Source organism: Trichosurus vulpecula, chromosome 6, assembly GCF_011100635.1.
Source record: "Trichosurus vulpecula isolate mTriVul1 chromosome 6, mTriVul1.pri, whole genome shotgun sequence".
NCBI classification, from domain to species: Eukaryota; Metazoa; Chordata; class Mammalia; order Diprotodontia; family Phalangeridae; genus Trichosurus; species Trichosurus vulpecula.
The window spans coordinates 70,469,362-70,613,540 of NC_050578.1; the positions used below are offsets into that span (position 1 = coordinate 70,469,362).

The window sequence follows — 144,179 nt, forward strand, 5'->3', positions numbered from 1 at the left end:
CGAACTTCATTGCGTTTTGTTCTGATGGTGCTAATACAATCCTGGGAAGAAAGTCTGGAGTAGCTATGAAGTTGTTAAAAAATGTTTCCTAAAGACATCATTTGGAATTTTAAATCATCAGTTGCAACTTTCACTTGGTTATTCATTATCTGAAATAAACAATAATTTTAAGGTATTTCTACATATAATGTGTCCTATTTATCCCTGATCTAATAAATATGAAACCAACTAGAAACTAACGTTCAATAAGCCCCCAAATTTTAAAGATTGCTGCTGGAAAGCCGGTTGAGGGTGAGACAAGTCCAGAAACCCCAAGACTGGAGTTCCCAGAGTCATTGAAGTGGGGTTCCCCATCAAGGGCAGGAGTACTGGAGAGGGCAGAGGCCATCTGGAATGAATTCCTGGACTCAAGCATTCTTTAAGTGAAGGGGGCAAAGATTTATTATACTTTTTAGCAGGCAAGAGTTCTTAGGGAACCTGCAACCTTACAGGAGTGCAGGTAATATTTATATAGATTAAACTTTAGTAAGACATGTGCCAAATATGTTAATTAGGTGTTTGGGGTGGGATTAGGGAGTGGTCAGTTCTTAAAGGAACATGCACTTTTTGTATCTACTGTGCAGGTATCTTACCCAGAGTTCACTGGGAAATAGTCCAAGCAGGGGCTACATGGAGGTGTGGTTTTAGGCCTGAAAGGTCACTAAGTCAACTAATGGTCAGGGCTGACTGGGAAATTACCCAGGCTGCTCCCATCAATGTCTTGTTAGACAAGATAAATGTAAGGGAGTATACATATGTCTAGGTCTAACATGCATATGATAGGTCAGTGAATAGTAAATATTGTTATGTCCCAGTACACAGCCAGTTCAGCATGTACACAGTTGGTTTGAACTAATAAATTCTGTAGCTACAGCTGGCCACTGTATCAGGAAGAGAGATAAGTGTTTTGATAGGGCATGGTATCCTGTTTTGCTAGAGAGACACTTCTAGGGACAGTGTTTTGAGGCTAGAGAGAGATGTGATTTTGGAACTGGGGTCCAAGCACAGGCACCCAAAAGCCCCATCAATTTTGATTTATTAGAACCATCTATTGGACCTTATGAAGAATTAGTGGGTAGCTGGTGGGTGGTGGGGGGACATCATTTAAATGAAATTTTTAAATGTGAAATTGATTCGAACACTTTTTGGAATTTTGTAGATAACAGTGTAGAATCAAACAATGTTCCAATCCCTGCAGCTATACTGATGCTGTCTAGGGGTGCTAGGATCCTTGAAATGCAAGGGTACAGGGCCGGTCTGCCCCAAAAGAATTCATCCACTCAAGCTTTCTTTCAGTCAGAGTAGTAAGGTTTTATTATAACACCAGTTAGGTAATCTGTGAAATTTAATGGGGGTAAAACTGATACTAAAATACAATAAAAGACAGTGGGAAAATTTGGATGGGATCTAGGAGTGATTAGTAAGCTAATTAAGTAATCAAGGTGGGCTCTAGTGGGCCAGATGTCTTGAGTGAAGGCACCAGTGATCTGGACTACTGAAATATATGGGAAAATTCAGGGACTGGGCCGCTTTCAAAGACGTCTTTTCCTTTTAGGGGTCCTGTGCGAATCTGATAACCCCATCAACAGCATTACTGCAACCAGTAGTGCTGAAAAGGTTTCAGTTTAACAAATATAATTTGCATCGAGAGTGAGAAATATTTAGTAGTAGACCACATTTTAGACTTAATGACAAATTTATTGAGAAAAATGAGCATTAGGATGCAACTCCATTTGTCAGATCATCGTTGAATTGCAACTATAGGTTGGCTGTGGATACAAGAGTTCAACAAAAATTGACAAAAGCATTCTGTAAGATACAATTGGTTATGGTGAGTTTACAAAGCTATCAATAAGAGAAAGAGGATCACATATCTTTTGTTGCTATTTCCCAGAGTAGAGGAGCATTTGTACCAGGAAACCCATCTAAGTAACAAATTAATGATATTTTTCAACATTTCTACATCTATATACAGTCAATCTATATGTCCTCTCCCAGTCAATGCTGTGATTATATCATTAACAATTGTCATGCATGTTTGGAACTGCTAAGACAAGCATTGTACATATTACATGCTACATATTACATGTAAGACAACCCATTTTTGGGATTTACCTACTTCTGTAGAGATGGTGTAATACCTTAATATGGAACTTATGTAACACCATAATATAGGTAGAGTTTGTTGTTCATCCTTCCTTTTTGAAGAGGACATGTGACATCACAGGTGATGTCTTAAGTGAAGCAGAGTGGTACAAAGTCATTAGCCTCACTCTCTCTTTCTGAGTCGTCAAAGTCCAATGGCAGGACAAAAATCAAGATGACTGGCAATGACCTAGGATTCAGTGGATGACCTTGGCATTTTCAATGTCTGACCACAGTGCCTGCTTCAACCACCTGCATGGCTGTTGGAACAAATTGTTCTCACCTGCCCATTCAATGGGGAAAGTCTTCATATACTTGGGGTAGACATTCCCCTAACTCACCCACAGGTTTGAGGCCTGTTGGTTACCCTCAATCTGGCTTACCTACCCCTTCCCAATTATCCAGCTAACCAGAAGAATTTGGTTTGACATACCAACAGTCCTTTGTGGTGAGCAATAAACCTGGCTGAACTTGCAGAAAATCAGCAACTCTTAAGCCAGTCAAGCTCTTTCCAGCTTTGAAGCAGACCCTGAGCCATTTAGTGGTTTATGGACCTTCATAAAGACATTCTTATCCTCAGAGACTCCCAGTTTTACATCCCCTCTTCTTATTGTTTATGCTGAAGCCTTGAACTGTCAGGCTGATTTGTATATCAAAGGGCCACATATCCGAAGCCTGAAATTCCTTACTTCCCCTCCTGGATCTCCCCTTTCTTGGGAACTGGGGACTGACTCATTCCTGCCTTTCTCCCCAAATTCCCAGCCTCCCTTTGTTTGAAAAGTATAAATAGCTCACTCTTTCCAATTGGGCTTTGAACATGTCAGAACAGAAGTTGTTCCAGCTTGAAAGCTTATTCTCAGGCAATAAATGCATCTGTGTAAACTGTAATCAGACTGGTTCATTCCAGGTTCTCCTTCTTGGGCCTGGGGTTTCTTCCATTTAACAGTTCACAGGAGTTTTTCTTTAACAGCCTTTAATAGTCTCAGGTGCAGACACCTGTTGTTTGGGGAAAACCTATGAAGGGCTTAGTGTCATAAGCGATTTACAGACAGTGATACATTAGAAGGAGATGATTGTGTCAGGATGGCCACTCTGCTCAACTTGGAAACTAATAAATATCCTGAAAATTATCTTAATAGAAGCTATTGTTATAGTAGGTGGTGGTTATAGAATGGTAGATGGTTGGGAGGGAAATCTTCTTTTGCAGAAGTTAGAAGAAAAGGAAAAAAAACTTGGAATTTTAATGAGCAAATTTATGAGGCTAGAATGGGCTATGCTTTTACTTTTTTGTCTTTTTTTGTATATCACAATAATTTTCCACAGTATTCCTCCACTCCTCTTCTTAGTCATCCCATTTAACCAATAGTATTCTTAAAGATGAAGATAAAGATGATGGCAAGGAAGAAGGAGGAGAAGAAAAAGTGGAAGAAGCAGAAGAAGGAGGAGGAGAAGCAGGAGGAGGAGAAGAAGACAAGGAAAAAAATCAACATAATTGATCAATACAACAAAATTCTGAAAATGCGTCCGCACTTGCAAACAAACTTGCAAACTCTGCAAAGGGATGGGGTGGGGATGTTGTTTTCATATTTCTTCCTTTGAGTCATGCTTGTTTTTTCCAATTTTGAAACATTGACTTTTGATTTTTTTTTCATGGTTGTTTTCATTTATATTGTTGTTGTCATTGTGTATCAATTTGTCTGGCCTCTCCTTAATTCACTCTACATTATGTAGATCACGGCTATCAAAGTCACAGCCTAGGGTTGTGGCCTATCAATCTCTAGTACTTCCTGAACCAACTTAAAATGTAATTGGGAAATGTTTAACGAAAGAAATAAAAATACAATAGAACATAGATCACATTAATTTGTCTTTTTTTAAAGTTGACTTGAGGCCTGCAGGGAGTTTGACACCACTGATGTAGACCTTTCCATGGTTCTCTGTATGCATCACCTTATTTATTTTTTACAGCACAGTAATATTCCATTGCATTCACGTACCACAGTTTCTTCAGGCATTCTCCAAGCAATGGGCATCTACTTTGTTTCCGATTCGTTATGATCATAAAAAGCACTGCTATAAATATTTTGGTGTATTTGGGACTTTCTTCTTATCAATAACCCCCTTGAGGCTTAGTCCTGGTAATAGAATCTCTAGGTCAAAAGGTATGGATATTCAGGTCCAGTCTGGTACTAACATAATTATTTCTTCTTTTTTCTCATTATGTATAATCTGAAGCTTGCATTAGTTTCTCAAATATGTCACAAGTGTCTTCAGCAGTATTTTTCCCTTTTAATTCAAGTCATTTAGAGGTAGAACTGTTATTTTAAGGAAAATAGATTAGGGGAACTCATGCAACCTTGTTTTCTTTTGAGGGGGGAAGGCAGGGCAATTGAGGTTAAGTGACTTGCCCAAAGTCACACAGCTAGTATATCCAGTGTCGTAGGCCAGATTTGATCTCACGTCCTCCTGATCCCAGGGCTGGTGCTCTACTCACTGCACCACCTAGCTGCTCCCCTGGTTTCTTTTCCAAGAGCTTTTTTGAGCAGTTTAATTTATTGAGAAGAGAGGCTAGAGTAGCCAATCTTTTGTTTATGCAAAACTATGGTTTGATTGCTGTTTTTGGTCTGTATTGGAAACATGAAGTTTTTTACATTATTATATTTTAAAAAGTATAGACATTTTGTTAACTTAGTTTCCATAATTCCAAATTGTTTTCCAAAATTGTTGTACTGATATAGAACTTGACCAACAATATACTAGTTTGCCTATTTTCTTACACCGTCTCCAAAATTGACTATTCCCATCTTTTGTCATCTTTGCCAATTTGTAGGGCATAAGACAAAATCTCAGGATTATTGTTATTTGCTCGTCTCTTATTATTAGTGATTTCAAGCATTCTTTCATGTGGTTGTAAATACCTTGCAATTCTTCTTTTAAGAACTGTTCATACCTTTTGATTATTTATCTATTGGTTGTATGTGTGTGTGTGTGTGTGTGTGTGTGTGTGTGTATGTGTGTGTGGCAGCTAGGTGACAGAGTGGATAGAGCACTGAGCTTGTAGTCAGGAAGACCTGAGTTCAAATTGTGTCACAAGTCACTTAACCCTGTTTCACTTTTGTCGTCAGTAAAATGAGCTGGGGAAGGAAGGCGCAAACCACTTCAGTACCTTTGCCAAGAAAACTTCAAATGGGGTCATGAAGAGTCAGACATGACTGAAATGACTGAATAACAAATATATACACATATATATACGTGTATATATATGTATATATGTTTGTGTGTGTGTATGTATGTCTTGGATACAAAACGATTATCAAGGAACTTTGATACAAAGTTTTCCCCCCCCATTTGACCACTTCTCTTCTTATCCTAGACACCTTTATTTTGTTTTTGCAGAAAATTTTCAGTTTCATGTATTCAAATTTACCAATTTTATCTTCTGTATTTGCCTTTAACGCCTTTTTGGTTGAGACTATGTCTCCTACCCATATCTCTGAAAGGTATTCAATCTGCTTATCTTCCAATATTTTTATATTATGATCTTTAACATGTCCATTTAGATCATATCACAAAATATTGAATCAGACTAATTTGTTAGATTGCTTTCTGGTTTTGCAAGGAATTTTTGTCTGAGTTGCGTTCTAAGTTATTTATTTTTCCTGATCTAATGAACACTGGGTTATTGAGTTCCATCATTTCTGATTCCCGCTTGTCTAGTCTGTTTCACTGATCTAACCCTGTTTTTTACCCAATAATAGAAGGTTTGGATGACTGCTGCTTTATAATATAGTTTGAGATCTACAAGTGATATTCTGCTTTCATTACTACATTTTTTCATAATTTCCCTTGATATCCTGGATCTTTTACTTTTCCAAATAAATTTTGTCATTATTTTATTGAGTTCTGAAAAGTGCCCCTTTGATATTTTTGACTGGTATAGTATTAAAACTGTAAATTAACTTTGATAGCATGGTTATTTTTTATTGGCATGAATCAGCCATAAGCACTGATTATTCCTCCAGCTATTTAAGTTATTCTTTATCATTTGGAAAAGCGCTTTTTAATTAAATTTGATGGGTTTTTTTTTGTGCTCTGGTAGATTGCTTTCCAAATATTTTATATACTTTGTAGTAATGTGGGATGGGTTTTTTTTCTATCATTGACTCTTGGATTTTGTTATTATTACATAGAAATGCAGTTGATTTTTAAGGATTTATTTTGTAGTTTGCAACTTCACTGAAGCTATTAATTGTCTCTATTAGTATCTTTGTGGATTCTTATGACTTTCTAAATAAACCATCATATCATCTGCAAGTTGGGATAGTTTTGTCTCCTCTTGATATGTCTTTATCACTTTAATCTCTTTTTCTTGTCTTCCTGTTGCTAGCATTTCTAGAACCCTATCAAATAATGATTAGAAGAGTGACCTTCCTTGATTTACTCCTGTATTTATTTAGAAAAGTTCTAGTATATATCCATTATATGTAATGTTTGCTTTTGGTTTTAGATAGATATTTTTCATGAGATTAAAAAAATGTCCCTCTGTGCCTATACTTTCTAGTGTTTGTAGCCTAAATAAGTCAAAATGGCTATGCTTATAAGGAAAAAAATATTCATAGAACTGTATCTTCTACTTAGGAAATGAATTTCCCAAAGTGGTGGTTGTACTTTCAGTTACAACTGATCATAAGTAATAATAACATTAACAGCACTAATAATATAGGATTGGTCCATCACATAAGCCTCTCTTCTACAAGTAGAAATTCATCATTCTTGTGGTTCAGTCATTTTAGAACCATCCAACTCATGACCCCAGTCCATCTTCCCTTCTATCACCCTCCCCTCTTTCTTTTTATCCCCATTCCCTCCTACTTCCTTGTAGAGTAAGGTAGATTTTTATACCCAACTGAGTGTGTATGTTGTCCCCTCTTTGAGCCAATTCTGAATGAGATTCAAGCATTGTCCACTACCCCCACCTTCCCCTCCACTGTAAAAGATCTTTCGTACCTTTCGTAAGAGATAATTTACCCCATTCTACCTCTCCCTTCCCCCTTCTCTTTCTTTCTTACCCCTTAATTTTATTTTTTTTAGATCTCTCATCATAGTCAACTCATTCCCTTTCCCTCTGTCTATGTATACTCCTTATAACTACCCTAATAATAATAAAATCTTAGGAGTTACATGTACCATCTTCCCATGTAGGAATGGAAAGTTTAACCTTGAATTCAATTGAATCCCTTGATTTTTCTTTCTTTTTTACCTTTTTATGATTCTTTTGAGTCTTGTATTTGAAAGCCAAAATTTCTGTTTACCTCTGTTCTTACTTGAAAGTCCTCCATTGCATTAAATCTCCATTTTCCCCTTTGAACTATTATACAGTTTTGTTGGGTAGGTGATTCTTGGTTGTAATCCCAGCCCCATTTACCTTCTGGAATATCACATTCTGAGCCATCCACTCTTTTAGGTGGAAACTGCTAAATCTTGTGTGATCCTAACTGGCTATATAATATTTGAATTGTTTCTTTCTGGCAACTTGCAGTATGTTTCTCTTGAATTTGGCTATAATATTCTAGGAAGTTTTCATTTTGGCATCTCTTTCAGGAAGTGATCAATGGATTCTTTCAATGTCTATTTACCCTCTAGGATTCTAGGTTCTAGGACATCAGGGCAATTTTCTTTGATAACTTCTTTAAATATGATGTCTAAGCTCTTTTTTAAAAAAAATCATGGCTTTCAGGTAGCCTAATAATTCTTAAATTATTTCTCCTTGATCTATTTTCAGTTGTTTTCCCAAGAAGATACGTCACTTTTTCTTCTATTTTTTCATTTTTGACTTTGTTTTATTGGTTTTTTTTTTGATGTTCCACAGAATCATTAATTTCTACCTGCCCAATTCTAATTTTTAAGGAATTATTTTTGTGAGCTTTTGTTCCTTCATTTCCATTTGGCCAGTTCCACTTTTTAAAGCATTCTTCTCTTCAGTGGACTTTTGTGCCTCTTTTACCATTTGGTGTATTCTGTTTTTTAAGGTATTATTCTCTTCAGTAGTTTTTGTGTGTGTATGTGTTTCCTTTACCAAACTGTTGACTCCTTTTTCATGATTTTCTTGTATCACTGTCATTTCTTTTTCCCAATTTTTCCTCTACCTCTCTTATTTGATTTTTAAAATACCTTTTGAGCTCTTCCAGGACTTCTTTTGTAGCCAGAGACCAATTTACATTTTTCTTTGAGGCTTTGGATATAATTGTTTTGACTTTTTTGTTTTCTTCTGTGTGTTTTGACCTTCCTTGTCACCATAGTTTGTTGTTTGCTCATTTTCCCAGCCTATTTCTTGACTTTTAATTTTATGTTAAAGTTGAGATCTGCTCCTGGGCTAGAGGCGCCACTGTCCCAAGCTTCAGGTTCTTTGTTCAGCTGTTTTCTGAGCTAATTCTGGCAGTCTTTAGTCCTTTCAAGGTGGTATGGTCTAAGGAGAGGTGTGGTCACTGCTCTCCTGGTCAGTGCTCTGGCCTGTAAGTAGCCACAAGTACTCCTTTCCACCCTGGAACTGTGACCAGGGTCCCTGCTCCCCTGAAGTGCATGCTTTTGTGTGATATTGTTCCTCTGTGCCTTGGGACTGCAACCAAGAACCATGTATGGGCATTGCAACAGAGTCCCGCGTCCAGTGCCAGCAAAGGGACCCCTGTAATCTCCTTCTGACCAGTTGTCCAACCCCATTACTGGCTGTGGGCTAAAAGCTTTGGATGCAGCTGCCAATTCAGTTTCTGCTGCTGGCTTACCAGGGTGCAGCCTGTATGGGACTGTGCTTTACTCTCATCCCTGTGATATAGATCTTTCTTACTGACATTCTAAGTTGTCTTGTGCTAGAAAATGGTTTCACCATGTCCTTTTGTTGGTTTTGCTGTTCCAGAATTCATTTTGGGGCATTATTTTGTAGTTGTTTGGAAGGGAATTTGAAAGAGCTTCAGATGAGTCCCTACCTTTACTCTGCCATGTTGGCTCTGTACCCCACCCCCCACATTTTTTGTCATATATCAAAATAAAACAGAAGTAGAAGTAGAAAGACAAAGGTCTTTTATAAAAGTTAGCTGTCATAGTTGCAATTGGTGGAATGCTTCTTTTTCTTATCATGTTTTGTTGATTTTTTTTGGTCTTTTATAATCAGTTTCCTCCATATACTTTACAATCCTATCAAACTAACCTTCTTGTTATTTCCTACCCATAAAACTTCATCTCCTACCTCTATGCCTTTGCAAGTGCACTTCCTCTTTACCTCTCTCTCTCTTAGCATCTCTGGTTTGCTTCAAAGGTCAGCTCAAAAGTTATTTCATGCATACATCTTTTCCTGATACCAAGTACTAGTGTCTTCCCACCTCAATTATCTTGTAATTCTTTTGTATATATTTTTGTATATAGTTTTGTAATGAAGGTTTGGTGCATACACAGACCACCTAAAATGACCTCACTCACATGGAAATTTCTGGGGAACCTGCTTTCTAAAGGACATGAGAACTGGCACATATGTGGAATTTAACTTACCTTCTTCCATTGACTGCATATGGACTGTGTCTTTAAAACTGCCTGACAGATTTCCTGAATTCTTGAAAGAATTCTATTCCATTAAAGGTCTATTCCCCCTCCGCTATCCCTTAAGATTATACTTAGCTTTGCAGGCAAGTTATTTTTGGTTGTAAACCTTTATCTCTTGCCCTAGGAAAACTGCATCCCAAGATTTCTTCTCATTTAAGTAGAAGTCTCCAGTTCTTGTGTTATCCTGACTATGCTCCTTGAATTGCTTCTTTCTGGATGTTTACAATATTTTTTCTTTGATGTGGGAGCTCTGGATTATGGTTATGGAATTCTTGGGACTTTTCGTGGTTTCTTTCAGGAGGTCACCACTGAATTCTTGCCATCTTTATTTTGTCCTCTGGTTTTAATTAATGTAGGCATTTTTGATTTATGATTTCTTGAAATATAGTTTCTGGGCCTTTTAAAAAAATGATTTTTTATGGAGTCCAAAGATTTTTATATTTACTTGTTTTGAACATTAAATATTTTTGAAAGCCATTATAATACATTTTCTTGATTTAATTTTTCTGGGGGGGTTATATTTCTTGCTATCTTGTATGGTAACTGATTTTTGTCTGGTTTGTTTTAGTTTTTAAGGAATTTATTACTTGAGTAAGGTCCACCTTTTCTTCTACACTATTCTTCTTCTAGTTCTTTCCTCCAGAGCTTTTATTTAATTTTTAAAAATCATTTGATTAATTTATTCTAGATATTCATGTAGTACTTGTGGAATATCCATGATTTTCCTTTGAATCTCTGCTTGTAGTCATTGTGGAATTATTCTCTTCTGTTTGGGTATCTCTAGATCTACAATAATCTTTAATACTTTTCAGCCTTAATTCCTGAATTGGAGTTTTATACTAGGATCAAGATCTGTCCCTTTCTGCACTTAGGTGGGTGGGTGGTGGTGGTGGTTTACCCTGTTAGGTCTTCCTCTGGGTCCTCCATTCTTGTGCTGATCTCCATATCCTGGGATTAGGCCCAAAGGATCTCTGAGGTTCAGAGCCCTGGATCTTCAGAGATCTTTCTGTTATTTCAGGACAGGACCTAGGAACTTTAGAGTTGTTCCACTCTGAGTGTACCTGCACCTCCCTTATGGCTGACAGTACTCAGGGGTTTCATGATCCCTTTTCTGCGGACTTTCTGACCATCCTGGGGCTTCCTGATGAGACCTCTCTGCTCTTGCTGCCTCTACATAAAGATCCTTTCAGGAAGGTTGTGGGCTTGTTAGCCTATGCTGGCACTGGCTTCGTATATGGTCCCCTTTCCTATTGCTCCTGAGTTTCTCCCCTTATACTTCTGGAGTGGAAGAAGTTGCCCAATTTTCTCACTGGATTTCTCGGTCATCATTCAGGCTGGTGCACATTTCAGGTTTTTACTAGAGTAGGTGTGGGGGAGTTGATATGTCTCCCTCTGGTCAGGTAGCCATCTTGGATAGAATCCCTTCCTTTCTCTTCTATTTAAAAAAAAAAATGATGTGACCTTTTGTACTAAGGTCACGTATACATTTTCAGCATATTATGGTATATAGGATAAGATGTTCTAAACTTAATTTCTGCTAAAATGATTTTTAGTTTTCCCAAGAGTTCTTAGACAAAAGAAAGAGTCCTTTTCCCTGAGGCATATTTTATAGGAATCTGAGGCAACATTGAAGCTTTCAGCCTTTCCTTTACTGGGAATTCTGGGCCATGTCTATGATGGCTAAAGACAAGGAGAAAGGAAGCTGACCATTCCCAGAAGGCATCCAATAGAGGCTTACCCAGAGGACAGGCTAGGAGTTTAAGACATAGTCACAAAAGGGTGGAGAAGAGATGGGGGTAAATTTCCTCTTCTCTATGACTTGATATAGAGGATTCTTGAAAGCACTTCTTTCCCAGAGTCTTTGAATGGTACACTGTCCCAATCCTTTCAAAAGCAATGAGGGTTCATATAGCAGAAGTAAAGGAGGTAGGGGCCAACTCAGTTTGGCTGGGGTTACTTAACTAGAGGGTTTTTTCTTTCCTTTTAAAAATTTAAATAGTATTTTATTTTTTACCCCAATTACATATTAAGAAAAAAATCTTAGCATCCCTTTTTACAAGATTTTGACTTACAAATAATTCTCCCTCCCCTCTTCTGAAAACCAACTAGAGATTTAAAAGCTATCCTTTATTTCATTTCTGTAAATGCATTTTTTTTTCGTCAAATGCAGTTCATTTGGTTGAATTCTTTGGGTCATATTGAAAGGGGGAAAAGCTGGAGGGCTTGATTAGGATTGGAAAAATGAGCCAAGCAAAATTTGAATTATTATTGTAATATCCTTATGCCTAGATTTTAGACAGAAACGTGGTAAATCCCAATAGGATAGAAAGAATAGAGGATGCAGGCACTGCTGTCCTTCCTTCACATGTACTGAAGGCCAAGGTATTGAATATTCATTGTGCATGTGTGGTGCGGTGAACTTATATAGCAAGCTTTGACTGCCATCTGGTGGCTTGCACAGAAGCTACTCAAAAATACACACCTACCGGCTACATGAAAGCATTGATACCGCCCCTGGGATTGAACAGAGTAAGTGTAACATTTAAAGGCTGTGTAGGTAGATAGTAAGCTTTGGCATCCTTTATCAAGTGTGAGCAAATCTTCAAATATGGGTGCAAAGGAGGTGGAGCCAAGATGGCGGATTATAGGCAGCCACCCAGCTGCGTTCCTCTCTAAACAACTTTAAATGCCTCAAATCAAATTTTGGATTGGCAGAGCCAGCAAAAGATTGGGGTGAGACATTATGGCTCAAGAAAACTTAAAAGGTTGGCAAGAGAAGTCTGTAACATTGGGGTAGAGGCCTGTCCAGAGACTACACACACAGCAGTGACAACAGTAGCAGCAGCACCTAGGAGAGCTCCCAGCCCAGCGATGGTAAGGGATTCTGACAACTGGTCAGAAAGAGATTACAGGGGAACCTTTACTAACACTGGCTATAACTGAGTGCTGATTGGCAACTCTATTGCTCATACACAGCTCTGGATCACAGTTCCTGGGCAGAGAGGAGCACTGGTGGTCAATCACAAGGGAACAGTGGACCTGGTCATAGTTCCAAAGCAAGGGAGAGTGCTAGAGCTTGTGGCTTTAGGGGAGCAGGAGCCCTTCCTGGGTAAAAACCAGAGCACAGACCAGGGGAGCTGTGACCACACCTCTTCCAGGATCACATCACCTTGGAAGCACTGAAAACTTGCTGAAGAAAATAACACCTTAAAAATCAGAATTGGCCAAATGGTAAAAGAGGCACAAAAATCCACTGAAGAGAACTCCTTAAAAAGCAGAATTGGCTAAATGGAAAAAGAGGTACAAAAGCCCACTGAAGAAAATAATTCCCTAAAAATTCGAATTGAGCAAGTGGAAACTAATGACTCCAAAGACATAAAAAAAAAACCCCAACAAACCAACAGAATAAAGTCAAAAGAATGAAGAAGTAGAAGAAAAAGTGAAATAGGTCATTGAAAAAACAACTGACCTGGAAAATAGGTGGAGGAGTTAATATTTGATTCTAAATGCAAAGGGTATGGAGTGGAGTTTATTAAGTGGGGTTGAAGAGGGGAATAGGGGTTGAGATGGTCAGATATGCATTTTAGGAAAATCACTTTGACAGCCAGATGTAGAATTCAGTGAAGTAGCCAGGGACATGAGGCAGGAAAAACTATCACCACACTGGGTGTTTAAGTCTTGTACTGAAATAGTCCAGCCCAGAGATGAAAGGGCATAGGAGATAAAGAGAGGGGCTCTTACTCAGGGAAACCTGCCTTCTAGTTTTGACCTAGCTATATTAGTGACTGGGCCAGTCACAACTTCAGATCACAGATTTAGAGGCCCTGCAGTCCAACATCTCATCTTAAAGATGAAGAGATTCAGACTAATAAAAATGGTTTATCTATGGTCACACAGCTGTCAAGAACAGGAGGGAAGATTTGTGCTCACATTTTCCTGACTCCAGGCCCAGCATTTTATCCACTGTACCCTGAAGCTAGTCACTCCCAGATGACTCCATTACTCTAAATTGCATATATGCCCTGGTAGAGAGAATTTTCTGTCTGGGAGCTCTACAGACTAAATGGAATGAAATCTCCCCACCCATGTAAAGTATGCCCTGCATTGTTTCGTGAGAGCTTTTTGTTATAAACTGCCTCCCTGCAGAGATTTTCCACAGTTTTCAACAACTGTGTTTTCTTCTAAGAAGCATTTCATTATAGCATTATATTTTATAGGTCTATTTTAATTACATCTCGTCAAATTCACATACGTTTGATTTTCTGAGTTCTTGTTTGGAAACTTCATTAATAACTTGAATGATAAGAGAAACTAATTGTCTTGTTACTTTAGTCTTGGAAAAGACTTGCTTGAGAGATACAAATGTATTTCTAGTCTTTGGGGAGTCTCTCTCTCCCTCATCATACCTGGAGCAGAAAATTTTCCCAAAGTGTTAAATAAAGCCCCTTCTATCAGTTAAATTGCTTCACCAGTCCCTGGCCATGTCTCCCACTCCTCTATGGAGTTTTCTGGCCATATTTTATTTTCTTCCTGAGCTATTGGCATTTCTTGCTCCTCAGAGCAACGCCGGGAGCAAGCAGGGTTGCCAAGAAACGCCAGTGTCTCGGGTGGATCAGGAGCCTGGGGTTGGGTGAGTGATGAGGGTGAGGATCTCCAGCCGGGATCCAAAAGAGGTTACGTGGAAGGGGCACTTTGCATCAAGCGTCCGAGGACCTGAATTCAAGTTCTTCTTCCTAGGTTTAGGGATCTGGGTGGAGCTTTGAACCCTCGGACCCACGGCTTAGAATCTTGTGGGTTTAGGCTAACTGGCCCGGGCGGGTGTGATGGGAATCCCCGCTGGCCCGGGTCCTGGGGAGAAGCCGGGGTCGGATTAGGTAGGGACAGCCGCCCACGCGCACTACAGCCAGTCTTTTACTTATTGCAGGGACGGGGTCACCAAGGGAAGGGCACGGATGAGCCGCCCGGGAGGCTGCCTCCGGGAAGTGGGAGAGACTCCCCGGGGTGGGAGGAGGGCGGGGCGGGGCCAGGGGTGGAGCCGGGGCGGGGCTCTCTCGGGCCGCCCCCGCCGCCTGCAGGGACTTCTCTCCAGAGGCCGGGAAGTCCCAGTCGCCCACCAGTCGGTAATTGGCTGAACAGAGGGCGCGCCAGCACGTGCCTGCCTGCCTCCTGCGCCCCGGGGCTCTGTCCTCTGGCCTCCCAGCCGCTTCTCCCGCCTCCGGAGGAGAGGACGAGTATACCGAGGAGGAGGAGGAGGAGGAGGAGGAGAAAGGAAATCGCCGCAGCCAAGACTCTGTCCTCGCCTCCTTCACTTGCTCGGGCGGGTGGCCGCGGGGAGTGCCCGCCGCCCCCGGGCCGAGCCGAGGCATGGAGGCTGCCGAGCTGGCAGTGCAGGTAGTGGGCACCTGGCTGGCGCTGGTGCTGAGCCTCATACTCTTGCCCTCGGCGTTCGGCGTGTCGCTGGGCATCTCCGAGGCATACATGAAGATCCTGGTGAAGATCCTGGAGGTGAGTGCGTATGGGACCCCCGCGGGGGCGGGGGGCCGCGAGACCTCCGCCCGCCACCATGAATCAGCAGCAGCCGGGCCGGGCCGGCAGCTGCGGAGGGCAGGGCAGGGCAGAGCCGGCGGCTGCTCCGCCTGGGCCCTGGCCTCCCCGTCCGGTTCTCTTTCCAGAGGTGACCCCTGAAAGACCTCGTGGTTGCGTTCCCCCAGTGTCCCTGGGCTATCGCTCGCTGACCTGCGGGTGACTGCCAGGCACTGGCTCGCACTCACCTGGCCTGCTTTGAGTCCTCTTGGCTTCAGGTCCGATGCTAGTCCGATTCCTCCTTTTCCTTTCCTGTAAAACTGGTCTGCGATTGACCTGCTTGTCTCGGATTCTGGGATCCGTCTCGCCGCAAGCTGCAGTCACCTTCTCTCCGACATTCTTCTCCCCTTCGGAGCCCCCACTTCCTTGCAGCTTTCTCGGTGGTTAAGCTCCTGTAGCCCTAAAGTAACTCTTAAATCTGAATTTAAATGACCATCGATCTCTTCCTCACCCATACCTTTTGGCCATCCTTCCTCTCTCAACATTCCTAAAGTTTGTCCAGCCTGAATAATTGTCATGACTCCGTCCTCTCCAGCATTCGTATATCACTGTGTGTGGCTTTGGTTTTTCTATTTGTTTTTTCTTTCTGTTAGCTTGTTTTTTAGTGGCTATGCCCCTGAGTACAAGCATTGTCTTGAGAGGATAGGCTAAGACTTAGCCGCTAAGTAATGCCCGAGAAAATAGAATGGGTGGTATGTGATAGAGTGCCATTCACATCAGGTGTAAATGTACTGCTTATTTCTCGATCAGCTAGTGAGTGCCCTGTCACAGAAGGAACTGAATTAATGTTAGTTGATCTTTTTCCGTTCATTTTCTTTCTCTCCCCTCAAAGTTCCTAGTAATATTGATTAAGGGGGAAAGAACATCAAACTTTTCTTTGTATGAAAATTTAATTTGTCTTGTTGCAGATGATTGGCCAAAACCTAAAATCAATACTAGGTTTTTTTTTCTCTTTGTGACTTCAAAAGAACTTTTGGGCTTGAATAGCCCAACATATAGACCAACTTAATACTTATAAATGTTTCCCTTTGCTCCCCATTGTTTTGTCATCTCTACCTTCAAGAAATGTTCTGCTGGCTTACTCATAGTTGTCATAACTTTCCATAGCAGAACTGAACAAAACATAGCATTTTTGATTTGGTTATCTCTATCAGGCTACTTTTAGTTGTAAATAGCTATGTGGATTCTGGAATATTTGTTAAATATGTTAGATTTTTCTAAAAGTTTGAAAGCAGGCTGACCAAGATGCTGAACTCAAAACAATCTGTTCAGTTCCATTATAGATACTAGATGGCAGCTATACTTTGAATAAGTCTAACAATTTAGACAATTTAATAGAAAGGGACATAATTATTGAGTTCCCAACCTCTTGAAAAATAAATCATTCCTCAAGTTTCCTTTAGTTAAATGCTGTAAATTTTAATAGGCCAGACAACTAAATACATTGATCTAGTTATGTATAATAACCTAAATATTAATTTGGTCCTATGATACTGAATAACTAAAAGAGTTTAAAACTATGTCATGTTTTGTTATGAGACGCCTTTCACCCCCCAAAAAATTTATTTTGAAAGTGCATGGCAGGAAAAATAGGACAAACCTTGAAGAGGACCATGATTTAAGCAAGGAAGGGAAGGCTGTGCAAAGTCACCAGCCTCACTTTCTCCTCCAGAGCCAGCTGGGTCCAGTGACTAAATATAGATCAGGACTTGGTTCGGAAACAGTTATGGGATAGGATTGCAGGTAAGCAAGCATCTTCCTTTGTGATTCTGAATTCTCTTGTGGACTAATGCAAACATCTGTGATAGGTGTTTCAGAAGAGCCTTCGGGAGGATTAGTTCTGAGTTCTAAGCCAGTATCTTTAAAGGAAATAAAAGAAATAAAATCTCATTGATTAAAATGATGACAGCCACTAGCAAATAATTGCTGAGTTGCATCAGTGGAAGATGTTGCTATGTCTGGGGCACTCCATAATTATAAAAGCACAAGTCTGGACCAAAAAAGTTCTAGAAAAGAAAATGCCCCCAGATTGGTTCCCGTAACTAACTTGTTAACAACTACAATGCATGTGACTTTCTCTAATCATGAAATATTTTAATCTTCTGTTCAGCTTAACTTCAATGGGACACACTTTGGAGTTCTTTTTCTAGTACTCATGATAATTTAAATTATGCTGTCCTTACTTGGCAGAGCAGGCAAAATGGTGAAATAATTGAAGGCTGGTTTTTGATAGCATAATCAGTTATCTAATTGAAATACTGAAGATTTATAGAACACTGAAGTATAGGTAGCATGTTCTTAAATGTTTGATTTAAAATGTTTAGCTAAAATATTACCGATAAGTCTAAGCTGTAATACAGCCTGTATTTTTTTTGATTTACTTAAAGATTGTATCACTTGTTTTAGAAACTCCACTTTGTTCTAGCCCCTTCCAATCCATTAATAATAAAGGAAATTTCTCTTTATGCCATGATACTTTAGGGAGGGTTTTGGACACAGTGTGCTGGTTAGTATTTAACAATTGGCGTTTTGGACCATGACATTTTCAAGTGATCCTATTTTCTCCATCATTTTCTTAAGTCTAGATAATCAACAGAAAACTAAATCAAGTCCTGATTTGTTTTGTAGTTGTTTAGTCGTTTTCAGCCATGGACAATTCTTTGTGATCCTATTTGGAGTTTTCTTGGCAAAGATACTGAAGTGGTTTGCCATTTCCTTTTCCAGGTCATTTTACAGATGAGGAAACTGAGGCAAACAGGGTTAAGTAACTTGCCCAGGGTCACACAGTAAGTGTCTGAGACTGGATTTGAACTCAGGTCTTCTAGACTCTAGGCCTGGTGCTATATCTTCAAGTACCACCTAAGCTGCCCTGATTTGTAGTGTTTGCTGATTTCTGAGGTGTAAATGCTCACATTAAAAATTTAAGAAACTTGGAAGCCAAGATGATTGCCCTCCAGATAACTTTAAAATAATCTCTCAAATCAAATTTTGGAATTGCAGAGCCAGTAAAGGTCAGAGGGAAATGTTTTTCCAGCCTAAGATAACTTGAGGTCTGCAGGAGAGGTTCCTAACAGTGGGCTGGGTGCAACCTCTCCAGTGTGGCAGGAGTACCAGTGATGGGTCTTCAAGGTAGTCACAGCAGCAACAGCAGCAGCTTTGAGAGCTCTCAAACCAGAGGCTTTAAGGGGATTGAACAATTGGTCAGAAAGATTACAGGGGATCTTTTGCTGGCACTGAGTACAGCTAGCACTGATTGGCAACTCTATTGCTCATAAGCTGTTCTGGGTCACAGTTCCAGGATGGAGAGTAGTGCTTGTAATCAGTCAGAAGGGGGAAGAAGCCATGATTCTAGTTTCAGGGCCAAGAGGAACTCTAGCACTTGTGCTATGGGGGAACAGGAGCCCTTTCTGGGTAAAGACCAGAGCACAGATCAGGGGAGCAGTGAACATACCTCTCCTAGGATCATATCACCTTGGAAGCACTGAAAACTTACAGACACTTTTCCCCCTTCCCCCCAAACTAACAGCACGAAAAAGTCTGAAGCTCAGAACTGTGCCTTTCCACCCCAAGATGAGCAGAGTCCAATTTGAACATTAAGTTCAAAGTGAAGAAATAGGCTGGAAAATGAACAAACAACAAAGAAAGAACTTGACCCTAAAAAGCTACTCTGGTGGTAGGGGAGTGCAAGACATAAACTTAGAAGACAACAATGTAAAAACAGCTACAAGCAAAGTGTTAAAGAAAAATGCTAATTGGACCTACAGCCATAAAAAATTCCTGGAAGAGTGAAAGGAAAAAGATGAGTGGTAGAGGGAAATTTGGGAAAATAATCAAAGTGATACAAGCAAATTATGAAAGGAGAATTAATAGCTTGGTAAAAGAGGCACAAAAATTCACTGAAGAAAATATCTTAAAAAACAGAATTAGTTTAATGGTAAAAGAGGCACCAAAATTCACTGAAGAAAATAATTCCTTAAAAATTAGAATTGGGCAAGTGGAAGCTAGTGACTCCATGAGACTTCAAGAGACAAAGTCAAAAGAATGAAAAAAAAAATAGAAGAAAATGTGAAATAGCTCATTGGAAAAACAGCTGATCTGGAAAATAGATCAAGGAGAGATAATTTAAGGGTTATTGAACTGTGTGAAAGCCATGATCAAAAAGAAGGTGTACATATCATATTTCAAGAAGTTGCAAAGGAAAACTTCCCCAATATTTTAGATCCAGAAGATAAAATAGAAAGCTTCCACAGATCACCTCCTGAAAGAGTTCAAAAAATGAAAACTCTCAGGAATATTATAGCCAAATTCCAGAGTTCCCAGGTCAAATAAAAAGATACTTCATGCAGCCAGAAAGAAATAATTCAAGTATTGAGGGGCCACAGTCAATATCACATGAGATTTAGCAGCTTTTATGTTAAAGGAGTAGAAGGCTTAGAATGTGATATTCTGGAGGGCAAAGGAGTTAGGATTATAACCAAGAATAATCTACTCGGAAAAACTGGTGGGGGCGGGGCGGGGGGGGGGTGGGGAAGTGGATATTTAATGAAATAGAGGACTTCCAAGCAGAAGACTCAAGAAAAGCATAGAAAGGAAACCATGAAAGAGTAATCATAAGGAACTCAATGGAGTTAAACTATTTACATTCCTGTATGGGAAGATGATACATGTAACTCCGAAGAACTTTATTATTAGGGCAGTTAGGGATCATGACTGTGAGTTGAGTATTCTGAGATGGTCTCCAAGAAAAGAATGTAAGGGTGAGAAAGAGGGGTACATTGGGAGAATTTTTTTTAAAATAAAGAAAATTTAACAATTGACTCTCCATTCTTGCTGATTCTAGCACACCTCTCTTTGGTTTTAGAGCTCCTGTCCCTGTGTGGGGTAAAATTGAATATTAAAATGTTTTTTACAGCTGCTTATATTGTTCTGTTTTCCCAAAATATTCAGTTCTTCTCCATAATAGTAGTTATCTAAATGACACTATAACTACCCACTACGAAGACTGTAAAATAGCCATCATCAGGACTAACTACAAACTTAAAAAAATTGGTTGACTCTCAGTACATAGCCAGTGTCATCCGGCTGGTATTGATTGTCCTAATGATCAAAAAATGCTTCCTTGTATGTCTTTAGAATTCTGTAATGTCAGAAGTAAGAGGCATGTTCTAGATAATCTAGTTCCGTTGCCTGGTTTTACAAATGAGGATACTGCCAAGTAGCGGTAGAGCTGGGATTTCATAGGGAACTATTGGGAAAAGTAGGCAAGTTATCTTTCGTCTCTGTGATTACAACAATTTACTCCAAAATTTTAAAATCTTAAGTTGCCTGTTTCTTGACTTTTTTTTTTTAAAAAGCAACTTTATTCGTTTTTTTATCAGACAATTGGTCACCTTTGTAGTGCTAGAAACGTAATTGTAGAGTCTCAGATTTGGAGGGGACCTTAAATCTATCCTTGAGCAAGAATACCTTCTGCCATATTGCTGAAAGTCCACAGTTTGTCGTAAATCTGCTACTTTTAAGACCTCCAGTGTTGGGGAGCTCACCACGCTACAATGTACCCCCACTAACTTGCAGTCCAGGTAGTACTCTTTTCCAATCCTCTTGTTGTGGGATTCTTTCAATGAATGTGGTGGTTTGTCATAGTTTAAAAAAAAAACAGGGTGTACTTTAAGCATTGTAATTGCTTTAATGAGAAAATAATACACTTACAACTTTTTATTTTTATTTTTGAACAGTGGGCCACATTAAGGATTGAGAAAGAATCTCCAAAGGAATCATTACTTAAACTCTCAGCTTCTGTTGGTAAGAGTATTCTTATTGCTTTTATCTTCACTACAATCTACTCAAGATTCTAGTCTGGTGAAAAGGAATCTGTGCTTGCATTGTATAGATGTTATGTTATTTTATTTTTTGCCAGCTCATTCATAATTTTCTTTGTTGTATGCAAAAATGATAGCATCTCCCAACGGGGCTGCACATTAAGTTTTTTGATCATAGGGGGTGATACGTGCTTAACTTGTCTCTATGATCCCACTGGTTCATCTTGTGACAAGGGGCCTGAATTTGTGAGACAGCTAGGAAGCAGAAGGTAGATCTTACTAGCCTACTGGGAATCAGAGCTATGAATGGGTTCATTTTATCAGTTTGCTCTTATAAAATGCATAGAACTAACCAGCCCCACATATTCTGTGGTTTATTCATATCTTTGACATGTTTGTATGAATTTCATTTTCCCCTAAAGGAAAGAATTTTTAGAGCTTGTTTAAAAAAATGGCTCTGTAGAAGGTTAGAATCACTTGTGGACATACACAGATTTAAAAGAATAACTAGATTTAGCACTTTGATCTTTAAGAGACATAGTTTTCAGGTACTTTGCAGAGATTATAATGAAACCATTTCCCCCTCCCCCACCTCTGACTTACATCTAAAAATGTCCTAAGTGTCAGACACCATTTACTGAAAAGAAATTGGTCTGCCTGCCTTTAATCCTTCTCTTTTCTGTTTTACCCTTCAAATAGTTTCTAGGTTAATCTTCCAAATTAACTCAGCAAACATTGATTTAATGCCCACAATATATTTACTTATCTCTATATGTGTTGTCTTCCCTCAGTAAAGTTAGAAAGCCCTTTGAGGGTCTGAACTATTTCTTTTTTAATTTGCTTTTGCAAATCTTGCTTAGTACCTGGCTCATGTGCTTAATTATTGTTTGTTGAATGAATGAATGCATGGCACTGCTTTAGGTGCTGGAGATGCAAAGACAAAGATGCAAAAAAAAGTGACCATGTCACTCTGCCACTCCCTACTTCTAGGATAGAAATGCTAACTCCTTAGCCTGATAGAGTGGGGCTTCGTCTTACCTTTTTGATTGCGTCTTGGACTGCTACCCTTTATGAACTCTGGGCTGCATGTTCCTTCCACTGTACACTTTGTCATCTACCCCTCCCTTCTTCCTTGCCCTTCACGTTTATTTCTGAAGCATTCTCCTTCTGCATTTCGATCTGTTGAGAATACTCTTTTTTTCAAGGTCCCGCTCAATCAGGTACCACTTCCTCCATGAAGCTTTCTCTGATTGCATCAGCTTTCTATCCTGTTTCCCTTTGTTTAGATCTCTGCCTTTCCCCTTACTTATCACATCCTCTTTTATCTTACTTATTTGTATATATCACCTTCCCAGTAATGGAGAGTGTACTCCATGAGGTTAGATATTTTGGTGTTTTTCATTTTTCCAACCTTAGTAGCTTAGTACAGTGTCTTAAAATATAAATATATGTGTGTGTATATGTATATGTATTTCAATACAGTTTCTTAGAGGAAGTAGGTGCTTAATAAATGTTTTATGAATTTAACATACTTTCAGATCCTGTCTGAAGTGGATTATATCAACTTACTGTTCAAAAAATCTGAGCATAGCTAAATTTAAGATGTAGAAAACTCAGATCACTTGCACAAAACGCCTAAATGTCTGCTACCAATGCCTACCTGGATTGAATATTTTATACTATAATTGGCTCAAATATGCACTTTGTTTTAATATTTATTTTTATTGTTTCTTCTTCCTCATTGTTTAAATAGAAAATGAACATTGTCGAGCTGTTTTTGATGTAGTGATTCCCAAACCTGGAATTTTTGAGACCCTGTATTGTCCTGTATCAAGTAGCACTAAAAAGAGCAAGCTTTCCTGAACTTTATTCCCCAGAAAGTTCTAAGTATTATGAATAGGGATTCTTAGGAAAAAGTGATGCTAGCAGTATTTTCTCCTCTAAAATATTAACTTTAATGAATCAAAATGTATCAAATACATGCAGCACTGTATTGGCATGGAAGTATCAGGCTTAATGTTTTCAGGCTTATTTTGCTCCAAAATTTCCTTGACATCTCTTAACTGAGACTATAATTCCCTTGATTGTCTTCTCTTGGTCTTCCTCCAGGTTTTCATGAGTTGCACTAATATATTTGAAGCTCCGAAGTCCTAAGTTAGTTTGGGGAAAGTAACAATAGATTTTAAAACAGTGAAGTGTGCCATGAATCTAACTTTAAAAAAGTTGCTTCAAGTAAGGTAGGTTAGGCAAATTGCCAGGTTTTAGCTGAGTGGTTTATGAGTATGAGAAATACATCCAGCTATTCAAGGTTTAATTAACACTTCCCATAATTAGCTAGCAGGACTAAACAGGAGAAACTTATATTGTCTCGGTTTTGTTGCTTATTTGCCAATGGCAAAGTGTTAATGGCAAAAAGATTTGTTGTAATTTCATTGAGCAGGGTTATTTATGTGGGTTTTTTTTTTCCTCTATGAAACTGGGAGTTTTATCTGCAGAGAAATGTGATATGCCTCTTTTACCTAATTAACAATTATCTGCCCTTTAAGCCATGTAGTTGATATTGACAACCGGCCAAGGGCTATTCTCATCTTCCATGTTGCAGTAACAAGCAGTTGACTGTGTATTAAACTCAGGAGTAGCTGTGTCAAAGTCTTAGTCTGGGTGTGTGTGTGTGTGTGTGTGTGTGTGTGTGTGTGTGTGTGTGTGTGTGATGAAATAGCTCTGCTTAGCACAAGCACACATACTTGGCTCGTGTTGATTTCTGGCATTCAGAGCAGTGTTACTGAGACGCTGCCAGGGATCATTTGGGTACTTCATGGCTGCTGCTGTGACCACAGATGGGCCGAAGTTCCCAAAGTTCTGTTGTGTTACCTCTGGGTTTGAATGTGGATGATTTTTACAGTGTGCTGAGAAGGAGAAATGAGATGAAATAGTGGGATCATCTAGACCACCCCTGTCATATAACAGATGAGAAAAATGAGACGTAGAGAGTTTAGAAATAGTCTGACTTTTTGATGGCAGCTTACATGTATACCATGACTAACTTTTGAGGTAGTTTTTTCTTGATTTCTAAAAACAGGGAAATTGTTGATCCTACATGACTATATTTCTATCTGTGGTGATATAGTTATCTTTTCCACATTGCTACTTTCCCCATCACGGTTTTGATATGTTGCAGGTCAGCATAAGAAATTAAATGGGCATTTTGGGAAAGCTGCAGATGACATGTGAAGGCCAGTGGCAGATGACGTATGAAGGCCAGACATAGAAAAAGTTTAGAAGCTCAGAAATATGTAAAATATATGTGCAGTATTATATAATATCACATATTTTTATCTTTTAATACCATAATAATTCATATTACTTCTCTGGTATGAAGGGTGGGCCAAAAAATTATCCGTGAATTTTCCAGATTGTGGCGGAATTCTTAAATCCCACCAGGTGGAAGGGATCACTGGAATTTAGCTTCTTATTGTTTTAAAGTTTGCAAAATGCTTCCTAGCCAGGATCCTACATAGTAGGTGTGTGCAAGTATTTGCTTTTACAGATGGGGAAAATTGCAGATGAGCACTTAAGTAATTTATTCTTAAATAATCTTGCAGACTAGTCAATGTGGAAATCAGTATTTAATCCCAAGACTCTGGATTCTAAGTTTAGTGTTCCTTCTCTTCTCTTTCTGTTGTTTCTATAGGACTAAAACCGAGTTGACATTTTTTCCTGTGTTTTATTAAACCTTAATACTTCCATAGGCTGACTTTTCAGGTTTGTTATCTGACATTCATCTGACACTGTTATCTGATGCTGACATTTCTCTTATCCACTGTTAGCTTTATTTTACTATGGTATTCATTAAAAAGCTACTGCTTCCTGAAGTATTCAGCAAAAGTTTACAAGTTAATAATGAGTGGACAGAGAGATTACTGTTCATATACCTCCTTTAAGGAGGCTTTAAGGCTTATGCTTAACAGAGATAGAGAGATACATGGTTAGAGGCAGCTGTGTGTTGAAATCAATAAAGACTTCATAAGTGTTTAACTTTTTTGGGGGTCAGGATGTGTGTGGGGGAAGGTAGAGAAATATGCAATTTTTCTTTCTCAGCTTGTTTTCCTACCACTAAATGTGTGAATACCACCTTAGCAGAGGGCTAAAATACTGAAGAAATGGATAATTTCTTTTCCTTTTTGGGTAGAGACCTGAACTTGTTCCTAGAGCCAGTTTTTTTCATATCTTCCCCTCTTTTTTTTTTTCCTCCTTTCTAACTTTTTCCCCAAACTGAATATAAGTGATCAGAAAAAGGTAGGACAGAAAGTTACTTTTCCCCTCTATTTCTTAATTGCTTTTCCAAACCAGCAAGGCCAAAGTTCTAATAAGGCATTTTAATGCCAGACCTTTTTGGAAAGAAGAAGATTGCTTAACCTTTCCCTTTTACTCTACTTTTGAAGTCTTTCCTCTGTTTGCCATTTCACTGACTATACATGTGGTGGCTATGTCGGGATTGCCTGAAAATCCTTGAACTCTGTAAAGTCGGAGGAGAGAATTTTATTGAGTGAACAGCAGAAGGGAAGGAGGCTACTGGGCTTGAGAATCAGAAAGCCCAGGTCCTGCCTCCATTACTTAACCACCTGTGTGTAATTTGGATGAGTCAGCAGATATGCTGGGCCTCAGTTTCTTTAAAAAAAATGAGTCTAGTGATACTAGATGCTTTTGAGAGTTACTGTAAGAATTTAATAAGAATGGGTACAGAAGTGCTTTGTAAACTTCCAAGCCTATACAAATGGAAGGTGGTGGTGAAATGACATTTCAGTCATTTCTGACTCGTTATGACTCCATTTAGGATTTTCTTGGCAAAGATACTGGGGTGGTTTGACATTTCCTTCTCCAGCTCATTTTACAGATGTGGAAACTGAGGCTAACAGAGTTAAGTGACTTGCCCAGGGTCACACAGCTAGTAAGTGTCTGAAGCTGGATTTGAACTCAGGAAGATGAGTCTTTCTGACTGCAGGCCTAGTGCTGTATCCATGGTACCACCTAGCTGCCCCATGGGTGATTTCATACCTTATACTTAATTATCCAAAATTGGGTAGGGGTTTTATTTGCTATCTGTTGTCCTAAGAGATATAGTAAGATTTTCTCATTAAAGTACAGTAACAATGAGAGATCTTATGTTAGTATTTAACTGGACTCTGTTTTTGGCCTTCTTCCCCTTCTAATCCAGTGTAGTCTTTGACTCTGAGACAGTTTTACTCACATCCACTTCAGTCCCATCTCCTTCTCCTACAACATGGCACACCCAAGTGGTGCAAAGAAAAGAGTCAATCTCGGGTCCTACTCCTGGGAAAGCCACCTAACCAACCAACCTCTCCGGGCTCCCTCATCTAGAAAATGCATTTAGGGTTAGGGACCATGACACACACACACACACACACACACACACACACACACCTCCTTACTCAACAGGATTTAGTTCAGGCTATTTAGCCTGGCATTCAAGGCATGGCATGGACTGTCTTCAATGTGTCTCTCCAGCTTATCTCCCAGAACTGTTCTTTGCGCACCTTATGTTCCAGCCAAATGGACTGTTCCTGGAATTGCTCTAGTGATCCAACTTCTTGTGTATCCTCTAGGGTCTGACTCAAATGCTGCCTCTTCCTTCATGAACTCTTCCCTGATTCTCCCCAGTGAAAAGTCACTTACTTTGCTGTACTCTTGTCATTTCATTTCAGAGAGTTAGAGCTCATAGGAGGGATCTTATTGATGAGGAATAGCTAAGTGATTGTGGATTTAAATGCAGGTTTTATCTAAATTAAGTTCTTTGTGGATTCAATGAGAAACAGCATCGTATAGTCTATAAAGAGCAAGCCCTTGATAAATAGAAGTATGCATAGAATAATTTTACATATATACACATATATACATACGTGTGTATATGTATGTGTTTATATATGTGTATGTGTATGTATGTATATATACGCATACACACACATCCCTGTTTGTGTCTAATGGTGGTCATCTCTAAGGCAGGGGAGGAAGGGAAGAAAAAAAAGAAATTTATGTGAAAACTTTATTTTATATTTACAAAGAATAGCAAATTGTACATAGTAGATTTGTGGTTTCCCAGAATGAATGAACCCTTTGACCTTCACTGGAATCTCACACTTGCCTGATTGGTCACCTCTGGATTCTGTTTCACTCTGGCCCTGGCACCATTCATGCTTTATTTACCAGCCATATTTTTGCTGTCTCCCTTGCTGCCACCAATTTTCCAGAATCAAATCAACTCTGACATTGCTTCTGGAAAGGTCATGTCATCATTCAAATTCCCTATAACTCAACTCACCATCCCTGTCATTTTATTCTCGTTTTAAAAGTTAAATTTAGTTTAAAAATAAATCTTATTAAAGACTTCCTGAGTAAAGAACATGGTGCTAAGTCATTTCCTCACAGAGCTTACAACATAGGGTGGAGATGACAACATAGTATCATGATAGGAACAGTGGCCTCCCTACAAGTCTTCTGCTATCAGCCATTTTCTCATTCCCAACCTCTTTTATTGTGGAATTAACACCCTCAGCAGTTCTATTAACAGGCCAGCCCTTTAATGAGACAGAGACCAGGCATTTCATTCACTATTGAGTGCTCTTCAAAAGACTGACCCTAGTACTTCTGAGAAGTAGCTACTTTGGGAAGACAATACTCTGAAGCAGGTAAACCCATGAGTGTGATGAATTCATTCCATATTTGTGGAATGCAGACAGTACTTTCCTTCCCTTACTCTGTGGTCTAACCAAACCATCCTCCTGGCTGTTCCTCACATGTGACATTCTATTTTCCATTTGCCCTAGCTATCTGCCATACCTAGAATATATAACCTCCTTAGCTCTGCCTCTAAGAATCTCTAACGTCCTTTAAGCTTCAGCTCATGACTAATTTTGATAGACTTGGCTCCTCTCAGCAACGCAAGGTTCTAAGACAACTCCAAAAGACTCATGTTGGAAAAAGTTATCTGTAGCTAGAGAAAGAATTATAGTCTGAATGCAGATTGAAGTAAACTATTTGCTTTCTCTCTTTTGTGTGTGTGTGTGTGTGTGTGTATGTGTGTGTGTGTTTTGTTCTTTCTCATAGTTCATTCCATTGGTTATAATTCTTCTTTACAACATGACTAATGTGAACATATGTTTAATGTGAAGGTATATGTAGAGCCTATATTGGATTGCATGCCATCTTGAGGGGGTGTGGGGGGAAGGAGAAGGAGGATGAGAAAATTTGGAACTCAAAAGCTTGTGAAACTGAATGTTGTAAACTAAAAATAAATAAATTAATTTAAAAGGGAAAAAAAAAGACTCAGCTCAGGTATCACCTTCTCCAAAATGTTTCTTAATCCTCCCCAAATGCTAGGATCCCCCTTTCCTAAACTAACACCTTGTATTTGTTATGTGTGTGCATATGTGTGTGTGTGTGTGTGTGTGTTTATGTACATACAGCTATATACACACTTATATGTACCTTTTTACATACTTAGACTGTTTCATTTTGGTCTAGCACTGTACCTGACCCATAGGTACTTAAAGAATGCTTATTGATGCTATATTCCCTCAGTAGACTCTATAAAGCTTCTTGAGGGAAGGTCCTTTTTTTGTTTTTGTTCTTACAGGCTTAGCACCTAACCCAATGCTTTGCGCAGAGTAGGGATTTCCAAAAGGTTGATTAAAGTAAATTGATGGATACCTTATTGCAAGTGAGCGCTTAGCCTGAAATGGGCCACGTTTTTTGAGGGGTGTAGATACAGTTATGGATGGACCTGTGAAAGGAAGCCACAGAAAGACTTGGGCTTGGATCAGCCCAAGGGCCCCTTTCTATTATCTCCATGTCTTTGGACCCACACAAGACCCTCAGGATCAACTTGGAAGAGATAATGCAAATTGAGCAGGATCATTTCCACTTGGTTAGCAATCAGTTTTAATTAATAATAATAATAACCTTTCTGTAGTGTTTTAAAAGTTTACAAAATGTCTTTCATACATTATCTCATTTGATCCTCACAGTAGCCTAAGCTCTTAGGTACTTTTAGGTGTTACTATCATCCCTGTTTTATAGATGAGGCTCAGTAGCTAGCATCAGAGGCAAGATTTGAACTTAGTTTCTTTCCAACTCCAAATACAGAACTTTGTTCCCAGGACTCCTGAGAAGAGGCTACCTACCCCTTCTTTCCCCAGGCAGCCATCAGACCTGAGACTTTGGTAGCCACCCTTCTACAAGCAGAGATGATAGAATCCATTATATGGTGGAAACAGACAGTATAGTCACCCAGACTCTTCTGGCCATCCCGTGGGAGGATTCAGTTTCTGCACAAAGGGAGAGGATACATTGTCTGCAAATATATTCCTGTAGGTGTGATGCTTTCGTGGAAATGTAGGCGGTCATGCAGTTACTTTTACAATGGGCCAGATATATGGGGATATGGAAGATCTTCCATTTCTTCACCTGAAAATTTTTGTTTTCTGGGAGTTTGGTATATTGTAACATACAGTTACAGTAAGAAAGTAATTACTATTATTATGACAGTAATAATACCTAGCATTTTTTAGTGTTAGAAGGTTTGCAAAACGCTTTTACAATTTTAATTTGATTTTATTCTCACAACATCTCTGGTGCTAATATTATATATATATATATGTATAAACACATATATTATATATATATTTCATAGATGAGGAAACTGAGGCAGACAGGTCAGCTGACTTGCCCAGAGTTACACAGCTAATAAGTGTCTGAAGGCATGTTTGAACTTGGGTCTTCCTGCCTCCAGGTCTAGCACTCCATCCACTGTGTTTCCTCATCTGTTCCTGGTCCAACCCTGAAGGTTGCTGTTGTCTCTCCTTGCTCTGCCATAGCAAAAATTATGTTGTTGTTGTTGGTTTGTCTTCAAGTTATATGGGGGAAAGGAGGATATCTCCTGGCTCAGGATGGATACTATGATAAGGAAAGAAGATGAACTACATCACTCATTTTGCCGTCATTTTCCTTGATAAAGAAAATGATCCTTGGTTCAGGAGGGAAGAACAAAATGGCTAATATTTGTAACTTGAGAAAAGTAGGGAAAATGGTAAAAGAATCCCTAGATGGCTTTCAAGTCCTCAGGCCCAGGTGAGCTAAATGGAATTCTAGGGGATAGTTCTAGGGGAAAAATGAAAGGGCTAGAGAATGGAATAGAGCCAAGGAATGGCAAACGTCCTGATTTTTGAAAGAGAGGAGAATGGAGTCTATAGGTGAGATGAGGTTGACTTCACTAGCACAATTAAGATGATATTACTGAAAGGCTAGTTAATGAATATTTGGAAAATAAAGAGCTAATGTGTCTTTTTTTTTGTAAATAATATTTTTTCCCAATTATATGTAAAATTAGTTTTCAACATTCATTTTTATAAGATTTTGAATTACAAATTTTTCTCCCTCCCCTCTCCCCAAGACAGCAAGCAGTCTGATATAGGCTATACATATGCAATCATAGAAACATATTTCCACATCAGTCATGTTGTGAAAGAAGAAACAGAGCAAAAGGGAAAAGCAGCAAAAAACAACAAAGTAAAAACAATATGCTTCAATCTGCATTCATATTCCATAGTTCCTTCTCTGGACGTGGATAGCATTTTCCATCATGAGTCTTTTGGAATTATCTTGGATCATTGTGTTGCTGGGAGGAGCTAAGTCATTCATAATTGATTATCAAACATTGTGGCTGTTACTCAGCATCAGCTCATATAAATCTTTCCAGGTTTTTCTGAAGTCTGCTTGTTCAGCATTTCTTATAGCACAATAGTATTCCATTGCATTCATATATACCACAACTTACTCAGCCATTCCCCAATTGATGGGCATCCCCTCAATTTCCAATTCTTTGCCATCACAAAAAGAGCTGCTATAAATATTTTTGCACATATGGGTCCTTTCCCCGTTTTTATAATCTCTTTATTATCTTTATTCAAGAACAAGGATGTGGCTTCCTTTCACAAGTCCATCCATAACTGTATCCACACCCCTCAAGAAACGTGGCCCATTTCAGGCTAAGTGCTCACTTGCAATAAAATACCCCTCAATTTACTTCAGTCAACCTTTAGGAAACCCCTACTATGTGCAGATACCACTTAGTGGTGGTATTGCCAGGTCAAAGAGTATGCACAGTTTCGTAGCCCTTTGGGCAGAGTTCCAAATTGAAGTGCTAACATGTCTTTCTCAAGAACAGGCCCTGTTTTTCTCTCATGATAGGGTTACTAGACTGCTAGATCAGGAAAGTCAGTGCACATTTATTCAGGGCCTACTATGTACCAGGCACTGTGCTTAGTGTTGGACATACAAACAGAGGCAAATGGCAGACCCTGCCCCCAAAGTTCTCACAATCTAATTGGGGAGACAACAAAGGAACAAATACGAACAAACTATATCCAGGATAAATAGGAAATAATTAAAAGGGAGAAGGCATTGGAGTAATTAAGAGGGGTTGGGAAAGGCTTCCTGTAGAAGGTAGGATTTTAGCTGGAATTTAAAAGAAACCAGAGAAGTCAATAATGGAACTAAATAGGGAGAGACAGCCAGAGAGAATGCCCAGAACCGAGAGATGGAGGGTCTTGTTCCTGGAACAGCCAGGAGACCCGTGTCTCTGCATCAAAGAATATGTGGCTGGGAGTAGGGTATAAGAAAACTGGAAAGATAGGAGGCCCCTAGGTTATGAAGGTCTCTGAGTGCCAAACAGAGCATTTTGTATTTGATCCTGGAGGCAACAGGGCAAGACTGGAGTTTACTGAATAAGGCAGTGATGTGATTGAACCTGTGCTTTGGTGACTGAGTGGGAGGAGGGATTGGAGTGGGGAGACACTTGAGGTGGGCAGACCAGCAACAGTCCATGGGTGAGGTGGTAAGAGCCTGCATCAGGGTAGTGGTAGTGTCAAGGAGACAAGGGGGCATTTTCAAGAGATGATGCAAAAGTGAAATCAACAGGCCTTGGCAACACATTGGATATGGGAGGTAGGATTGGGGGCAGGGTGGAGGGTGAGGAGTTGAGAGTGACACCTAGTTTGAGTGCCTAGGTGGTGTTGCTCTCTCCAGTAAAAGGGTGAGGGAGACATGGGGTATTGGGGAAAAGATAACGAGTTATGTTTTGGACATAATGAGTTTAAGATGTCTACTAGATATCCACTTTGAAATGTCTGATAGGCAGTTGGATCTGTGAGAATAGAGATCAGCATCAGTTGGGGCAGGATTCATAGATTTGAGAATTGTTATCATAAAGATGGTGATAAAATCTATGAGAATTGATGAAATCACCAAATGAAGTACTATAGAAGGAGAAGAGAAGAGGGACTAGGGTAGAGCCATGTGGGACAGCTATGGTTAGAGGGTATGTGACCTGCATGAAGAAATTCTTCTGTACAATATGACCAATGTGAAAATATGTTTAATAGGAATGTGTATGTAGAGCCTATATCGGATTGCGTGCCATCTTGGAGAGGGAGGAGGGGAAGGAGGGGGAGAAAATTTAAAACTTATATAAGTGAATGTTGAAAACCAAATAGAAATCACTTATTATTTTAAAAAAAAGTTGCTAGGTATGAGAAGAGCCAAGGGAGTGTGGGGTTCCAAAAACTGGGAGAGAAGAGAATATCAAGAGGAAGAGGGTGACAGACAGTGTAAAAGACTGCAGAGAGGGTAGGAAGAATGAGGATTGACAAAAAACATTAGATTTGGCAATGAGATGGTCTCTAACTTTAGAGAGAACAGTTCTGGTAGAATGATGAGGTTGGAAGGAGATCCTTAGTGGAGTAGCCCAAGGATTTGTCCTTGGCCGTATTCATTCAGTTTAACGTTTGTTTGTTTTTTTCCAGATAGAGGTGTAGATGGTGTGCTTGGCAGATTTTCAAATAACACAGAGAAAGAATCAACCAACACATGTTTATTAAGTACCTACTGTGTACCAGGCTCTGTGCTGGGAGGTGGGAATTCAAGTACACAGAATGAAACAATTCCTATTTGCCGATAGGGGAGACAAATTGATATAAAAGTATCTAACATGAAAATGAAGATAATAAATAGAAATATCTACAAAGTAATAAAATACAAAGTAGTTTGGGAGGCAGGGCTCTAGTGATTGGAGGAATCAGGAAAAGCTACATGCATAAAATGGTGCTTGGACGGTGTCTTTAAGGGGCAGATGGCCTTTAGGAGGTTAGGAGGGTGTGATCACAGGCATGTGAGAGACCGGTGCCAAGGCAGAGAACAGAGTTAGTTTGGATTGCTGAGTCGGGGCGAGGGAGAGTAATAAATGAGGCTCTATTTCATTAGGTGCAGCCTGCAGGTTGCAAAGGGCAGGTGTTCTGCCGCAGTCCAATGCTGCTTCCATTGGGAATGCAAGTTATGGCTATATTTCCTTTTTTAGATAGGAGGTGTGCAGGCTGGGGCCGCTGGGCAGGCATATTCTCTGCTACATGATCCCTCTGCTATTTTTTGTCACCAAGAGCCTCATTGTAATTCGTCCAACCAGTGGGGGTTGCAAGTGTTTTTAAAAATATATTTGGTATTTTTTTTTTAAATGGCATTATATTTTGGCCTAACCTGTATGTGTGTCCTTAGAATCAGTGGAAAAAAAAAGCAGCTCAAGGGAGATGGAACCAGCTCTGCAAACCTCCAGAGACCCTGAGTATTTTAACCCCATGCTGCTTATAAAAGGAATTTTAAAATGACTCAGACTCTGGGATAAAATCTGCTAATTTTGAGGGGAAAGGTTAGAACTGAGGAGAAAGTCAAAGTAATTTGGCTTTTTTGATTTCTCTTTTGACTTTATAGATATAAACTATTTCAGTTTCAGATATCAAATTATGCAATGTTGCTAACAATACAGGAGCAATGATGGTAGTTAGTAGTGGAACTGTTTCCAAAACAAAAACACAGACCTTCCATAACATCTGACAGTGTTTTGCTATTGGCTCTTCTCATTATTCCAGCCTGGTTGTAGGGTATAGAGATAGGGAGTCGTGAGCAAAGTCTTGACCTATTTGAACAGATAGTGTTTGGTGGAAAGTTAGGTTCAAGGTGGGGCCTGTTCACAGATCTGGTATGAAAAAGGAGGGAGATTATAGTCTTAGAAATAACTGCCCTTTGGTTGGCAGTGGGAGTGAGTATTGCTAATTCCTTCTAAGACATTATCTCTCCGCCCCCAGAGTTTTAGCCAGGGATCCTCAAGTGTGATCCTTTGACTGAATCTAAACTTACATTAGATCTACACTTAGATTGGATTTAGTCAAAGGCCCGCACTTGAGGACCTAGAGGGCCACATGTGGCCTCAAGGCCCCAGGTTTAACCTTTAACTGGGAAAAGCTGTGCACTGTGAATATTCCAAATGTGACCTTGTCATGTACAGGAGCTCTCCTGAAAGCTACCCTTGGTTCAAAACCCACTTTTAAGTCAGCCTCTACTCAAGACTATAGTTCAAGAGTACCTTCATTGATGTTCTAACCAGAAGATATGTTAGAATTTATTTTGCTATTCCGATTAAATAAATATTAAGTAAATTCCCTCTCCTACACATGGATTACCTCACCAGTGGGGAAAGGGAACACACCTGACCCAGGAGCATGTGTTGCCAGGGCAAGATCCCTCCCTGATGAATTGCCACTCTGCCACCAGGGATGCTGATGTTATTGGAGGGTGTGGTGATGAATTGCAGCCTTATGAAAGTGACTTCTTTGCTACAGAGAGGGTCTCATGTCTTTTAGGTATCGCCTTGGACTCAGCATCTGCTAGTACAGGGGTGGGGAACCTTCTAGATCCTTAAGTGTGGCCTTTTGACTGAATTGGATTCATCAGTCAAAGGGCTGCACTTAAGGATCTAGAAGGCCACATGCAGCTTGAATGCTGCAGGATCCCCCTGTTGCTAGTAGAAGCTCTCAAGTTGAGTTGATTAAATCTTTTGCTTCTGTTTTAGCTGCTGCTCCCTAACCCTAGCCTTCTGTTTAACCTCAGGAGAGGAAATTCTTTGTCAGTACCCAATGTACCACTTGGGGTACACGTAAGTCATCACATGAATGAGAACCTAGGTCCTCAAGTGCAGCCCTTTGACTGAATCCAATGTAAGTGTGGATCCAATGTACGTTTGGATTCAGTCAAAGGGCCACACTTGAGGACCCCTGGCTAAAACTCAGGGGGAGGGGAAATGGTCTCTTAGAAGCAATTAGTGATATCCATTCCCACTGCCAACCAAAGGGCAGTTATTTCTAAGACTATAATCCCCCTCCTTTTCATCCCAGAACCTTTTGTTCTGCATTTCCACCATGAACGAAATTGCTGGTATTGGAATATTTTTGTTTCTCTTCTCTCTATCCATTGTGTGCTCTCTGATGTCTTTCCACCCACTTCCACAGTGATAAATGTTTTTATTCTTGTATGGGGGAGGAATTGGATTTCCCACTTGTAAAGAATATATGAGCAGTTTTGTATGTAGGGAGAAACAAGGGTGAAAGATTGAAAAGAGAGGAGTTTTCCATGGCTTATCCTATGAATAAAAAAAAATCATTATTTGCTTCCAACCAAGATTTGAGGTGAACAGTATGATACTAGTCATATAGAAAGTGTTTAAAATAACCTTATTGTATTTTTCCTTGTCAGCCTTCAGTTTCTTAGAATGTGCTGGGCCATTAGTGATATAATCTAACTATGAAATGGGACAGTATTCTTGGTATTATCATAGATAGCATACGAATATACAAGGAAGCATGGCTAAGTGCTTATGTAAGGCTTTTTTGGGGTTTATTTAATTTGGCTTTATTTTCTGCATTAAAAAAAATTGTAATTCTTTAGAAGCCCAGTGCCGCAGAGTCAGGGAGAGTGAGGACAATTGCGTCATTCAGTTATTGCAAAATAGGAAGCCGTGGTTGAGAGTAGTTTTTCGGAAAAAGCAAAAGAGAAGCCATAGCCCACGTTGATTTTAGAGAACAGTTTGCTATCCTTAATGGATTATGACGGTGGCTTTTGGAGATTCACCTCCTTTCTGAAGGGTTGCTTATTAGGGAGGTGGTAAACTAGTCCTCTAAAAGACACACAGAAGAGAAATATGGCAACCACAGGGACACTTATAAGTCACTAACTCAGAGTGTCTTCCATGTCACAGAGAGTAAGAGAAAGACCAATTAGAATGGCTCTGAGAGTTTACCTCATACTCTGCTTGTTGGGAAAGATGAATATAAATAGGAATGGTCAATGTCAGAGGGGCTGTGGGAGGATACACACCAATAGACTATTGGTAAAACTATGAATTTGTCTAACCATTTACTTTTGACCCCTCATCCTGACTACTGGTAATATGCCTGAGGAAAGTCACAGACAGAAATAAAGGTCAAATATATACAATGTGATATTTATGTCATTGTTGTTCAGTTGTGTAAGACACTTAGTGACCCTATTTGGGGTTTTCTTGACAAGATACTGGAATAGTTTGCCATTTCCTTCTCCAGTTCATTTTACAGATGAGAAAATTGAGGCAAATAGGGTTAAGTGACTTGCCTATGGTCACATGGCTAGTAAGTGTCCAAGGCCAGATTTGAACTAAGGAAGAAGATGAGTCTTCCTGACTCCAGACCCAGCACTCTATCCACTGTGCTGCCTAGCTGCCCTACAATATTTGTGGCAGTGTCCTTAATGATATCAAATAGTGGGAAACCGAGTTGGTGGCCACTGATTTTGTAATGCTTGGAAAAAAATATGGCATACGAATGTCATGGACTGGTGTTGTAATTAAGAAATGTGAAATATGAAGAATTCAGAGACAATGGAAGATTTATATGAACTGATGCAGAATAAAATAAGCAAAATCAAAATAAGAATATAATATACATAGTCATAAATATATATGAAAAAATGACCAAAAGGAAGCCAGAAATTTTAGTGTCTGAAAAACCAGTGATAGTCGTGGGGACCAGATGATAAAACACACTTTCTTTCTTATGGCAAAGAGGCAGGCTAGTACTAAATGTTTTTTTTTTTTTTTTTTTTTTTTAACAGTCAGATGCCGTCTCTGTATCAAGGTTTTTTTTTTTTTTCCTTCTCCAGAAATGATCCATGATTTAAAGACAAAAAGCATCCACTCTTTGTTTTTATATTACAATCATTTCTGGAAATTCCCCACCCTCCCCCGCATTTAAACCTCCCTTATAACAAAGAAAAGTAATTAAACAAAAATCTGTTAAATTGATGATGAGTAGTATTTTCTACAACATTTTGCCGTTAGTAACCCTCCAGCTTCAGCCTCAGGAAAGGGAGATATGGTTCATCAGTTGTTTTTTGGGACTTAGTGGCTTTTTAGTTAGTCTAACTTTGGCTTCCATTTAGGTATCTCTTAATTTACGCAGTTGTCGTTTAGTTTTACTTAGTTCATTCTTAGTTCATTCCGAATAAATCTGTAGAAATCTTACCATATTACTTTAAATTCCTCATTCATAATTTCTTACCATATAATTAATTATATTCCAATAACTCATCTACTGCAATTTTTTTAGTTATCTCCCAGTTGATAGGCACTAGCTTTGATTCTAGGTCTTCTTTCCTATGAAAGAAGGATTCTGTGAATATTTTGGTATATTTGTTATCTGTCTTTGACATCCTTGGAATTTGTGCCAGGTATTGGGACTTCTGGGTTAATTCACTTATCTTACCCAATTCCCAGTTGATATCTAGAACAGATGGACCAAAACAGCCCTGTCGGCAGTAAGGGTGCCCATCTTCCCACTACCCTTCTAAAATGGACTGATGTTGGGATGGTTCTTCTAATGTTTAGTTTCTAAGTTTTCTCTTCCAAAACAAAGAGGCAAACTCTGACAAACTAGCAAAAAAAGCCAGACCACAACACAGGACTTCATTGTAAAGCAGCTAGTAGCATAGTAGCAGCGTGGCTCCTAACTCAAAATTGCAATGTCAAGGAGCAGTCTTAGAATTAAGAAAAGGATGGGTCAAGGAGGGAACTGGGGTAGGATTAAAGGGCTCTTACGTGAATACTGGCACCAGTGGGGCACATGAGTGGCAATCTATGCAGAATGAAAACTTTGTCGGCTGTTCAACTAAGATAAATTGGTAGATAATTGGAGTTGACAGAAGTGAAAAACTTGAGTATAATATTCATACCAAAGAATGAATTTGAATTCTGCCTGACTGGTGTAATACCTTAAAAGCCCTGGAAGAATGTTAGGGGGTTGGAGTAAGAATGTTAACAGAATAGAATGGAACATGGAAATGTACCTCTTCACATGATATTCGTCTCTCTCTCTCTGTCTCTCTCTGTCCCCTCTCTCTTTCTCCCTTCCTCTCTCCCTCCCTTCCTCCCTCCCTCTCTCTCCCTCCCTCTCGCTCTCTCTCTTGCTCTCTCTCTCTGTCTCTCCCCTCTCTCTTTCTCCCTTCTTCTCTTCCTCTCTTTCTCCCTTTCTCCCTCCCTCTCCCCCCCTCCTTCTCCCTCCCTTCCTCTCCCCCCTTCCCTTCCCCTCCCTCCCTCTCTTTCCCTCCCTCCCTTCTTTCCTCCCTCTCTCTCCCTTTCTCTCCCTTTCTCTCTTTCTTTCCCTCTCTCTCTTTCTCTCCCTCTCCTCCCTCCCTCTTTGGAGTTCGGCCATCATCAGCTAGGTGGAAAGCAGCTGCAGCACTAGGGAAGGTTGATTTTCCAAAGCCTGATCCCCAAACATATTTTCCACATGTGAACTTTGTTATAAATAACAGTTAAGTTCAAAAGTACTGTATTTCAACAATGTTATGGGCTAAACAGGTTTTAGGAATAGTCTGTGATGAGACAATTATTTATGTGGGAAAATGCATACTGAGTTCTTAATACTCACTTAAATTATGTCCTGTTCTCCACATTTGGCAATTGGGGAATTCCTTACGTATATCCTGGCCAAAAGATGTTGCTAACCCAAATCTTAGGCACAACCTGAATGTATCAGGACCATAGCATTAACATGATTTGAAAATCTTTACATATTCCTAAGTTTTCTTCTTCTTTTACTTCAGTTGATTTTTTTTTTAAAAGAAGATGTTCAGCTTTGCCTTTATTTTTAGAGCCCCTTCATACTCAGCAGTATCTATGTATAAGAGATTGTCTACTTGATCTGCTGCCTGCGTTAGTTAAGAGAGGATGATGCAGTGTGGGCAAGGCATTGGGGCCATTGTGCCAGACTGAATGATCATTGTTCCGATTCCATTTTCAGTTACCCAACCATTCAATCTGCAAGTGTTTAACATCATGATAAAGCTCAAATGTTTGACTTGATTTCTTTGTGATGCTTTGGGAAGTTAAAAAAAAAACAAAAAAAACAAAACTACCATCCCCAACTCATTTCTTAGGTACACATTTTTTTTTTCCTAATTAGGTACTTTAATTTGTGAATTTTAGGTTTGGAAAAATCCTGCTTTATAACCATTATGTCCATAATTACTGAATTGATCCTTTATTCTGATCATTTATTTATTTGGCATGTGAGCATTAATATTGAGGCATTTAGCATCTCAGAAAAATTGGCCTCAAAAGTGGATTTAGGTGAGTTAAATATTTGACTCAGACTACTAAAGTAGTCCCAATTTCTGGTAATTCAATTTCATGCTTATTTCACATAAAATGACATAGTAAAAGCACCTTTAAGAAGCTTGACTAACTAAAAAGCTCTAGAAGTTGGTATTTGTACTCTCTCAATATAAGTATAATAATCATCCATTAAAGTTGTCTCTGACTAAAGTTAAGAAAAATAAACCTTGATAGTGCTGGGGGTGGAGAAGGAAGCATTTTCCTTAAATCTTAAGTAGGTAAGGCTAGACTCCATTTTCTTCTCCCTTTTATTTAATAGGGAACTTTAGCTTGCATTTCAATTATCAGCCCTTCTAGGTGGATTATCCTTATTAAATTCTCTCCATTTATCTTTGTATTCTTTTCATGGAATAGCCAGCATTCCCACTTGATATATTTGATAACTTTTACTCTATGGCATTTTGACTACTTGATTAATCTGCTCATAGAGACATCGCAAATTTTATGAAGCTCATAGGTAAGTATTATCAAGCTCTAGTTGCTGTGATGGGGATGGGATCTGAACCCCTAAAAGGCGTTCTTTGGGATGTCTTTGGGATCTGGGCCCCAAAAAGGAAAAGCCCCTGGATTTTCCCCCAAGTCCTGGGTCCCTGGCATTGGCTTTGGGCTAACAGCCCTTCCTAGTTAGTTAACTGCCCTTTCATTGTCTGCATCTGGCCCCATCCTAGACCACTACACTTTAATTCCATATAGACTCCTTCTCAATATCTGCCATATTGGCCAGACTCTTAAGAAATCTCAGCATTGGCTAGACTCTTAAGGAATCAGAGGATTGGATCTGAGCACCTTTGTGGAAACAAGATGAATCCTTTATACAGAAGACTGGGGACAGAGAAAGGGTCTATGTGGAATTCAGGAGTGATGGTCTGGGGTGGGGCCAGGTACAAACAATGAAAGAGCAGTTACTTAAGTGGGAAGGGCTGATTACCCCAGGTGAGTGCCAGGGACTTGGGCTTTCTAGGGAAGACTAGAGGCTTTTGTTTTTTGGGGTCCAGATCCCAAAGACATGGTCTTTTCCTTTTAGGGATTCAGATCCCATCCCCATCATCTGTTTCTTACTTGGAGTTTACATGAGGTTAGTAATGTAATGTTAGTAAATGTAATGTATAGTATATGTATATAGTATAATGTGTAGTAATGTAATGTTAGTAAACATTTATTAAGTGCCGGCTATTTGCTAGGCACTGTGCTAAATGCTGGGGAGACAAAAGAAGGCAAAAGACAGCTGCTGTTCTCAACGAGCTAATAGTCAAATGGAAGACAGCATCCAAATGACTGTACAAACCAGATCTATATAGGACAGGGAAGGTACTGTAATCGAGGGGGATCAGGAAAAAAGCTTTCAGTAGAAGGTAGGATTTTACTGGGGACCTGAAGGAAGCCTGGAGGCAGAAATGAGGAGAGAGCATTCTATGGGTACAGGACAGCCATTGAAAATGCCCATGGTCTTGTTTGAGGAACAGCTAGGAGGCCAGTGTTATTTGATCACACAGAATTCTGGGGGTGGGATGGTGGGGTGGTGGTGGTGACAGAAGTGTAAGGGTAAGAAGATTGAAAGGTCAGGGGCCTTCTGAAGGGCTTTGAATGCCAAAGTTTTTACATTTGAAACTGGGGGTGATAAAAGGCCACTGGAGGAGAGGGTGTGGCATGGTCAAATCTATGCTTTAGGAAGAGCATTTAAAAAAATTAATAGTATTTCATTTGTTCTAATTTCATATAAACACAATTTTCAACATTCAGTTTTTGAAAGATTTTGCGTTCCAAATTTTTCTCCCTCTCTCTCTCCCTTTCTTCCCTCTCTAAGACAGCAAGCAATCTGATATACATTATATATGTGCAGTCATGTACAACATATTTTTTTGTGTGAAAGAAGAAATAGAACAAAAGGAAAAAAACTGCACAACTCCACCCCCCCCCCCCAAAATGAAAATAGTATGCTTCGATCTGCGTTCAGACTCCATCAGTTCTTTATCTGGATATAGATAGCATTTTCCATTATGGGTCTTTTGAAATTATCTTGGATCATTGTATTGCTGAGAAGAGCTAAGGCTATCATAGTTGATCTTCATACAGTGTTACTGTATACAATGTTCTCCTGGTTCTGCTCACCTCACTTAGTATCAGTTCATGTAAGTCTTTCCAGGTTTTTCTGAAATGCACTTGCTTGTCATTTCCTATAGCACAATAGTATCCCTTTACATGCATATACCACAACTTGTTCAGCCATTCACCAATTTAGGAAGAGTGTTTTGACACCTGAGTAGAGGCCGGACTAGATAGAGGGAGAGACTTGTGTCAGAGAGGCCAGGTAGCAGGCTACTTGTGTTGTCCAGGTGTGAGATACCACGGGCTTGCCCCAGTGTCAGAGGAGAGGAGGGAAGATATGAGAGAGATGTTGTGAAGGTAAATTGGACAGACCTTGGCAGCAGATTGAATGTGGGGGACAAGAAAATGAGGAATTGAGAATGACACCTACGTTGGGAGCCCGAGTGACTTGGAGGATAATGGTGGGGAAAGGCTTAGGGGAGAGATGATCAGTTCAGTTTTGAACATGTTGAGTTAAAAGTTTTTACAGGATATCCAGTTCAAGCTGTCCAATAAGCAGTTGGAGGTGCTAGTCTACAGGTCAGCAGAGAGATTAGAGCTGGATAAGTAGGCTTGAGACTTAGTAGCACAGAGATTATAATTGAATCCATGGGGCTGATGAGATCGCCAAGTAAAATAGTATACAGGAGTGGGGAACCTGTGGCCTCGATGCCACATCCACCATTAGTTCTGTGAAGTTTGGACTCAGTCAAAGGGCTGCACCCGTGCACCTAGAAGGCCACACTTGAGGACCTAAAGGGCCACATGTGGCCTTGAGGCGGCAGGTTCCCCACCCCTGTATAAAGGGAAGAAAAAAAAAGCTTCAGTAAAAGAGGTCCAGGTGGGCCAGTAGGAAAGGTAGGAGGAGAACCAGGGAAGAGTGGTATCATAGAAACCTAGCAAGAAGTGTTTCAAAAAGAGTGTAGAGAGTGAGTTAATTGAAGCAGTCAGGGCCCTGTTGAAGTTAAGTAACATAAATTTGTAGCGCATCCAGTCAGCATGGGTTTCATGATTTTCTCCAGTTTTCTTCAGCAGCACATGTATAGGAGCGAAGGCAGCAGATGGTGGGAGTGATCCAAGGCTGAGAGTTGGCAGGCTAAGATTAGCAATACTATTAGATCTCCACCCCAAAGAAATAAAAAAAAGGGGGCTATAAAACTGTGCCTGCCCTTTGACCCAGCAGTACCATTACTAGGTTGGTAACCCAATGAGGTCAAAGAAAAAGGAAAAGGACTTATATGTGCAAAAATATTTATAGCAGCTCTTTTTGTGGTGGCAAAGAATTAGAAATGGAGGGGATGCCCATCATTTGGGCTGGACAGGTTGTGTTATATACATGTGTTGGAGGACTATTGTGCTGTAAGAAATAGTAAAGGAGATGGTTTCAGAGAGAGCTGGAAAGCCATGTGTGAACTGATGTGAAGTGAGTGCAACTAGGAAACATCAATAATATTTTAATGACAAATACTTTGAAAAGACTTGAGGAACTCTGAATAACACAGTGACCAACCACCACTCCAGAGGATTCATAATGAAACACAATGCCCACTTCCAGATAGAGAATGATAAACTCAGAGGGGAGACTGAGGGTTTTTTTGTTTTTTGGGTTTTTTTTGGTATGTGTTTGTTTTTGTTTTGGACAATCCTAATGTGCAAATTTAGAGGCAGTTAGGTGATTCATTGGGTAGAACACTGGGCCTGGAGTCAGGAAGACCAGATTCAAATCCAGCTTCAGATACATACTAACTGTGTGACCCTGGGCAAGTCACTTAACCTCTCTTTGCCTTAATCCACTGGAGGAGGAAAGGCCACCCACTCTGGTATCTTTGCCAAGAAGACCCCATGGACAGTACTGGCATTCTATATATGGTCCACAGGGTCATGAAGAGTCAGACACGACTAAAGAACTGAACAGTGTGGAAATTCGCTTCGTTCATGTTTGTAATGGGTTTTGTTTTTCTTGCTTTCTAAGTGTGGGAGACTATGGAGGGACAGAATTAGAGGTGAAGATAAAATAAAATTGAATTAAAAAGAAGGCCATCTGGTGACTTTTTATTACTTCAGTACTTAGATCTGTGATCTCGTGGGTATTTTTTCCAGTGATTCAGATCACAATCCACCCTGCGTTTTCATCCTGAGTGAGTTTTGTCTGTATTCTTCTATTAATCCTCTGCATGGAGTCTCTCATTTCACCAAGGTTCTTCCTTGAGATTTAAAAATTTTTTATATATATTATGTAAATACCAATGGAACATAAGGGGTGTCCCTAAGGCATCCCTTCTTTTTGCCATATGTTCAGCCTGCCTTTGTAGCCATGCATCTCTGATAACATCTTTGCTACTTTTTCTTGTATAATTCTTTGTAAGGTGTTGTAGCCCAGTGGTGTCAAACTCAAATAGAAATGTGGGCCATTAAACCGTATGTAAGGATCCCTGCAGGCTGAATGTTAAAAACCAAACACATGCACACACACGCACGTGCACATACATACACATATACATATACATACATACATATATTTACATATGTAATTAATTTAACAGATCAATTAATTAATTAATTAATTTAGTTAATGCATCAACACATTGAAATCAGATAGGATCTACATTTTAATCTGGATTGGCTCACACTCAGGAGGGTTCTGAGCCACATATGGCAGCCACCTGCTGGTGGTGTTTTTGACACCTCTTTTGTAGGTTACTTGTGTCTACCATGTGTCTCTCTATTGCTCTTTGAGTGACCCTGAACTTGAATTATTTGGGGACTCTAATATTTCATGACTTGTAGCCATAGAGAATCACTGAAAGCATATTAATGTTGAGAAGATGGGTCTTTGTTTTGGTTGGAAGCCTAGGGTGGTTTAAAAACAATGACCTGTTTTGCTGGATTGTGTAAATGTGTATGGAGGGATTAAAAAAATTGCTCAGTGTTGGGGGAATAGGGTAGTGGGAAGGAAAAATTCATTTTTTAAAATACTTGTTACTTGCAAAATTTTTTTATTAAAAACAAACAAAAATGCAGATTCCCAGAGGCAGTCTAGGCTACTCTCCTCCTATAAGAACAAGCCTGCCTGGGAGGTCCAGAGCTGGTCCCTCTAGGAGGGAAGGAGAGGGCCCTTTGGGCCCAGTGGTCGGTGCTTCCTTGTGTTTGTCACCTGAAGAATCACTTTTAAAAAATCTGGAATCTCTACCATGCCTGGCAGATACCCTTAAAAAACATAAACTTCTCTCATTCCTTACTTGACATTGCTAAAACCCAAGGCCCAGCTCATCAAATGAAGTGCTTAAATTGACCAGGTTTAATCTTTTGGAGCTTCTAATCACTCTTTGGCTCGCGCCCGTCTAGGACTTCTGCTTTGGAACCTCAGAATATATAGGTCATGTCTAAGTGCCTTCATATGTCTGTTAAATCAGTTTCAGTTCCCATACAAGCATTCAAGTAAGCATTATAGGAGCAATTTTATTTCATTTGAAAGCAATGCAAACTTTAAGGAATGAATGCATAGTATTAATAAGCACTTGCAATCTGTCAAGCACTATGCTAAGTGCTGGGGATACAGATACAAAAGGGAAACACTCCTTCCCTACTAGCATTCAGATGGCAGAGACATCATATATCACATTCTAAGTGGGGAAAAAAATTAATGGTCTGGGTTGTTACAAGTCACAGAGATGGTGAGGGGAACAATTCAACAATCCATTAACACATTGTTTCCAGGGCTAGTAGCAATGGTGAATTGATTGTTGTTTGTCCTTCTTTCTTGAAGAGAACCATGATATCAGGAAGATGATGCCATGACTTGTAAGTGAATTGGATTTAAGTGAGGCAGGGTTGTGCACAGTTACCAGCCTCAGTTTTTCCTCCAGAGCCATCTGGGTCCAGTGGCCAGATGTAGATCAGGACGACTGGAGATGGCCCCTGATGATTTGATTACAGTTTTGCAGAAAAAGTTGGTAATAAATGATAGTACTTGTGCAGCAGTAGGAAAATGGTGGGGAAAAGGGCCAGGTGAAGATGAGAAAAAAATAGTCCCAGGAAGTACACAACAAAATGGCAAATACTTTTTCCTGGGTGTAACCTCTCGTAAAGATGTTCTTCTTTTTGAAGAAGATGGCCAGAACAAAGATGAGGAATCCATAATGTCAGCCAAATTCTCCTTCTTTCCAATGTATATTAACTAACCCCCAGACTCTAAGGCCCTATGTAGAACCCTGGTGGAGACTTCTTGAGAAGGCAGTTACTCTCATTACCCACTTACATTAGTTAACCTCCCCGCCCCACGCCCCCCCAACCCCCCTTCCATTAGGAACCTGTATAATTCCTCAGACTTAGAGTTTGCAGAAAGGGAATTTTGCACTTTAGAATTATTCAAGGCAGCTCACTTTCTGAGCTGTCTGAATAAATCATCGTGGGTGTGGATAATAAAGTCCAGAGTTTTGCTTCTACATATTTGTTTTCTCTGTCCTTTGTTGTTCCTCTGGCTTCATGTTGTCATGGTTGTTCCTCTTCTTTCTAAAGTGCTAAATATAGGAATTTTTAAGAAAGGGATTCAGTCCAGTCTTCTTCCCATTTTCCACCAGCCACACAGCTTTTGGACTTCTTTGGACCTCTTTGTCATGCCTTTCTTTCCCAGAAAATTCACCATTGGGAAATCTCATTATCCTTTGAGTTTGAATGTGCCTGGTATTCACATCTCTTTGCTTATCTGATTGGACCCTTTGATTAGAGGGCAAAGCCTTGGATTCCAGGGTCTCTATTTAAGAAAGTGGCCCAGCATACCTCCCTCACCTCCCTGCCTTGCTATTTAAGCTTCCTTTTATGGATTACCTTCCCCCATTTGATTGTAGGCTCCTTGAGGGCAGGAACTGCCAATATGGCTGGCATCTAGTATGAGCTTAATAAAAGTTTATTGACTGACTGATGGTCTTTTCCTGTTTCCCATTGTCATGTGATTTCCCCCTTTTCTGGGGTTGGTGTTGGGGGAGGAAGTTCTCTGATCTCTGTCCATGTTCAGCTTTCTTTGGATTTAATAACAACAATAATAGCATTTATATGGCACTTTAAATTTCGTAAAGTGCTTTATAAATAATATATATTATCTATATTATGTGTTATATTATAGATAATATATATTGATGTATATGATTATGTAATAATTATATATAAAATATATTAATTATATATAGTATATATTATGTATAATATATACTATATATAATAGTATAGATAAACCCTGGGATGTAGTTGCTGTACTTATCCCCATTTTACAGATGGAGAGATTGAGGCAGACAGAGTTTAAGTGAGTTGCTCAGGGTTATGAAGCTAGTAAGTGTCTGAGGCCAGATCTAAACTCAGGTCTTCCTGACTCCAGGTCTAGTGCTTAGCTACATCACTACTGATAATCATTTAATATCATTTGAAACTTGATAAGGGCCAGAACCCGAACTAATCAACCAGAAGAAGCTTCTCAGCCTAACAGATCTGAGTAAACTCAGAGAATGTCTCTTGTGTCAACAAGGCCAGAGGGAGCTGAGGAGAGCATTCTTCTGTTAATGACTACCAAGGACAAGGCCCCTGTAATGTGACTTTTTCTTATCTTAATACTTTATGGACATATACTATGTTATGGCATGTTAATGGTAAAGCAAACACAGATATCCTGGGTAGTAATTTCAACTGATACTTTGTCAACTCTCTTATTGTATTTATAACTTGTTCAATTAAGAAAATTCCTTTTCTGGTACTATGATTCAACATATATGGAGATCGTAAATTTGAGTGACACGGACATACTGAGTTGGGATTGTTCTAAAACATATTTAAGGCTGGTCATTCTTTTATCAGACAGTCAGAATTCACATTTTGGCTTCTTGTATGTACATGTTTACTAGCTTTGGCTAGCTTTAAGGGAATAAACAATATGAATTTACATATCACTTAGCCTGTTTGCCTCTTTTAACCAAACTTTCAGGTCAACACCACCTAGTTAGTTCTTTTGAGCTCTTCCTTACCTTTTAAAAGTCTGAATTCAGGGGCAGCTAGGTGGTGCAGTGAGTAAAGCACCGGCCCTGGAGTCAGGAGTACTTGAGTTCAAATCCAGGCTCAGACACTTGACACATTTACTAGCTGTGTGACCTTGGGCAGGTCACTTAACACCAACTGCCCTGCCTTCCCCCTGCAAAAAAAAAAAAAAGTAATTAAAAAAAAGAAGTCTGAATTCAGCTCTGCCTGACTCAGTCAGATCATCTAGTAAGGCTAAGAATCAATTCAATCAGCCTTACTGAGATACAACTGAGTTAATAAATTCCGAGGCCAGAAGGTATCCAAGCCCCCTTCCCCACCCCCCCAATAAAGTGATGTGATAAAAAAAATCCCAAATGAGATTTAGATAGGAATGTTTTTATCAATCAAGGAGATGTCAAAATTTCAAGTCCTGGTTCTTTAACCTCCTCAGGAAACTAAGTGTCTGGTTACATCATCTACAATAAAGTTTTCTTTTACATTTTACTTTTTTGTGTTATGAACTTAACAAAATAAAAATGTAAATATTTCCATATACAAAGAAGAAGAAATGAGGGTCGAATGTGAATAACTTAACTTCTACTATATAGGTTTTTTTTCAAAAAGGGATATATTAAATTTGATACACTAGAAACAAAACATCTTACTTGTCTATGTCTCTTTCTGAATGTCCTTCTGTACTCTTCTGTGTGTTTTAAAATGTTTCATTGCTTCTCTTTTATGCATTTCTCTTCCCTGCTTCCAATAAATCCCCTTCTCAACAAAGGATCTCCTTGTCACAAATAAGGATAGTGAAGCAAGACGTTTAAACCCACACACTAGCTGTGTTTGAGAATATGTCTCCTTTTGTGCTTCTAGGGCTAGTCCATCACCTCTAGGCCAAGAGCTCGAAAAAATGCTTCATCATTAGTCTTGTGAAGTCATACTTGACCATTGTTAGTAGAGTTCAAAGTTCAGTCTTTCAGAGTTGTTTGCCTTTACATGACTGTAAACAATGTGTGAATTGTTCTCTTCATTTTGTTCACTTTACTCAGCATCACTTCATTCCCGCAGTTCTGGGTTTCTCTGAATCTGTCCCTTTCATTATGTCTCACATCAGTCACATCCCGTTTATTCATACATCACAATTTGTTTAGAATTCACAAGTAAATCCATTTTGTCTTAAGTCTTTTCCAATTTATGCTTCCTGTACTTTGGTCATCATACTTGCTTCTAACTGGAACTTTGATTTCTTCCCCAGGCTCCGTGATATGGACTTTCATTTTATGTTGCCTTAAACCAGTCCTTCTAGTCTCTTTACACACCCTGCTACTTTTGCTTCCTCTGACCATCGTCTTTATCATCGCTCACTTGAACCTCGGATTCCATTTCTGAGGTGCTGGTCAATAGTAGGTCTGTTTCTAGGCATAATCCACACCATGTCATTGCATTTTCCAGGCAGCATTCACATCTTTTCATTACGTGCATCTCCATTCCCTCTGTTCTTTCAATTCCTCTAGATGTGTTTTCTTCTCCCATTAAGAGTAAGTTCTTTGAGAGTAGGAACTGTCTTGTTTGCTATATTTATATCCCTAGCACTTAGCACATTATGTATGCTTAATATTTCTTTTCCTCTGTGGTTTATTCAATTTATCTTTTGAAATTGAGTTATTTAAGTCTTATTCTGTTAATCTATTCTATGTTTTTGTAAATGTTAGTTCATTTCATTTGTTATCAATTTTGTTGGCATATAATTGGACAAAATACTTCTAATTGTTGTCTTTAAAATTAATTTTTTTAAATTGTCAAGCACTTATTTTTTTTAATCCTTCCTCTCCCAAAAGAAAATAAAAACACTTGTAACAAATAAGCAGTCAAGCAAAATAAATTCCAATATTGGCCATGTCCAAAAAAATGTATTTTATTTCATATTAGTCCATTACTCTCAGGAGGTGGGAACAATTGATCAGAGTTCTCAAAAATTGTTTTTTAATAATGTTGATGTTATAGTATAAATTGTTCTGATTCACATCAGCTCATATCAGTCTTCTTGTGGTTTTTTTTTTTCACATTAAATCTTGTTTTTTCAATTGACCAGAGTTTGCCATCCCCCCACCAGCCCCTGACCCCTCAAAACAAAAACAAAAATAAATAGCCACCAGGAAATAAAATAAAACTTTTGCAACAAATTTGCTCAATCAAGTGAAACATATTGAGACATTGTTTATGTCCAGGATTTTGTGTTTCACTCTGCATATCAGGTCATTCACTTTTATCAGGATATTGGCAACATCTAAACCATCAGTCATGGAATTGTAGCTGACCATCACATTGATAGGAGTTCTTAGGTTTTTCAAAATTGTTCATTTTTACAAGGTTTATATTATAGTATAAATCGTTTTTCAGGTTCTTTTTACTTCATTTTGCATCAGTTCAAAGAGGTGACACTCTCTCGCCCCTTCTCCCTTATTTACGTAGACTTCCACTTATGTGAGATAAGTTCCCTGTTCTTACTTTTTCCTTCCTTCATCTATGCTTCTTCCTTCCCCTTCCCCTGTCTTTCCTTTATTCTTTTAAAACATAACAAAAATCACTCCCAGGGCCTCCACCTGATTGGGCCCACTCTATGACTGCTGCTGACATCACTATTCTTGTTGTTTATCCATTGTGCTCAAAGAGAACCAAAGTGACATCATGGGGTGATGCCCTCTGACTCATGAGTACATTGGATTTAAGTGACGCAGAGTTACAGGAACTTGTCAACTTCCTTCTTCCAAAGTCATTGGAGCCCATTGGCAAGACAAAAGTCAAGATGACTGGCGATGACTCTGGATGTACTGGATGACTTTGGTGTCTGACTAAGCTCTAAGCACTCCACAGTGTCTGATTCTGCTGCCTTCATGGCCTGTTGAAACAGAATGTTTACATCCACCTATTCTACTGGAAAGTCTTCACATGCTTGGGGTAGATACCCCTCCTAACTCACCTACGGGTTTGAGGCCCTTTGGTTACCCTCAACCTAGTTTAGCCTGTTTGCCTAGATGGTTTACTGGGGTGTGGCCTCTGTGCATGCTACAGCTACTTGACCTGGGTGGCAGGTGGATACCACTCTTCTTTGGGGATGCTTGTATCATCCCTCCTCTCCCCATTAGAATGCAGACACTTCATTCTTTCCATGTCTTTTTTTGATTTCTCTCTTAAAATTACAGTTTATGTTTTTCTTCATCCCCACGTGTATATTTCCAAATTTCTACTCAGCACTGGACTTTTAATCAGGAATGCTTAGAAGTCCTCTATTTCATTAAATGAAATTTCTCCTACAGGGAAAGCCTGTATCTTTCACCTTTTGGAATAGTGTATTCCATGTTTTTTGCTCCTGTAGCTGTATCTTGTGTGATCCTGACTCTGGTTCCTTGGTACCTGGAGTCTTTCTTTCTGGCTGATTACAGTATTTTTAATTTGAGCTTGAAGCTCTGGATTTGAAGCTATAATATTCCTGGAAGTTTTCATTTGCTGGCTTCAGAAGGCAAATTGTGGATTTTTTCAGTATTCACTTTGCCCTTTGGTTCTAAGAGATCTGGGGAGTTTTCTTTTGTTATTTCTTGAAATAAGATAGGTTTATTGTTTTGTTTGTTTGTTTGTTTTGATCATGAATTTTTAGGTGTCCAATGATTCTTAAATTCTCTTTCCCTGATCTCTTTTCCAGGTTACAGTTTGTGATAGGAGAGACCTTACATTTTGATTTTTTTTTTCGATCTTTTGACTTTGTTTAATATTTGTTCATGTATCATGGAGTCATTAACTTCTGTTTGGTCCATCCTACTTTTCAGGGAGCCCGTTTGATAAACTTTTGTACCTCTTGTCTTCCCAAGTCTCTCCTCTATAGCATTCTTTTGTTTTCCAATTCTTTCCTCTCACATACACTCCTACATGCTCCTCCTCCACCCCAGTCTCACATAAAATGAGTTATCCCTTCTTTCCCCAGCAAACAACGTACCCAAATGATCTCATTCCATTCTGTTTTCTTCAGCAGATTGTCTCCTCTTTCATCTCCACTCTTTCATTTCAACGTCTCCCAGTCTCCCGGCTGCTTGCCTACTGCCTACAAACATGCCCATGTCCCATCGTCCAAAAATGGCTCATTTGATCCATTCCACATCTCTTCTCCCTCTCGTGAATGAACTCCTTGAGAGGGTTGTCTACAATAGGTGCCTCCACTTCTTTTCTTCTTACTCTCTTCTTAACTCTTTACAGTCTGTCTTCCAGACTCATCCTTCAACCAAAACTGTTCTCTCCAAAGTTAACTAACAGTCTCCTAAGTTCCAAATTTAATGCAATGGGCTGTTCTCAATCCTCATTCTTCTTGATTTCTCTGCAGCCCTTGACACTGCCAATTCATTCTCTTCTCTCTAGGTTTCAGTGACACTGCTTTCTTCTGGTTTTCCTGCCTAACAGACTCAAGTTTCCTTTTTTGGATCTTTATCCAAGTTACATTTGTTGTCCCAGAGGTCCCTGTCCCGGGCCCTGTTCTATTCTCCGTCTGTACTGTTTCATTCGGTGATTTCCCCAGTTCCCATGAGTACCTGTTACTGTGCTAAGCGCTTTAGAGATATTATCTCATTTGATCTTCATGACAGAGCTGTGAGGTTGGTGTTGTTATTATTCCCATTTTAAAGTTGGGAAAACTAATGAGAACAGAAAATGACTTGCCCAGGGTCACACAGCAAGTGTCTGAGGCAGGTTTTGAATTCAGGCTTTCCTAAATTCAGGCTCAACACATTACTTACTGTGCCACCCAGGTGCCATATTGGACACCTCTAACTGGATGTCCCATAGATTTCTTAAACTCAACATGTCCAGAACTGAGCTTGTTAGCTTCCCCCCTCTGAATCCCCCCTTCTGAATTTCTCCATTACAGTGATGTGCTCCAACACCCTTCCATTCACCCATGCTTACAACCTCAGTGTCATCCTAGACTCCTCACTCTCATTCCTCCACATTTTGTCTGTTGCCAAGGCTTGGATTTTACCTTCCTAACATCTCTTGAATTTTCCTCTTCACCCTTTTTCTTCCCACACTCCCATCATCCTTGTGCAGGCCCACAGCACCTCATGCTTGGACTATTGCAATAGCCTGCTTATTGATCTCCCTGACATGTCTCTCCCTGCTCCAGTCTATCCTCTATTCAGCTGTCACAATGATCTTATCTCAAGCATAAGTCTGATCATGTCACTCATTCTACTCAATAAACTCTCATGGTTACCTGTTACCTTGAGGATAAAATAGAAACTCCTATGTTTGGCATTCAAAACCCTTCATAATCTGTGCCCTTTATCTTTCTACTCTTTTTATACCTTTTGTTCCCCTCATGGACTCTTTGAGCCAGTGGCACTGACCTCTTTCCTGTCCCTCAGACAAGACATTCCATCTCCTGACTCCATTTATTTTCTCTGGCTGTCTCCCGTTCCTGTAGCATTCTTCCTCCTCATCTCTGCCCCCTGGCTTTCCTATCCTCCTTCAAGAAAGAAAACTGCTCAGATCTTTTAGAACCAGAAGGCAGAATGGAAATAGTTTAGAACTAGAGGGCAAAGTGGAAATAGAAAGAATCCACTGGCCACCTCCTGAAAGAAACTTCAGAATGAAAACTCTCAGGAATATCATGGCCAAAATTCTGGGTCAAAGCAAACTGCAGTACTGAGGAGTGACAGTCATGATCACATACAATTTGACCACTATGATTTAACAGTCATAAAGAAGCAGAGAGTTTGGAATATGATGTTCCAGAAGGCAAACTTTCCCCTGTAGGGGAAACATGGAACTCAAATGAAATATAGGACTTCCAAGCATTCCTGATGAAAAGAGCAGATGTGAAGAGACTTTCAAGTGCAAACACAAGAATCAAGAGGAAAAGAAAAAGCCAAACAAGAATGAGCAATTTTAAAAGACCGAATGGGGATAAACTGCTTATGTTCTATTATGGGGAGACAATATATATGTATGTATATATGTCTATATCTATATCTATATCCATATATATGTATCTATATCTCCTTTGTACTTTATCATGATCAGTCCTCATAAAGGTAGTCTAATTACCTAGAAGGCTAGGGAGTGGTTCTGTTATATGTATGATCTTAAAAGAAGAATGGAAAGGGAGGACACAAAGAAGAAATAAATACTTTAGGGAGGGAAAATGAGGAAGTTGGGGTTAAATATCATATAATTGGAGTGTGCAAATAGTAATCTATACAAAACGAGGAGTGGCTGCCACTTGAACCTCACTCTCATCTCAACAAATCAAAGAGAGGGAAGAACACACACACGCACATACACACATGCATACACACACATGCACACGCACGCACACACAGAATTAGCAAAAGAGATACATTTCACTCACCAAAGAAATAGCAGGGAAAAGAAAATTAGAGAGAAGGTAGATTGAGGAAGAGATTAATCCCAAGTAAAACAAATTCTAAATAAGAATTACAAAAATATTTATAGTTCTTTTCTTTTGCTGTGGCAAAGAATTGGATACTGAATAGTTCTCCATCAATTGGGAGATAGCTGAGGAAGTTATTTTATGTGCCTGTGTATTATATATAATATATATATGTATATATATATACAGATATATTATAACTTGTTTATATAGCATATAAATAGTATAACTTGTTCAGCTGCCAATTGATGGGCAACCATTCAGTATCTAATTCTTTATGAGTATATAATAATTATACTTGAGCTGTTAGAAATGATGAAGGAAGTGGTTTCAGAGAGAACTGGAAAAACTTATGTGAAATGAGCAGAGCTAGGAAAACAATTTATGAAATGACTATAGTAAAGGATGTTTAAAAGCCTTAGTGCAGTTTTAACTTAGTAAGGCTTGAAACTGCACTAAGACTTTTGAAACACCCTATGTTATGATGAGAAGCAACTTTTAAAGACTTAGGAATTCGTCAGTGTAATGACCAATTATGATTCCAGAAGATGTATGAGGAACCATGCTACTACTTAACTACTAGTAAAAAAGTGACTCAACTTGGTGAAGAATGAGTTTTGTTTTTGGGTTTTTTTTTTAATGTGGTCAATGTGAAAATTTGTTTTGCTTGACTATACATGTTTGTAACAGTGACTTTGTTTTTCTTTCTTTCGCATTTAGGAGTGGGATGGGTATTGGGAGGGGAGAAAGTGGGTTTTTGGTGATTAAAAATGAAATTTAATTTAAAAAAGGAGTATGAGACTTGGAGTCGGGATTTGGTTGAAGTTCTTCAGTATTTATTAGTTTGGTGATCTTGTGCAAGTTACAGAACTTCTTTGGGATTTGATCTTTGGGATTCAATTTTTTTTTATGATGGCTTCAATTCCATTTTTGGAGAAGGAATTCTTTTTTCTTTGCAAAATGAATGTAGTAACACTTGGAGTAGCACTTTGATGGGATTGCTGTGAGGAAAACACTATGTAAACTTGAAAGAATTGTATGGTTATGAGGTGGAGTCATTTTTGGCTCTTAGAAGGCTCACGCCAATGCTGCATGAACCACATTCATTTTTTAACACCCTAACTGTTCTGCTTGCCTTGTGATTAATACCCGTTATTGCCCAAACAGTCCTCACTAGGCACCTCTTTCTACTCCTTCAGGAAAGAGATCTCTGCTGCCTTTTGCCCTAGCTGAGGAAATAACTGGAGGAAATCATAGAAGGGGAAGGGTCAAAGTTAGGATGGTATGTTTTAAAGAATCAGAAATTTTGAGCTTTGTCCAACTAGTACCACCTCCTAAGGGAATGTTAATAGAGGTTTTGGAACTGCAACCTAAAATTAAGAGTCTACAGTATGGTTTCTTCATCTATAAGAATCCACAAAGATCTTTGTATGAGTTAGGATTATGGCAAACTGTCATTTCACTTGACTTGTGCAAGGTCATCATAAAGTTGAAGAGATTTTTAAAATTTAATTTTTAAACTTAAAATTTTATTTAAAAATTTTTAAAATTTTCTTTTTTTTGGGGGGGGAGATTTGTTTTTATTTTCAAAAACCAGTGAACCACACCAATGAGTTAGGCACAGAATAACCCCCTCTAAACACTAATATTTACTTATATGTGGTTTGGTCCACATGTATATGCTCGTAAATTAGATCATGAGCCTTTATCTTAAGGATGTGTCCTCATGTCGTGTTCTCTCGTTCAGGTATCATCCAGAGAGATGAGTCGCCTATGGAGAAAGGGATATCTGGACACCGAGGGAGGGACTTTGAGCTGTCTGATGTGCTCTATTTCTCCAAGAAGGGATTTGAAGCCATTGTAGAAGATGAAGTGACTCAGAGATTCTCCTCAGAGGAGTTAGTGTGTTGGAATCTTCTCACAAGAACAAATAATAACTTCCAGTATATCAGCCTCCGGTTAACCATGGTGTGGGTGCTGGGAGTTGTAGTGCGTTACTGTTTCCTTCTTCCTCTTCGGTAAGCCACAAATGTATTACTGTGATGGGTTAGACTAGCTTGTGTTTAACTAAAAATGTTGGTTTTTTAATGATAAAAAAACATTTTATTACATGAGAGTGATGGGAGGTGGGTAGAAATCTAGTATTAATGTCTAGTGCTAAATGTAAGTATATATATTTATACATGCATATACATATATGTGTGTATATATACATACCTATACATACATACACACATACATATATGTGTGTACATATGTGTGTGAAATAATGGAGATGGAACAAATTCAGAGAATAATAGAAACGAAAGGGCTGATATAGGAGGATAGGTTTTGAGACTAAAAGCATTACTCTGAAAGGTCAGAAGCTAAAAGAGGTAATAACTGAAAGAGGTAAATATCTTTTCCATCAAATCCTATTCATATATCTAGTATTTATCTACTATATCCTGTTAAGTCACCTAGTATTAGAATATTTTAGTTCTAATAAGAGGACATAGTATATTACACAGTGGGTTATAGAATTTATATAATTATAGAATTTATAATGATAATTATTATAAAATTTACATAATTATTTAATAAGAGGTAGTGTTGCCTGAAGAATCATTGAGTTTGTGTATATGCTAAAGTACTTGGAGCAGTTCTTGATAGATAAAAGGTAATAGATACATAATAGCATCTGGGGAGGGTTGCACTAACTTTTTATAAAAAGTTAATTGATTGATTTTTAGTTTTCAACATTCACTTTTATAAGATTTTGAGTTCTAAATTTTTCCCCCTTCTCCTCTGCCCTCCCCAAGATGGCCTGCAATCTGATATAGGCTATATATTTACCATTATAGTACACGTATTTCCACATTAGTCATGTTGTGAAGGAAGAATCAGAACAAAGGGAAAAAACAAAAAAAAAGAAAATAGTATGCTTCGATCTGTATTCAGACTCTTTCTTTGGATGTGAATAGCATTTTCCATCATGAATCTTGGAATTGTCTTAGGTGATTGCATTGCTGAGAAGAGCTAAATCTATCAAAACTGGTCATCGCACAATGTTGCTGTTACTGGTGTTACACTAACTCTTGAATCTGAGGTGACATTATGGAAGATCCCTCTTTTATAAACCATGTCTTAGCGTGCTGGATAGATTCTGGCTCTCAATCAGTATTGATATGTCTTCTCATATGATCGTTTAAAGACACGCAAAATAAGACTTACAGTCATGTTTTAATATTATGACTCATAGATTTCATTACTTTGCTAGCCAAGTGTCCTAATGATTTTTAGTAATCTGTTTTAGGACTAGTCTTGCCAAAATATGCCAGTACGTTTCTTTGAAGAAAATAGGATAAGTATACGTGGCCTAGCTTGACTCTGTCATATAACAGAATATAAAAATTTAGGAGGGGAATATAGGCATTGTGCACTTCTCAGAGGAGCTCATTCTTTGCTATTTGTCCGTGCTTAAAAGCAGGAACCAAATGGGTCTTTAGGAAAACCATTTCTGACAGGTTATAGACATGAAGGCCAGTGTTTTCTTAGCACCAATTGATAACATATTGCTTGAGACTCTTTGCAACATGCTGTAGCTACATCTGACCCCTGAGATCATTGTAGAAGATCAGTTTGTGGTACTTTACTACTCTAATTAGAAAATAAATATAGCATAAAGGATAAAATAAATTAGCCTTTATTTGAGATGAGAAGAGAGTGATTCTACACAATATTCCACTAGAACAGAACCAGGTTTTCTCAAATTGGTAAATGTTCCTTTTGTAATCAAGTCACTTTCCTCCTCTCATTCAGTTTTAAAATCTTATATAATGTAACCAGCTCTCTTGGAAAAAAGCATCAAGAAAACTTGGAGGGTGGTGATGGTGTTTTTAAATTTTAAATTTGAGTTAAACTACTCCTATGTTCCTTCTTCCGTTTGTAAAACAGTGATTTTTCAAAATTAAACTGTTTGCTTCAAAAAGTTTTAGAACTTAGAGTTAATTTCATATTTTCTGTGAGTAACTGCTTCCTTGTTAGGGTTCTTGGGTATCTTTGAAAGTGAGGAGGCTGTGAAATTTGCACTGGTAAGGAAAGATAAGAACCTCTGATATGCTAATATAGCATTTTGGAGTCCCAGCATGACTAACTGTGTGACCTAGAACAAGTTGCTTTTCTCATCTGTAAAATGGGGGTATATTTGTGTTATTTAACCTTGTAGGCTGGCCTGGAAGAAAGTGCCTTGTAAATCTGAAAGTGTGATAGACATGTCGGTCAGTCAGTAAACATTTGTTAAATACCTACTATGTGCTAGGCACTGTGCTAAATGTTGCAGATACAAAAAAAAGGCAAAAGACCATCTGTCCCTGTCCTCAAGGAGCTCCCAGTCTAATGGGGAGACAAATAAATATGTTCAAACAAGCTATATGCTTGTTTGGGAAGACAATAGAACTAAGATAGGTTGGGAAAAACTTCCTTGAGAAAAGGGGATTTTAGTTGAGACTTGAAGGAAGCCAGGAGGCAGAGATGAGAATGGAGGGCATTACAGCCATAGGAGACAGCCAGAGAAAATGCACGAAGCCAAGAGATGGTGTGTCTTGTTTATGTCACTAGACTGAATAGCATGTGAGTGCTTTTTATAGCTCTGAAGACAGAGCCACCAAACTTCTTATCCCTTTACACTGTAGTTTGTTTTTATATGAATTTTTTTTAATCAATCTAATTCCAGGATTATCTTAAATAACATTTCATTAAGAAAAAAAAAATGAAACAAAAACACTTTACCCAGACATGCCAAAATAAGTGATGCACCAATAACTACATCCATAACAAACTAGTCACTTTGATCCTGCTGGCAGCCCCTTTATGGAGGGCACAACTAACTTTTCCATGTATTATTTTCTTGTTTTACAGCATTACTCTGGCTTTCTTTGGGATCAGTTTGCTGGTCATAGGAACTACGTTGGTTGGGCAGCTCCCAAATAGCAGGTAAAATGTTTTGTTTTCCATCTATGCCTAAATAGTACTTGCTCTTTGTTAGATGAATCTATGTAACATGTGTGATTATTTTTTACATACATTTAGGGATATATTTAGTGATCACTTAACTCTTCCCATTCCTTCAATTTTTTTAACTGGCAAAAATACACTTTTTCTTCCTCCCTCTCCCCACCCCCACTTCTCAATTGACAAAGAAAGTCAAAGAATAATTAAGCAAAACAAATGTCCATGTTTGCTACGTTCAAAAAACCTGTCTCTTCACTCTAAGTCTTTTACCCTTTTATAATGGAAATGGGTAATATGATTCATTATTAGTCCCCTGGCATCCTATTTGTTCAGCATACTGCTCTGAATTTCTAAATCATTCAAAGTTGTTTGTTTACAATATTGTTGCTATTGTATAAATTGCTCTTCTGGTTCTGCTCTTTTCATTCTGCATCAGTTCATAAAAGTCTTTCCAGCTTTCTCTGAAACCATTCCCTTGATCATTTCTGACAGCACCTTAGTAATCTAGTAATTGTGTGTGTATATGTATATGTATGTGTGTATATGTATGCATGTATGTGTATTATATGTGTACATAGTTATATATATGGTAACTTTTTCAGCCATTCCCTAATTGCAACCACTTAGTATACAGTTCTTTGCCACAACAAAAGAAATAGGCTATAAATATTTTCTGACATCCTTATTTAGAATTGGTTTTGCTTAGGACTAATCTGTTCCTCAGTCTACCCTCTCTAGTTCCCTTTTCTCACTGTTTCCCTATGTATGTTCTTCCCTCCTTTGATTTATTCAAATGAGAGTAAGGTTCAAGTGTCTACCACTCCCCCTACCCTTTCCTCTTTGTTTGTATGGCCTTCTATGGTATTTGCATACTCCAGTTATGTGAAATGATTTCCCCCAAACTTCCTCTTGTTTTCTTCCCTTAGACTATTTATTCCTCTTCTCCTCCCTTTCCATTCTTCTTTTGCGATCATCAAGGTATAACAGAACCACTCCCTGGTCTTTTATCTAATTAGACTCCCTCTATGAGGTCTGATCATGACAAGGTTCAGAAGGGATAGATGTGTCATCTCCCCATATTAGAATATAATCAATTTATCCTTATTTAGTTCTTTATGATTATTTATTCTTGTTTACCATTTTCTGTTTCTCTTGACTCTTGCATTTGCATTTGAAAATCTCTGTATGTCTCTGATCTTTTCATCAGGAATGCTTGGAAGTCCCCTATTTCATTTAAATTCCATTTTTCCATTTTCCAAAGCCCCTTCTAGGATGATAATTGGTTTTGCTGGGTAAGTTATTCTTAGCTGTTAGCCTGTATCCTTCACCTTCTGGAATATTGTATCCTAAACTCTCTGTTTATTTATGGTTGTTGTTTTTCAGTTGTTAGCAGTCATATCTGACTCTTTGTGATCCCCTTTTAAATTTTTTTTGGAGTGGTTTGCCATTTCCTTCTCCAGCTCATTTTACAGATGAGAAAACCGAGGCAAATAGGATCTTGAAGGCAGTTCAGGCAGTGTTCTCAAAATCATCTGATCCATGGTACAGTCTGGCTCACTGCTCTGAGCTTTGCAAGTTCTTGCCCTGGGTTTGAATTTGGCAGTAGGCCTGTGGACATACCCCATTTGGAATTTCATTAGACTGCTACTGCTTCATCCACTTTTTGCCATTTGAAAAGTTCTGGTACAGAGTGAAAGAAGAGTAAACTTCTCTTTGGATTAGGATTCCTCCCCTGGTTAATACCTCTCCTGGGTTCAGACTGGGCTTGAAATGAGAAGTGAGACCCTGTTCTCATCATGGGAACCTCCAACTCCCATGGTTGCTGCTTCCTTCTGAAACTTCTCTTCTCTGGCTATGCAATCTTGGGCCCTTGACTGCTCCTTCCCCTGCAATGCTACCCCTAATCACAGGTCCCCCTCTTCAGTGCTCCCTAGATCTATGACTTGGGCTTGGGTAGTGAGAGACAAAGATGCTAGTTGGAACCTGTTCCTGTACCCTACAGTAAGTTAGCACCCCCTTCTCTCCACACCCCCAATGGTGAATCCAGGACCTCTTCTTCCTTTCCTATGCTCATCCTCTTCCTGTGCTAAAATGTTCCTGGCCTCCTGGCTGGACCCCACACTCAATGTCTGAAGATTTCTCCAAGCCACACAGCTGCTGCTTGCTTCTGAACTTGCTCCTCTCTGGGTAGGACTGGGACCCTCGTCTAGGTTCCTTCACAGCTCTCTACCCTTGAATGTTCTTCCTAGGTGTGGGATCCTTTCTCAATCCTCTCTGGATCTGTGACTGGGAACAGGGGAATGAGTGAGTGGCAGAACTGCCAGTTGGCACCTGTTCCTGAGCTGTGATGAATTTAATGGCTTCTGTATTGGCTCTGGACTTCCTCTTGCCCTGGTCCACAGCCTCTCTGTGGGCAAGAATTCTCCACATGGTACACTCCTGGCCAGATCCCATCCCTAGTGTTCACAGACCTCCCTGTCTCTCTTCCTCTGCTGACCTGGGCTGGAAAAATGCCTCACTTTTTTTTTCTTGGATGTTCTGATCAGGATTTGGTCTAACATGTTTTCCAGATCTATGTGGAAGAGTTTTTTTTAGGGGCAACTCACTGTACTTTCTGCTCTTCAGTCATCTTAGCTTCCCATTCCTTTCATCTTAAATGGAAAGCACTCTATGTCATTCTCTAAATGTTTCTCCTATTAACTTTCACCAACACATCTTAAATTATCTTGGGTGTAATTTGAGTGCCATTATTAGATGAAGATCTGAAGTACACTGCTTTGTAAAAATCATCCTGGAACTTAAAATTGGGGTAATAAGACCCAGAGTGCCTAATTTTTATAGGGTTGATGTGAGCAATAAATTCAGTTAATGTACTTTTTTTGTTCAGCACTTTGCAAACCTTAAAGCCTTGTATCTATACCATTTATAATAATATTAATAATAATTATAATAATATTAATAATAACAGCAACTTGCAGTCTAGTCTTTAAGTATATCCTCAATTTCACACTCTGTTCTTTTCTTCCTGCAGTATAAAGAACTGGCTGAGTGAACTGGTCCACCTGACTTGCTGCAGGATCTGTGTCAGATCCCTTTCGGGTACCATTCATTACCATAACAAGTGAGTGGAAGAGAATTTCAGGCAGGATTCTCTCAGTCAGAGGTTCTTAGCCTGAGGTCCATGAACTTGGTTTTTAAAATATGTCGATACCTTTGTTTTAGTATAGTGTTTTCTTTTTTAATCCTCTGTATTTTCTTTTATTCATTTAAGAACATCATTCTGAGAAAGGGTCCATAGTCTTGACCAAAGGAGATCTATGAGACAAAAAATGGTGCTCAAGATGAACCTTGGGCTTTGGCCTTCGAGTTTTAGAAGTGTGTAGAAAGTAGTCTGATGGAATGTGACTATTCTTTCTTAGAGTAACATAACATAACAGAGGAGTACTTTACATATGGGAAGCATTTATTAATGGGTCAGGTCTCATCTGAACATTAATGGCCCCTGCCAAAGTTCTTACAACGATATGAGTTAATATATAGCATGGCATGGTAGAAAGAGTATCATACTGAGAGTTTGGAGACCTAGGTTTTAATCCTGACTGTCACTAACTAGTTGCATGATGCTGGGGGAGCCAGTCAATCAGTTAACATTTATTAAGCACCTCCTATGTGCCAAGCACTGTGCTAAGTGTTGGGGATACAAAAATAGGCAAAAGACATTCCCTGCCCTTGAGCTTACAGTCTAAAAGCACTTAAGCTCTCTGGAGTTGGTTGGTTGGACTAGGGATTTCAAGGTTCATTCCAACTATAATTTTATGAGTAAAAACAAACAAAAAGTGCTAATCAGTGTCTTTGTCTCAGTGAAATGGATTTGGTTTTTGAGCTCTCTAGAAAGTCAATTTTTGTTGGGTATTTTTGGTTTGCATTTAATTTAAGGTCATTGTTCAGCCCCAAGTCCAGCTTTGCTATACAGGCTCTTTCTGCATGTAAGCCCAAACATTTGAGCCTACCATTTAAACAGTAGGATTTGGAATTGGAGAAAATACTCTGAAAGAAATAGCATCCAAGGAGATCCTGATGCTAAGAAGGCCGATAGATTCTAAGAGAGATTGAGACTCTTTTAAGTGGTCCTTTCACAATACTCTTTGTCCTCGAATAGGTTATTGCTGTTTAGCAAATTGTAAAAACACCCTGTGGTGTCATGGTGTTCTCTTTGCCGTGGTGCTCCCTCCTCACCTTGGCCTCTTAGAGTTTCTTTCACATCTTAGCTTGTACTAACCTTCGACTGGAAGGCTTTCCTGATTCCTCTCTGCTGCTAGTGTCTTTCCCCTTAACATGTATGACCTTGTCTCTTGAGTGTATTTATTTTGTATATGCTTAATGACATACATGGTGTATCTGTTATTTGAATGTAAGATCTTCGAGGACAGGGACTCTTTCGTTTTTGTCTGTGTTCTCTTCTTGCTGAGTTCTGATATAGTAGGTGCCTAATAAATGCTCATTGATTGATAGAATACTCTGCCAAGACATTCTAGGGGCAGGCTATGTTCAGCAAAATGCCTTTGACTCTATTCAGATGGAACGTAAATCATCTTTCTCCTTAAGTTTTCTTTAGACTGGTCTGGTGCTACCTTTCTCTTAGAAGGGTTGGTAGTAATTTTCTTTTTTGGTAATTGCAGGCAGTATCGACCACAGAAAGGAGGTATTTGCGTTGCCAACCATACTTCCCCAATAGATGTTTTGATCTTGACCACTGATGGATGCTACGCCATGGTAAGAGCAGCCCACTGCTAAGTCACATACTTTTGTGAATGGTTCAGATAATTTGTTCTTAACAAAAACATTAATTTTTGTGTATGGATGACATATCTCCTGATATGGATATTGACTCAGAACTCACAGAGGCTTTGAGTTAGATTGATGCCATGTATTTGCCATCAAGCAAGACTGTATTTCAATCATCCTTAATTTTTGAAGAGTTAAGGTTTTTAAATTTATAATTTTTATCTTCTCTACCAAGACCCTTTGCATAGACTGATACTTCATGCAAAAGAACAAAAAAAAACCCCATAAAACCAAATATTTCCTGCAAAGGTGTAGTTACAGCAATAATTTTTTTTAAAAACTACGCACATATATTTACATATGTATGTTTGTTCTATTCAATAAGTGGTGAGCCAAGCAGATAAATAAAGCCTCATCTTGCTACTAGCTAGCTGCAAAAATATACATGTAGATCCAGATCCAATCCTGGTGTCCAAATAATATTGTTAGTTGATAGGCAGTAAGCATTTATCAAGTACCACTATGTTTCATGCACATTTTTGCCAAGCTGGGATTGTTGAGGTTAGGTATGGTTCCTAATCAGGCCGTTCTTACTGAGGACACTGAACTCAACATGAATCTTAATTTTTTTTTAAAATTTTTTAAATTTTAAATTGGTAGCCTCCATAGAACAACATAGGTATGTCAAAGATATACTTAACAATAAAACATAACTAGTAAGCCAAGGTTTGTGTAAATATAGTTATTTTAAAATCTGAATTGGTTTAACTGGTAAGGCAGTTATAAAAACCATTTAGATATAAGCTTCATGAGAGCAAGAATAGTGCCATAACTATTTTTGTATCTCTCTTTCGAGTCCCCCCTGCACCCAACACATTATTGGGGTCTGTGGGATCGTCATGGTGGGTCCTCCTCCCAGTCCTCAGATCAGTATTTTCATACCTTCTGCTACTATTAACCTCTCCATGGAGGATCCTTCCACCATGTTGGAGAATCACATAGGATCAGAGCACTAGAGTTGAGACTCAGAAAGAGAACCAGGAGATCACATAGGACGACCCCCTTGTTTTATAGATGAGGAAACAAAAGTTCAGAGAACTGACTTGCTTCAGCTGGATTCAAACTCAGATCCTCTAACCTGTGGCCTTGAGGCCACATGTGGCCCTTCAGGTCTTCAAGTGCAGCTCTCTGACTGAATTCAAATTGCACTTGACGACCTACAGGGCCACAGGTGGCCTTGAGGCCACAGGTTCCCTGCCTCTGCTCTAACTCCAGACTTAGTGCCCCTGCATTGCCCTGAGAAACTGGCTTTGCCTTTTTTTCATAGTTTCAGGGTGCCAGTGTAGCACCCCGGCTGACCATTACTATGTTCTATACCATTTTGTACCATCGTTTCTTAAATTGGATCCATCCAAATCTTATTCTCCTACTCGATTTTGGGGCCAGCTCGTTGCTTATCTGAAACTCCTATCAGTGTAGAGGGCATATAATACCTTGTTGGTGAATAATTGCTGTTGGAAAAATTAAATCAGAAGTAGCATAGCTCAGATGAGGAAGAAAGGCTCACTGTTGTACCCAAGTGTTCATAGGTGAATTGTAAGTTTCCTTGATTCTTATACCTGTGGCATGACACCTTCTGCCCATGCTGCTTTCAGGTAGGAATTGTGGATAGGGAGATGCTTCAGTTTTTCCTCTTCCATGTTTAAAGGCTGGATATTGTGACAATGTGACTTAAATACCAATTTTGGTATTTAGAGTTTTGTTTCTTTTTTTTCTTTATACATTTCTTTTTGCATTAGACCATTTTTGCGAACAGCCATTCTTCTGCCAGAATAGGTTATAGACAAAAATGTGATCTCCATAGGAGAGTGTGGTAAACTCTAATTATTAACTAAAAGACTTCTGTTGATAGCTCTTTCTTTTTTTATTTGTTTATTTCCTACTTACGTAATTATGGATTGCAGGTTGGTCAAGTTCATGGTGGACTGATGGGAGTCATTCAGAGGGCCATGGTTAAGGCTTGTCCACATGTGTGGTTTGAGCGTTCAGAAATGAAGGACCGACATCTGGTGACCAAAAGGTAAGAAGTACTCTTAGTTGTAGTGGTAAACATTGAACTTTGCTTCTAAGAGGGTTATAGTTGCTAAAGGTTAGAGCTGTAGTCCTAATAAAACCTTCTTTCTGAAAGACTGGATAGAAGATAACCAGTAGAATAGGGTGTGTGTGTGTGTGTGTGTGTGTGTGTGTGTGTGTGTGTGTGTGAGACAGAGAGAGAGAGAGAGAGAGAGGTTTAATCTATTTGCTAGAAATTGTTGAGATAAAGTTTTATTACTAGGCAACAAGTCTGCATGCATTTATTAAGCACCTACTGTGTTTCAGATACTGTGCAGAATGCCAGGGTTATAAGGAAAGGGTGGGGAGATTCAATCCCTGCTGTCACAGTCTAATATGGTGGGGTGGTGCCTAACATACAGATAACCACATACAAACAAGATATATATGTGTATATATATGTATATGCATGCACACATGTACAGATTTGAGTCAGGTTACACATGGGATAAATTTGAGACAATCTCAGGGGAAACATCCTGAGATTAAGGAAGACTGAGAAAGGCTTCTTTCAGAAGATTGGACTTTTTCTGAGACTTGAAGGAAGCAAGGAAAGCCATGGGGTGGAGATGAGGGGAGAGAGTATTCCAGGTGTGGGAGACAGCCAGTGATATGGCTGGGAGGCAGGGGATGGAATGGGTTATTTGAGGAACAGCAAAGAGATCAGTGCCATTGGTTCACAGAATCTAGGGGGGAAGTGTAAGGTATAAGAAGACTGGAAAGGGTGGGTGGAAGTAAGGGTCTTTTTCCGTAACTTTCTCCCTAGCAGATTAAGCTTTTGAAAACCCAGGTCCTTATTCACTCTTTTGATGGTAGCATGGTTCGTAGTCTATAGCCTAAGTGCATTTGGTCCTCAGTAAACATCACTGAATGAACTTTATGAGTGGCACAGCTTCCTACTTTTTTTTTTTGCTTTTTCATCTTTCCCCAATAAAAAGGCCAGGGTACAGTTAATATAGAGGCAGCCAGCTGGCAAAGTGGATAGAGCACTGTAATCAGTAGTCAGTAATTCGCGAGTTCAAATCTGGCCTCACACACTCACTAGCTGTGTGATCCTGGGCAAGTCATTTAACCTCTGTTTGCCTTGATCCACTGGAGGAGGAAATGGCAAACTGCTCCAGTATCTTTGCCAAGAAAACTCCGTGTGGGGTCACGAAGAGTTGGATGCAACTGAATGGCTGAGCAACCAACTGCTTGTATAATATAAACCCTCTCGGGGCTTATGATCAGAATTTCTAATTTCCCCTTTCACATGCTACATGTTAAAAAAAATAGAATTTTTCACAAAAGTGAGTGGTAAGTCACTCTCATAGTTAATGCTGACAGGGTCATGGCTTTGAAATCATATCCCAACAAAGGCCCTAGTAATCCTAACCAACTTTACATGTTTCCCTCACATTTCTTTATTTCCTCCCAATTTTCTGCATTTATTTCTTTGCCAAATGCCTGAGTTACTGGTCAGTGTAACATTTTGGACCTGACTGTCACTCAGTGAATTAGAGCAGTGCATGTAGGGTCACTAGTTGGTGCCATAGTGCATAGAGCGCTGGACCTGAAGTTAGGAAGAGTCATCTTCCAGAGTTCAAATCTGGCCTCAGACTGACTAGCTGTATGTTCCTGAGCAAGTCACTCCACCTTGTTTGCCTCAGTTTCCTCATCTGTAAAATGAGCTGGAGAAGGCAATGGTAAACCACTCCAACATCTTTGCCAAGAAAACCCCAAATGCGGTCACAAAGAGTCAGACACGGCGGAAGACAACCGAACAAATGCTTGTGAGTGTCACTGTCTTTCCCTAAGCTTATTTCTTAAGATTTAGCAGCTTAGTGGATGTATAAGGGGAGGAAGAGTGAGTAGAGGTTGAAGGTGAGGTTGTGAATTTGTGTGACTAGATGTAGAGCTGAAAAGATCTGTAAGAGGCCAGCCAATTCATCTGCCATTTTACATTTGAGGAGCTGAGGGGCCAGAAAATTTAAGCAACTTGCTCAGGGTTGCACAGGAAGAAGGTAGCAAAGCCTGGACTCAAAATTGAGTGTTCTTTCCATTCTTCTATACAGCCTCTGGGGTGGTACCCTTGGCAATAATGGGGAAGTTCAGAGGAGGGTTGGGTTTGAGGGGAAAGGTAATAAATTCTCTTTTGAATGTGTTGAGTTTGAGGTGCCTCTGGGCCATCCAGTTTGAACTATCCATTGTTGATATGGGTCTGGAATTCAGAAGAGAGACTAGGACTGTTCTGTAGATCTAGAAGTCTATGGAGAGGAGTTAATTGAAGCCATTCAAGCTGATGCTCTTACCACATGAGATTATAGAGAGAGGATAGAAGAGGGCCTTCCAGAGGTTGGAAGTCATATAGCAGAGGAGAGAGAGAAAGGAATCAATGTGAACCTGGGTGACTGAAAAGATAGTGGCGCCTTTGACAGAAATAGGGAAATTTGGAAGAGAAAGATAATGGGCTCTTTTTTGGACATGTTGAGATAACTTATGGAACTTTCAAGTGGAAATGTTCACTAGGAAGTTGATGAAGGAACTGGAGATGTTTAGCCTGGAGAAGAGAAGACTTGACAGGAATGTGATAAAAGTGAGTGAATCTTCAGAGGTAGATTTAGGCTTAATGTTTGGAAAAACTTCCTACCCATTAGGACTGTCCAGACCAAAGTGCTTTGGGAAGTATTGGTTTCTCCCTCGCTATCATCAAACGGAAAGACTGGATGACCAAACATTTGTCAAGGCATCCCTTTGACACCACCACTTAGAATCATCTCATAGTTTTATAGGGTCATGGTTTAGAGCTGGAAAGAACCTTACAGACCATCAAAATCATTTTATAGATGAGCAAACTGAAGCATAGAGATATTAAGTGACTTGCCCAGAGTCACACAGTATCTGAGGCAGGACTAGAGTCCAAGTTTTCCTGACTCCATCTTCACTACGCTCTTCCCTACACCATGCTTCCTGATCATTCTCTTTTTCTTCAGGGAGAGAGGATATTTGAGTTTGAGCCTGTGTAGAGGCAGAGATGGATGTGGAAGTGTATTGAATATTCCTTTGTTGCAAGTACAGGCCACACATGGCCTACCTAGCACCTGGGTGGCAAGAATAATTAATGGAAACAGAAAGCTGTTATCCTCTCTACTGCCTTTCTCAGCCAGACTTCCAGAAAAAGCCTTCTGTTGCTTTCACTCCTCCTACCCACTTCTCAACCCTTTGCAGCCTGGCTTTCAAGCCTCCCTACACAGTGGAAATTGCTCGTTTCAAGGTTATCAGGGATCTCTTCATTACAAGATTGGATCATTTTTTCCTCTTGGTCCTCATTCTTCTTGGCCTTTTTCTCCTTGCCTTTTTCAGCACTGCTTCTGAGACTTTTCAGTCTCTATTTCTATATCCACATCTCATCTCATACCTCTGGGGTTCCCCCAAGACTATGCCCATTACTATCTTCTGTCCCCATATATCATTATGGGTGGAAGAAGCAATATGATAGAATGCTGGAATTTGAGTAAGAAAGGCTTATATCCTACCCCAGACACTTGCTGTGTTACTTTGAGCAAGTAACCTAACTTCTCTGATCCTCTTTCCAGACCCATGATATTATTGGACTCAGTAACTCCTAGTGAGAAAACTCTTTCTATTTTACCACTCATTCTTAGAGAAATAGAAGAGCTGTCCTCAAGCTCAGGACCTAAACATTGTCTTCATCTCCTCCCTCTCCCTTACTGGCAGGCAGCAGGATTTATTAAATACTTACTGTGTGCCAGGCACTATACTAAACATTAAGGGTACAGGTACAAGCAAAACACCTCCAACTAAACATAAAAACAAACCATTCCCACTTTCAAGGCACCTAGGTTCTGATTGATTCTTAGGTACTGAATCTGGGTAAGAAGGAGAATGGTGGGCTCTAACAGAGATGCAGAAGATGAAAGAAGGAGTGGGTTGGAAATGGGAGGGAATCATGGGCTTGTAGGGATCAGATCCTCTTCCCCAGTTTGCCCGTGGAGAAACAGGATCCAAAGGGTTCAGTGACTTACCCAGGGTCATACAGTCTGAAGAGAGTCTACAAGTCCAATGCTGTACCCACTACACCATGCTGTCTCTCTCAGGACATTTTGCGTTTGAGAAACTTATTTCAGTGAGAGATATCCAGCGGAAAGCTGGTGATGTCTTCTGGAGCTCAGTAGAAAGATTGGGGCTGGATGTATCCACCTGGGAGTCACCTGCAAAGGGGTGATGACTGATCCCATGGGAGCTGAGATCATTAATAACAATATTATATAATAATTATATATGATATTTAATAACAATAAAGATAACTTTTATGTAGTGCTCCACAGCCCATAAAGACTTTGCGTACACTACCTCAGTCTGAACCTCACAGTCACCCTAGGAGGAAGGGATTATTATTGCTTTCCCTATTTTACAGAGGAGTGTACCTCTCCCAAGAAAAGAAGTTGTAGGACAGAGTCAGAATTTTTTAAAAAATTATTTTATTTTTAATTTATGGAATAAAACAAACGTTTCCATAACATAGTATAATATAAAAAGATGATTACACATGAAACTGCAAATATATGTAACTTGCTGTTCTTTTTAAATATACAACAAAGATATGTAAATTTAGTTTTTTTCCCTTTTTTTCTTCCTTCTTCCTTCTGCCTGCCTTAGAGATGGCCATCATTAGACACAAATGGTTTTTTATATATGTGTGTGTACACACACACACACACACACACACACACACATACACACACACATGTATATACACACGTATGTATATATATATGTAAATTATTCTATATATACTTCTATTTATCAGTTCTTTCTCTGGGTGCAGATAGCGATTTTCTTCATATGTCCTTTGTAGTTAATTTGGGTATTTATAATGGTCAAAATGATTTAGTCCTTCTTAAAATAATATTGCTGTTACTATATACTATATATATGTTCTCTTGGTTCTGCTCATTTTGCTCTTCACTATTTCATGTAAGTCTTTCCAAGCCTTTCTAAAATCACTGGGCTCATCATTTCTTATAGCACAGTTGTATTCCATTACAATCATATACCACAGCTTGTTAGAAGGGATTTTCTTGCTAGGAGCTGCTGACACTAGTAACATCATAGGTCTAGAGGGATAAAGAGACAGAGGATCTGAGAAATTATATGACTTTCCCAAGGTCAAAGGACATAGACACCAAGCAGGACAGTTTGGCCAGAATATAGTGTGTCAAGGTACATAATGGGGAATAGCTCAAGAAGGAAGGCTGAGAGCCAGACTCTGACTATGAAGAGCATCATATGGAAGACAAATGGAAGCGTTTTCATTTTCTTTCTGTGGCAATGAGGAGCCACTGAAGAGTCTGAGGCAGGTAGGTGGCATGGTCAGTGAGCAAAGGAGAGACATGGTTAGAGATGTACTTTGGGCAGGTGATTTTAGCCACTGTGGAGAAAGGAGAGAATAGGAATTGGGAGTTCAATTAAGAACAGTCCTGATAAGAGTTAATGGTGGCCATATGATAAAGAGACAGGAAGTATATGCATATGATACAAACGACCATCCATTCACCTATCTATCCATCCAACCATCTGTCTGTCTATCTATCTATCTATCTATCTGGCAGTGAGGGTTAAGTGACTTGTCCAGGGTCACACGGCTAGTAACTGTCTGAGGCCAATTTGAACTCAGGTCCTCCTGACTCCAGGCCAGTGCTCTCTACGGCCCTAATACAGATATTTATAACAGCTTTTATAATGGCAAAAAAGTGGAAACTAAGGGGCAACTGAATGTAATGGGAATTTATCGTGTTGTAAGACAAAGAAAAGAGACAGAGTTCAAGAAAACTAGGAAGACTGGTATGAACTGATACAGAGGGAATTTAGTAGAACCAGGACAATTGATATAACATCTATGTAAAGAACTCTATCAGGGTAATAACCAATCATGAAATGTGTTCCCTACCCTCCTGATACAATAGTGATCATCTCCAGTACAGAATAAGACATACATTTTTGGATGTGGCCCATGTAGGAATTCATCTAAATATGCATAGTTATTACAAGTATTTTTTTTTATCTTAATTGTGTTGGTAGGAGTGGGGGTGCGGGGGTGAGGGGGAATTTAAGATATAGAGGGAGTGGTGGACAGGGAAGGGAATTTTGGTCTGGAGAGTTAGAAAGGTGGTGAGATCTGATCTGATCTGATCTGTTGGGCAGTTGATTTCCATGCTCTTTCCTGAAGAAAGGAAGGAAACAAGCATCTATTAAGTGCCTGCTATGTGCCAGGCACCATGTTAAGCTTTTTAAAATTATGATCTCATTTGATCTTCACAGCACTGGGATTCAGATACTGTTATTATCCCCATTTGATAGCTGAGCAGACTGAGGCAGACAGGAGTTAAAGTGGCTTGCCCAGGGTCTTACAGCTATTAAATGTCCGAGGTCACATTTGAACTCGGATCTTCCTGACTCTGAGCCCAGCCTTCCCAGTGTTCTCCACTGTGTCTCCTAGCAGCTTGAAGGAGTGAGAGTATTGATATACTTGCTCTGAACAAAAGGAGCAATGGGTATGTAGGATCAGGGCAGATGGCAAAGGTAGACAGATGATTGGAAGGCAGATGGATTGTGAAGATAGCTTAGCCCCCAATAAATCATAAAATATGAAAGAGAGAGACAGATGAGACTACTTGGGCACAAAGTTATATACATTGTCACATAGGGTCACTGTATTCAGTTTGTTTAATTGCTTTTCTTTCTTAGAAGGGAGACAAAGAAGGAGGAAACTCCCCATTAGTCCCCAGAAATGACTGAAGTAAAGACAAAAGGCATAAATAAAACATTACTTCAAACAGCAATGCAAAATTATGGTGGACTTTTCTTATGAGAATGTAAAAGATTCTCTGCTGTTCTAGTGATCAAAACCAAATGGGTACTTATTAGGTTAAGAACAGAAAAATTTATAGATAGATATGTATTGATATGTATATCTATCTATAAATAGATTTGCACACAGATATGTATATCTAACTCTCTCTAAACAGATATGTATATCTGTGTGTAAATCTATCTAATCTATCCATCTGATATATAGGGTGTTGAGAGAGAAGGATAAGTAAACATCATCAAACCAGAACTAGCACAATGACAGAGAAACGAGTCACGGTTTATAAAATGTCTTTGGGATAATGGGTATTCAGTATGGAGAACATCTCTATCTTGCCCATATTTTACTATGATAGACTCTGGAGGGAAGACAAATAGAAAAACAATGAAAGAAAATGGGATAACATACTGATGTCATTTATTGAAAGGAGAATAAAATTGTGATTATTCAAGAAAGAGGAAGCGAATAATAATCTGCAAACAAATGATAATTTTGTTTCCTCTTCATAATTTCTAATCCTTTGGTTTTTCTCAGTCCGTGGATTTCCACTACAGCAATAAGAGATTCAGTAAAATTAGATCTCAGGAAGTTAGAGTGTACAAATAACCCACACTATTTTGTGTCTGTTAAGGAAAGACATTAAGTCTTTTGCGATCTGATTGACTTATGTTTTTCCTTTATTTTTTTGTACTCTTACAAAGATTATAGAATACACTTCCTAATTTTGTAAGTTACCAGTTTAATTTTTTTTTCTTCTTCTCAGACTGAGAGAACACATTGCTGATAAGAAGAAATTGCCCATTTTAATCTTTCCTGAAGGTAAGAACTAGGATTACCTACTGTGCTTTAATTTACTTAAGGACTGAGTGAAAAAACAGTCAGGAAAAATAGAGGTCTGGCACCATTAGGAAATTTTCCTTTGGGAATTCTTACAACTTAGATCTCTGTGAGCTTGTGGGAATGAGCTGCTTTCTTACTTTCTCACTGATGTCCATTCTGGTCATGCTTCTTCCATGGGATCTTCAATCTTCCTTGTCTTGCTGAGCGTTACTTAAGAGCCCTTGAAGTATACTGTCTTCTAACCTTTTTAATTTTCCTCAATTTAATGGTGTGGAAAATGTAGTTTGTGCCAAATGGGTTCCTTTTGGGCTTTAGGTTCTTTTTTGTTTTGAATTAGTACAATGCATTATGATGCTGAAATAGCTTGAATGTATAAGAAATGTTGCTTCTGGTTGTTCTGCTTTTTAAACAAGCCTTGACTTATATGTCTATGGCAGTGTATAATGTGTGAGTGTCTTGAAGAAAATTCACTTTCCAGGAAATACTTGGGTAACTTTGCTTAAAAGCACGAGTAACTTTTAAATTCTTTTTTATGTCTATTTGACTAGGAACCTGTATAAACAACACCTCGGTCATGATGTTTAAAAAGGGAAGTTTTGAAATAGGAGGAACCATATATCCAGTTGCAATAAAGGTACATTACTATATACCACTTTTTAAATGAAATTGGTAGTTTTTTCTGAAAACGTGATTATGTGAAAATGAGCCATTTCCTTTTACTAGAGTGATTATGCTATGCTTTGTACGTGAAAAGTAATGTTCCTGATTCTTTCAGAAGGGCCTGTAATCTTATGTTTCTCACTGGAGGTAATGGCTTAAATGAAGCCAACCATACATTCTTACCTGAGGACCATTCTACTTTATAGAGAATAGCAGAAATCAATAAAAACAACCAGCTGACTTTTGTGTTTCTATCTGGATCAGAAGTAGAACATTTTTACTTTGGGAAGTCAGGTGGCTTATCCAGACTGAGCTTGCAATCTTGGCCTCATTAGGATCATGCTCTAAACCAGGGATGGGGAACCTGTGGGCCTTGAGACTACAAGTGGCCCTCTAGGTCCTCAAGTGCAGTCCTTTGACTGAATCCAAACCCAATAAAATCCAAGCAGTTTGGATGCAATCAAAGGGCTGCACTTGAGCTCCTAGAGGGTCACATGTAGCCTCAAGGCTGCAGGTTCCCCACCCCTGCAAACAAATGAGGGTGTCAGCTTGGACTAGGTTTTGGTAGCTCTTGTCAAAAGAATGAACTTTATATTTTTTTTTGGCCTCTTATTGAGAGTTCTTTCTTTTGCAACCATAGCAATTCAAATTGCTGAATAGATTGTGTTATGTATTTAAATAGTTGGTAGGGTCAGGTGGAAGGTTTTGGCTGCTGTCCCCAGAAGCTGTGTAAGGGAATTAGAATTTGCTCAGAATTATACAAGACTACATTTTGTTCTTCACTTGCAGTATAACCCTCAGTTTGGTGATGCGTTTTGGAACAGTAGTAAGTACAACATGGTGAACTACTTGCTTCGAGTAATGACCAGCTGGGCCATAGTCTGTGATGTGTGGTACCTGCCTCCAATGACCAGAGAGGTAGGTATAGATAGTGTTTGATCTTTGCTGCTCTGACCAGATTAACACTGAGAAACCTGGATAGTCCTGTTTGCCAAAGTTGAATTGCTCAAATGCATTCTCAGCAGTTCAAACTCCATGTTTTAATGATGATTTAGCTACAGCCCGATCAAATCAGACTGTGGCATCTTGAGCCATTTGGAGATAGGACAGTCTTGTGATAACTGTTGGCTTCATTGACCTATGGACCTATTACTAAAAGTTGTACCTTGTCCAAGACCATAAATGAAACTTAGTCACTTTCTTATAGCTAGCTCTTTCTTTTGCAACTTTATTGCATATCCAAATGAGATAAAAGATGAATAGATGCTTATATCTAGCGTATATATTATGTCTATGATTGGAAATGGAGCATTTTCTATGGCTGATCCAGACTATAAATTAGTTAGATAAATTATGACATTGACTTCTTTAACAACAATGCTGACTGTGAAGTGATTCACCCTAAAAACATCTTGTGGAATAATCCTTTCGGAAGTTTAACTGTTGATCTTCCCTTACAGATAAATGAAGATGCAGTACAGTTTGCAAACAGGGTTAAGTCTGCTATTGCTGTGCAAGGAGGATTGACCGAGCTTCCTTGGTAGGACATATAGTTGTCTAGGAGTGTTATGAAATGTTGAAGCTATTTCTTAGGACCCTCTCCTAAATTCCTGTGCCAAGACTTCAGCCTGGGCTAATGTGAACCCTGAACTTTTGAAGGTTGTGCCAGTGGATCACTTTATATATAACCCCCTACCAAATTTTAGAAAGCTTTCAGATTATATATATTTTTATATATATATGTGTGTGTGTGTGTGTGTGTGTGTGTGTGTGTGTGTGTGTGTGTATGTGTATGCATATATATATATATATATATATATATATATATATATATATATATATATGTATATGTCCTCTCAGTGACAGCCCTGAATCTTATCAGGAAATAAAATTTTTTTTCTTTACAGAATCTCAAGAAGATGGGTTGATTATAATCTGTATCATTATAGGGTATGAGGAAGCCATAGTTCCCTGGGAATTTATTTGGGAAGAATCATGCTTTAAGTAAAGTTACTTTTAATAAAAAGCAGTAAGTGGCTTTGATTAAAATCAGAATTGTATGATCAATCTCTCTCTTTTTTTGTTTTTGGCCTGGAATTCTAGGATTTGAAACAGGAAAGGACCTTAGAGATTAATTCCTTAGTTCAACCCCCTCAATTGAATGTTAATTTGACCCACTCATTTTACAGATCAAGAAACAGGGTTCCTCAGAAGTTTAAGGACTTACCCAAAGTCCTATGGGTAGAGAATGTCAGAACCAGGAAAACCCAGGTTTTCTGGCTCCAAGTTGATTATTGTTTCTACCATAACCATGCCCCTCCCCCTCCTCCCCTGTCTTTGGAAGGACAGTGTCTGGGGCTATAAATACTGGCAGTGCCCAACTTGACTCACATGTAATAGTTTGTAAATAACTTGACTTACAAATGATCTGTCTATCAAAATGGCACACCCTAGCTACTTTTATCCACCCCAGCCAGATGACCCTCTATTCCCAGAGGGATTGTAGTGTTGTAGATATGAACAAGCACTAGAATCAGAAGGTTTCCAATCCTAGCTCTGCCACTCAACTGTCTTTGTGACTTCAAAAATATGATTTAACCTCTTTGGCCTTAGTTTCCTCATCTGTAAAGTGGGCATAATAACACTCATACATGCTACCTCATAGAGGCATGTTGTGAAGAAAGTGCTTTATAAACCTATTATTAGAAAGTCTTTGGATTCAGGAAAAAAGAAAAATGAAAACTAGAAATTGCACAGGAGATCTGATGCTAAGGGGAAAGTCCCTAGACATGTATCTGGTTTATTTATGGATATTTTTTGTTATGTTGCCTGAAATATTTTTTTTAAATGCTAGCTGAAATTCAACTGAGGAGAGATTAATTTCTGCCAAACAATATCCACTTTTCTAAATGCAAACTATGTCTATGAGGGTTACTGATTTTTCAGTAAGGTGAAGATAGATAATTTGGGATCGTTAGCAAGAAGATAGTGTAAGCCTGAGTAGAAGGATTAGGTCAACATGAGGGCTGTTGGTGCCAAGGGAGAAGAGAAAGTACTAAGAAGTGGGAAGGAGGTGTAGGAAGGGAGTTTCAGAGAACCAAAGATAATTCCCTGATTTTAAAATTTAACTTCACGCTGCCTCTGAAGCCAGACAAGAAGCTTCTTCCTATATCTGCATGATCCATCCTTCTCATGAACTAAAATTTAGGCTGGTACTGTTTAGCTAAATTTTGAATTTATTAAGTAGGATTTTGTGATCTGGGTTGGATACTTCAATACCATTTATGACATTATTTCTGTGGAAGAATATATACTAACTTGAACACAAACTAATTTATTGACAGACTTTTACATACACAGTCATGTGTTGAGCATTGTCTATAATCCTTCCTATAAAAGAGGCGTAGAAATTTCTGTAAAGTCATCTTTTTGTTCTAGTCCCGATTTTTTGTTTTGCCTATGTCATAGAATCCCAAATACACTAAAAAAAATCAGATTTTTGCTAAGCATTGACACATTATAGTGCCTGCTGGATTAAAGTTGAATATCTAAAAATATAGTTTAAGCATACCTTTCTTGGTGTTTAAAGTCTAAAATATTGGATTGGGGTGGGGGGAAATAAAATCTCTTTTAATAACCTGGTCTCTCCTAACTTTCCTAATTGGCTGCTATTAAGCTCAGAAGGCAGAAACGGGATTGTAGAGTCAGTATTGGCCCATCTAGGTAGGTGGATAGAGAACAAACATTTATCTATGTTTATCCCACTTACTATGTGCTAGGCACTATGGTAAGAACTGGGAATACAAAAAAGAGGAAAACAAAAGTCTATACCCTCAAGGAGTTTGCAATCTAATGGATAATCTGTATAACACATTCTGCTCTTTGAATTTTTACTTTGCAAGTGTTTTTCTTGTAATCAACATCTTGTTGGATTGTGTTTTCTAATTTATCCTGTTTTCTTCTTTCATTTTATGGGTGAATTCATCCTGTTCACATTCATATTATTAATTGTGTATATCCCTTCATCTTGTCCTTTTGTACTTTTTTCTCTTTACTCCCCCCCCTTTTTTTATAAAGAAGAAAGTGGTGAAAAAGTTGAACATTAGTGATCCATAATTGAAGCAGTCTGTATCTGTTTTGTTCCCCTATCACATGTTTTTACTCATCATTTCCTTTTAGTCCATCCTTTATCATACCCTCCCTTTTAAACTCCCCCTCTTTAGTGTACATGTACACCAAACTTTTTGTGTGTATGAACATAAATATGTGCGTATGTGTGTTCTTCCATCTTGTCTGGTTCAGTTTAGAAGTGAGGTTCATGGGGTGACACTTTTCCCTATCTGTTCCTCCTTTTTCATATAATCATCTCTTGCACTACTCTATTATGTGATTAGCCAGTTCCCTTCCTCTCCTCTTCTCATCCCTTGTTCATTGCCTTGGCCCTCCCATTGCTGGCTTCTCTTAAGATAAACAGAACCATCCCCAGGGTTTTGGACTTTCTTATTTAACTTTTTCTAGCAAACTGAGAAGACACTTTGTTTTTCGTCATTCTTTTATTTTTACTTTTTTATATTTAATTTATTTATTTTCAGTTTTCAATATTCATTTCCATAAGTTTTAAATTTTTTATCCCTCCCTTCTCAAGATGACATGCAATCCGATATGGGCTCCATACATACATTCCTATTAAATTCTCCTTGTTCTTTTAGAATATAAACAATTCATCTCATATAGTTCCTTCCTATTTATAAGTTTATTGACTTCTCTTTGATTCTCTTGATTCCTGTATTTACATTTTACAGTTCAAAGATACTGCTACATTCTGGCCTTATCATTAGGAATCCTTGGAAGTCTTTTATTTCAGTAAAGGGGGGGGGGCGTCTATCATCTCCTCCCACCCCCTGCTCCCAACCTCCTGATGCTCAGTTTGAATTTGTTGTGGAGTTACTCTCTTCGGGATTTACCTCTTGAGTTTCTCTCAGTCTTTTCAATGTATTGGGTGTTATTTTCAGTTTATGCCTACCTACAGCCTCATTTTCTGGACTGGGCTTTGAATTTGGATCATATTCTGCTTCTTTTCACTCTTGGATTGTGTGGGTATGTGCTATTTGGTCCTAGATATGGTGGTGAAGACCAAGCTGTACCTTCTGCAGGAATTTCTGCATTTTGACTCAGCTTAGTTTTGACCTGGGCTCCTTCTTTGTCTCTCCCTTGAATAGTTCTGGCCGCAAAGTTAGCTCTGTCCCTTGCTGAGAACCTAAGTCTTGCCCAAGTATTGATCATGCTGATAGCATGCCTACTGGGGGACCTGATGCTGTGTTTTCCAGATTCTGCCCTGTTCCTTTTATTTGCTGTGGCTCACGCATGAGCAGCCTTGGTGCTTCTGGCCCTGTTCTCTGGTGTGATGTGGGTGTCATTGCCCATCTGGTCCTGTCTCCTTCTGTGTCTCTGTTGTTGCTGCATCTCTTTTACTGCTGCCTGGGTTCTAGGCATTGTGTTGTCTGGGTGCCAACTGGCCCTATTTCCTGTGTCTCTGATGGTTGTCTAGTTGCTGAGCTGCTTGGGCTCTGAACTACCTGAGTCCTGCTCTGACCTTGACTCCTGGTCTGGATCTGTGCTTTTTCTTATTATTCCTTCCCTGGTTTATCTCCATGCTTAGCTTCTGAAGAGGTCTTTTTGTCCACTCTTCACAGTGTTTTTGCTCAATCTTGGACTAAATAGAGGAGTTTATAGCTGTTTTTCTTTGGTTTTCATTTTTGTTGTTCCTTTTTGGTGTGTTTTTAGAACTTTGTGCACAGTACATTTCACTTTGCATCAGCCCATGTAAATCTATTCTGTCTCCTTCTCTCTGCATCCTTAGAGTTTTACTAGAGTTTGTGGAGTATCCTCTATGTCCCCGACCCAGCCATGTTAGTTGAGAGACCAGGGTTCTTAAAAAACTAAAAAAGCACAAGGCAATAAGCAATTCACCATCAAACAAGTGGCATAAAGAATATAGGGTAATTTTATGATTGTTAGCTGTGGTAAGTCTACATGTTACTGATTTTATTTTTCTTTTCTATTACAAATAATCTGCTTTTAACTATCAGACTTACAGGCAGACCTAATTGACTAGGACCCATATTATACCTTCTTTCTGTAAATAGTAATGAGTGAAATAATTATATTTGTCTTTATTAATAAGGTTAAGTAGCTTTTTCCTTTTGTTTTACCCCTGATTTTTAGTCTGTTGGTCAGTGGTTTCCTTCTGTGGAGCTAGACCACACCTTCCTAGCTTGTGGATAATGTCAAGTGCTTTTTTTGGGTACATACCTATGAGTTCACTGGTACGGAATTCCCTCCATGAATGTATGTGGGCAGCTTTTGTGTAACTTAAAGGTACAATACCTAAATCCTTCTAAATGGATGTTTCTACTGTGTCTCCTATTCATCGCTGTTTTATGTTTTCAGGGATGGAGGTCTGAAGAGAGCCAAAGTGAAAGATACTTTCAAGGAGGAGCAACAGAAGAACTACAGCAAGATGATAGTTGGAAATGGGTCTATAAAAACAGATTCTGATTGAGCACAAAAATGAAGTCAGCCAGTTTTCTGTGCCAGCAGCAGAACACAGAAATGGATTTTTCATTATAACCTCATTCCACTGAATTATATGGTAGTTTACTGGAATGAAATACATTTCCACCATTTTAAAATGAAAAGGATTAAAATGGTCCTCCCTTGAATAATTAATTTTGGACTGAAATGCTTATGTAGTAAATCTTGAAAAGGATGCTTTCTAAGGTTTCTTGGAGCTCCTTGTTTATAATTATTCCAGAAGGATAGCCAGACTTCACTTTCTGATTAGCTTTGCTTTCTCCCCATCCCTGCCATCCCCAGAAAACAAAAACAGAAACAAATAAAAATACTCATTAGGTACAGTTCCTCTGGTGTCCTGACAAACTTGAATTCTATTACTCAAAATTTGAATATGGGATGCTTGGGGGTTTTCAGGAAACAAGTTTTGGCTGTACAATGCCATGAAAGTCCGTATTTTGGGTAAGCAGGAGAAATGTTATTTGTGGACCTCCACTCATTACGTGTGTCCAACGTGGAAAAACGTGAAATGTATCTAAGAGTACTTATTGAAATAAAGTACCTTACCAGTAATCTACTAGCACTTTCATACCTATACTCTTCCTCTTAGTGTCCTCAGCCCCTCTTTTGTCTGCCACTAGTTTGACATATAGTTTGTTTTCATAGACAAACCTTCATACACTAGAATCAGGAAAATGAAGTCACACTGCATATCTTTAATAGAAGCGTGAATGTAGAAACATGTGGCACTATGCCATTGGGGTGGATATATTTTTCTTGCCCTTACAGTTAAAAAAAGTAAAATAACTTCAAAAAACTGAGCCTTAAAAATGAGTAAAAGGGAAAATAAATGTTTCCCAACTCACACAGCATAAGCAATGTTTGTTAGCAACATGATGCAATTCTTAAACACAATGAAAAGTATTATCTATTATTTTCTGATGTAAAGAATGTTAAAACTATCTTATTGTAAACACAACAAAAATAAATTCTATATTTTTAAATGTCTCTTTTTTTCTCTCTCCTCTCCCAAAATGTAATTTCTTTAAGTATATAGGACTCCTTTTCCTCAATTAAAAAATTTTTACTTGTTTTGGGTTTAGGCAGAACTTTGGGACATCCTTGGTATAGAATTTCTGTGTGTTTGTGGTATAAAGATTAACTATACCCTTCTTAATCTGTTCGAGGGGTGGGGAGCCTGCCCTTTCAAGGCCACATGTGGCCCTCTAGGTCCTCAAGTGTGGCCCTTTGACTGAATCCAAACTTCCCAGAATAAATCCTTTTATTAAGGGGATTTGTTCTGTGAAGTTTGGATTCAGTCAAAAGGTTGCGAGTTCCCCACCCATGGTAAAAAGCAGGGACATCTGCTACAGACTCTGCCTTTGGCCACTTTATGAAGGCCATCACTGTGGTTATTTGTAGGTGGATTTTTGAGAGCTCATCTATTAACCACATAGAGGCACAATGCAACATTTTCCTAGGTACACACCCAGTTGTGCTCAATTCATTTTACCCACTTCGAGAATCTTTCCTGTTTTTTCTTCTATGTTGAGCTTCAGTGCTACTTAACCGAGAAAGCTAATTTGAATAAGGTAAGAGTCAATGCAAATGGAATTCAATTCAATAAATAATACGTGGTGGTAATTTTTTTTTCTCCTTAAATTTTAAAGAAATCAAATAGAGAAGCTTATACCAGAAATCAGTATTTGTTAAGGGCCTTCTTTTGGTTTATCATGAATAAAAAAGCATTTATTGAGCAATTATGTGCACAGCATTGTGCTAAGTCCTGGACTACAAGCAGAAAAGCAGTCTCTGCTCTTAAGGAGCTTACTTTCCAACAGAGGGAGATAACACAGTTTTCAGCCTCAAGTCAGATAGGAAGGCCCTATGGTCCTCGGGTTGTAGGAGCAAAACAGATGCAATACATCTTATTTACTGTTACTTCCAAGAATAAAGCGAAATCTGTTTCTGAAATTGAGCCATTTGACAGTACCAAGGACTTCAGTGATGAGAAGTTTCTTTGCTGGTTCTTTGGTAACTTTGGCTTCTGGGACAGTTGGCAGGTCACATCACAAGGGTTGTTTCTCTAGACCATAGCTACATGGGCCAGTCTGGAAGTGGAGCTGGTGGGGGGAAGGGGATTGCAGTGTAATTCCTGGGGCTCTAGGGCTTGGTGGCAGTTGGTTTTTGTGGTAAAGGGGATGGTGGGCCCTTTCTTACCACTTAGAAGCTAAAATATTTATTGACTGACTTTCTCCCTGGAGGTTCCTACCCTCAGTCAGTGATGGCTGCTTGCGTCAGGTTGAAAATAGGGATTGGGGAGGGAGGAAGACATGGCTTTCAACCTCAGGGTACTGGACTGTCTATTGGGAACAAAGCAACTCTGAGATTTCACTTCATACCCATCAGACAAAAAAGGAGAGAGTGTGGGAAAACAGGCACATTAATAAAATGTTGGTGGATCTATGAATTTTTCCAGATATCCTAGAAAGCAATTTGGAACTATGTCCTCCAAATCACTAAACATAACTTTTGACCTACTCATTATTAGGATTACACTCCAAAGAAATCAAAGAAAAAGGACCTGTATGTACAAAAATATTGTAGCTTTTTTCATAGTAGCCTCAAAATGAAAACTAACAGAGTTCTCACCTATTAGAGAATGGCTAAATGACTTATGGTTTATGGATATGATGGAATATTATTACACTGAAAGACATGGTGATGTGGACAGTTTCAGAGGAAACTGGCAAGACAGTGTAAAGTGAGCATAATTAGGAAAACAATTTATACAACAACAACATGATAAAGGAAAAACAACTTTGAAAGACTTTAGAACTGTGATCAATGCCATGAAAAGTCACAATTCCAGAGGACAGAAGAGGAAGTAAATTACCCACCTCCTACCAGAGATGTGATAGATGTAAAATGCTGAAAGAGACATTTTTGGATATGGCCAATGTGGAAATTTGTGTTCCTTGACTGTGTACATTTTAGGTGAGGGTTTTAGTTTTCTATTTTTATTGTTCAATTGGTTTGGGGCAGGGGAAGGAAAGGAGGCAATGGGAGGGAGAGAAAATGCTTGTAAAAAGTAAAAATTTTTCAGTAAAAGAAATTGAAAAACAAATTACTTGTAAATCTATCTGGTCCTGGGCTTTTTTTCCTTTGGGAATTCTTTTCTAGCTTGTTATATTTTTTTTCTGAGATGGAGTTATTTCAATTCTCTATTTTTTCTACTATTAATCTGAGTATTTCATATTTTTATAAATATTCATCCATTTCATTTATTAATTTTTTGATGTATAATTGGGAAATTTCTAATTTTATTTCCTCTTTGTTGTTCATTCTGCTTTTTTGCTTTCAATGAGAACAGTTTAGCTTCTCAATTTTTCTCATTAAATGAAAAAACTTCTAATTTTATTACCTTTTTTATTTGCTTTTAATTTCATCAATCTTTTATGTTAAGAGTTCCTAAGTTGGATCTTAGTTGAGTTCTTCATTTTCTAGTGTTTTTTTTTATAGTTGCACACCCAATTCATTGGTATCTTCTCTCATTGATTAAAGTAGTTAGAGATTTTTCTGCTAAAGTCTGCTTTGACTGCATTTCAAAAGTTTTAATCTCTTGTCTTTCTAATAATAGTAACCACTGCCTGCCCTAGGGACTGGGGCATTCTGCCACTCACTGTTCTAAAGGGGCCCCTCTGCCCTAGACACACACTGAGTTAATCTGGATTGGGTTCAATCCTGGAGAGCCTGGTCTCTGATGAGACGGCGGCTGGTTTCCCATTTCCTACACTTTTCAGCTCATTAAATTCCCATATTGATATCCCAATGAAAAGTTATTTAAATTTAGGTCTGAACTCAGGTCTTGTGTCCCCCCCCCCCCCAAAGGAGGAGTAGATGTAAATGTACGATATGTGTAATATACAATGTATGGGAAAGGGATTTATTTAACATTTTTTTTTTCCTGGCTGCTTGAAATCTTTTTTTCTCTGACTTTGAACCTCTGGATTTTGGCTATGACATTTTCATTTTGAGTTTCTTTCAGCAAGGGATGGTTTTGTTCTTTCTTTTCACTTGGCTCTCCCCACTTCTTGCCAGCAAAGAAACAAAGAGAAGTCATTCCATGGAATGCTAATCCCCTAATCTTACCTCTTTCTACCTGCAAGGGACCCTTCCTGCCTGCGGAGGACAAAGACCCTGTGTGGGACAGCAACTTCACCCAAAATTAAACTCAGAGGCTTCTCAAGTAGAAAGTAGAAATGTATTTTATCAGGATCCCCCAGGAAAGGGTGATCTCCGAAACACATAGATGATTCGTAGGGAGAGGCAGCACCCAGAGGGCAGAACTCAGCTATATACTCTAACCAAAACAACCCCCACCCACCACTGACCTTTTACTCTCATTGGTGGAGTTCAGGCTCACAGTCTAAATGCAGAAATCTACCCCAGGTACAAGAAACAAGGAAATGCTAATTTAGCCAATGCCAATTCTTAAAAACACTTTTATCCTTATTTGGCCAGGCGAGGCTTGTGCTGAGTGGGGGACAGGCTGCTCTAAGTTTCGGATTCCTATGGGTAGTAACTTGAAACAGGCCTAACTGACAATCAGAAGCCCTGAGCCATGCTGAAAAGTCCTCACTTTTATTTATCCCTCTCAATTTACAGAAAGGCTGAGGTTTAGATTTTATGAGATGTCTTCACCATCCCACTCAACCCCATTCCATTCTGCTTTATGCCCATCTCTTGTTCTGGCCTTCTGGTAGGGATAGGATAGAAATGCTATTTTACCAGCTTCTCTCCTGGGTGTCCTCACCTGAGCAGAGGGGGAAGACACTACCCTGAGGCCCATTAATGATGTTAATTACCCTCTTGAATTGGGAATGTCAGTGATTATTGCTGGTCATTCCCTTCCCATCCAAATGATCCTGAACTCCCATAGATCATCATCCAAACTCCATTCCCCATCCCCCACTACCATTTTCCTTATTCCTATAATCCTTGGTCCAAAGGGTGAATTGCATGGGACTCTCCTCATTGGTCGAGACTGATTACTCAATGCCTTGCACCTTTGTGAGGGGCAGGCAGAACTGGTGAGAGCTGGATAGAAGCAGAATACAAAGGCTCTTCAAGCTTCCTGCTTTGAGAAAGAAATTGCAGAATTCCAATCTCTCTTCATATCTCTGGGAAGAAGCTCACAGTTGCTATCATAGCTCTACTCCCAGTTTACTACCCTAGAGAGGTGCCTAAAAGACTTCAGGGAATATTTCCATTGATGAGATCTGAGACTTTTGGTTGAGCTATCTCTCTCCTAATGGGAGAGTTCATTTACTCTGTATATTTTCTGGTAAAGATATTTTGGGACACATACTTTCTTGGATTTCTATTTTGCTCTCAACTTGGATTGAGTTTATTTGCTATTTGCTATGTGTGTTCATTGTGGAATTGACATTTGGTGGGGAAGTCGTCAAGCCTTGGATATAGAGCTTGGGGGTCTTCTTTCCCCATTAAGGAACAGTGATCAAGAGTTTAGGTTGAACCTAAAAGTTATATCCCCTAGGCAATATTGTTATCCCCTAAACAATGTTATATCCCCTAAGCAATATTTAAGAGAGTAGGTAGATATAATTTTTTGTTATTTTATTTTTGCTTTAAACTATTTATTTTTTCCCACAATTACATATCAAGAAAATTTTAGCATTCATTTTTACAAGATTTGAGTTGCAAATTTTTCTCCCTCCTTCCCCATCCCTCTTATGAAAGTAATAGGCAATTTGATATAGTTTATACATATGCTATCATGTAAAATGTATTTACGTGTTCATCACAGTTGTGGAAAAAGAAACAGATCAAAAGGGAAAAAAAACCCATCAGAAGGAATAAAGTAAGTGAAAAAAAGTGCTTCTATCTGCATTCAGAGTCCAATAGTTCTCTTTTTAGATATGGATAGCATTTTCCTTTGTGAGTCCTTTATACTTGTCTTGGATCATTGTGTTGCTGAGAAAAGGTGAGTCATTCTTAGTTGACCATCAAACTATGTTGCTGATACTGTGTACAGTGTTTTCCTGATTCCATTCATTGTACTTTGCATTGGTTTGCACAAGTCTTTCCAGGTTTTTCTGAAATCTGCCTGTTCATTTCTTATTACACAATAATATTCCATTACATTCATATACCACAGCTTGTTCAGCCATTTCCCAATTGATAGGCATCCCCTCAATTTCAATATTTTGAAATTTCCATATTTTGCCACCACAATTGGGCTGCTATAAATATGTTTGCTAATGTAGGTCTTTTTCCTTTTTCCATGATCTCTTTGGGATACAGACGTAGTAGTCATATTGCTGGATCAAGGGGCATGCACAGTTTGGTTGCCCTTTGGGCATAGTTCCAAATTGCTCTCCAGAATGGTCAAATCAGTTCTCAACTCCACCAACAGTGTTTTAGTGTCACAATTTTCCTACATCCTCTCCAACATTTATCATTTTCCTTTTCTGTCATATTTGCCAATCTGCTTGGAGTGAGTTGGTTTTCCATAACCTCTGATCCTTCAATGTTCCAGCTGCCAAGTCCTGTGTTATCCTGACTGTGACTCTTCAACATTTGAATTGTTTCTTTCTGGCCACTTGTAATATGTTTTCCTTGACCTGATAGTTCTGAAAGGGATCTCTTTTTCTCAGGTGAGTTTTCAGTTTTAATTTTCATTTCTCTAATCAAAAGTGATTTACAGTACTTCTTCATATGCCTATAGATAGCTTTGATTTCTGCAGCTGAAAACTGCTTGGTCATATCCTTTGAGCATTTATCAATTGGGGAATAGCTTGTATTCTCATATGACTCAGCTCTCTCTATATTTGAGAAATGATGCCTTTATCAGAGACACTTGCTGTAAAGATTGTTTCCCAGCTTTCTGTTTTCCTTATAAGCTTGTTTGCACTGGTTTTGTTTGTGCAATAGCTTTTCAATTTAATAGGATCAAAATGATCTGTTCTTCATTTCATAATGCTCTCTATCTCTTGCTTGGTCATGAATCCTTCCCCTCCCCATAGATCTGACAGATAAACTATTCCTTGCTCTTCTAATTTGATTACTTTGTTGTCTATGGTGCCTTTTAGCAAGATGTAGCTTTCTTCCTTACCTCTTTTAATTAGGTCTAACATCAGGATTGCTACTCTTGCTTTTTTTACATCAGTTCAAGCATACTAGATTCTGCTCCAACCCCTTACCTTCACTCTGCTTCAAGTGTGTTTCTTCTAAGCAACATGTTGTCAGATTCTGGTTTTTGATCCACTCTACTATTCACTTCTGTTTTATGGGAGAGTTCATCCCATTCACTTTCAGTCATGATTGCTACCTGTATTTTTCCCTCCATCCTATTCTCCTGCCTGTTTTTTCCTCTGTCTCCTTTCAGTCTTTCTCATCTCACCAGTGTTTTGCTTCTGTCTACCACATTGTCTGATCTGCCCTCCCTTCTGTCAGTCCCTACACTTCTCTTCTCACCACCACCCCCTTACTTAATCTCCTCCTTCCCTATTGGGTAAGATAAATTTCTATATTAAAGTGATTGTGTATATTATTCCCTCTTTGAGCCAATACTGATGAGAGTAAGGTTCAAGCAATGCCCATTGCCACCCTCCCCCCACCACGCCATCTTCCCCTCCACTGTGATAGGTCTTCCTTGCCTCTTCATGTGAGATAATTTACCCCATGCTACCTCTCCCTTCCTTCTGCATCCATTGTACTCGTCTTTCTCATCCCTTAAATTTTTTTTGTGTCATTCCCTCAAATTCTCTTACCCATTCCCTCTATCTGTGTGTATATATATATATATATATGTATGTATGTATGTATGTATATATGTATATATTTATATATATATATGTATGTATATATGTATATATTCCTTCTATCTGTACTGTTGGTGATACATTTTTTAAGAGTTACAAGTATCATTTTCCCACATAAGGATGTAAACAGTTTAATTCTATTGAATTCCTTATGTTTTCTTTTCCCTTTTTACCTCTTTGTGCTTCTCTTGGGTCTTGATATTGGGGGTCAAATTTTTGGTTTCATTCTGGTCTTCTCCTTATGAAGACTTGAAATCCTTCTATTTCATTGAATGATCAATTTTTTCCCTTGATGTATTATGCTTAATTTTGCTGGGTAAGTGATCCTTTGTTGTAGTCCTAGCTCCTTTGCCCTTTGGAATATCATGATCCATAACCTCTGATCCTTTAATGTTCCAGCTGCCAAGTCCTGTGTTATCCTCACTGTGACTCTTCAATATTTGAATTGTTTCTTTCTGGCCACTTGTAATATGTTTTCCTTGACCTGATAGTTCTGAAAGGGATCTCTTTTCTGAGGTGATCAGTGGATTCTTTCAATGTCTATTTTGCTCTCCAGTTTCAGGATATCAGGGCAATTTTTCTTGATAATTTCTTGAAAGATACTGCCCAGGTCCTCCTTTTGACTATGGCATTCAGGTAGTGCAATAATTCTGATATTTTCTGTCCTGGATCTATTTTCCAGGTCAGTTGTTTTTTCCATGAGGTATTTTACATTTTCTTCCATTTTTTTCACTTTTTTGGATTTGTTTGATTGATTCATGATGTCTGATAGAGTCATTAGCTTCTATTTGCCTAATTCTAACTTTTAAGGTGTTGTTCTCCTCAGTTAGCTTTTGTACTTTCTTTTTCATTTGGCCAATTGTACTACTTAAGGAGTTGTATTTTTCAGTGGATTTTTGTATCTCCTTTTCCATTTGGCTAACTCTACTTTTTAAGCAGTTCCAAGCTGTTGACTCTTTTTTCATAATTCACTTGCATCACTCTCATTTCTTTTCCCAATTTTTCTTCTACTTCACTTATATGATTTTAAAGCTCTTTTTTGAACTCTTCCATGAATTCTTTCTAGGCTTAAGACCACTTCCCATTTTTCTTCGGGGTTTTTCCCATAGGTGTTTTGACATTGTTATCCTCTTCTGAGTTTGTCTTGGTTTTCCCCGTCACCATAATAACTTTCTATAGTTGGATTCTTTTTTTGTTGTTTTTCTGCATCTATCTATCTATCTATCTATCTATCTATCTATCTATCTACCTAGCTATCTATCTAACCAAAAGCCTTTCTTTTAAATTTAAGCTCTCCTTCCAGGGTAGAAGGGGCTCTGTCTCAGGCTTCTTGTGCCAGTGGCTATAGGCCCTGGCTGTTTACCTGGTACTGCACTGATGTTGCCTTGAGACCCACAGGGGACTCTTGTGTCTGGTGCTGTGTTGAGGGGATTGGGTGGGGAGTGGCTAGCATTGTTGGAGGCCATAGGGGTCTGGCAGCTTACCTGGTGCTGAGCTGGAATCCTAGTGGTGGTGTCTGATGTGTGCTGAGGCCATGTGGGGTTCTTCTGCCTTTCCCTGGGACTATACTGAAGCACAGGGAGATGCCTGTCTGCCTTGGGCTGTGCTGAAGCACATGGAGGTCCATTCACTGGAGGATGCTTGTTTGGTCTGGACTACACTGAAGCACGTGATGGTTCTTGGGGCTTGAGTCTGCCAGTTCCCCCGGCTATGCTGAGACATGTGAGGAGGTCCTGGTGTTGGTATTTGCCTGATTCACCAAACTGGGGCTCAGGATCTCCTGCTGGTTTGCTGTGTTGGGGCTTGCTGGGAACCTTTCTGTCCTGGAATGCACTCCCCTTTTACCTGAGTCAGAGAGACCTTTCTTGCCAATCCTCCAAGTCTCCAGGACTAAAAGACTGCTCCTCATCTTTCTGTTGGCTCCACTGTTTCAAGATTTGTTCTGGGGTGCTATTTTATGGTTATTTGGAGGTGAATATAGGAGTGCTATAGCAATTTACTGCTTACGCAACCATTTTGGCTTCCAGAAGTCTGAGAAGGTAGATATAAATTTAGTCTAGTATCCACTTCCTCTCTGAGGACAGCAGAGTATCTAGCACCTGGCCCCAACAGCCTGCTTCCTCTACTACCAGGAATCAAAATCTGTCTTGGAGAAGGATGGGGGAGGAGACACTTTCTTCCTGTGAGTCACTAGCAGCTACTGTGGCTGTGTAAGACCACCAACAACAGCACACAGGAAGGGCTGCCAACACAGGATCTTTGATCTGCTTTTCTAAGGAAAGCAACTTTAAAGGGTTAACAATCTCAGTTTAATTAAACATCATATATCATTCACTTAGTTCAGGAAGAAAAGATCAGCCCCTTAACTTATGGGCAAATAGAAACAGAAATTCCAAGAGTACGTTATAAACAGACCAACTACCACAAACTAATCTATCCATAGCAATACATAGTTACCAGAGAAGAACCAATATCTATCTGTCTGGGTTACAAACTGGAGGGGGGGCAGGGAAAAGGGGAGCAGTTTCAACAGCTTGCGTAGAGTCTCATCACCCACATTCCTTCAATGAGTGTGCCCCCAAAACAAAACGCTAACCTCAGATCTTATATACCCATCTCAGGGCCCTGGGGGCTCAAGGCTCATCATTTAGGGTGTGGGAAAGCTCCAGTACCACATCATATACAATCCAATGACTCTCAGTTGTCTTAGTGCTGAGAAACATTCCAAGACAAAAGAGATCCCACTTTACCTGCCCCATTCAAAGGAAGGCCAGACTCATCAAAGGCACTTGAGAGAAAAAACAGCAAAAAAATCCTGCCCTGATTAGCATTACAGACAGACCTAAGTAATGGGCAAACAAAACACCCCTTACAACCCCCAAACATCTCTTTCTACACGTGGCAACTCAATCCATTGGAATTCTTACGTTTCTATCCTCCTTAACCCTCCTACCCCAAAGTCCCAACCAAATGCAGCCCACCTTTCTACTGTTCTCTCTGGAATACATATACTCTACATAATAGACTTGCTTTCATCTTAGATCTTTTCCTTTCTCACTCCTTCCGTCTTCTGGTAATCACTGACACCAGGCTTCCTCTTAATGATGCGGCGGGCCCCCCACCTCCACCCCCCTGCCCCCTCCTTCCCTTTCCAGCACTGGCTACACTTTTACTCGTTCTCTTCCCACTCACTGGTCAAAGTGGAGAAGTTTGGAATAATTTTTCCTCTCCATGGCCACTTCTAGGCTCTTTCTCTATCTCTATCATTCAGTAATATCTCCTCCCTTGAGGCTCATTGAATCCATATCTACCACTCAAATTCGGGTAGTGGTTGTCCACCAACTTCTGGGACACTCTCCTTCTTTCTTCAATGAGTTAAGTGCCTGGCTCACAGTTTTTCCAGTTTTTATCTCTTTCTCAACCTCTGCCTTCATTCTAGAAGACTTCAATGTGAATCTTGATATTCCTTCAAACATCCTTGCCTCAAGTTCCTTGACTTACTTGTAGTTCTACTCCTCCACTCTACCTCGGTGCACACAGACATGATCATAATACTGATCTTGCAACAAATGCTCTATGTTGAGAATTCTAAATTTCTCTTATGTAAGAGCAATCTATTGTCATTACATCTCTTCATTGACCTTGTGACTCCAAATCCTGTTCTTCATCCTCACCACAACCTCCGACCTCTTAGTTCTTTGACTGACTACATTCTCCATTCTCCATCTTCACTGCTTAATGATTCACTTCTGTCTTCTTCTCTTAAGAGATCTTTTGTCCACTTATCCTATTGCCATCTTGCCCTGCCAAAACTCAGCTCCTTGGATCACTTCCACCACCTAATGCCTTTGCTCCTACACATGTGCTGCTGAATGAAGCTGGGGAGAATGGCAAAATTCTGCTGACTGGAACTTCTATAAATTTTTGTTACGTGATCTCAAATGGGCTCTGGCTTAGGAAAGGCAATTCTTGTACACCTTTGTAATTGATTTACTATCCCACTCACTGCAGCAGCTTTTCCAAAACTGTTTGTCCCTCCTCAAACTTTCAATCGTTTCCTCTCCCCCCAGTCTCTCTGTTTAGAATCTTGCCTTATATTTCATTGAAAAGATTAAGGCTATTCATGAAGAGCACCCTCTTATCTCCTCCTCATCTCACAACACTCAGAGGCCTTCTGACATGAACTCTTCTTTCACTCCTGTCTCACATGAAGAGCTGTCCCTTCTCCTTCCCAGGGCAAACCCCTCTATATGCACAAATGACCCATTCCATCCTGTCTTCTCCAGCAGATTGCCTCCTCCATCTTTCTTATTTTTCAATCTTTTTCTGGCTGCTTCCCTATTGCCTACAGATATGCCTATGACTTTCACATCCTCAAAAGAGCTTCATTTAATCCATTCAGCCCTGATAGCTATTGTCCCATGTTTCTTCTCTCCTTTTCTCGCTAAACTCTATAATGGGTGCCTCCACTTTCTTTCTTTTTAATTAATTTATTTTAAACTTAAATACACAATAAGAAAAGAAAAAAAAGCATTGCCATGTGCACAGCAAAATGTAAGAGAGGATTCAAAATATACAACAATAAATTTACGTTTGAAGAAAGCCTATATAATAAATACTACACATTGTGTTCAGAGCTGTCCATCTTTTCTTTGCTTCTTTGTCAGTTTTCCTTTGTTCTTTGCTGTATACTTTTTACTTTGTTCTTTTCCCACCTTCTTCCCCCCAACCCCAAGAAGGCTACAATTAAGCATGGACACACACACACACACAGATACACATACACATATATATATATATATGCATCTATACACACATATATGCATACATATACACGTACATACATACACTTTCATATACATGCATATAGCTATCTATAATCATATGCATATATAGACATATGTATTTATATGCATCTATGTAAGACTGTACTATACTTGTTTGTTCTCTGTTTCTTTGAGGGTGGATTACATCTTCCTTCATAAGTCCAAGTCTTTCCATGTTTTCTAAGTCTACCAACTCATCATTTCTTACACCACAGCAACGTTCCAACCATATGCTGTCTAATTATTTTAAATAGTCTAAAACAATATTCATTAATATGGCTGACATATAGTGTAGTTTGCCTATTTATCTCTTTTGATTAAATCCATTTTAGCTTTAATTTTGTCTGAGACCATAATTACTACTGCTGGTTGTTTTTTCCCTAATAAATTCTACTCCTGATCTTTATGTTTGTGTGTATCTCTTATTTCTTATCCCTCCTGACTCCTTTACTTTATCTCTACCCTCTACCTTGCTCTCCTATTATTTAACCTAACCCCCCTCCAAAGACCCTTCCCTTGTCATCTCCCCCACCCCTGCTTTCCCCTTGCCCTCTTGTTTCTATCTGAATTTAGAAGACTTTTATAGCCTTCCAAATACATATGTTGTTCCCTCTTTATCCCATTCCCGTTAATCTAGACATCTTTCTATCCCCCACCTAATCCCATTCCCTCACCCTCTTATTTCTTCATAAATTTAGAAGACTTTTATTCTCTTCTAAATGTATATATTGTTCTCTCTTTAACCTAGATCTGATGTGAATAGAGTTCCCTCTAAAAAATTCCTCCCTTATCTTCTCCCCCTTTCCTATCCCCTTAGCCTTTTATTTCTTTCTCAATTTAAAAGACTTTTATACCCTTCTAGATATGTATGTATTCTTCCATCTTTAACCCATTCCTGATGAGAGTAGGGTTCCAGAACTACCAGCCATCCCTCCCCCCATCTAATTCCTCTGTGTTAATTCTTCCTCTTGCACATCATTTGTATAAGATACTTTTTACCTTTTTCCTAGATGGTATTACTTTTTAGAATTAAATTACTCAGTTCTACCCCAATCTTTCTATCGAACTATCCAATTACTAATTACAATCTTAGATGTACAGTTTATATTTTCTTGTATAAAAAGTAAACAATCTGTCCTTATTGAGTCCCTTGTAATGAGTCTTTGATTTAGACCTTATATTTCTCTTGGATCTTGTATGTCAAATTTTCTATTGAGTTCAGTTCTTTTTGCAATAAAATCCTGAAAGTCTGGCAATTCACTGAATGTCCATTTTTTTTCATTGAGGATTATGCTTAACTGAGCTGGGTATGATATTTTTGGCCACAGCTCCAGTTCTTTTGCTCTTTGATATATAGTGTTCTAAGATCTGTGGTCTTTTAGTGTAGCCACTGATAGGTCTTGTGTGATTCTAATTGTGGTTCCACCATATTTATTTATTTATTTTTTGTTTCTTGTAATATTTTCTCCTTGAGCTGGGGTTTTGGAATTCGATTATGATATTCTTGTATGTTTTCCTCATAGGATCTCTTTCAGGTGGTGATCAGCGAATTTTTTCTATTTCTACTATCACCCTCTTGTTCTAATGCTTCAGGACAATTTTCTTTAATTATTTCTTGTATTTTGTATCAAGATTCTTTTTTTGATTGTAGTTTTCAGGTAGTCCAACTGTTATGTTTTTTCTTCTCGATCTGTTCTCTAGGTTGCTTGTTTTTCCTATGAGATATTTCACTTTCTGTTCTATTTTTTAATTTTTTATATTTTGTTTTATTATTTCTTGGTATCATAACTTTGCTGGCTTCCCCTTGCCCAATTCTAATATTCAAAGAGTCATTTTCTTCTTTAAGATTCTAGATCTCCTTTTCCAGTTAGTTAACTTTCTTTTCATAATCTTCTTGTTTTTCTTGGATTGTTATAATTAAAAAAATCCTCAATCTTCTCATTTGATTTTTAAAGTCTTTAAAGTTCTTCTACGAATTCTTTTTGGGCAGGTGACCATTTGACATTAGTCTTTGGGATAGGAGATGCTTTTTTTGCTTCAGTGTCCTCTTCTGAAGATGAACCCCAGTCTTCTCTATTACCATAGCAACTTTCTATGGTTGGATTCTTTCTCCTTTGCCTGCTCATGTTTTTAAAAAAATTGCAGCAACTTGTAATCATTTCTAATCCTGGGATATGGGGGATGATACCTCTGGCCTCAGGTCCTCCTTCAGTATTCCTCTCTGGCCTGGAACCAAAACTGAGAACTCCACCCTCCTGTAAGTGTCTACAGCTAAGCTAGCAGCACCCCTACCCCACTGCTTCTGTACTTACTGGAAGGTACTGATTCCTTCTTGCCCAGGGCTAGGTTTTGCCCCCTTATACTTTCAGATGAGGTTGTTGGGCTGTGTATGATATTGTCCTTGATTTCCCAGGCTTCTGCCACTAGCCTCTTGTCCTCTGGGATGCTGCAAGCTTCAGGTCTCCTGCACTGTCCCTCATCTAAGTGCCAAAGCCTTCAGGTTTGTTTACCTGAGCTTGAATTGGGCTCTTCTATTACCTTTCACATTGTCACCTTCACTGGAACTTTATCATTTTGTGCTTTTCAGAAGACCTTCCCATACTTGCTCTCATCTGATCTTTATAGCAGCCGTTTGAAGTAAGGAGAGCAGGCATTCCTTCCATTTTACAGACAGAGAAATGTAGAGATTTTGTGCAAGATTACTCAATGAATGATATTGCTAAATTTAGAACCTGATCTCCTGATTCAGCCCAAAGTTCTTCTACCACAACTATCCCTGCCGCATCTCAGAGGTTAGGGACATGGCACCACACCCTACCCCTGCCCCCCAATCTGGAAAAATCCAAGTAAAATTTTTTGGCCCTCCCTTGGTACCAGAAAAGAAGTCTGAATTTTTTCTTTTAGGGGGTGTTTACAGTACCTTAAAAGATAAAATATGTTGATATTGTACAATACTATGCATATACTTTATGTATTTCTGAGTTTCTAAACTTTTTCTGCTGGCCTTTGCGTGTCATCTGCAGCTTCTGCAAAACTCCCACCAAATTTCCATTTAATTTCTTATGTTGACCCACCATACATTGAAATCATGTTGGGGAAAGTTGCAATGTGAAAGGGATAACTGCATATAGAAACCTTAAGAAGGAGACACAATTCTTCAAGGAATGAGAAGCATGAAAAAACTGATATAGTCTTGTGAAGACTCCTATATTCTAATGAAGCAAAATGTTATAAATGTGTGTGTATCAAGGCTCCAAACAGCTGCCATGAAGGACTGAGGGTTAGAGTGGGGTCTACGCTTTTCCTCAAGGGAAGATGAATGAGAGGCACCATTCAGGAAGCAGGAGGAAGGCATTATTCAGGTCCAAGCCAACATCTTCAGGAAGCTTGTAGTTGATGAGTGGAGGAGGGGGGACTTGGGCATGATGTGCTGAAAGGAATTCTAGCCAAGTTAAGTAAACGGTGATAAGGTGATAAGGTGGAAAAGAAAAGAGGCTTTGGAGAGGGGGCAGGGATCAAATTCCATCTCCTGATGCTTACAATTTGTGCAATCCTGGGCAAGTCAGCCTTCCTGACCTCATTTCTCTCATCTTTAAAATGAAGGAGCCCTTAAGTCTACATTAGGCATGGGAGTGAGGGAGTTGGGAGGAGGTGGGGTGGGAGATTGTGGAGCAGCAGCAGAGAAGATTAAAAAAAAACCATGCTCTAATAGAGGAAGATCCTCCCCAGGAGCTCCTATAGCAACAAAATCATAGGTCAGATCCTTTTCCATACCTCACTTTATCAGCATCATCATCCTGTAATGTATGAAAATGATGATGATGATGATAGTGGTGGTGGTGGTGATGATGGTGATGATGATAATGATGGTAGAGGTGATGGTGATGATGGTGGTGATGATGGTGTTGATGATGATGGTGATGATGATGGTGGTGGTGGTGGTGGTGATGATGGTGGTGGTGATGATGATAGCATTTCTAAAATGCTTTAAAGTTTGCAAAGTACTTTTAAAATATTGTCTCATTTTATCCTCACAACAACCCTGGGAGGTAGATGCTATTGTTGTTCTCATTTCACAAATGAAGAAACTGAGGCACAGAGGATAAAAGACTTTCTCAGGGTCACATGCCCTGTAGGTATGAGGCTGGATTCGAACTCAGATCTTTTTGATTCTGGGTTTCGTGCCCCCAGCTGCCTATACATAACGAGGAAACTGAGTCCCAGAAGATTGTTATTTGCCCCATGTCATATAGCCACTAAGTAATGAAGCCAGGACTTGAACTCAGAGCCATTGTACCATGCTTCAAAAAAGGGATATAAAGCCAGTTGAATGGATATCTGTTAGGGCTGAGACTGACCCAGGCCTGCTGTTCAGAGTTGGAATGAAATGAAACACTCATAAGTCATTCAATAATTAACAAAAGGAAATTACTTCTCCACAGAATAAAGAAATTCAAAAGGAATATTCTAGTACTTCACTTGGGTAGACATGGACCTTCGCAGGGAAATGCCTCGGTCATCAGGGCAGGGTGACTGGCATAATCTTGGAACATTTAACAATTCTGAAGAGCCCTCACTCCATGTGGGTGCCCCCTCCCCCTTTTTTTGTCATTTGGAAAAGTGCAAGGCCAGCAGTGTCTAATGTGACCAAGAGGTTGAGAAGGATCAGGACTCCAAACCAGTAACCTATTCATAGCCACATGCAATTTAACATTTTCTTCTTTTATTACAAATTTACATCAACGTATATCAACATTCAAGCACACAAAAGAACAAAAAAAGAGAGTGTTATGTTAAACTATGAGCTTCAGTTATGTATGGTTTGCTTTTATAGTACATATATTTGTGACAAAGGTTTTGTTTTTCTTTTTTGATGGGGAAAAGTGGGAGGAAGAGAAACTGGCTTTTTGTTCATGGAAAAAAATTTTAAAAGAAGAAAATTTAACAAATTAGTGACAAAATTGTCTAGTATGCCCCTACATTTCTCTCTGGACTCTTTTTTTTCTCGTGTGGATTTTAAAACTGTCATACTAATGTTCTTTTTTTCTCTTTTGTTGAATATCTGTCAATTCCCACTTATATATCCCCTCCTTGATAGAACCCTCCATTTTAGCCAACAAATATAATCAAACAAAACAAACAATCACATTGGCCATGTCTGAAAAAGCGGTTCCTCTTCCAAAAGGTAGGAGGTAAGTTTCATCATCGATCCTATGAAGCCAAGTTTGGCCATTACATTTTCATCATAGTTCCAAAGTTTTTCAAAGTTCTTTCCCTTTTTTATTACAGTTACTGGATAAATTATTTTTCCTTATTCTGCTCTTTTCATTGTGCATCAATTCACATAAATCTTCTTAAGTTTCTCTGAATTCTTCATGTTTATAGTTTTTTATAGCACAATAAGAACAGTCCATTATATTCACCTGACACATTTTATTTAGTTGTTACCCAGTTACTTGGCAGCCACTCTATTTTCAGTCTTTTGCTGCGACAAAAAGTTTCACCTTTCAAGTTTAAATTCTAGAACCACAAATACAACTTGATAAAGCCCTAATATCATCCTTATGTTATTTCCAACCTATAAACATCCTTAGAATATAAACTCCTTAAGGTTAGATATTGTTTTATTATTGGTTGTATCCGCAGTGCCTAGAATAGGGCCTGGAACACAGTAGGTGCTTAATGAATGCTTGTCAATAGATTGATCTTTGGATTTTATGGTTCTTGCTTTTTTTGAACCCTGAACTCTACATAAGATTTTTGCAAAGTTGAACTATATTAGAGATTGTTATCACCATCATTAACATCATTATCATTATTATTCACTTTTCTTAATTAAAAAGAAATAAAACCATATCACATTAATAAACAACAACACACATGCAAAAAGACCTTTGCAGCACTGGTCAGTAAGTTGGGGAAGGGAGAAGAGAATAAGCATTTATTAAGTTCTTATGGGCCAGGCACAGTGTTAAGTGCTTTGTAATTATTTCATTTGATCCTCACAACAAATCTGTGAGGTTGGTGCTATAATAATAGCCTTTTAAATGGATATAAATAGGATAAAACCCCATTTTATCATTGAGAAAACTGAGGCAGACAGAGGTCAAGTGACTTGCCTAAGTTCACACAGACCAGATTTGACTTCAGTAGGTAGAATACAGCATTCTCCTTGTTATATAGGAATGTTGTGCTATTTCAAAAATCTTCCCTCCTCACCAAGTGCATGAAGGTCCCCTGTTAGACAGGCATTCCTATAGATTTGCAGGTGTTCTCTTTCAAAATACAAAGAATAACATCTTTGAGGCTTGTTCAGGATCACAGCCAAAAGGGAATGGGGAGATTTGCTACAAAGAAGCTCTAGTTCTAGACTCTTAGGACCATAGTTGCCATCTTGAGGGGTTGAGAACCCTATAAGAAATGGACAGACTTACATGGACCCTGGTTTATATCTTTTTCCTCCCCATATTGGCACATCATGCTTCCATTCCAGAATCCTGGGGGAAAATATGTTAAAAAAAAAGCTTACTTGTGACTGTTGTATAGGGTTCCCCACCACCACCACCAAAAGAAACAAATAAAGAAAGAAAGAAAGAAAGAAAGAAGGAAAGAAGGAAAGGAAGAAAGGAAGAAGGAAAGAAAGAAAGGAAGGAAGAAAGAAAGAAAGAAGGAAAGAAAAAAGAAAGAAAAAATTAACAAGGTTCCTTCTAGAAAGGTGATTCCTATTCAAAGTAATAGATACTAGTTATTTGATAACTATTTATTTCCTGAACCATAAAAGAAAAGCTAAAACAAAAGAATCATAAACACACATTAGCAAATACTTGAAATATTTTGTGGGACTGCTGGTCAGATTGCCTCTGACCTAGACACTCTGGTTGTACATGTCCTTTAGCAGGGAGCTAGAATGAGTGTGCTAAGGTGTGGCTCTGATTAGAGTGAGATTTAGAAATCATTATCACTGTAGATATTTATGTAGCCTGGAGAGGTAGGATGAATCATGCATTAAATAGTATTCAGCATTCATTCAACAAATATTTATTTAGTGGATACCATGTTCAGCGATCTCAAGAAAACCTAGAAAATAGTGAGTGATTGTAAAAAAGGTAAGTGATTGAAACACAATGGGAAAGAATTATGTAAGTTGCATAACCATTTTTGTGTCCTGGACCCCTTTGGATGAAACCTATGGACCCAGAAAACTTTTAAAAATTCATAATTGAAGGGAATGGTAAATTTCAGTTGGAGGTTAATAAAAATAAAGACATAATTTTCCCCCCTATCCTACTTCACAGACCCCCTGAGATCTATCTACAGAGCCCTGTAGATAACTCAGATTATCTGAAACTGAATTAGAATCCTTAGAAAAGATGGCATTTAGCTGCCATCTTGTGGTGAGCTCATAAATTCAAAGACTTTATCCATTACAAACACTTTAATTTGTCATGGCCTTGTGTTCCAAAGTTTTTAAGTCACTTGTTGGAAGTTTGAGATGTGATTTCCCATAGAAACCATGTCATAATGATGGATAGATTTCCAGGCTTAACTATATAACTTACCTTATTTAACTGATAAAGCACTTGAAGTATAAGAAAAATGGCACTATGTTTCGACTGTATTTTACCACCATTTGTAACCTTATTTCTTAAAAAAGTTATTGATTTAAAAAAATATTATTTTCATTTTCACCTCTTTTTGGCCAAGATTCTAGCCCTTTATAACAAAGAAATTTTAAAGAGAGAAAAAAGACTCTTCGGCAAAACAAGTCAACATATCAATTGAATCTGGAAGTCTCTGCCATGTTTCATGCTCATGATTCTTGACCTTCATAAGGCAGCAGGAAGGGAGATGCATTCTTTGGACTCTTCTAAAACCAAACTCAGTTATACACAGTGTATAACATCACTTCTTTGGGAAAACATACCCCAATTTCCAACCCAGACTATGAAGAACACATCTCTACTAATAACTCGTCAGCTCGCCGCAGAGGCAGTGCACCATGGTGGTAAGAACATTGGATCTCAAATCAGAGGACTGAGGTGAATGACATTGCTACTTACTATCTGTGTGACCTTGGCAGAGTAATTTCTTCTCTCAATCTCAGTATACTCATCTGTAAACTAAGGGGATTGTACTAAATTTAAAGTCCCTTTTCACTTTACTTGCTACGGCCTCATAGCTATGGTCAGGCATCCTAGATAGAGTGCTGAACTTGGAATTAAGAAGCTCAGAGTTCCAAATCCTTCTTCTGACCTCAGACAAGACACTCAACATTTTTGAGAGTCAGTTTTCTCACCTTTAAAACAAGAATAATGATAAATATTGTTTATACAACCCTTACTAAGTGCCAGACACTTTACAGCTATCTCATTTGATTCTCACAACAACCCTGGGAGATAAGTGCTATTATTATCACCATTTGACAGAGGAGGAAACTGAGGCAGACAGGGTTAAGTGACTTGCTCAGGGTCACAAAGCTAGTAAGCGTTTGAGGCTGGATTTGAACTTAGGTCTTTCTGACTCCAGGCCCAGCTCTCTATCCATTGCACCACTAAGTTGCCTAATGTGATGATAACTATAGTGACTGAAAAGGTAGTTAGGAGGCTTAAGTGAAATAGAATATGTTAAATTGCCTTATAAACCTTAAGGTACTACATAAATTCCCTCTGAGATCCCCTTCAAAATACTCTCTATATTTGTATGTATATTATATTTGAACGTACATATTTTGTATGCAGACATAGCTGTCTGCATGATATCTCCCCCATTTGTATGTGAGTTTTTTGAGGCTTATTTTTTTTTTTTTGCTTTTCTCTATACCCACGGGGCCCAGTGCCTAGTGACCACTTCAGAAATGCTCATTGACTGACTATTATTATTATCAAAGAAGGTAACACTCTAGTTCAAACATTTCCCTGTTATCCTTAACTAGAGAAGATTGGACTGAAGAGGAATCTCCAGGGACAGATTCCTCTCTGATTCTAGGGGTCATTTTGAAGTTCCATGTTCAAAAGTCATGGTCTATATAATATATGGTGAAACCACAGATTTGAATCTCTGCCACAGTCTCTTAACATGCTGCTCTGACAGCTTCCTATGGGGTGTTTGTTGGGAGAAGTTTTCATGTTAGTTGGCTGTCACCAGCTTCAGAGATCTGGATTTCCTCCACGGGATCCATACATGCCCTTCCTCAAGGAGCCAAGCCCCTCATCTCACACTTCAATAGTTTTGCCTGTGTTACAGTGTGCCATCAGTGAAATAATTGTCATCCTCATTAAATCAAGGAGGTGGATGGGCATTTGACATAGTTCTCGTATCCCCAATTCTACAAAAGATCTTGGAAGATATGAAGATCAAGGATTGTTCTTTCAAGTACCTTTGCCTAGTACCTCCCTTAAAGAGTCTCACCAAAGTCTACTTGATAGAGTCTTTAACAATCTCCCAAATGTCATTCTCTGTATTTTGGGCCCTCCTGGCTTAGATCTCATGTCAATGGTACAGCAACCCTGAGGGTTGTTCCCTCCCAGCTTAATTTTTTTTTCTTTTTCACTAATTAAAGGAGCCATCCCTTGACTCACTTCTTAAAGAGGCCTATTCACTGAATGCGTGTTACCTCACTCTAAGTGAGTACGTGAAAAGGCCTTAGCCTAAAAGGGCCAGGGTCTTCCATTGCATTCTGGGTCATCTCCAGTCATCCTGATTAATATCAGATCACTGGACCCAGATGGCTCTGGAGGAGAAAGTGAGGCTGGTGACTTTGCACAGCCTTCCCTCACTCAAATCAAAGTCAATTGCAAGTCATGTCATCATTGCCCTGATGTCATGGTCCTCTTCAAAAATGAAGGACAAACGCAACAACAAATGCCATTCTAGCAGTCAATTCCAGATCGTTTTTTTTTTTTGATAATCCCATAATTAGCAGTCTTTTGGGAAGACCAAGGAATACTGAAAAATCAACCCTCAAAATACAGAGTTAAGCAAATTTGACAAACCCCCTACATATTGCAGACTTCTCATTTGCAATTGCTTATTGCTTTTAAGGGCTTGTCCCAACACAAAGCAATTTGGGAAGAATAAAATTAAAATAGAAATAAAACAAGTAACTAAGAGATTTGAAAAACTAAAGAATGGCTTTCTCTTTTCAGAGAAAAAGTCTAGTCCCAAAAGAATTTCCAAGGTATATGGAGCTCTTCCACTAGTGATTAGAAAGCTGGAGTTGACTGGAAATCCCTTCTCTCCTTTCCTCATCCTCAGGTGAGATGTCCTGGGTAAAAAAAAAAAAAAAGAATTCTTCTGCATGTAGGTAAACCTTTATAATTCTCCCAGTGGACCCTCTGTCAATTCCAGCAGCAATGACAACAGTCATTGGTGGTGATCCCATGCACTGGCCAAGATGAAGCCTGAGACTGAACTCTAGACTTATGGCTGTATCTCTTAATCTCTTACCTTGTGTTTCTTTCCTTGAGCACAGCTGAACTATCTTGGCTATCTTGGGAGTTCAGGATTCTTAGGATTCTCAGTCAGTGTCATCTACCCTGTAGAAAGTTACTTCTGAAAAGAAAAAACAACCAAACCTCTGAGAAGAGGTGACTGGTGTCATGACATAATGACCCCAAGGCATGCCTTGCCTTGCCCGAAGACCCTGAGTGAGTTGCTTGGATAATGCAGAGCCAGTTGAGAATGAAATTCCTTTTCAACAGTCCCACAGAGTATTTATATTTTTATATTTCAACATTTTAAGTATTGTCTTCCTAAGAGAGTATAGTAATGGATTACTGTTTCATGTTTAAGTGTCAATGTGCGATTATGAGTATTTTGTATTTTGAGCAATTTTTTTTTCTGGTAGAAGAAGAAATCTTCTGTCCAGATTCGTCTCAAGGAAGTCCAAGGGAGAGCTATTGGAATCCTAACCTTTACAGTCAGAAAATGGTGAGTAAAAGATTTTTTGTTTTATTCTAGATGTGTGGTGTTTCTTGTTCAGTCACCAATTGGCTTCAATACCTCTCCTCCACCAAATGGTTGGTGGGAAGGAGGGCACATAGCTATCAACCGAAATGGGGAAGGCAAAGAGAATAAGAAGCTATATAGTGCCTATCATACTCCAGGCACTGTGCTAAGCACCATGTAAGCAAGCTCGGTGCTTTTTATGATCCCTGTTTTAGAGTAGAGGAAACTGAGACAATCAGGTTTTAAGTGACTTGAAAATACAGCTATTCAGTGTCTAAGGTCACATTTGAACTCAGGTTTCCTGATTCCAGACTCAGTGCTCACCAGCTGCCTCCAAAAAATCCTCTTTGTTATCTTCCATTATTTCAATGGAAATGTACTCTCCAATTATCATTTTGGGAAATCCTTCCACCAATGCAATCATATCCCTTCTGGGCTTGCTCGTCCCATGTGACATTGACCCTATTTGTCATAGGGATCTCACCAAACACAGTAGAGGCCTCCCTTATTTCTTCTGATATCACTAGGACATAAATAGATCCGTTTTGCTGGAAATCTGTTATCCCTTGACCTAGTCATATAACCAGTTCATCTTTTCTTCTTATAATTCCTTAAGGACATCTTTGACTTGTCCTTTTCTTTGGCATTCCTTATTTGTTGTATGTTGCAGCCTGCTTACACCCATCATGTGATGGCATCTCTCTTGTTCTCTCGGTGAAAGTCATTTCTGGTTCTTTGGGGACTGTTGCATTTCAAGTCTCATCACCGTATAGCAACACTAGCAGAATGCTGGGATTATAGACATGGGCCTTTGCTTTCCTGGGTCACTTGGGGCTATTAAAGGGGCTTTGAAATTTCCTAAAGGCAATACAGCATCTCTTCTGGTGAACTTTGTCAAAACACTGTCCACCTATTAAATTCTGGGCCGAACACACTGTTTCAACTGTATGTTGTAATCTAGGCAATAGATGGTCTTCATTAACCCAGAAATAAAACACTAAGTTTGTATCTCTTCAGGATCATAGGATCAGGATGATGGATTTGGAGATAAAAGGGACTTTAGCAGTGTTCTAGTTGTGTATTTTACAGATGAGGAGACAGGTTAAATGACTTGCCTATGGTCACATGGGTAGAAAGTGGAAGACCTGGCGTTTAAACACATCTTACTTATTGGATTCTGATTTCAGATTAAGGAACCCTCTGATACCTAAAAAAACTTCTCCTTGCCTTTGAAAAGGGAGGAAATCATATCTGCCTGCTTCTTTAATAGAAATGGTGTACTAGAAACAGTTCTAACTTCAGCAATGGAATAAAGCTCTAATGTGGTCAGTTTTTCTAATTTACATTGATTTTAGCCAAAGACTTTCCACTTAAGGATAAAATGATTATTTTAGGCAGCTACTTTTGGTGGGGACATAAAAAGATAGAGATACCAGCAGGTGGCAATGTTACACAAAATATAACATTTGCTTTGTGGATTTGGACAAGAGGTAGCTTGTGGTATCATGAGATGAGGATCTTCAACACTGAACCTGCATAGTGAAGATCGTTCACTTCTTCAGTTTCAGCAGTCAATGGGAAAGGGGAAGGGAGAAATTATATTTTTGGTAAAAACTTGAAAACAGACAATTATTTACAGTGGGAAAGGAGAAAGAGGGATTAGAATAAACCTAGGGTTCAGCCTAAAGTATGTGTGTTTTGGTTTCTCTGGGACAGTCCCTGTTTCTGATAACCATTTTTTCTGAATGAGAAGATGTTTCCTAAGAAGAACTAGGGCCAGCAGGGTTAAAGGGACCCACTAAGAGTCACAATTATTCTATAAGGCAGGTAGTACAAGTATTGTTGGTTTCATTTTACAAATAATGAAACTAAAACTCAGAGAAATTAAATGATTTGCCCAAGTGCTTTATGCATACCCAAATAATCAAGTAGGTCTATGACCTCATTGATTTGGAATTTCCCTTCAACAATGTAGATCCCAAGGCATCCTTGCATTCCCATACTGTGTAACTGTTGTCCAAGCAGAAGTTTGCCACAGAGGGTCCACCTAATTTGCTTGATGCCTCTTTTGCTTTTTCCTTACACCATGAGAGTACAAGTATGGCACTCTGGCTGTCCATCTGTCATCCCATGCTCTTTCTGCCACACAGTTCCTGTTATAGATATATAATGTCAAGGAAAATAAATCCCTACATTGACCACATCCACTTCTCCTTCCTGGCCTCCCCTACCCTATGTCCCCCACCAGATGTCTCATTCTGCACTCTGAATCTATCACCTCTAGTATGTTTCATCACGAATATTCTGGAATTGTGATTGGTTGTTGTGTCAACCAGAGTTCTTAAGTCTTTCAAAGTTGTTTGTCTTTACAAGGCTTTCCAAGTTTCTCTAGAAGCATCCCCTTCATTAATTTTTCTAAAGCATAATGGTACTCTATTCCATTCTGTTCTCTAATTTAGTTTCTAATTCTTTGCTGTTGAAAAAAGAGTTGCTATATAAATATTTTTTATATGTATAGGTCCTTTTCCTCTTTGATCTCTTTGGGGTACTTGTATAGGAGTGGCATCAGTGGGTCAAAGAGAATGCACAGTTTCAGGGGCATGGTTCCAAATTGTTTTCCAGAATGGTTGGATCAGTTCATAGTTTCACCAGTAGCCCATTAATATAACCAGGAATCCATCTTGTCTAATCACATGGAAGTATGCTGTGTAGACAGAAAGTGTTGGGTCTTCCTGGGCAGTCAGATCTGTTGGGATTTTCTCTTTTCCTTTTGCTCATTAAAGGGAGCTCAGCATGAAGCCTTCTGCTCACCTTTGAAAAATTTTAATTTTGGGATGACTCACTTTTCTTTTGCCTGATGGGAAGGGAAGGGATGAAGAGATATTCTCAGTTGCTCATCAAAAGTTGTCAGCATCTAAGTTTTTGTTTTCTTGTTGACTTTCCAATTTTTAGCAGAATGTTTAGCACATATAAAGCACCTAATAAATTCTTGTTGCTGGACTGATTGTGCCCCAGCGTGGTCATCATATTCCTAGTGAAAGTTTGTACTGAGATACACAGTCCCAGTTTAAAAAAGCTGACCTGAAATGAGGAATTACGGGAAGATGGTGGAGTAAGGCAGAAAATTACCTGGCTCTCCCAAATTCCCCCACTTCCTCCCAATAAGTTAATGCCTCAAAGTGAAATTTAGAGTGGCAGAAATAATTTAAAGTCAGGGTAAGGCAGTCATCCAGTCTAAGGAGGATGTTAGGAAAGATCTGATCTCCCAGGGTGGTGGTCTGGCCTGAGTGAAGTGCAGATTCCAAGTCAACAAACAGGAAGCCCTTGGGGCAGCTAGGGCAGCTATGTCAGCCAAAGCCTCAGCTTTGGGAACTTTTGTTCCACTGTGTGAGGGTCATGTGACTGTTTAGGGCAAGATCGTGGGGACCCTTCACTGGTTGTGGACATGGGGCACTGGTGCATTGACCAGATAGGGTCCCAGGTTGTAGCTATAAGTGAGTAGGAGTGAGCACACAGCTATGAGTGTGTGGTCACAGAGGGCAGGGCCCTGCTGGTTGTGGTCACTGGCAGGAGAGCAGAGTCCCTGGTTTCAGTTCCAGGACAGAGGGGTGGACTGAAGCTTGCAACCCCTGGAGGAAACACAGGTAGCAGGGGCATTTGCAGTGACAGCATTTCTGGGGGTCCTGATATCAGCTCAGGGGTGGAGAAGAGTACCTGAAGTTACTCATAGACCAAGTTGTGGGCTGGAAGAATAGTGACCACACCTGGCCTTGGATTATAGAACACTGCAAGAACCAAGAGGTCAAAGACTCCCAGACAGAGCTCAGAAAACAATAGCATGGAAAATCTAAAGCCTGAAATGTTATCCCCCATACCTAGTATGCAGAGCCTGACCCCAACATAAAGTCAACAAACAAGAAATAAACCATTAAAATGAGCATACAACAGAGAAAGAATCCTATCATGTATAGCTTTTATGGTGATAAAGAAGATCAGAAGATCTTCAGAAGAAAATAATGAAGTCAAAAAAGCTTCAAATAAAAATGTAAAATGGTCACAATCCCCAAAAGAGTTTTTGGGAGAGTTTAAAAAGGGCTTTAAAAAGCAAATAAGAGAGTTTGAGGAAAAATAGGGAAAAAAATTAAGAGTAATGCGAGAAAATCAAGAAAATTAATGAAGTCAACCAATTAGAAAAAGAGATCCAAAAACTTAAGAAGAAAATAACTCTTTAAAAATCAGAGTTGTAAAAGGGAAAGCTAATAATTTTATTGTAAGACATCAAGAAATAAAAAAACAAAATCAAAATAATGAAAAAAATTGAAGAGAATGTGAATATCTCGTTAAAAAAAACTAACTTGGAAAACAGTTAAGGAGAGATAACATAAGAATTGTTGGACTTACCTGAAAGTTATGTTAAAAAAAGAACAGCATGCTCCAAGAAATTATTAAAGAAAATTGCCCTGAAGTTTTGGAACTAAAGGGAAAAAAGAGAAATTTTTAAAAAATCTACTGATCACCACCTGAAAGAGATCCCAAAATGAAAACCCCCAGGAACATTATAGCTAAGTTTCAAAGCTCTCATGTGAAGGAGAAAATATTACAATCAAATAGAAAGAAACAATTTAAATATTGTGGAGCTATATAGTCAGGATAACACAAGATTTAGTAGCTTCTACATTAAAAAACTGAAAGTCATGGAATATAATATTCTGAAGAGCAAAGGATGTGGGTTTGCAATCAAAGATAACCTGCCCAGCAAAGCTGAGTGTAATCAGTGCAAGGGAGATAATGAGTGCAAGCGAAATAATGGATATTTAATGAATTAAAGGACTTTCAGGTATTCTTGAGGAAAAGACCAAAACTGAACAGAAAATTTGGCTTATAAGAATGAGGAGAAATAGAAGAAGGTAAACACGAAAGACTAATTATGAGGGATTTAATAAGGTTAAACTGGTTACTTCTTATATAGGAAAATCTTAATAATTTTAAGAATGTTATCATTACTAGGGTAGTTCAAAAGACTATACATAGATAGAAAGTTTGGGGTTGAGTTAATTATGATGTAATGATCCTAAAAAAATAAAATTGGGTAGGTGGAAATAAAATGGAGCAAATTATCTGATACAAATGAGGTATGAATGAAAGGACTGTTGTAGTAGAGTGGAGGATAGTATGACAGGTGGGTAGTGTGGGAACCTTAGTCTTATTGGAACTGGATTACAGAGGGAATAACCTATACATTTATTAAAGTATAAAAATCTTCTTAAATTTCAGTGAAATAGGAGGGCAAGGGGATAGGATAAGGGAGGGACTCTTAGAAGGGTGTGTAGATTAGAGAGGGAGATTATAGAGGTAACTTAGACTTCTGGGAAGGGATAGGATAATGAGAGAGAGAGAGAGAGGGAGGGAGGGAGACAGAGAGAGAGAGAGAGAGAGAGAGAGAGAGAGAGAGAGAAAGACAGAGAGAGAGAGGAATGAAGAAAAATACACAAGCAGTATTTATAACTTCGAATGTGAATGTAATGAACTCACCCATAAAACAGAAATGGGTAGATGAATGGATTAAAAACCGAAAACTGACAATATGTTGTTTACAAGAAACATATGTAAAAATGAGAGACACCCATAAAGTAAAAATAAAGGGCTGGAATAGAATTTATTATGCTTCAGCTGACGTAAAAAAAAATCAGGGATAGCAATTATGATCTCAGACAAAGTTAAAGCTAAAATAGATTTAATTAGAAGAGATATGTAGGGAAACTACATTATGGCAAAAGGTACCATAGATAATGAAGTAATATCAATACTAAATGCATCAAATGTTATAGTATCCAGATTTTTAAAGAAGAAACTAAATGAATTACAGATGGAAATAAATAGCAAAACTATAATAGTGGGGAACTTCAACCTTCCTCTCTCAGAACTAGATAAATCTAACAAAAAATAAATTAGAAAGAAGTCAAGGAGATTTTATTAGCAAGGCAATAAACACAATATCCATGATAATTGTGAATATGCCTATGTAATTCTGTATCACAAAATATAACTCTCCACATAGAAGGTAGGAGAAGTAAACCATTTATTCAGACACCAGACAACCAAATCCCGTAAGCAATAAGTCTAACCCATCCAAGCTGCAAACGACTCTCAAAACCAGTGAGCCCACTTTATCATAACAGCAAGGAACTTAAAACACCACATCACAACATGGAGCCTCACCATCCCATAACCTTCTGCTCCCTGCTGGGGCCTTCACACAACAAACTCACAGCACAGCAGTTCCCTGCTGTTATGATAAAGTGGGCTTACTGGTTTTGGGAGTTGCTTGCTGCTTGGATGGGTTGGACTTATTGATTATGGGATTTGGTTTTCTGGAGTCTGAATAAATGTTTTACTTCTACCTTCTATATGGAGAGTCTCTCATATTTTGTGATACAGAATTACATAGGCATATTCACAATTATTATCAATATTGTGTTTATTGCCTTGCTAACACAGAAATGAATAGAATCTTAGATATCTGATATCTGGAGAGAATTGAATGGAAATAGAAAGAAATATGCCTTTTTTCCTCAAAAGTACATGGTTCCACTGCAAACATTAACCATATATTAGTCGATAAAAATTTTATAGTTAAATGTAGAAAAGCAGAAATATTAAATAAATCCTTTTCAGATCATAATGCAATACAAATTACATACAAAAGATGGTGGAAACACAGACCAAAAGTTGATTGGAGACTAAATAACTTAATCTTAAAGAATAGGTTAAAGAACAAGTCATAGAAACAATAAATAATTTTATTAAAGAGAATGATAATAAGAGACAGCACACAAAAACTTATAGGATGTAGGAAAAGCAGTAATCAGAGGAAAATTCATATCTCTAAATGCTTATTAATAAAATAGAGATAGAGCAGATTAATGAATTGGATATACAATTTAAAAAACTGAAAAGGAACAAATTAAAATTCCCCAATTAAACACCAAATTGGAAATCCTAAAAATTAAAGATGTGATTAATAAAATTGAATGTAAGAAAACCATTGAATTAATAAATAAAACAAGGAGTTGGTTTTATTAAAAATACTAAAATAAATAAGCCATTGGTTAATATTGTTTTTAAAAAAGTGAGAACAAAATCAAATAACTAGTATGAAAAATGAAAAGGGTGAATATAACCACTAACAAAGATAAAATTAAAGCAATTATTAGGGGTTATTTTGCCAATTATATGCTAATAAATTTAGCAATTTCAGTGAAATGGAGGAATACTTACAAAAATAAATTGCCCAGATTAATAAAAGAGGAAATTGAATATCTAAATAAACTTATTTTAGAAAAAGAAATTGGACAGGCTTCTTATAAATAAGCTTCTTAAAAAAAAGCATCAGGACCAGATGGATTTATAAATGAATTCTATCAAACTTTTAAAGATCAATCAATTCTGATATTAAATGAATAATAGGCAAAGAAGGAGTTCTTCTAAGCTCCTTTTTATGAAATAAATATGGGGCTGATACTTAAACCAGGCAGAGCAAAAACAGAGAAAGAAAATTATAGACCATTTTCACTAATGAATATTGGTGCAAAAAAAAATGCCAAATGAAATACAAGCTAGGAGACTACAGCAATATATCACAAAGTTTATATAGATTGTGACTAAGTGGGATTTATACCAGGAATGGAAGTTTGGCTCAATATGAGGAAAACTATTAATATAATTGATTATACCAATAACAAAGTAACAAAAATCATATGATTGTATCAATAGATGCAGAAAAAGCTTTTGACCAAATGCAACACTTATTTCTATTAAGAACACTTGAAACCATAGGTATAAATGGATTTTTTTCTTTTTTTTTCCTTTTAAAATTTTTATTGGTCAATTGAATACACTCCAAGATGTTCATATCAATAGAAAGTGAAAAAAGAACCTAAAATAACATAATTTATTTATATATTACATATAGTCAAGTAGTGCGCTTTATAAATATAAATATCTAGATCCCCAGGAGCTAAATTTTAGAGGTAATATGTATTTCAATGATGTTCTCAGATAAAGTCTGGTTTGGGTTTGAATTTTTTTATGATAAAAAAACCTTGATGTTTGATTCTAAACAGTGTTTTAATTCCCAAGAGCTTGTACTTAGGCTGCTCAACACTGCTAATCCTCAACGCTGAGTCACTGTTATGATTTACCTTCTGTTGATCACTACTGGAGAAAGTCACAGAACCATGTTGATTGGTTCCACTATAAATTCATATTCTCTAATGGCAGTTAGGCTAGTACTCATTTTTGCCAAAGTTGTTTTTTTAAATTAATTAATTAATCTCTGATTGACTTCCTATCACACTACCACAGTGGCCATTTCAAACCTTTCTTTCTCTTCTTGAACTCCTAAATTTATCCTCATTCCTTTCTCTCTCAATAGATGAGCTCAACTCCTTTTTTTTGAGAAAGTTAAGTTTTTGTAATATGAATTCCTTTACTTCCTTTCTGTTCCTTTACACATTAAATATTTTTTACGGTTGTAGATGATGAGGTGGCCTTTCCTCTTGCTAATGTTAACTCCTATACCTGCAGTATTTATCCTAAAGCTTTCTATCTCTTCAGAAGGAATCAATATCTAACTACTGGCTCCTTCCCTACTGTCTAAAATGTTTAGACAGCAATGCTCTCCTCCAGAAAAACAAAAACAACAACAAAAAATTAAATTAGAAAATTCTTTCCTTCAATCTGCCATCTCCTTCAACCACTATAAAAATGTCATAATGCAACCACAACAGACAGGAAGCCAACAACAAAAAATTGCAGGAAATAGTCATCTGTTTCATTGTTTTTGTATTACTTTGGCTAGCAAGACTCTTCTTGACTGAGGTAACTAAGGCTAGCAACCTGCCTCACTCCAAGTCTCATTTGTGTCATAGCTTATCCAAGGTTCAGCTTTAGGGAAAGCCTGACTTCTCAGTAGTGTGCTATCTTCTCTTTTGAGTCACTTATCCCTTTGTCCTGTCATAGATCAAACTCTGCCAAGCCCCAATTAGAGGCTCACCCACCATTAACTTCTTTTTTTAGTGTTCTTTCTTTTTTGTTGTTATTTATTTATTTAATATTTTTAGTTTGCAGCATTAATTTTCACAACAGTTTGAATTACAAATTTTCTCCCCATTTCTACCCTGCCCCCACTCCAAGATGGCATATATTCTGATTGACCTGTTCCCCAGTCAACCCTCCCTTCTGTCACCCCACTCCACCCCCCATCCCCTTTTTCCTTACTTTCCTGTAGGGCAAGATAGATTTTTATGCCCATTGTGTATATATCTTACTTCCTAGTTGCATGCAAAAACTTTTTTTTTGAACATCTGCTTTTAAAACTTTGAGTTCCAAATTCTCTCCCCTCTTCCCTCCCCACCCACCCTCCCTAAGAAGGCAAGCAATTCAACATAGGCCACATGCGTATCGCTGTGCAAAACTCTTCCACAATACTCATGTTGTGAAAGACTAACTATATTTTGCTCCTTCATATCCTATCTCCCTTTATCCAGTTTTCTCCCTTGACCCTGTCCCTTTTCAAAAGTGTTTACTTTTGCTTACCTCCTCCCCTTATCTGCCCTCCCTTCTATTGTCACCCCTTTTTTTATCTTCTTCCTCCTTCTTTCCTGTGGGGTAAGATGCCCAATTGAGTGTGTATGTTATTCCTTCCTCAGATCAAATCCAATGAGAGCCAAGATTCACTCATTCCCCCTCACCTGTCCCTTCTTCCCTCCCAACAGAACTGCTTTTTCTTGCCACTTTCATGTGAGATAATTTACCCCATTCTGTCTTTCCCTTTCTCCCTCTCTCACCCCTTAATTTGATTTTATTTTTTTTTAAGATATCATCACTTCATATTCAACTCACCCTATGCCCTGTGTCTATGTGTATATATATATATGTATATATATATGTGTGTGTGTGTATATATATATATATATATATATATATATATATATATATATTCTCTTCAGCTACCTTAATACTGAAGTCTCATGAATTATACACATCATCTTTCCATGTAGGAATGTAAATAAAACAGTTCAACGTTAGTAAGTCCCTTATGATTTCTCTTTCTTGATTACCTTTTCATGCTTCTCTTGATTCTTGCATTTGAAAGTCAAATTTTCTATTCACTCTTTTCACTGAGAAAGCTTGAAAGTTCTCTATTTATTGAAAATCCATATTTTGCCTTGGAGCATGATACTCAGTTTTGCTGGGTAGGTGATTCTTGGTTTTAATCCTAGCTCCATTGACCTCTGGAATATCATATTCCAAGCCTTTCGATCCCTTAATGCAGAAGCTGCTAGATCTTTGTGTTGTTCTGATTGGGTTTCCACAATACTCAAATTGTTTCTTTCTGGCTGCTTGCAGTATTTTCTCCTTGATCTGGGAGCTCTGAAATTTGGTGACAACATTCCTAGGAGATTTCTTTTTGGGATCTTTTTCAGGAGGCGATCTGTGGATTCTTTCAATTTCTACTTTACCCTTTGGCTCTAGAATGTCAGGGCAGTTCTCCTTGATAATTTCTTGAAAGATGATATCTAGGCTCTTTTTTTGATTATGGCTTTCAGGTAGTCCAATAATTTTCAAATTATCTCTCCTGGATCTATTTTCCAGGTCAGTGGTTTTTTCCAATGAGATATTTCACCTTGCCTTCCATTTTTTTATTCCTTTGGTTCTCTTTTATAATATCTTGATTTCTCATCAAGTCACTAGCTTCCACTTGCTCCAATCTAATTTTTAAGGTAGTATTTTCTTCAGTGGTCTTTTGGACCTCCTTTTCCATTTGGCTAATTCTGCCTTTCAAGGAATTCTTCTCCTCATTGGCTTTTTGGAGCTCTTTTGCCATTTGAGTTAGTCTATTTTTTTAAAGTGTTGTTTTCTTCAGTATTTTTTTGGGTCTCCTTTAGCAAGTCATTGACTTGTTTTTCATGGTTTTCTCACATCACTCTCATTTCTCTTCCTAATTTTTCCTCTACTTCTCTAACTTGCTTTTCCAAATCCTTTCTGAGCTCTTCCATGGCCTGAGACCAGTTCATGTTTTTCTTGGAGGCTTTTGTTGTAGACTCTTTGACTTTGTTGACTTCTTCTGGCTGTATGTTTTGGTCTTCTTTGTCACCAAAGAAAGATTCCCAAGTCTGAGTCTGAATCTGAGACCATTTTTGCTGCCTGGCCATGTTCCCAGTTTTTCATCAGGGTATGACTGCTTGTAGAGAGTACTTTGTCCCAAGCTTGAGGGGTTGCACTGTTGTTTTCAGAGCTATTTCTACACAGCAAGCTCTGCTACACCAGCGCTTCTCCTCCCCCAAGAACTGCCAACCCAGACCAGACTCAGATATTAAGTAGGCTCTACACTCCCGCTCAGATCTGCCACTTAATTCCTCCCACCAGGTGGGCCTGGGGCCAGAAGCAACTGCAGCTGTAGTTCTGTTCTCAGAGCTGCACCAACCCTGCTGTCTCCAGGGCAGTGGCCGAACCTCGGACTCCTTTCATTCTGTCCCCACAGTTTTTCCCACTAACCTTCTCTGCTGTCTTTGGTGTTTGTGGATTGAGAAGTCTCGTAACTGCCACAGCTCACTGATTCAGGTGCTAGGACCTGTTCTGCCTGGCTCCTGGTCTGGTTTGTCCAGGCACAGTCCACACTGGGCTCTGCTCCCCTCCGCTCCCAGGTCCGTGGGATAGACCTTACCCAGCAACCATGCAGGCTGTCCTGGGCTAGAGCCCTGCTTCCCTCTGTTATTCTGTGGGTTCTGCAGCTCTAGAATTTTTTCAGAGCCATTTCTACAGGTTTTTGGAGAGACTGGGGGGGAGCACACACAAGTCCCTGCTTTCCAGCCCCCATCTTGGCTCCACCCCTCTGGATTTTTTCTTAAAATGCTAAGAAGCATCTACTTAAAACCATAAGCAAGCATTATCTGTATGGAGATAAGTTAGAAGTCTTTCCATTAAGATCAGGAGTGAAACAAGGATTCCCATTATCACCAATATCATTCAATATTAGCTAGAAATGCTAGCAAAATCAATAAGAGAAGAAAAAGAAATAGAAGGAATCAGAATGGGCAATGAGGTAATAACACTGTCTCTTTTTGAAGATGATATGATGGTATACTTGGAAAGTCCTAGAGATTTAACTAAAAAGTTCATTGAAACAATAATTTTTGCAATCAGCAGGATACAAAATAAACCCAATAAATCATCAGCAATTCTTTATATTACCAACAAAGCCCTGCAAGAAGAGATAGTAAGAGATAGTTTATTTAAAATAATTATAGACAGTATAGACAGTTTGAGGATATACCTTCCACGACAAACCAGCGACTATATGAACATAATTACAAAACACTTTTTTATACAATTAAAGTCAGATTTAAATAATTAGAGAAATAATAGTTGTTCATGGATGGACTGAACCAATATAATAAAAATGACAATTTTACCCAATCAACTTATTTGGTACCATTCTAATTAAGTTACCAAAAGTTTATTTTATTGCCCTAGAAAAATCAACAACCATTTTGAAGAACAAAATGTCAAGAATATCAAAGGAATTAACGAAATAAATGTAAAGGAAGGAGATCTAGCAGTATCAAATTTTGAACTGTGTTATATTATCGAAACTATGTGGGACTGGCTAAGAAATAGAAAAATGGATCACTGGAAGAGAATAGATGTATACACAATAATACAATAATACATAGTAGTAAATTATTATAGTAACATTGTGTTTGATAATGTAAAAATTTAAGCTTTTAGGATTAGAATTCACTCTTTGGCCAAAAATTGTTGGAAAAACTGGAAAGCAGTATGGCAGAAAGTAGATATAGGTCAATATAGATAAGGTCAAAATAGATACATGACATACACTTAAAGGGAGATATCATAAGTAAGTTAGAAGAACATAGAACATATTATCTGTCAGATTTATGGATAGGAGAAAGATAGTAAGAGATAGAGAGCATTGTGAGACATAAAAAGGATAATTTTGGTTTTTGTTTCTTTGTCATTTCAGTCATATCTGATTCTTCATGACCCTACTTGGGGTTTTCTTGGCAAAGACATTGCAGTGGTTTGCCATTGCCTTCTCTAGCTCATTTTACAGTTGGGGAAACTAAGGTAAGCAGGGTTAAATGACTTTCTCAGGGTCACACAGCTAGTAAGAGTCTAAGACCAGATTGGAACTTGGGAAGATGAGCCTTCCTGACTCCAGGTCTGGCATTCTATCCACTGTACCACCTACCTGACCTTAATTATGATTATATTAAATTAAAAAATTTTGTACTAATAAAGCCAATTGTGTTGGTAACCAAAAATGGGCTCCTTAGCACTTAGTTCAACAAGTGCCCTTGAATAGTTTGGCCTTTGTTCCCTTTGAGTAATTCATTGAGCCTTACTAGGTGCTAAGCCCCAGGCCCAAACCCCTATTAGGTGTAAAACCTTAGTGGGTGTGGATTGGCAACTAAGGTGGGGCCCAAGGTGGGTCTAACTCCAGGGAGGGCCTAGTTTACATGTCTGGGAGAGCAGAGGCTTTTAATCCGCCTCTTTGTGACGATTCTAGGTCACGTGGGTGAGTCACATGTGTGACTCACCCCTGACGCTGAGAAAGATATAAAAACCAGGGGTTGGCTGTCTGTTCCTTGGAGCTCTTTGCCACAGCGGTGGTGGCGCATGACTCTGGGCCAGCCCTTGTTCTGAGCTCCCAGGCTGAACCTAGATGTTGGTAACTATGAATTGTATTGAGTCTGTCTGTTGATATTTGTAATTTGTTTGTATTTTATTCTGAAATTCAGGGTGCTGGCTTTTTCCCCTGAACTAAGTGAATGCTGTCTGTATGCTGGATTAAAGTAAACTTGTCAACCCCTTCACCTTGCTTTCCTTAGTTAAGCAGATCAAAAGAACCTGTGCTGTTGGCAGCTTTCCAGGTGCTGGCTGTGGGTGGATCTTACACCCCCACAGAAGCTGCTAGCTGGATTGTTGAAACACCAATGTAGCCAAGATTAGAAAGGAAGCAGAAAATTGAGAAAATATTTTTTAGACAGTTTCTCAGCTAGAGGCGTCATATCTCAAATATATAGAGAACTTTGTCAAATTTATGAAAATATGAGTGATTCACAATTGATAAATGGTCAAATGATATGAATCGGCAGTTTTTGGAAGAAGAAATCAAAGCTATATATTGTCATATAAAAAATGCTCTAAATCATTATTGATTAGAGAAATGCAAATTAAAACAACTTTGAGATACCATCTCATACCTATCGGATTAGCTAAAATGATAAAAAGGGAAATGACAAGTGTTGGAAGGCATATAGAAAAATTGGAACACTGTTGGTAGAACTGTGAACTGATCCAACCATTTTGGAGAGCAATCTGGAATTATGCCTAAAGAGTTATAAAACTTTGTATACCTTTTGACCTGACAATATCACGGATCTGTTTTCCAAGGTGACCAGGCAAAAAGGAAAAGAACCTCTATGTTCTAAAATATTTATAACAGCTCTCTTCATGGTGGCAAAGAACTCTGGAAGTTGAGAGGATGCTCATCAATTGTGGAATGGCTGAATAAGTTGTGGTATATGATTATGATGGAATACTACTATGTTGTAAGAAATGATGAATGGGTTGATTTTAGAAAAACATAGAAAGACATGAAATAATGAAGAATGAAATAAACAGAACCAAGAGATTGTTGTATACAGTAACTGCAGTATTGTTTGTAGAGTAACTGAATGACTAAGCTATTCTGAGTAATATGAATCTTCAAATCAACTACAAAGGACCTATGAAGGAAGATGCTATCCACCTCCAGAGAAAGAACTGACATATGGAAGTATGTATTGGATGGTTTCAAATGTGCATATGTACACACATATGTATATGTATGTGTATATATATATGTGTGTCTGTATACACAAATATATATTTGTATGTGTATGTGTATATATATATGTGTGTGTCTGTATACACAAATATATATTTGTATGTGTATGTGTATATATATATATATATATATGTACACACACACACACACCTGTGTTAAATGTTGGTCTTCTCTAGTGCAGGAGTGGGAGGGAAAGAGGAAAATGACTCAGAACTCAAAATTTAATAAAATAAAAACAAAAATTTAAAAAAGTATTCTAAAAAAAAGAAGTTAATCTAGTGATCATCCCCCTCCCAAATGGTTGACTCTTTGCTCATTGTACCATTCATCTTTGGGGTCACTTTGCAATGCCAATGGAATATTCAGTCTCTTCCTGGGAAACCCAACTTCCATCTCTACCTCTGTGATCTGCACCCTCCCACCACTGTTATAAACCTTAATCTTTTACCACTCCAAAGTCAGGGGGAAAAATTGAAAGTATCTCCTTAACCTTTCTTTTCAAATCCTGACCTGTCTTTTCTTGATGCCCCATACAACTCTTTCTTTTGCTGCCTGGGAAGAGTTTTTCTGTATTATCCTCCTAGAAGCAGTGTTGATTTGCTATAGAGAGAATGAAAGTTTTTTGTTCTTTAAATATTCTTTCATTTCTTCCTCTTAATCTCTTGATTTGCCCTTTGTCATGTTTTTCTCCTTATATTCTTTTAGCCATTGATGTTTTCTATGTCTTCTGTCTCTCAGATAGCATGTGTGTGTGTTTTTTAATATACAGTAGAAGCAGACAGAAAGACTCTTTCTGGAGGTGGATTGCAAGTTTCATTTTAAATTGTAGTTTATTATTGTATGGATCAGAGTTACTAGGTCTTTCAAAGTTGATTATCTGTATAATATTGGTTTTACCAGGTAAATTGTTCTCCTAGTCTTGGTCACTGCACTTTGTATCAGTTCATACAAGTCCTTTCAGTTTTTTCTGAAACCATTCCCTTCATCATTTCTTATATAGTGCAATAGCACCTTATTACATTCATACACCATAAATTGTTCAACCATTCCCCAGTTGAGGGGCATTCCTTCAGTTTCCAATTTTTTGTGATCACAAAAAGGACTGCCACATATATTTTTGTATGTATGGGCCCTTTCCCTCTTTCTTTGATCTTTTTGGGGGTATAGGCCTAGTATTAGTATAGCTGGGTCAATAGATATGCACGGTTTAGAACTTTTTAGACAAAGTTCCAAATTACTTTCCAGAATGGCTGGTACCTATTTTCTTGCAGCCCTTCCAATGTTTGTCAGTCTGATAAGAACCTCAGAGTTGCCTTAATTTTATTTTCATTTTAGTAATTTTGAGCATTTTTTTCATTTAGTCATTTTTAGCTTGGATTTCTTCCTTTGAAAACTCATATCCTTTGACCACTTATCTATTGGAGATGGCTCTCTTAGTCTTATTAATTTAAATCAGTTCCTTATGTATCTTGGATATGCAACCATTATCAGAGAACTTTACTACAAAAATTTTCTCCCAGTTACCTGGGAAAAATTGTAATTTTAATTGAATTAGATTTTTTTGTGCAAAACCTTTTATATTTTATAAAATCAAAATTATCCATTAATTTTTAATGATCCTATTACATGTTTAATCATAACTTTATCCCTGTTCCTCTATATATCTGAAATGGAATTTCTTTCATGCTCCTTTAATTTGCTTATCATATCACCTTTTACATCTAAGTCTTCTATATATTTGGAATTTATCTTAGTATATGGTGTAAGATGTTGGTCTATACCAAATTTCTGGCAGTTTATTTTCCCATTTTACCAGCAGATTTTGTTACATAGTAAGTCTTTGCGTTTATCAAACAGTATGCTATCATGTTTGTTGTGTATCTAATCTGTTCCACTGATTGACCTCTTTATTTTTTAAATTAGTACCAAGTAGTTTTAATGCTTACTGCGTTGTTGTACCATTTCAGATTTGATACTGATAGACCTCTTTCTGCCTATTTTCCATAATTATTTGAGATTTTTGATCTTTTGTTCCTCCATATGAATTTTATTATTTTTTTCTAGCTCTAGAAAATGATCCTTTGGTAATGATTGCTACAGAACTGAATAAATAAATTAATTTGGATAGTGTCATCATTTTAAGCTTAGATTTAGTCATATATTTTTCCTGTAAGAATTACCTCGTATTGAGCTCCTTTGACTTTTCATATATTTGCTGTAGTTACTGTATTTTAAAAATGCTTTTCTTGTTTATTTGATGTGATAGTAGTAAGAGAGGTGTTCTCTAAATTAAGCCTCATTCCACCATCTTCTCTAGACCTCTCCCAATTAAAAACAATATTGGTGCCTTTTATTTTTATGTCACAGACATTTCTGGATATATCCCTCCACTCTAGCCCCTGACATGAACCTTCTCTTTAAAAAAGAAAAAAAATATTTAAGCAAAATATGCACGTGCAACATTCCATACCACGTTCCAAGGATTACACCAATCTTGGTAAAATAATAACTTTGCAAGGAAGTAGCCTATGTCAGTTTTGAGCAAATGACACCAATTAGACAGTTAATTTGATATATTTGGGTAGTACCATAAGTGTTCACTAGGGGACAGCCAAGAGCCATGGTCAGAGAGCAGTATAGGACTATTTAATGAGATGCCAGCTGATTGAGCAAAGGACCCACGGCCAGAGAATGGGTTTATATATGATTATAGTTTGTTTAAACGAAAGGGCAGTACAGTGTTAGGATCCAGGAGGATATGGGCAGGTCAGTAAATTCTATGACACATGAAGGGGTTAGGACGCAAAGAAAGAACTAGCAGGTTAGATTACAAGAACATTCACAGATATCAATCAGGAAGTCTCAAATCAAGCAAAGAATTACTACTATACTGGGTCGTAATGCATGTGTTGTGTTGAGGTGGCCAGATTACAAAGATAAGATCAGAATATTGGTGTATCAGAGCCTGTATTCAGAACAAATACCAATTCAGAAGGACCATAGGATGGTCAGCCAAGTCTTTTGACAAAAGCAAATTCTGACTTCACCTCCAAGCTCAATTGGTGCCTCGGGCATCTGGGGATTTAAGCAGCCCTTTGCCTGCAGAGCTTAAGGACTTACAGGTCTGATAGATGATGAAAACTAACCAAGGACACTTGTTAGGACAATAACAAAATTTTTTGATCCCTAGGGGACCTATTTTATCATCAAGAGTTGGCTTGTCACAGATCTCTCATGGAAGCCATGACATAATCATTGTGAACAAGAGAAGCATCCTTACCCGAGGGACTAAAAAAAACCCATCTATCTTCAGTGCCTATCAGGTTACTGAGAATTTACAGGTATTTCTCAATGTTTTGCCATAAAATAATGTTATGGAAGTCCAAATTTTGATACTTTGGGGATAGTGTTGGAACAAAATGATTAGGACAAGTAAGAATGAAGTTTCTAGCTCTTCTAACCCTCTGCTTTAGTCCTATTGAAATATTTTCAAGGCACGTCCCTTGTTTTTATTACCCTTGCATTAACAGGTCCACTTCAAGGAACTAACCATGACCCAGGAAATGGAAGCTGACAAAAAATGGAGGAGAAAGGACAAGGAGACATAAAAGGAATTTTATGTTCTTTTTTTAAAGAGTCATTAAAATAGTGTAAAATAAAAACCTGGGGTTGGAGGGGGGGAATCTACAAAGTGGTGAATAGATAGGGCTCAGGGATGGCCTCAAATAGACATATGGAAAAAAAAAAACCAAAAAAAAAAACAAAGGCAGCCCAGAATAGTGAGAGGCATCCTTAACCATTTGGGGCGGGGCTAAGGTTAAGACTCAAAGTAGGATTCTCTTTCAAAACTAGGAATAGTTTAAACTTCGGTGTCTGAATTTTGAGATTTTAAATTTTATTTTTTGTGGCAGAAGGGTGTGCATATGAGTAGGTGCATATATATTCCATTCATTAATCATTCTTTTTAGCTTTGGTTTTATATATACTAATATTAGTGACATGTCAATAAACCACTTAGGCTCCTTTATGAGCTGCCAACATATTTATTACAATGTTGTCCTAGATACTTAATTTAATTAACAAAACAAAAAACTGTCAAACAATGGAAAAACTACTTTAAAATTAAAAGGAGTAAGTAATTCAAGTCATTAGATTTGGAAGGGGCTTTAGGATACATCTAATTTTATGGCTGAGGAAACAGAAGCCTATCAATTGATCAATTAATAAACATTAGAAAATTTAAATGAGGTATTAGGGATCAAAGTCAGGGCTCAAACCCAGGTTCTTTCATTCCAAATGCAGAGCTCTTTCTAATAACTGATGCTGGACAGAGGGGAACACATTTAATATCCTCAAAGACCACTAAGTTATTTCCCTTGAAATAAAAAAAGACTGATTTTTAGCATGGTTACAATAAAACAAATGCCAGAAAATGGCTTCTTCTTAGTCTTCTTAATTATATTGTATTCTGCTTTTTCTGAGTTGGAGATGCTTGTCATCAAATTTATTTTATTGTAGGCTTAACCAGGACAGAGACTCACTCTCCTAATGCCAGCTCCTCTGGCACTAACAGTGGATCCCCAAAGACGTAGGGTGTCCACATCTTCCCCTCAGTGCCCTAGAGGTAATCCTGGGGTAATTTGGTTTCTTCTAACCTATAAGCTTGAGACTTCATTCTGACACATTCTCTGTGCTATCAGCTACCAGTGGTTAGCATCTACTCCAATAGCATCTAACCAAATAATGTCTTTAAGAGCTTTGATAATTTTTTTTAACTGAAAAGATACAGGAAGAACCAAAGGACAAAGCTATTCCTCCAGACTAGGGCATACTTTCCCTTCTGCCATCTTAGTCCCTATGGAGAGAGGGCCCAAATATGAAGTGATTGGTGCAAAGTATTTGTCCCAAGTTCACTTCCAAATGCTGCATTGGACAGATTGCTTGCTGGACACGGCATCTATCAAGGCTGCCTGGTCCATAAACTGCCTGGCTACCTCTCAAGACCACATCAGCTCATTGGGCTGGGCTGCCACCAAACTCTAGAATGGACTCCAATTCCTGGGCCTCTGGTGATTCTTCTGAGATTTCAAAGTCCGAAAGGTCATTTTGTCTCCAAATTCTTTCACTTAACAACATAGTAATAATACAGCATCGCTGTGAGCTCCACGGTTCATGGCAACTGAATGAGAGAGAAGCCCCTCACTTACCTAGAGGCTTATAGTAGAGAACACATATTCATGTGTTGTTTGTTACCAGGGAAGAGGGAGATGAGTTTCTCCCTTGAATACACACTCCATTCTAGCTCTGTAGCCAACTAAAAGGTTTTTCATCCTCATACAATAAGTAGAAAGGAAATAGAGAAGACCTACATTCATGCTCTGGAAGGGATGGTAAACCCAAGGATCCTCCTGGGTTGGCACCAGGCAGAACAGACTGAGAAGGCTCACAGACTGGGACCCCCTTAGCTAGTCCACCCATTACATTCTCATTTTCCATTTAAAAATTGGTGGTCCTGGGCAAATCAGCCAGGGTGCAGTTTTGAACACTTTGTCCACATAGCCAATCCAGAACTGTACTTTGGGCATACCAAGAAGGTATAAATATTGTCCTTTCACTTATTCTCCAATGCCATGACCCATGAGGTCATGAAGAACCAGACATGACTGAACAACTGAACAACAATGCCACGCAGGAATGAATATCAAAATAATCAACATCATACACACGCGTGAAAATTACAATTGGCCCCAAATACAGAGTTAGGCAGATTCAACAAAGAACACTGTATAAAGTTTAACAAGCTTTGAATTACTGCTTGCCTAGGATTTAACGAGGGCATGTCTTGATTCTGGAAGTGGCCTTTGCTAACCCAAAGGTAATAAAGAAAAGAAAAAGGCAAAGAAAATCCAGCTCCCTATATCAGAAGGAAAACTGCTCTCACTGGGGAGCCCTCTCTGCAGCAATTTAGGACTTGAGGTTAACTGGAAGTCATCTCCTTTTCATAGTTGAAAATTGCTCTGGGTGAAAACTCTCTCATGACTCTTTCAGTATATAGGCCCATAGTAACTGAAGTCTGGACAAAATTTCCAGGCATCCCTTTACACATACACACACATGCATACATATACATGTATACATATAGACATATATACACACAAACATATATATATATACACATAATACACATATATACTTGTGTGTGTCTGTGCGTGTGTGTATGTGTGTGTGGCACCAACATTTTTCCAGAAGTCCCTAAATGATAGGTGAACTTTTTAAAAAGTTCAAGTAAATTTCTCCTATACTAAGAGCACTTGCTATTTCCCCCCACTGGATCCCTGTTATGGCAAGGACAATCCTAATGTAATTCCAGACTCATCTGACTATGGGACAAGCAGATTCAGTCCAAGAGAAAAGAAATAGCATGAGATATATTTCGAATAAGTATGAGATTCTGAAAAGGGATTAATCACTTGGGGTTGATTATTTGGGGTTTCTAGGACAGCAGACAAACTTTAACCTATGGACTTACAAACCATAAGGATCTCACAATATAGTAGGCAGTTTATATCTGTTTAAAAACAGAATAAACATATCACCTAGGCAACAGCATTTTAGGCATCCAAAATCCATATGTCTCTTATTAACTTCAATATCAATATATTTAAAAGATTGAGCAATACAGTGGGTATAATTACTTAAGCATTCAACTGTGTAAGAGTTATTTTAAAAGGAATTGGTATGATTTGCAAAGGAAACACATTGGAAAACTGACTAGTATATAATTTCAGCCTAACAAAGAAAAAAAAAATTCCAATTGTCCTCTAGTGGATCTTTTCCAAAATTATGGATTTCAATAATAAGAGTCTCAGGGAGGCAGAGCCAAGATGGCAGAGTACCAGGAAGAAGTACACTGAGCTCCTCTTCTCCCTAACTCCTCCAAACAGTTCTAGAGAATGCACCAGACTGAATCCTAATTGGGAAAAGCAAGAAAAGGTCACAGTAAGTACTTTTTCTAGGCCAGGTTGTCAAAGGAAGACAGAGAGATTTGTGGATGCTGAGGATGGGATGTTGCCAGGATCTTGCCTTGTTGAACCTGGTGTAGGGAGAAGCTGGGCAAGAGGAAATCCCTATACCCATAACGTGGCCCTCCAACCTCTTACAGGGTGTGAGAATAGATACTAGCTGTTACCTTTCAAATACAAGTTTCAGGTCACAGATCCAGAGGAGACTGGGGAGGACACCTGAGTGTTAGAGTGGCTTGGGATAAGTGGCAGTGTTGGACTCTGGGTGGGGTACCAAGAGAGGAGCAAATTCAGAATTAAGAAGCAGCAGTGTGGCTCAGGCCCCAGGAGCTGGGTCTCAGATATTTCTATCCCACTGTGAAGCCTACAGAGGAAGAAATCTCAGACCAAAGGGGAACCTGAAGTTCTGTCTCTCTGAACCAGCAGAGTTTCCCAGCTGGCTGGTAGTGGCTAAGTCTAGCAACTGTCTACTCTTGCTCAGAACCAAACCTAGGTTTGGAATTTGCAAAGCTCAGCTCAGGGGACTAAACTGTGCCCTAGATCAAACCACTTTGGAAGCAGTGATAGCTTGCAGGTCACCAGCTTGAGTCATCCCTGAGATGTGAGACTACCGTAATACTTAATGTCCAAAGAAAGCAGCTGTAAGACCAGCCCGGATCTTCCTCCAAGAGTGAACAAATGTCAAGTTGGAAGTAAGGAAACAGGCCAGAAGAATGAGCAAACGAAAAAAGAATTTCACCATAAAAATCTATTATGATGACAGGGACATTCAAGAAAGAAATCTAGAAGACGGGAAAGTCTTCAAAACATCTATAAGCAGAACCTCTAAGAAAACCATGTGGGTACCAATTCAAGTAGAATTCCCAGAATAAGCAAGAGTTTTAAAAAGACTTTAAAATGTATTTGTAAATGAAATGAGAAAGCCAGAGGAAAAAAAGCTGGAAAGGAAGAGAGTTATGGAAGAAAGAGAATTAATAGCTTGGCATAAGAGGTATATAATTTGCTCAAGCACAAACTCACTGCAAATTAAAATGGCAAACAGAAGCCAATGACTCCATGAGACAACAAGAAATACTAAAATAAAACCAAAGGATTGAAAGAAAAATTAAAGAAAATATAAGGTATCCCACAGCAAAAACAAGTGCCCTAGAAAACAATTCGAGAAGAAAAGAACTAATAATCATTGGATTATCTGAAAGTGATGATCAAAGGAAGAGTTTAAACATCATATTACAGGAAATTTGAAATAGAAAACTGCCCAGATCTCTTAGAACTGCCCTCTTCGAAAGCAAAGTAGAAACGGAAGAATCCACTAGTCACCTCCTGAAAGAAACACGCAAACGAAAACTTTCAGGAACATTATAATTAAAATCCAGACTTTCCAGGTTAAAGAAAAAATACCTTAAGCAGCCAGAAGGAAAGAATTAAGCCACAGTCAGAATCACACGAGATTTAGCTCAAGGACTTTATCTCTCTCTCTTTATTTTCTGAAACTCCTTAAATCACTTAAATCTGCTTGCTCATGGCTCATGCATTGCCTGGGGTAAATAGTCTTGATTCACGTAGTTTATTATCCTTCTTGGGAGTTTTATAAAAAAAGTAAAAGTCAAAACTCATTGAGATTCACCAGCATGTGGATCAAGTCCCCAGATAGGAGAAAACCTGAGTTTTGAACCTGCATTTTTAAAAAAAAAAACCTGTCTCTCAGTCTCGGTCTCTATCTCTCTTTTTTCAACACCTCCCTCTCCCCCCATTACATATACAAATAAAAAGCAAATTGGTATTGATCAGATTTTATCTAGCTACTTTATCAAACTACTTACACAGAAAATGTAAAGTTAGCTTTAGGGAAGAGAGATCAACTTAGAATCAGTTTCTGTATCACTCATACTGAGAGGCAGGGAGAAGAGGAGAGCCTGCTTCATAATCTGGTATCATTTTTTTCCTAGTAGAAAGTCAGGAGCCACCAGTGACTCAGATACCCACTCCTGAAAGCCTGTCAACTGTTCCATTGTGGCTGCTGGAAGTTAAAGCAGCTGCAGACCCTGGGTCCAGGCATTGTCTCCACAGCCAACTGGGCTGCCTCAACACTCAGCATTCCCATTTCAAGGCTTAAGTTGCAGAAATTCCTGCTAGAGCTTCTCCTTTTCTTCTTTTCTCCCTGTCTACTTCCTTTCTTCCCTCTTCCTTTCCTTCCTGCCCTCTCTCTCTCCCCTCTTCCCTCCCCTTTTCTCTCTCCCCACTCATGTCTCTCCTCCTCCTCCTCCTCCTCCTCCCCTTCTCCTCCTACTCCTCCTCTTCCTCCTCCTCTTCCTCCTCCTCTTCCTCCTCCTCCTCTTCCTCCTCCTCCTCCTCCACCTCCTCCTCCTCCACCTCCTCCTCCTCCTCTCTTTCTCCCCTCCCCACTCAGACCTTCACCCAACTCAAAGCTCAAGATCATCTCAGTTTCATTCAGGACCAGGACAATGCTGACCACCTGGACTGGCTTCCCAGAAACTCATGCAGTTAGTATCTGAAGGTCTCTGCTGGCTGAATATCTCTAAAAGTCTGCTACCTTTGTATACGAATGTATACGTGTGCCAGTAGAATAGAATATTAGGTCCTTGAGAAAAGTATTTTTAAAGCACTTAGCAGAGAGCCTGGTACCATAACAGGGGCTACATCAATACTTATTCTCTTCCCTGCCCCTTTCCTTGAGGGCAGGAACTATTTGACATTTTTTTTTAAATTTTCAGTGCTTTGAATAATGTGGGGCACATAGTAGGCATTTAATAAATGTCTCTTGATTGATTAATTGATACTTAGGTCACCTAAATTTTAAAATTTGAATCTTTGTTTTTATGGATGACAAAATTATAGGAAGAAATAGTGGAGTTTTCAGATTGAAAATATGGCCTTGTCAAACAAGGCAGATTAGTGGAGAAATGATGTAGTGGGAACAGTCTTTTGGTCACATAGGCTCATTTTAAAAGGATGGCTCAGCAGACCAAGCTATACTTTAAAATAGGCATTTATTTCTGCATTTGTAAAATCTGGGCTGTTTTATACATTTGGGGCTAGATCCACGTGGAGGTACTTATTTCCTTATTTTCAAATACCGGGCATATTTTCCTTGCTTTGCTAGTTTTCAAAATTGAAAGCAGAATGTTTTCATCACCCTTTCTGTTCTCTCATGAATCCTTGATTTATGTTGTCCTTCTCTGACCCCTGAAAAGAGCAGGGGGTAAAGCAAATTATTCTTTTGTAGAAAATTTGCAAATTATTCCTCTATGAACTTATAACACATGACCCAGAATAACATGGTATTCCAAAGTGTGACTTTTCAGGTCAAAATATAGGCACAAAATCAAATATAGTCTAATTACTGGGCCGGGTTTCTGGCACAGAGTAGAAGTTTCCAAAGCAGATAGAGAGATACAGCTTTATGCAGATGAAATACATCATAGAAGGTCAGAGTTGGAAAGGATTTTAGATGTTCTGGTAGGAGCAATACTTGCCATATAGCCTGGGTTTATTTTTTTCCCCATCTAAAAAGCAGGGATTAGTCTCTTGATTGGTCTAGGATGTTAAGACTTGTGCTGTTGGAATAGCTTTCTAGTAGCCTAGGGAGTAAAAGGCCAACCCACAAGGGAATAGTGCCCTTTAGACTTGGCAAATGTCCCACTGATAAGTGAGTCAGCACAGCCAACACACCCTGCTGAACAGACCCACTTGTATATGGAGAAAAAGGAATGAGGCGGTTGGTGTGTAGTACATCTATGTACTTCATCCTAGCTGGATATTTTTACATGGTATGCTGAAGTAATTTTTTTTTATTAGATGGCCCTTGAGTGCCTCATTTTGTTACAATACCAGACTCGAAGTACCAGACTAGCTTGAGTCAGGCTTAGAGTATAAAGCAGATTTCCTCTAGTCCAATCTGATGATTTTAAATATAAGAAAAAGTAAAGCTCAGAGGCAGTATTTCTCATTATATGCCAGATAAAAATAATTTTGAGCTATCTTATACTTGTAAAAATTAAAGTTTATATGGAGAGTGTGGAGCAACATCATCTACAATTGTGGTAGGTCAGGCCTGATAGTCTGGGGGTGGGGGGGAACTTCTAGACCCTTAAGTGCGGTCCTTTGAATGAATCCAAACTTTACAGAACAAATCCTTTTTTTTATCAAGTATTATTCTTTCAAGTGTCTCATCTGAAGAGTACCAACAAAAGCCATGTGGCATAGTACCCAATAACCTCCCAAATGTTACAAGAAAGTCTGAAGTAGGTCCTTCAGCAGAATTTTTATCTTTTAACTTTATTTTTAAATTTCTGAACTTTAACACCAAAAAGTGAACATGTCAATATGTACAATAGAAGACAAAAAGATAATTCTATATAAAATCGTGACTCTTCTTTTCACCTTTCTTGCTTTTTTTTTTCCTCTTAAAGCATATAAACTGTCCTATTTGTACTTTCTTCTGAACTTCTTTCTGGTCTCTTCTGTATTTGGAAAAAAATGCTTCAATATTTTTTTTTTTGGCATTGCTGTTGCTGCCTCCCCTCCCTACTATTTTTCTTTTCAACTAATTGAGAGAAAGGAAAATAAAACCCACTTGCAATAAATAAACATACTCAAGTAAAGCAAATTCCCACCATGAACGTGTCCAAAAATGGATTCTACATTTTGGGTCCATTACATTTCTCTGAGGAGATAGGTCACATACTTCATCATAGATCTCCTGGAGCCGTGGTTAATCATTGTTTTTTTAAATCAAAGTTCTTAAAAATTATTTTTATGTACGGTAATTACTTTCTTGGTTCTGCTTACTTCACTCTGCATCAATTCACACAATTTAGAATTCTCTGGAATTGTCTTTTTAGCTATTCCTTAGTTACATTCATATACCAAAATTTATTCAGACATTTCCCTTTCCACTTAATCCTCCCTTCAAGACCAAGAACTTTCTTTTGCATTAGACCAGGGCTGTCCAAAATGCTTGTGGCTGGCAGTGTGATTTATGAGGCCCTCCTACAAGCATAGAAATTTACATAAATGCTTTAGTAAATGCAGGGGAGCTACCGCAGAGCTCTCACTAAAATGGCAAATCAAAATATATCATCTTTTGTTTCAATAAAAACCTAAGGTTGGATGGCCCTGCATTAGACTATTTCCTCTCCAATGTTACCCTTCTTCCTAATCTTCTCTCTATCTCCATCTCTCTATCTCTTTGATTGTGAAGTTCTGGGGTGGAAAAAGTCACTGGTTTCTTATTGTATTTCTTATTCCTAGCACAGCAGTGCTCTGCACACAAGTTGAATTTAGTAGAACTCAACATTTCCATTATGGATCTATAGCAGCTGAGGGAAATGAGCTTGTTTTAGTGGGAAGAATTTGGATGAAGCAAAGGAAATGTTGAAAAGTAAATTCTTCATTTGGGTTTTCACCCTGATTAACAAGGCAACACTCAGAACAAAGAGAATTAATTAAAAGGAGTTTATTATAAGTACATCAAGGTAGCAACATGTTGACAGGCTGATCAACGGAGATGAGCAATGGTTTCAAGGTGTGGTCAGCTTTTATAGGTAACTTCAAGACAATCCAGATAGGTCCACTTCAGCAAAAGAGGTTGGGCCCTTGCATCTCAGTTCCTTCTCAAGGTGGCAGGAATGTGACAGTTTGCAGGCAGGGGTACAAAGGTCAGAGGTGGGGAGGGTGTGACTTGGCTATGTGACAAATATCAGGGGCTGGGTGTCACCTTCCTCAACACTGATTGACAAGTAGGGCTGGACACAATGGATCACTAAGTCAACATAACTTTCAATAGAAAAGTGTGGAATAAGAATATTAAATCCTGAAATAAACCAATGAAGAGAAGCTGGAGTACTTTTGCCTGGAGAGAAGGAGAAATAGGAGATAAAAAAAGACTTCATGAAGGAGGTTAGCCATAAATTCCCCAGTCTTTCAAGAAAAGGAAGACTTTTTATTTTAAGAAACTTTTCGCTTTTCTGGGATCTTTTCTTTCTTCCTTTGGGGATTTTTCTTTAAACTAGAAATTAAAAATTCATTTTAAAAGGTAAAAACATCCATTAATATCATACTTTGGGTGCCTCATAAAGGTTATCTTGAGTTCCTGAAGGGCACACTCGTAGAACATGAGGTCAAACTCTTGAAGTGTTTGTCCAACAATAGGCTGAGGGTCTCTCCTGAAAAGCTTAGCACCAGGTTTACTGCGGGAAGTTAAATTTTTTTCACCATAGCAACTCTAGAGGACTAAGTTACAGAGGGCTTGGAATCTGCATTGAGGAAAGATGAACATGCTCTGATGGAATTTCGGGTCTTTGAAGTACGGAAGAAGCACAAAACACCAAATAGAGATAGAGATGCCTACAAAAAGGGTGAGAAAAGAAAATGCTTCTCTGTGATCAACTATAGAGAAGCATATGCCTAAGATAAAAGTGGAGGAAAAAAGCTCTTGTCTCCCCCTAGGCCTTTTGCTTATTTTATTCCTTCTTATCTTCATTCTCCAAAATTATGCCTTGCATCTCTTGCTGGGTGAAGGGTGTCCCCTGAGGGAAGTAGTAAGAGTAATAATAGTAGCTAAAGTTTATATAATGCTTTCTATGTGCCAGGCAGTCTATAATTTTTATTTCATTTGATCCTCATAACAACTTTGCAAAGTAGGTCCTATGATTATCCCCGTTTTACAGATGAAGAAACTGAAGCAAACAGGGGTCAAGGGACTAGTGTAGGGTCATACAGTTAGTAATGTCTGAGGCTGGATTTGAACTTAGTTCTTCCTTGAATTTGGGTGTGGTACTTGATTCACTGTGCCACTTATCTGCCTCATCACTCAGTAATCTCCCTTTCTTTGAGGTTCATGCTGTTCCTCTCTATCAACCAATCAAAGTCTTGGTAGCTGTTGTCTACAGTACACTCCCTCCCCCAGGTCACTCCCCTAACTTTCTCAATGAAATTGGTGTGTGGCTTACATAATTTTTCCCTCCTCCCTAACTCCTGCCTTCATGTCAGGGGACTTTAACACACTCAGTTCCTCAGCTTACTCATACTTTTGATCTTGCCTTTACTGACAAATGGACCAACTCCACATCCAAGAATCACAAAATCCTTTGTCCAATCATAATCTATTGTTTTTTTTTTCACCTCTCCCTCTGTCTTCCCTTACAAAACCCTACTCTTCATGGGCACCATGTCCCCTAATCTCTTGATCCTTCCACTCTGTTCCAGGCCATCCCCCTGGCACTAGCTACTTTCTCCTCTTTTCTTCATTTTGACCCCTTGATGAACCAATTCAATACTACAGTCTTCTAGTCTTGAATTTTTATCAGTTCACAGATTATGCCCTGACAAGTCTGCCCTGCCACCATGTGCTCTATATTACTTGTTGATTTTACCAGCTTCTGTGGATTTAATTACCATCTCAGCTCAGAAAGGCCTATTCATTCTGGGAAGCGGAATTTTACTCTCGTGGGTCTTTAGGCCACGAAAGTGCTACTTAGGCAGTAGTTATATCTCTAGTTAAAGGAGTTTGGTTAGCCTAAAAAATGCTAAGGAATAAGATGAGCATCATGAATACAGTTAGGATTGATTTTCTCCATGGTCTTTATAGATAAACTTTATACTGCATCAAGGCAAGTGTGGTTACTGACATGGAGAACGAAGTCAAGTGAGCCTTAGGAAACATTGCTAAAAATAAGGCTAGTGGAGGTGATAGAATTCCAAAGGAGTTATTTAAAATCCTGAAAGATAATGCTGTTAAAGTGCTGCACTCAATATGCAAGCATATTTGGAAAATTCAACAGTGGCAATTGTATTGGAAAAGATCAGTTTATGACCCAACCTAAAGAAGGGCAAAGACAAAGAATGTTCAGATTACTGAACAATTGCACTCATTTCACATGCCAGCAAGGTACGTTTAAGGTTCTGCAAGCTAGGCTTCAGCAATGTATGAACTGGGAATTAGTAGAGAAGTAGGCTGGTTTTCTAAGAGGCAGAAGAACTAGAAACCAAATTGCCAACATGTGATGGATTATGGAAAAAGCAAGGGAATTCCAGAAAAAAACATCTACTTCTGCTTCATTGACTATACTAAAGCCTTTGACTGTGTGGATCACAGCAAAATGTGGTAAGTCCTCAAAGAGATGGGAGTACTAGATCATCTTACTTGTCTCCAGAAGATCCAAAAGAGAATATCCAGATCCAGAAGAACCTGTACCGGGGTAATAAACAACAGTTAAAACTGGACATAGAACATGAATTGATTTAAGATTAGAAAAGGAGTATGACAAGGCTGTATATTGTCATCTTATTTATTTAACTTAGATGCAGAGTATTTGCTTGTGAAGTGCCAGGCTGGATGAATCAAAAGCTGAAATTAGGGTTCATAGGAGAAATATCAACAATCTCAGATGAGTAGATGATATCACTCCGATTGGAGAAAGTGAAGAAGGATTAAGGACAGTGTAAAAGCTGAAGCTTTACATTAACAAAACCAAGATCTTTACAACTGGTCCCATCACTTTCTGACAGAGGGAGAAGAAATGGAAGTAGTGTTAGATTTTATATTCCTGGGCTCAAAGATCATTGTAGACAATGACTGCAACCATGAAATTAAAAGTGGCTTTCTCCTTGGAAGGAATGCTATGGCAAACCTGGGCAGTATACTAAAAAGCAGAGACATAACCTTACCAACAAAGGTCTGTATAGTCAAAGCTATGGTTTTTCCAGTAGTTATGAATGGCTGTGAAAGTCATACTACAAGGAAAGCTGAGTGTTGCGTAACTGAGGCTTTCAAATTGTGGTTCTAGTGAAGACTTTTGAGAGCTCCTTGGAGAGCAAGGAGAACAAATCAGTCAATACTTAAAGAAATTAATTCAGACTATACACTGGAAGGTCAAATACTGAAGATGAAGCTCAAATACTTTGGTCACATAATGAGAAAACAGGATTCATTGGAAAAACATTCATTTCTGATGTTAGGAAAAATTAAAGGCAAAAGAAAAAGGGGGATGGCAGACGATGAGATAGTGTCATGGAAACAATGAACATGAACTTGGACAGACTTCAAGAGATAGTGGAGGATAGAAGGGCCTGATGTGCTGCGGCACATGGAGTCATGAAAAGTTGGATATGACTGAATTACTGAAGAACAATGGAAGACATCTCCAAATCTCCTTCTTTGGCAAAGACAAAACCACTAATAATTTTTTGACTTGCCTTTATGATAATTCCATCTTTCAAAAGGTGGAAGAATCAACATGGTGAAATTCTCTTTTGGATATGATTCTCACTACCAGGTAGGAGCTTGTTTCTGGGATGAAAAGTGATGGATACCCTTGGGGGAAGTGACTGCTGCCTCTTAAAGTTTGTGTTAGAGGAGGCATAATCTGACAGGAATACTAGATTTAGGGAAAGCATATTTTAAATGATTCTTTGGAAAGCTAGGTAGGATCTAATTTATTACAATGCTACAAGAGAGTTTAGGCAAGAATGAATGGGCAATGCTCAGGAATGAAGTTCTCAAGGCACAAAGGGAAACAATTTCAATGAGGAGGAAGAATGTAATTGGTATGATGAGATTGATAGAGATACATAAAGAACACACCGATAAATTTAGATTTTTAAAAGAAATGGACAGAAGATGGAAGAAAGATGTGACAGGCTAACTATCTAATAATATTTCCTATGCCTCCCTCCTTTCCACCATAACATGGAGTAGTCTAAATACCTTTTCTGTCTTCCCTCCAACTGATGGACATGCCTCAGTTTCTAATTCTTTGCTGTTGCAAAAGACCTAAGAATATTGGTGTACATTCTTTCTTTTAGAGTTTGTTTTGGTTAGGAATAATCCTTTCCTCTATCTATACTCCTGCTGATTCCTCCTTTTTTCTTCCCCCCTTTTCCTCCTGTTTCCCTGTTGATTAAAGTATATTTCTGTATCTGTATGTGTGTGTGTGTGTGTGTGTGTGTGTGTGTGTGTGTGTGTGTGTGTGTATTCCCTCCTTTGTCCAGTTGAGAAAAAGAGAAGGGAACATGTATTTACTAATTACTTAATATGAGACAGGCACATGTTTATCTAAGTTGATAGTGAGGTGAAAATGAGACTTAAGTATTAGCTGCTCTCCCCTGCCTCCACACCTTGTTTTCATAGACTTTTCATAGTAAATCCTAATTTGGTGGAATATTTTCCCCTAAACTTCTCTCTTTCCTCCCCTACTCTTCTTCTTCTCCCTTTCCATTCTTCTTTTAAGACCAAGATTTAACAGAGCTACTCTCAGGCATTTTATATAATTAGGCTCCCTTTATGACTACTGATGATGATAGAATTCAGAGGGGACTCGTGTCATTTCCTCATATTAGAATGTAAGCAATTTATCCTTGTCAGTCATGATTGTTCATTCTTGTTTACCTTTTCATATTTCTCTTGACTCTTGCTCATACTTTGAAGCTTTTATACAGTTCTGGTCTTTTCGTGAGGAATTTTTGGATGTCTTCTATTTCATTAAAAATTCATTTTTCCCTTTGTAGGATTTTACTTTGTTTTTCTGGGTAAGTTATTCTTGGCTATAAGTCTATATCCTTTGCATTCTAGGATATCATATTTAAATCTCTTTACTCTTTTATAGTGGTGGCTGTTAAATCATGTGATCCTGACTATTGCTCCCAGGTACATGAATTCCTTCTTTCTGGGTGCTTGCAGTATTTTTTTTCCTTTGACCTGGAAGCTCTGTATTAGTTCCTGGGAGTTTTCATTTGGGGGTTTCTTTCAGGAAGTGACTGGTAGGTTCTTTTTATTTCCACTTTCCTCTCTGGTTCTAAGAGATCTGAATAATTTCTTTTTAGGTTTATTGAATAACTTTGGGGGCACCTAAAATCACATACATCACCATATCTTTATGACTTACTGACCTGACAGGTTTCCATGTGGAGATGAGGGGGAGGGAGTGGCATCTAGAGGAACCAAGTGCCACTCTAGTATTGTTGCTATGTTAGGGAAAAGTAAACCTCGTTTAAAGACTATACAGTGACCCTCTAGTCCCTCATTTTTTTTTTTCCAAATTGAACCTATACTAAGAAAGTGCTGGTGTTAGAGAGATAGGCTTCCGACCCCTTGCATAGAGCTAGTCTAGTATATGACTCAAGAGTTGGGTCTGGCATTGTGTGATACATGTGAAATCTGTACGCTAAAGTCACTGGACATATCTATTTCCATTCTTCAAGGATTTGTTATTCCATGACCATGAATAAATGTTTCCTTTTCTGATGCCTTAGTAAATACGGGTTTTTGTGGCCAAAACAGTCATCATTCAGTGGCCAGCACCTTGATGATCATCAGCTTCTTCGTACTTAACTAGTCTCTTTTTGGGATAACAAACTGTGAATCTATATCTGAGACTATAGTAAAGTTTTTTTCATTTTGATGGAATTTTCCAGAGTTCACCTTCTTTTGCTGCTGTAAGTTTTGGTGACATAGCAGATAGAAAGGTGGCTTTGGACTGAGGAAGTGCTGGGTTCAAGTCTTGCCTCTGAGAAACTTCTCAGTGCCTCCTTGCATATGTCTAAAACTAGTAAGTTGCAGAGTGGCTGCTGATCTGAATTGGTAGAGGGAGTTTCCTCACTGTGGGGTCCCAATACTGCAGAAAGCACAGACTTTAGCCCAAATTTTCAAATACCTAGAGTCACTACCATGCCACAATGAGGCACCCAGAGTAGGACTTTAGTGGAGGGATGCTCTAATAGTTAGATTAAGTGTGTAAGGGTGATGTAAAAACAATCCTCCCTCATTTTAGCTTAGGTACCTTGACTAGGTGAAAACATACTTCACTCACTCACTCACTCAATTATAGGTCTTGGGAAGAGGTACAAAAAGTTTTTCAAAGCCATTTGATAAGGTGAAATGATAACTACATAAGCGCTCTGCCTAAGTGGCTAGGGGATTTTGTTCTGCTCTCTGGACCACATATAGAAATATGGAGTTAGATGGAAAAGGGAATTTCAGAAATTGGAGTATATGTGGAGTTCTAGCTGAACCCTATCCCTGGGAAAGAACCACCTTGGGGGAATCAAGAAGCATTGACTTCAGCCTTGGCCACATCTTCTTCCTATCCTCCCCCACCTTTGACTGGAAGATCTTTTTGAGCTCCAAAGGAAAATTTAGACTTCTGGTGTCCTAAATGGTGTCACTAAGTTGGTGGCAGTGTTTGCATTCTGAGCCAAGGACAGACTAGACTCTGTAAGGAGCCCAGAAAATAAACTACTACATGTCAACGTGGTCCACAACACTCCCAAGAATGGTCTGAACTGGATTAAAATGTAATTGGGAAATATTTAACAAAGTAAATAAAAATACAATGGAACATAGATAATGTAATAATGTTAATGTTATTTGAGTCAATACACGACCCTCAGGGATCTGCATGTATGGTTTAATGGCCATAGCTCAAAGAGGAATTTCTTGAGCACCCCATTAATGAGAGAAAAGAACTTCCAGAAAATAGGAGCTGTGAGTTACTCCTTTACCACATGTGATCATTCAACTTAGACTATTTTCCTGTAGACTCTGTGTTTGTGGGAGAGGCTGTCACAGTGTTTGGTTGTGATGTTTTGTACCAACTGCTCATATTTACCTGTGTAAATATCCCTTTCTCAAAGCTACTTAAGGTGGACTGACTAAATGGCTCTCAAGTAATAATTTTTTTTCTAAAGGATCATAGGAGAACACCAGTGGGAGCTTGAGCAGATGTCCCTTGAGAAAGACGCCTTTGATCCTGAGGCGAAGATCCACCTCCCCAAACTCTGAGGACTTGACTCATCTGTGAGTATGGGAGTCGAGGTAAGGATCAGAACTCACATAACCTACAAATGCAAGTGATGAACTTTGTCATATATTTGTCAGACTGTGCCAACTAGACTGGGAAATTTAATACATGGAGTGCTGGGTGTCTAATATTTTTGTCCCCTGAATTACTTTTAAAAATTATTTTAAATTTATGGAATAAAACAAGTATTTCCATGATATAGTACAATAAAAATTTATTACTTATTTTTAAAATTTATTAATTTATTTAGTAATATTTAATAAGAATTTATTTAAATTTATTACTTAGGGCAGCAACCCCAAACAGGCTTTAAGTGCATGTGTGCTAAATGAAGAAATGATTGCCTTTTTCTTGTTTCTGTCTGAAGAACTGCAAACTTGGTTGGTGCTGTGCAGACTTAGGCAGCTAGAGGCCAGTACCAGCTCATGGTTGATTCTCTGATCCTGAGCTCTGACTTTTCCAGCTCTTGGAAGAAATTGCACCTCATTTGTGTGGCACACCATTTGCATACTCTAACAAGATGGGCTATAATTGGCCTTTATTGATTTTGTTTTCATTGAGCTAAAATAGAGTCAAAGCTTCTTACACTAGAAGAACTGATTGATTTGTGGTAGAATTCAGGACTATTCAGTTGAAGAAATAATTATGTTCTTATTTAGGAATCATCAGGGCCCAAGTCTGATTCTCAGCAAATGTACTTAGGAGAATTTAACTTTGTGAGGATAAGACTTGCCTAGAGGCAGCTGTTTCTGTAGGGAAATGGATCTCTTGCAATATAAGCATTGTTTAAAAAAATGGCACCGCTCAAGGAATACAGAGGCAATTCTGGAGAATTCCAGCTCTGAGGTTTACTACCTCTGTAACTTTGGGCATTTCATTGAAGTGATCAAATTAAAGGGACTCTTCTAGACCAATTTATAATTTTATGAGTTCCTCAGGACTTCCTGGGTTCCAAAAATGCCCCCAAACCTAAGAGTTCCGAGAGAATCCAGGAAGTTCTGAGGGGAACGTGTCCCATTTCAACTTTGGGGGAATGACATCTCTCCATCTTTTTTCCACTTCTGGTGTTGGTCCAGTTCTTGACCAGGCCTAGAAATCATAGACCAGGGATGGAGAACCTGTGGCCTCAAGGCCACGTGTGGTCCTCTACATCCTCAAGTGTGGCCCTTTGGATTCCCTCAAAGAGCCACACTTGAGGACCTAGAGGACCACATGTGGCCTCGAGACCACAGGTTCCCCACCGCTGTCTAAGACCATCTATAAGTTGGGACTCTGATGAAAATAGGGGAGATTTGGGGGCTTGTCTTGGTTACCTCCAGATGTTTCAGTGAAACCTTGCCTAAAACCTTTGACTGATGATTCTAATCTACATTGATTTTTTTATCATCTGAGTTCTTTTTTGACCTTTTAAGTCTCTTCTCACACATCATGCACTTCTCTGATGCTCTCTGGCATTCCTCAGGTAGCAGTGTTGTATAGTGTGGGATGATGCTGTGCTGGTGAAGAAGGCTATTCATTTTCTCCTTCTGACCCCCAGTCTCATGTGGACAGTACCACTATTCCCAGCCACTTCCTCTGTCTTTCATACTGGGCATGATTTTTTTTTCTTTCTCATTGCTCCTTCAGTTCTATCCTTCTGGAGTGGTTTTTTAAACTTTATTTTGTGTTTTATAGACCCCTGTGGTAGTCTGGTGAAGTCTATGGACTCTTCAGAATAATGTTTTAAATTTAAAAAATAAAAATACATAGGATTACAAAGAAAGCCAATTAGATTGAAATAAAGATCTACATATATGCATATATACACACACATTCATACACACACATATACGTATACGTTGGTCTCAGGCATCTTGCTATACTACTTCTCAGTTCTTTGAAATCTATCCATGAACCTCTTGGGGGTCCATGGAACATTTTGATGTTCCATTACCCATGACAACACTGGCTATTAAGAAAACAGGTCTTTGTCTTAGGAATGAAATTGGAGTCGTTAAAAAAAAACAACTTGACAATTTCCCAAAGGCAATTCAGCTTACTCCCCTTCTCTTGTTCCATTCTGCTCATTGTCCACTTGCAGTGTCTGTCCACTAAATATACAACTTGTACACAGTTATTCATCTCCTTGGATATCATAACATGAAAATAATTTTCTCTTTAAAATGTTCTTTTTTATTATCAACTTAACAAATATCTACAAACACAATCGTTTCTTTATATAAGGAATAAAAACCCCTTGTTTTTAAATAATTTCTGTTATAAATCACTTGGTTTTTGTTTTAAGTATATGATTTGGTCAGCATATTAGTTCCAAAAGCTATCCTATTTCTTGGTATCTTCCTCTGAATTTCCTTCTGTTCTCTTTTATGCAAGTTTAAAATATTTCATTGATGCTTTTTCTTTCTTTTTAAATGTCACTTTCACTACCTCACTTCACCACCTCCCCACAAGTCTCCCTCTGTAAAAAAGAAAAAAAAGCCCTCCAATGTAACAAAAAAACATAGTCAAGTAAAATAAATCCACCCATTGTTTGTGTCTGAAAATGTATGCCTCATTCTATAGCTCTAGTTCATTATCTCTTTCTCAAGAGTTTGGGAACATCAGTATTCTGGAGTCATTGTTTTTTTTTTTTGCAGACAATAGGAATTCTTCATCCACTTTGATTTTACAGTGTTGATAGTTAGCCTAAACTCTTTTGAGAGGCTATTTTTCTATCAAGAAGTCTCTTTGATGTTCTGGCGCTTGATGAAATCTGCACAGTGTTATTTTCAAACAAGAACAACTGGAGTTAGCATATTTAGGGAATCTCTCTTTCCTTTGGTCTTGGTGCTGAATCACTGCTCCATCACAGTGCTGTACCCTGTTCATGAACATAAAATCCCCCTTCTTCTTGTCTCATTTGAATTGATGATCAGAGAACAAGATCAGATCTTGTTCGTTAAACAAGATTTTATGTTATATCTTGAAATAAATCCCTCATAATTTTGACATATGCATGTCATAGAGGAGAGTTTTAAGATGAAGTTTTGAATGACCAAATCAGATATTCCAAAAAATAGTTAACAATAACAACAGTGAGATTTTTACATCATTATACCTTCCAGTCATTTATATGATAGTGCCACTTGTAAAAGCCTACCTGTTCCCTTCTAATGACCTCATAAAATAACCTAGATGTAAGCATAGATTAATTTTATAAAACATTTATATGCATAGGACAATTACTGGTGTCCTCATGGTAGTCTTTTTGAGGTAGTAAGTTTTTTTAAACCTTTCACATCTTTGCCTCCTTCACACATCTTGAAAATCTATCCCTCAATGCCCTTGAAATTGTGCTGCCTTTTAGCACAGGTGACATCTATGTGTATTTACTTTTCTTATCTTTGTTTTCTTTAACACCATTTTTAACTCTCCTATTTTCTGCTAGGATGGTGATATTATAATTCAAGTGTAGTGACATTATTCTCCTTTTTGGTGAAAAGAGTTTATTTTAAAAGTATTTGCATATTTCCCCCCACATCTCATCTGTCTTCTTCCAAGGTCATCTTCCTTGGGTTGACTATACTCAGGTGGGTCACTCACTGAAAATTTTTTCCCCCATTGTGTCTTTATTTTTGGAGGCAATGCTGTTAATAATTTTCTATGATCTTTTTCAGTAAGAGTTTACAAACTAATTTCTATTTCAAGGCAGTGTTTCCTTGGCTGCCATCTCTTGTTGCTTGTCAAATAAGTCAAGTGTTTGCTGATTAAGGTGGTTTTTTATGCTCTTTTAATTATGGCGATTGAGTTATATTATTTAATTTTCTGGGTGTAATTATTGTGATAGGTGTCATTGTTCTTTCTTCCATTAGTATCTTCTGTTCAGCATCCCTAACTACATCTGCTTATAGTTGTTTTAATTGTATGTCAAGTCTTTTCAAAATTCTTATCCTTTTTATAAGCTCTATATCAATTTTGATCTGTGCTCTAACAAGTCAGTGATCTGACTAAACACAGACAGCTGATTCAAGAATGACACCCCCCCCCATCAGTAATGAGTCATTTCCTGTTAAAATAGAAACAATTTAATTTTTGTAATATTATACAGTATTTACCATTTCAAGTACCTGCTGATTTTTTCTTCAAAGTATGGACATGACACTAATACTTGACTAATACAAGTCTGGTCTGTCTCATTCTTTGTTCCTGGCTCATATTTTTCAACTTTTCTTGTTGTTGCTTTCCTTGTCTATTCCCATCTTCACAAAGAAGCCAAACAATCACGGATTTTTAGAATTGGAAGGAAATCTCATTATCCATCTAATTCAACCTGTACTTGTTAAAAATAAAACTCTTCAACACAACATACCTGATATTTAGGTCTTTGCAGACTCCAGGGAAAAGAACACTACCTCCTGAAGCAACCCATTTCACTTTTAGATACCTCTATTGTTAGGAATTTTTTTTCTTTTTATTAAGCCTAAATTTGCCTTTTTTTTGGTAATTTGCACCATTTTTTTTGTTCTGCCCATTGGGGCTAGAGGGAATTAGTCTAGCCTGTCTTCTATAGGAAGACCCTTCAAGCACTTAAAGACAGCTATTAGATTCCCCTTTTCAACTTCTCTAGGATTAACACCTCCATTGATTTCACTGATTGTCACATGTCTTAGCCTGCAGACC

At 38.5% G+C, this 144,179-nt stretch overlaps 1 protein-coding gene across 1 annotated transcript; it reads left to right on the forward strand.

Annotated features, from left to right (window-relative positions):
* The first annotated feature begins 14,880 nt into the window (after positions 1-14,880).
* GPAT3 (glycerol-3-phosphate acyltransferase 3) lies at positions 14,881-82,148 on the forward strand. The gene is made up of 12 exons (XM_036764191.1): positions 14,881-15,279; positions 21,093-21,159; positions 56,055-56,325; positions 59,207-59,281; positions 62,331-62,420; positions 63,979-64,072; positions 66,049-66,164; positions 73,831-73,886; positions 74,456-74,541; positions 75,357-75,485; positions 76,028-76,107; positions 81,018-82,148. The coding sequence occupies exons 1-12, from the start codon at positions 15,139-15,141 to the stop codon at positions 81,127-81,129; spliced, it is 1,317 nt and encodes a 438-aa protein (XP_036620086.1). The 5' UTR covers positions 14,881-15,138; the 3' UTR covers positions 81,130-82,148.
* The last annotated feature ends 62,031 nt before the right edge of the window (positions 82,149-144,179 follow it).

Excerpts from the sequence above, each read along its gene's own strand:
- GPAT3 (XM_036764191.1), top strand. The coding sequence starts at position 15,139 with ATGGAGGCTGCCGAGCTGGCAGTGCAGGTAGTGGGCACCTGGCTGGCG. Across the intron at positions 15,280-21,092 it reads TCCTGGTGAAGATCCTGGAG|TGGGCCACATTAAGGATTGA; the intron begins GTGAGTGCGTAT and ends ATTTTTGAACAG. Across the intron at positions 74,542-75,356 it reads TATATCCAGTTGCAATAAAG|TATAACCCTCAGTTTGGTGA; the intron begins GTACATTACTAT and ends CTTCACTTGCAG.